Source organism: Vigna unguiculata, chromosome 9 (assembly GCF_004118075.2).
Source record: "Vigna unguiculata cultivar IT97K-499-35 chromosome 9, ASM411807v1, whole genome shotgun sequence".
NCBI classification, from domain to species: domain Eukaryota; kingdom Viridiplantae; phylum Streptophyta; class Magnoliopsida; order Fabales; family Fabaceae; genus Vigna; species Vigna unguiculata.
In genome coordinates this window covers 9,669,765-9,813,943 of record NC_040287.1, presented here as the reverse complement: position 1 = coordinate 9,813,943, position 144,179 = coordinate 9,669,765, and the positions used below count along the sequence as shown (strand labels likewise).

The 144,179-nt window shown below is 32.9% G+C and overlaps 5 protein-coding genes across 7 annotated transcripts; 3 read left to right on the top strand and 2 right to left on the bottom strand.

The window, feature by feature from the left end:
• Positions 1-29,670: 29,670 nt before the first annotated feature.
• Positions 29,671-31,140, bottom strand: LOC114196302 (protein JINGUBANG-like). The gene has a single exon (XM_028086904.1). The coding sequence runs from the start codon at positions 31,073-31,075 to the stop codon at positions 29,879-29,881; it is 1,197 nt and encodes a 398-aa protein (XP_027942705.1). The 5' UTR covers positions 31,076-31,140; the 3' UTR covers positions 29,671-29,878.
• Positions 31,141-57,950: 26,810 nt separating this feature from the next.
• Positions 57,951-74,062, top strand: LOC114163275 (alpha-N-acetylglucosaminidase-like). The gene is made up of 19 exons (XM_028047489.1): positions 57,951-58,303; positions 58,406-58,482; positions 59,490-59,704; positions 59,796-59,917; positions 60,696-60,784; positions 61,062-61,156; positions 61,330-61,411; positions 61,616-61,722; positions 61,830-61,860; positions 68,282-68,399; positions 68,542-68,589; positions 68,968-69,077; positions 69,294-69,396; positions 70,120-70,218; positions 71,051-71,161; positions 72,002-72,228; positions 72,362-72,599; positions 72,681-72,759; positions 73,555-74,062. The coding sequence occupies exons 1-19, from the start codon at positions 58,085-58,087 to the stop codon at positions 73,821-73,823; spliced, it is 2,439 nt and encodes an 812-aa protein (XP_027903290.1). The 5' UTR covers positions 57,951-58,084; the 3' UTR covers positions 73,824-74,062.
• A 24,649-nt stretch (positions 74,063-98,711) lies between these two features.
• LOC114164863 (betaine aldehyde dehydrogenase 1, chloroplastic-like) lies at positions 98,712-102,766 on the top strand. Its single transcript, XM_028049635.1, has 15 exons — positions 98,712-98,912; positions 99,056-99,198; positions 99,539-99,619; positions 99,714-99,862; positions 99,953-100,045; positions 100,125-100,248; positions 100,362-100,427; positions 100,504-100,570; positions 100,758-100,834; positions 101,001-101,114; positions 101,424-101,501; positions 101,584-101,735; positions 101,894-101,954; positions 102,044-102,150; positions 102,455-102,766. Exons 1-15 carry the CDS (start codon positions 98,804-98,806, stop codon positions 102,543-102,545), a joined length of 1,512 nt encoding a protein of 503 aa, XP_027905436.1. The 5' UTR covers positions 98,712-98,803; the 3' UTR covers positions 102,546-102,766.
• Positions 102,767-107,786: 5,020 nt separating this feature from the next.
• LOC114162225 (mannose-1-phosphate guanyltransferase alpha-like) lies at positions 107,787-112,152 on the top strand. 2 transcript variants are annotated; one of them, XM_028046044.1, is made up of 16 exons: positions 107,787-107,865; positions 107,951-108,054; positions 108,462-108,559; positions 108,672-108,772; positions 108,870-108,948; positions 109,099-109,159; positions 109,321-109,367; positions 109,462-109,554; positions 109,665-109,755; positions 109,930-109,978; positions 110,485-110,601; positions 110,681-110,828; positions 111,304-111,396; positions 111,471-111,539; positions 111,681-111,723; positions 111,851-112,152. In XM_028046044.1, exons 2-16 carry the CDS (start codon positions 107,997-107,999, stop codon positions 111,949-111,951), a joined length of 1,248 nt encoding a protein of 415 aa, XP_027901845.1. In that variant the 5' UTR covers positions 107,787-107,865; positions 107,951-107,996; the 3' UTR covers positions 111,952-112,152. The 2 variants fall into 2 exon arrangements, with proteins under 2 accessions (XP_027901845.1, XP_027901844.1); XM_028046043.1 differs by having other exon boundaries at positions 107,789-108,054.
• Positions 112,153-116,236: 4,084 nt separating this feature from the next.
• LOC114164093 (E2F transcription factor-like E2FE) lies at positions 116,237-122,970 on the bottom strand. 2 transcript variants are annotated; one of them, XM_028048607.1, is made up of 10 exons: positions 122,767-122,970; positions 122,567-122,687; positions 122,400-122,477; positions 122,264-122,320; positions 122,053-122,161; positions 120,906-120,973; positions 120,744-120,813; positions 119,315-119,376; positions 118,751-119,167; positions 116,237-116,513 (listed from the first exon to the last, which is right to left on the bottom strand). In XM_028048607.1, exons 1-9 carry the CDS (start codon positions 122,832-122,834, stop codon positions 118,751-118,753), a joined length of 1,050 nt encoding a protein of 349 aa, XP_027904408.1. In that variant the 5' UTR covers positions 122,835-122,970; the 3' UTR covers positions 116,237-116,513. The 2 variants fall into 2 exon arrangements, with proteins under 2 accessions (XP_027904408.1, XP_027904407.1); XM_028048606.1 differs by having other exon boundaries at positions 118,759-119,167.
• Between the last annotated feature and the right edge of the window lie 21,209 nt (positions 122,971-144,179).

Sequence of the window (144,179 nt, the reverse complement as noted above, 5' to 3'; positions counted from 1 at the left end):
TATATATATATATATATATATAAATAAAGAAACTAAGTTTACTTATTAAATATATTTTTGATTTTTAATTTGAAGTGAAAATTAAAATTAGATTTTTTTTTTAAATTTTGGACCAAATTAGTCCTCTATTTTTATAAATACATGAATTTTATTTTTTTAACCAAAATTGTTAGGTTTATTCGAAGTTTTAAATATATTTTTTAATTAACATTAAAATAGAAATGTGTCAAACGATATAAATAACTCAAATATGATCATGAAACATATTTGAAATGTTAAATAAACTTAACAAAAATTAGTTAAATTAGTTAAAATGATTAAATCTACTCTAAAGTTAAGTGGCTAATTGAGTTAAAGTTTGAAAAAATAACTAATTTTTATTTTTATTAAAATTTAAGAAATCAAAATATATTTAACCTGTTTATTCATTTTTATCCATTTTGATATGTTGAGCCACTATGCTATACATACGTTCATTACTTACGAACTTGTATATAAAACTACACTGACTTAGATGCTAGTAGTGTTGACACGTATTCCTCTGTAATTATTATGTAACTTGGTAGATGCTCAAATGTCAAATGTTTTTAGTTTATCTTATCGCCTAGTGAGACACGCGTAAACAAATTAATTTGCAAAGTTACATCAAAAGTAGTGAGTTTAATTTAGAGTTTTGTGCGTGATGTCACACTTTGAATTCTTTTTTGCATTCGAGACTAGCTTCATGGTTGATTTAAATGAGTTTAGCACTTAGAAGTCGAAATTGTGATTGATGTTTATCACTTAGCAGGTAGGAGTATTTCGGAAAAGAAGCTATGTTAGGTTAAAAGATGGCATTACAGAATGACTTATACCTAACACTTGTTCCACTTCCTAGTAAGATTCAGAGATCCGCAAACCAGCAATTTGAAAAATAATTTATGGAAATCTTGTCATTGTTGAACAGGTGACACCTGGACAATGTTACAAATTGGATAAAATCGTGTCACTTAATGGTGGTCCATGTAATCAATCTTTCAAAATATAAGTGTCTGATTTTACTTTTAAGTCTATTTTTTATAAATTTATATTAGGTATCATTTTTATATTTTAGTTATGTTGATTATTATACGAAAAGTATATTATTAAAAAAGAAAACAAGAATAAGAAAATATGGGAGATTGTAAGGTCCACTTATATTTTAATCTTTTATTTTAAGGTCTGTCTCAATCTAATGGGCCTAAGAGCTGGTTCAAAGGAGAAACCAAACTCTAAGTCTGCCCTAACACACTCATTATACTCACTTTCAGAAACAACTTCTTTCTCTTAGAGCTGCAGTCATCTCTCTCTGCTAAGGTTTGGTACCACCTTGGTCAAGCAAGTTCAAACTAGTTCATTTCTTTTTCACGTAAGTTGTTTCCTCATCCTGTGCATTTTCTGCTACTGTTTCATAAACAACCCCTTTCCCTAAGAGTTGCAGCCGTCTCTCTCTGCTAGGGTTTGGTACCACATTGGTCAAGCAAGTTCGAACCAGTTCATTCTTTTCCACATAAGTTGTTTCCTCATCCCGTGCTTGCATTTTCTGCTACTGTTACTCTGAGTAACTTATGTCCCTACTGTTCCTTTAATTTTTCCAGCTCCTTAAGTTGTTCCTTGAGTTGCCGTGCCCCACTGTTTAGAGTCGAGGTCCTGTTCTAGCCATTTCCAGGTAAGGGAAGCTAGAACATTTTTGTCTAATGTGGTAGCAGTTTGTTCTATTTTTGATTTCACGATTCTTGACGAGATTTTGTGCTACTAGAGATGCATGGGATGCCTGGTTATCGCGACCACACCTTATTTTGAGTGAGAGAATGCCTCGCTCAGGCGAAGGGGGGTCTCGCCTAAGCGAGACTGCGCTGAAGGCCACTGTTTCTATTGTTGAGCTCTCACCTAGGAAAAAGGAGCTCGCTTGAGCGAGAATTTTCTGCCTAAGCGACGAGTTGGGCGAGAGTGCGTCCTGGTTTGATATTCTCCTTGTTCTTGGATGTTTGGCATGTATTTGATTGGATTATTATATAATAGCATGAAGTGAATGAATATGCATGAATGATATGGTGCATAGGTTGTAAATGATAGGTGTGGTATGATCTTGGCATGTGATTTTATATGGGATGGTTGGTTATCAAAGTGGCATGGTATTGGTATGAGATGAAATTCTATATTCCTAGATTGGGAGGAATGAGTTGGTATGAATTCAACATATGATACGAATGAGAATTGGTTACAGGGGTTGGCATGAGGCTTATATGCATGATAAATATTACTTGATTGATTGAGTGTGAATGGTATATGGTCAGTACGTAATTCGATGAGCCTCTAGGTGAGACCTCATGGTGGTGCTTTAGTGGTCGGGACATAATTCCATGACCCCTGTTAGTGGGAGTTTATGGTGGTGCCCCATCTATATAATTTAGTAAGGATTCAAGGTAAGGTTGCATCTTGACGCTCTAAGGAGTCAGTTAGTCTCACACAGAGCAGACTGACTCTTGTGGTGAGAGTAGCAAGAGGTCTGAAACTCATTAAGGGCTAACCTTGTGTGTGGGGGATCGAGACATTGTAAGACTTAGCTCGGGGAGAGTAGAGAAATCCACCACAATTGCAAGCATCCGCTATATCCAACTAAATTATACGTATCCGGATGAGTCGTGTCGAGTCTTACTGTATTGTTTGGAAGGTCATAACATGTTGGGGTGATGTATGTATAATTAACTGTGAAAGAGTATATGATTACATGATAACATTATTTTTCGGCTCTAGCTTACCCTTTTGCTTGTTTGATTGCTTTGTATGTGGTTCTTCTACTTTTGCGATGATCATCAATTTATTGATGGTAGCAGATGCGAGAGGTACTCGAGGTCAATAGAGAAGGGATGATTCCGCTGCATAGTCTACCTAGGCTGGACTTTATGTTTTATTTGGGCTTTTCTTTAGGGCAAAGGCCCTGTACTGCTTTGCTCTTTAGTACTCTATTAACTTTTGTTAAATCCTTGGATTTCGTTTGTATCTGGCATCGTGGTGTGCCTTGGTTCTCTTGGCATTTTTTGGATATTGTAAGGAGTAGCGTTTATACTGTAGGACTTGCCTCTAAATTTCTATCTGTGTGGCATTTCATTTAAATTAAAGTTATTTTTTAAATGGGGTGTTACAGAGATCAACGAAATATTATGTGTTCCTACAGAGACAAATAAGAGATGTCAAGGACACAAATATCGTTTTACCTCAATCCTCAACCTTTCGAGTTGGCCTTTTCTCGGCTTCCATACGCCATCTGCCAGTGCATGCAGTTTGGACCCTTGAGGGGTTACCTACGGAGCTTCGACGATCAAGTCAACGAAAGGGCTCTCAAAAAGACAAATCTCTAATCAAGGGATTAATGAAAGCGTACCTTTAATTATTGGGGTCCACATGTATTTATAGAGTCATTAATTATGTCTCCCTTCTTATGGACTAGGCCACTATTTGGGCCCTAGATGGGCCAAGGCTAGGCCCAGGCCCCGAGTTAGTGTTTGTTGGTACCAAAGCCATATTTGCAACATTCTAAGTTTGGTGTTATCAACAGATGACGTCTTATCTTTTGAAGTTGGCAGCCTGAGCCGCTATGTGTTTTCGCTTGACCGGTTACTTACTTTATATTCATTTGTGGGGTAATGTGTAGGCAAGCTTGGCCGTGTAGTTTTCTTGGTCTGCCTAGGTGCAGTATATCAGTCCCCCAGCCTTTGTCGGGGGAGGTGTAGCGGCAAAAAATTAGAAATGTGTGTGTAGTTTCCTTGGTCCGTCTAGGTACAGTACACCAGTTCCCCAACCTTTAAGTGTGATGAACAATGTTAAGGCTAAATTTTAAAAGGTGATGGTAGGTGAAAGGGTGCCAGATGTCAGAGGTCTAATAAGGGGGTTTTGCGTCGCAGTTTGAGGTGTTGTAACGTTTCGCATTCATTGTGTTGCTTCGTATGATCGTTATTTTGGCGGGAAAAGTTGAAGCGTTTGAGATACTGACTATAAATACAAACACTAAAGAGAAGAATTTTACTTTGGTTCATTTGCAAGAGATTTGAGGGAAGCCTTTTGTTTGCGTGAGATCTTGTCCGAAACGTTCCTTATCTCTACCGTCTTCCTGGTATCTAAAAAAGGTATGTCTAGTGTTAGTGATAGTGCATCTTTGTCGAGTCTGGATAGTGGGAGTGATCGGTCAGGGGAGGACGGAAGTAGTCAATCCATGAGTGGTGATAGGGGTCAATTGGGTGGTGAGTGGAGAATTCCAATGGAGATGACAACCAAAATTAGGGAAGACCCACCAAAAGAGTTGGCAGAGAGCAACTGGCCAGTGAAGGCAGGATATGGGTGGGTGGCCGAGGATGTGCGGACACAATATTCTTTTTTTCGATGGTCGCGATTGCTAAAGTCGTGGCTAAATTGCATTCCCATATTTGAGAGGGGTGCTCGAAAAGACATTGTGGCTTTGGAAAGGGTTAGTGTCGTTGGCTGTGTATGCTATGGTCAAGAAGGGGCTACCGAGAAGTTTTTCTACATGTACATGTGCCATTTTTTGCAGTTGTACGTAAGGTTAACTTTTGACAACTTTATTATGGGGGTGTTGCGTTTGCTAAATGTCGCTCCTACTCAACTGTATCCGAACAGTTAGGCATATCTATAGACGTTCCGGTATTGTGTCGAGCTTTGTATTTACAGCCATCTCCGCACTCTTTTCTCTATATCTTCGATACTTGGCCCAAGAGTCCAACAACCAAGCTATCAATCATAAGTCGGCTAGGTATAAATAGGCTGGATGCGTTTACCCAATCCTTTAAACACTTTAAAGATGGCTTCTTCAAGGTGGTGGTGAAGGAGTCAGGGCATTCGTATTTTTATACTGATGACGGGAACACTAAGTTCCCTTTCAGCTGGACTGACAATCCTTGGCGCTATAAGGATATGAAGAGGGAAAAGTTGTCGGTGGTGGACATGGAGGTGGTGGATACTTTGATGAAGTTTAATGATAAGATGCCCACTAAGGGTTTAGCTAGGGTTTATAATTCGGTTCATCCAATTGTTGATATAAAAGGTATCCTTTTTGTATTTTTAAGTGTTATACTGTATTTGAGTTAACTGATCGGCATTTATTGTTGTTGTAGGTCATATAGCACAGGTTGGGAAAAAGAATTTAAATCTTTTGCAAGCTCTCCGCAAGGAGAAAGCGGGAGCACTGAATTTCCCAACTTGTAAGAACCTCTCACGAAAGTGCATGTGCACGAGGGTTCTAAGAGGAAAGCGGAGTTGCCTGCTAGGATTGGCGGGGGTGAGGACATGAACAAAGTTAAGGCCGCCTTGTTGGGGTCGGGATCTTCATTTGGTGCGAAGGGACCCGAGCTTGGACTCATCGAGTTACCAGAAACTATTTTTCGTCGCGATATTGAGATTAACTAGTCTAAATCTCTGGTTAACTCGATTGACAGCATGGAGCTGAATGCATTGGTGAAGGCTATGGTGGAGTTTAGTAGCAAGGCGTTGATCTTGGGATGCATAGTGGGTTCTCTGTACCAGAGAGAATTGAAGGAGGTTAGTCGGTCTAGAGTGGAGGAATTGACGGAGGAGCTAAAGGTTTAGACTGACAAACATGCTAAAGAGAAAGCTGCATGGAAAAAAGCAAGGGAGGAGTGGTTGGAGGAGAAAAAGAGGTTAGGGACGTGGAAAGTGCGATGCCTGGATTCGGAGAAAAAGCTGAATGGGAGGATATCAGAGCTTGAGGCCGACTACGACGAACTTAAGGAGAAAAATGGTGGGTTGGAGTTGGAGCTGGAGGATCTCAAAGGTTGTATTATTCAAGAACATATCAATGGCTTTCAGAAGGGTATGCGACAAGCAGCCTTCTTTTACTGTTGTGGATGGTGAACTTGTAAGTGAGGCGGGAAGCAATCCTGAAAAAGAGGCAGATAAGATGGCGGAGGGGCCGGATGCAAATATCGATGATGTCGTGGTCGTGGAGGATGCCGATGAAGGAACAACTTAGGAATAGTGTTTTATGTTTCCAATTTGATTTTAAGCCTAAGTCGGTAATAATCTGTACACTGTTTTACTTTCTAGTTCCTCTGGTTATAATTCGTACACTGTTTTACTTTCTTATTAATATGGTTAATGTTCGTGGTATACTTATTGTTTGCTTGATACCGATAGTCTATATTGTAGGAGCGCTTTTACTTGAATGATGATGGTATGAATATATGCAATGTACATGTTATTTGCTTTTTAGATCGCTTAATTCGATAAGTGGCATTGGCGTTTGTGAAAAATAGGTTGAGTTTGCGCATGAATCATTATAATAGTTGTAGTATTCGTTGTAGGCCGTTTACCTGTGGTAAGTAGTTAGGAAACTTAAGTGGTTAAACCAAATAAACAATGTTCGACCCAGGTCACTTACTTGGTTTAAGGGTGGTGAAATTGAACAATTAAGATAAATAAAGGGTGTTCGACCCAGGCTGCTTACTTATGGTAAAGGTGGGAAACCTAAATAATTAAGATCAGATAAAGGGTGTTCGACCAAGGCCAATTACTTGTGGTAAGCGTGGAGAACTTAAACAATAAAGATCAGATGAAGGGTGTTTGACTCAGGCCGCTTACTTGTGGTAAGGGTGGGGAACTTAAACAATTAAGATCATATAAAGGGTGTTCGACCCAGGCTGCTTACTTGTGGTAAGGGTGGGGAACTTAAATAATTAAGATCAGATAAAGGGTGTTCGACCCAAGCTGCTTACTTGTGGTAAGGGTGAGGAACTTAAACAATTAAGATCAGATAAAGGGTGTTCGACCCTGGCCGCTTACTTGAGGTAAGGGTAGGGAACTTAAACAATTAAGATCAGATAAAGGGTGTTCGACCCAGGCCGCTTACTTGTGGTAAGGGTGGGGAACATAAACAATTAAAATCAGATAAAGGTTGTTCGACCGAGATCGCTTACTTGTGGTAAGGGTGGGGAACTTAAACAATTAAAATCAGATAAAGGGTGTTCGACCCAGGCCACTTACTTGTGGTAAGGGTGGGGAACTTAAACAATTAAAAATAGATAAAGGGTGTTCGACCCAAGCCGCTTACTTGTGGTAAGGGTGAGGAACTTAAGCAATTAAGATCAGATAAAGGGCGTTCGACCCTGGCCGCTTACTTGAGGTAAGGGTAGGGAACTTAAACAATTAAGATTAGATAAAGGGTGTTCGACCCAGGCCGCTTACTTGTGGTAAGGGTGGGGAACTTAAACAATTAAAATCAGATAAAGGATGTTCGACCCAGGCCGCTTACTTGTGGTAAGGGTGGGGAACTTAAAAAATTAAAATCAGATAAAGGGTGTTCGACCCAAGCCGCTTACTTGTGGTAAGGGTGGGGAAATTAAACAATTAAAATCAGATAAAGGGTGTTCGACCCAGGCCGCTTACTTGTGGTAAGGGTGGGGAACTTAAACAATTAAGATCAGATAAGGGGTGTTCGACTCAAGCCGCTTACTTGCGGTAAGGGTGAGGAACTTAAACAATTAAAATTATATAAAGGGGAAGTATATGATAAAGAACCCTCTATTTTATTCATGAGTTTTGGGGTGCCTTATTAAAAACTCCCTGGCCAAAATCCTCCTTGGGGAAAAATGCCAAGTGAGAAAAAAGGGTACACCCAGGGTTACAAGTGTTCGTTACAACAGTCTAACTAAAATAGAATTTTAGATGAGATACATTCTCTTTATATCTCTTCTCCTTATATTTGTTCGGTATCCTTCTTTCTTGCACTGTTGTCCATTCTCCAAATTAGATCTCCTTTTACAAATAATCGTGGGCACAGGTTGGCGTTGTATCTCTTGGCCTCCCTTTGTTTAATCGCCATGTTACGAATTTGTCCTTTGTCTCTTAATTCAGGTAATAGGTCGAGGTGGGTACACATATTCTTCTAGTTCTGGCCTGGATCGTATACTTGGCGACGTAGAGAAGGTTCGCCAATTTCAACCAGTGTCATTACTTCTGTGCCGTATACTAAGCTGAAGGAGTTCGTTTGTAGCGGACTGGGGGGTGCATCTGTAGGCCCAAAGTACTTCCAACAAATCTTTCGGCCATCAACCCTTGGTGTCGACCAAGCATTTTTGCAATTTGACTAGTATGACTTTGTTGGCAGCTTCAGCTTGGCCATTGGTTTGCGAATGCTCTACAAAGTTGGTGATGTGTTTGATTTCGAGGCTGGTGTAAAATTTAGCGAGCTCCTTGTCTATGAATTGTCGACCATTGTCGGTTTTGATGGTGTGCGGCACGCCATAACGGCATATAATATCTTTCCAGACGAACTACTGGACAGGTTGTACTGTGATAGTGGCAAATGGTTTAGCTTCTATCCATTTGGTAAAGTAGTTGATACCTATTTCGCTAAAGGACATGGGGAGAGTATGGAACGGAGTTGTTCTTGCTTTTAATGGATGAGGTTATCATGTTTCTGACATGGTATGTATTTTTTGACAAAGTTGTGGCAGTCCGCCTCCATGGTTGGCCAAAAGTAGTCAACTCGGAGTATTCTGTTGGTCATGGTTCGTGCGTCGAAATGGTATCCGCATATTCCTTCATGGAGTTCCCTCGTTACGTATTGAGCTTATTCTGTTGTAACACATTTGAGCAGTGGTTGACCGTACGCTCGCTTGTATAATTTGTCACCTATCATCGTGTACCTTGCAGCTTTAGCCAGCCAGCCTTTGTCAATATTGGGTGGGGGGTTGCCGGTTTTGAGGTATTGGATGTACGTGGCTGTCCAGTTTTCAGTGTGGTCTAGGTTAAGGCAGATGTTTGTTATAGATGGTGCAGATAATGTTTGTTGTTGTAGGAATCTATGCCTGCTCTTTAGCTTAGTGCTTGCTAGTTTAGATAGGATATCGGCTCTAACATTTTCACTTCTCGGGATGTGCTGGACGCATACACGGTTGAAGACAGATTGTATGACATTGCGGACCAGGTGATAGTATTGCAGACGAGTGACATCTTTGATTTGGAATTCATTGTTGAGATGGCCTACAGTGAGCTTGGAATCAGTCTTGCATATAAGTGTTTTGACGTCGACTTCGCGTGTGAGAGATAGGCTGGCGAGGATGGCTTCGTATTCAGCTTGATTATTGGAAGTTTTGAAGGCGAAATGGAGGGATTTTTCAATGAGGATATCGTTGGGGCCTTCCAGGACGATGTCGGCGCTTGCGTCCTTTGGATTTGAGGAACCGTCTACATAAAGTGTCCATTGGTCCTCCTTAGAGGTATGTTGAAGGTCGTTAACGAAGTCGAGCAGGCATTGGCTTTGATGGGACCGTGTGATTCATAACGGATGTTGAATTCAGATAGTTCCACGACCCAGGACAGCATTCGGCCGGCAAGGTCAGGCTCATGGAGGATTTTTTGGATGGGATAGTCGGTCTTGACAATGATGTTATGATTTTAAAGTAAGGGCGTATGCGTCTTGCTGCATGCACTAGGGAGGGTGCTAGCTTTTCCACTATTTGGTATCTGGTTTCTGGATCTTGCAAAGTTCGATTGACGAAGTATACTAGATGTTGGACGCCAACAATTTCTTGGACCAGGGTGGCGCTAATTGTGTGATCTATTGCGGTGATGTATACTAAGAGTGGTTGGTGGATATCTGGTTTATGGAGGATAGGTGGAGATGTGACGGTGGTTTTGAGATTTTGGAAAACTTTTTCGCATTCGTCGTTCCAAGAGAACTTCGCGAATTTTTTGAGTAGCTGGATGATGGGTTGGATTTGTTCGACTAGTTTCGGGAGGAATTTGGATAGGGCAGTTAGACGGTCTATCAAACACTGAACCTCTTCGATACTGTTGGGGCTTCGCATTTCGATGATAGCAGCGCACTTTTCAGGGTTTGCTTCAATGTCGCGCTGTGTGAGCATGAAGCCTAAGAATTTGCCATGGCCAACGCCGAAGACGCACTTTTCAGGGTTAAGTCTGAGGTTGTATTGTCATAGCATGGAAAATATTGTGGACAAGTCTTGAAGCGATTTGCATTCGTTTGTAGTATGGCCATTATTTATGTGGTATCGACAGTACTTGGTCATGTCGGCATTAGGGGGTTAGATGTTTTGCGAGGTGGTGGGATGAGATCGGCGTGAAGGGCTTCATCAAGAAGTCAAGATCTAGGATGCTTAGCGGGGCGTATCTGGTGAAGCATGGTTGGTTAGGTTCTCTAGGTCTAGAGCCAGGTCGTGGAGGTGGTTTATCTGTGCCGATGGTTGAGGGGGTGTAGTCATTGCAGAATTTTGTATGGAGGTTTTGCATTTCTTCCATGCAGATGTAGTCCGTAGTACACAGCTTGAGTTTCTGCATGGAGGTCGGCGATGGAGGTAGATGTTATTAGCGAATGGTCCTAGTTTGAGGGTGAGAGCCATACATTGCAAGATCATTTCTTGCGTGAGGTTGGGTGTGCAGAGGGCGGCTTTGCTGAAATGATCTATAAAGGCGTGCAACGTCTCGTTCTTGTTTGACGCTGAGGAGGGATAGGGGTGTAGCCTGATGAGGGCGGCTGTCGGTGAAATGTGTCGTAAACATGTGGGAAAGTGTGTCAAAATAGGCAATGGAGTATGACGGAAGGGTGGTGAACTGTAAGACCCGTGAAAATTTATTAATTAAATAATTAATTAATTAATTAATGCGGGTAGAAAGAGCCTTTAGGGCATTAATTATTGTTTGATGTGACATGGAAAAGTACTAGCTTAAGTGGTTGAGAGTACTTTGATTGTGTGAGAGGACTTGGGTTCGAGTCCTATGTGTGCCAATTATGTGTTGTTGTTTTATTATTGATTTTTAATAATATGTATGAGTATGAAATTGGTATTGTAAGCTTATCATGATTGGAGTGTATCACGAAACATGATTAGTTGAATTGGTTATGCATTTGAATGGTGACTAAGTGGTCATGGGTTCAAACTTGGTTAGGAATGAAATTGGAACTTTATTTTTTTTAAAAGTGTAGTTTTGGAGGGAATATGAGAGGGCAAAAGAAAACTTAGAAGGGGAAGCCAAGAGGGGCTGTAAAACATACTATAATGACCCTAAATGAGAATTAAACACACTAAAAAGCCAATTTCGTTTTAGTTTTAAAACCTATCATAAAGACACCTATAAAAGCCAAATTTTAGGTAGAGGGAAGGGTTTTTGGCAGTGCGGTGAACTGGTGTGGAGAGGAGAACGAAATTAGGGTGTGCAAAGGGGTGGAGGCAAAAGCAATGTGAATCAAGGGTCCTGTCTTTCTCAAATTTGATCACTAATTCCAGGTTAGAGGAGCTGATCTTAATTCTCGTGTTGTTATTTAGGTGTATGAATTGGATAAATTGTTTGTCATGGAATTCGTGTGGTATGTACTGTAATTGTGAATTGGTTGGCTTGACATTTGGGGTGCAAAGCCTTTTATGCTTATATTGGGTATAATGAGGGTTTTGGTATGGAATTGGGTAAGGATGACTCAATCTCAAATTGGGATAATATGAATGGATGGAATAACATGTTTGATGTTTGCTAGCCATTGTTTTATGCTGGGCAATGATCGAATTCTGTTTTGGTATGTTTTGTTCTGTGAATTGGGCAAGGTTGGGGTGAATTGGGTGCGTGAATAGACTTGAAACCCTGCAAGTCTCGCCCAAGCGGGTCCACCTCGCCTAACCGAGAGTTGCAGAGTATCACTTTGGGTTCTGGTTGGTGGTTCTCGCCCAGGCGACCAGGAAAAGGGTTGAGCGACATAGTCTCTCGCTCAGGTGAGAGGCAGTCGCCTAAGCGAGGTCGCGAGGAAACCTGGGAGTTTTGGGTGCGACATCTCGCCCAGGCGAGAGGTTTTGAGTTCTGAGTGATGGACACTCTCGCCTAGGCGAGAGTGGCTCGCCTAAGCGAGTTCTCGAAGTGCATTGGTGATTTTTTTATCGATTACTCGTCTAGGCGAGGTCTGTGTGTTGTTTTGAGCGAAGGTGTGACTCGCCCAGGCGAGAGGATCTCGCCTATGCGAGATAACGTGATGTAGCCACTGTTTTAAGCTCGCTCAGGCGAGGTGAACTAGCCTAAGCGAGGCTGAGGGCTTAGCTTGGGCAAGAGTCCCTGGCTTAAGCGAGTTTATGCGAATTTCCATGTTCGTGTGTGCTTGTGTGTGTGATTTGGCTACTTTATCCTAAGTATAGGAAGTATATGCATGTGGTGTGGTGTTTAGGCTTGAAGGACTAAGTCCAATAGGGGTCTTAGATGTGCTTGATGGTTGGACACATGATGGGCATGGAATTGGTTGAGTTCTCGTCGGCTACTAATGGGCGAGGAGTCTTTGGTATGGTGATTACATGTGTCGGGCGCACGATGGGCAAGGAACTGTTATGTTCCCGTCGGCTACTATTGGGTGAGGAGTCCATAGTATGGTGATTGCGTGCGTGCCAGAGTCCAAGTTGAGGAGGCTTGGATGATTTACTATAGACGAGGAGTTTGTAGGGCAGGACTATGAGCAAGATAGGCTCATAGGGTTGGACCACGAATGAGTTAGTTTCGTGGGAGCACAGTGAAGTCCCAAGACCTAGTTCATGTATATGACTCATGAAGGACTATGAGGTCATGGTTGGGTAATTTGAAAATCATGAAATTTTAGTTATGTTATTTTGGGAAGGGTGGCATATTTATTTCATGTATCTGTTTATATATATTGTGCATAGCTCACCCTTTCTGTGTGTGTGGCGATGATCGGATAACTCGTTATCCGGGAGCAGATGATTTGATAGGTGGGCCAGGAGATGCATAAACTCAGAGCGAGGGATAGCAGGGGATTTTGTCTAGATGTTTATTATTTTGATTTTGAGATAAATATATAATCCTTTGGGAGCCATGTGAATATTATTTTTAATTTTATAAATTATGGACTCCTGTTTTTACTACATGTATATTAAAGTTTTAAATTATCCGTGTTTGTTTGGGAAATGGTATTATATTAAATGAGGCATTTATTTTTATTTCCTATCTTAATTATTAAATATTAGTAATATTTCTTATGGATGTTACATGAACCATTCAAGGGCAAGGCCTTTGAGGATGGTGGGAAAAACTATGCAAAAAATGGCGTCGTGGGATGTATAGAGGGTGACGTAGGTTATGTATATTTTTAGGTGCTCATCGGGGTCAGTTTCTCCCGTATAACGGTCTAGTGTGAAGGGTTCCCACTGGGCTAGGAGAGGTGTGTTGGTGATAGTGTCAATGAAAGGGTGGCAACGTCTGGGTGGTTGGGATGGTAATGGGTATGGTGGGATTGGATGGTGGATAAGGGTAGCAAAGGTAGTGGTGAAGTGATGAGGGGGGACATGGGTTGTGGGAAGGGTGGCAACAGGGGTGGTTGTTGCGGGGTGGTTGGGGGTGTTGGATGATGAATGTTTGTGTGGTGGGTAGAGATGATGGGTGTTTGTTGAGTGGTGGTGAAGGTGTGCGGGGTGGGGTTGTACTCGCTTTCTTCCTCATTGGGTTAGTAGGCCAGGGACTTGGGGACTTCTGACGATTCCTTGCCTTTCCTTTTCTGGGTAGGGTAGGGTCAGCCTCGATCCTCCTCTTCAGTCTCGAGTTCTCTTGTTGAAGCGCTTCCATCTCATCAGCATTGCGCTTTCTCAGGTCAACGAGTTCTTGTTGCATCTTGGCTTGACCTTCAAAGATGGCGGCCAAGTCCGGTGTGACGTTAGTAGGTGTTGTAACATCCCGTCAGGATATTACGGATTTATAAATAAAATAAAAGAAATAAATAAATAACAGCGCATTTAATAATACCTCATTTTCCCAAAACGCGGGAAAATTTAAAATTTATTAAATGAGCAAATAAAGTTCATAATCCATCTGTTCCAAAATTAAAGAAACAATGTTATAAAATCACCCATCAGGGTTTACAACTGTTTCCAAAAGAAATAAAGAAACATAAAATTCCCCAACTCGAACCCCTCTCCGCGACTAAGCTCCACCTGAGCCACCTGCATCAACAACATCTACTCCGTGTACCGCGTACACGATCATCGCCAAACACACGCAGATAGGGTGAGCTTAACAGATAAATCATATATATATTACAAATATGTATATGTTCACATACACACGTATTACCATACATAACTTGAACTTTCCACATTATTCTATACTTTAATTCCTACCATCTGACTCCCAATCAGATTATTCGTGTTCTACATCATCTAAGGATTACTTCAAGGTGACTTGCTGCCATATCTATCGACCACAACCGATAGAGCATGTGCGGGAAAACATGCTACAGATCATACACCATAACGCCAGGTAGAGTTCCCATATACGAACATAGTCCGTATCGTCTCAAGACTACCAAACTCGTCAGCCAACAACTGAGGAGGGCAATCTATCTGGACCCATCCGTACTGGCCACAACTAGCACACTCACACCGGCAACACTCGCCAACCCGAGCCAAAACTCAAGGGTTCCTCGTGTTCATCCGCCATCCCGAGCCACAACTCAAGAAATGTTATTCCAAGCCAGAACTCAAGGAATACCACGTGCTTAACCCCTATCCCGAGCCACAACTCAAGGGATACGTTTTGAGCCACAACTCAAGGAATACCAGCAACCTCACCTTTAAAGCACCACTAGACGCCTTGTAGATCACAAATACACAATCAAAATTTAAGTTGCAGCAGTATAAATCGCCTAGCAGGGGACACGTGCCGCCAGGTGCTGCCAACTTCCAGACCGCCAGGCGCCAAGCGCCTCAAAACACATAATCCTAGTCACCATCGCCTGGCAGTTAAGTCGCCACCGCCCGGCGCCAACGCTCCTAAACATCATTGTTGTTGCTCCGTTCGCCTGGCGGAATCTCCCTCTCCGCCAGGCACCACTCACTCCAGAGCCACTTGTGTATTGGCTATCGCCTGGCGGTCTCAACCCTGCCGCCAGGCGCCATATCAGTAAGTTACACAATACTATCTTTAGATTGCTCAACCATAATACACCATGACTCAATTCACCCAACTTCATTACGTAATTTCCTTCTAATCCTCTTACACTCACTCCCAATAGTTAACCCATTACATAAATTCTAGACTTTCATTTGGGTTCGCTAACCTGACTTATAAGAGGGTAATCTGGTTTAACTCTATTATTTATCACATGAGACGTACCCTTAGCATTTCCTACCTCTATTACCCTCTGATTTATCCAGCTATGAATACAATAATACTAGGGTCAATATCTCTCACCATTTCAATTACTATCTTTGCTCTCAGGACCCAAAGCTAACATTATCAATTAACCTTAAGGTTTCCCCATTCAATCGTTATTACCCAACACAAAACTCTGATTTATCGAACCTCAAATTCATTAGTGTGACATTAATTTTTATCCTACACAACCATTACACCTCTTGCAGTTTGCATCTTATCCTTCCCTTCTTTCCAAGTTATATAATCTCCTCCCATACTCTCTCCTCACATCTTTCCTCTTCGCCCTCCAACTTGCTTCCCAATACAGCTACCACCCTCACTGTTTCACGCGACCACTCACCTAAGTCTCACTGCCGCGGAGCTTGCCGCCAGGCGGCACAAAGAATTCTGGGCATTTCCCAATCTCACAGCCCCTGCGAAATGATCCCCCTTCAAATTTGAAGGCTCTCTTATCCCCTTCGCAACCCATTTTCTCCAAGAACCTGATGTTAATGTCACCCTGCACTACATAGTCTAATTTCCAACAAACCAGTTACATTATAATTAACTTTTGTAATCCTAATTCTACCAATTTGCTAATACCCAAACGCAAACCATTTCCTTACACTGTTTCATAACATTAAACCTTACTCTTCGCTGTAGTTCAATGACAATCAAGTTAAAACATCTCTTAACTACTACCCTAGTGTATTCCTTAATCAATTCCCTCCAGGATGCCCAAAATCACAGAAAATCAAGCTACACAAACTTGCATCGCCTGACAAAAATTCATCACCGCCAGGCAGTTCAACAGAGAACCCAGAAACAAGGTTATAGATTCGTGTCGCCTGGCGGACAGGGCTTCATCGCCAGGCGGTTCCTTCAGGAACCCAGAAAACACTCACACGGGCATGCGCCGCCTGGCGGCTATGTAGAGCCCGCCAGGCAGTTTCTGGAAATTTTCCAGAAATTCGAATTTCACAAAGTTAACAGTGATTATGTATCCAGGCTATCATATTATTCATGAAATTAAATAATAAAACAATCAGAAACTGAGTCCAGCTCCCCTAACCTGGATCCTTTCGCTAAGAATTGGTTTGCCTTGAAGAACTCCAATGATCACCACGTTCCCTCCTCTATTGGTGTGCTCTCACTTGACTCCAAGACCTCACTCTACCTCACCTATCTCTCTGATTTTCGTGCCTAATTTTCTGGTATACTCCCAGCTTTTCAAAAACCCTAACTTTAAGTCAAAACCTTCTTTTTAAAGGGTGTCTAAAACGATGTTAATTACCATACTCGAAAATTAAGTTATAATTGGGTTGTTAAATGCAATTTACCACATCCTTATGGCCATTTTCCAGCCACCTCTCTGCTGCCCACTCTAGGGTTTTTTTCCCAACCTTTCATATTTAATTCCAAGCCAAAACACCAAAAAAAAAAAGAATTAAAGTTTAATATAAGTTCTCCAAGGCTTGAACCCATAACCATGCAATTGTTACACCAATATCAACCATCATGCCAATTCATGTTTCATGTTAACAATCATAATTCAGATATCATATCATACCAGAACATGATTTCACAGATTTATATAATAAAATAATAACACAAAAATTAGCATACACAAGACTCAAACCCAAGTCCTCTCAGACAATTAAAGTACTCTCAACCACTTGAGCTAGTACTTTTCCACATCATACCAACCATAATTTAATGTCATAATTATTTCCACTCCCGCATCTATTAATTAATTAATTAATTAAATTCTACGGGTCTTACAGGTGCAGTAGGGCTTGTCTCGGGGTGCTTCACAATTCCAGCTCTGCTGCGGGTGGAGACCATTCTCGATAGTGTGCGAATTGCTTAGTAAGGTATCACTTCGTGCCCCACGGTGGGCGCCAATTGTTCCTGCAAAGACAAATAAGAGATGTTAGAGATACAAATATTGCCTTACCTCAATCCTCAACCTCTCGAGTTAGCTCCATCTCGACTTGCATACGCCATCTACTAGTGCATGCGGTTTGGACCCTTGAGGGGTTACCTGTGGAGAGGGCTCCGACGATCAAGTCAACAAAAGGGCTCTCAAAAACTCAAATCTCTGATCAAGGGATTAATGAAAGTGTACCTTTAATTGTTGAGGTCCATGTGTATTTATAGAGTCATTAATTATGTCTACCCTTCTTATGGGCTGGGCCATTGTTTGGGTCCTAGATGGGCCTGGGCTTGGCCTAGGCCCCATGTTAGTGTTTGTTGGTACCAGGGCCCTGTCTGCAACATTCTAAGTTTGGTGTTATCAACAAATGACATCTTATCTTTTGAAGTAGGCGGGCTGGGCCACTATGTGTTTCCGCTTGACCGATTACTTACTTGATAATTTCATTTATGGGGTTATGTGTAGGCGGGCTTGGTCGTGCAGTTTTCTTGGTCCGCCTAGGTGCAGTACATCATGTATACTTGATTTTTTTTCTAAACCTATAAAAGTTAATTTATTAGCATAAAACATAATAACTTCTACAAACAGAATAACTCGGTCAACCACGAGTTGCACCATCGCTAATGCAGGAAAGGGTTTTTACATCGGTTGTTTTGGCTATTATACCTTGATTCAAAAACCGAGGCATATCTAAATGAGAAAAGGGATGGACTGTTTGCCTCAACTATCAACTGAGACATAAACTTCAATCTTAGGTCTCAGATATAGAGAACCAAAGCGTAAGACTATTAATAAATAATAAAGCAAAAGAATAATAGGAACCTCGGAGTGTGAAAGTTTGAACAACAATATAGATGACAATGTTGGACGCATTTTGGAGAGCTAATCAATCCCACCACAATATAACGGTACATGGACACCAATGGCAACAAAATAAAAAACTCAAACTTTACAACAAAACAACTCAAGAAAGACATATGAACTCCGCCAAAAACACAAGAAAATTCGAAACAAACACTCACCAGAGTTAGATGTTGAGTGGCGGCGTGGCATAATTCTTCATTTACGTGGTGGAGAATGGAGATTGGGAAGAATAATGGAGAACAACGCAAAGAAGTAAACAAAAAAGTGAAGCCTCTACAATTTTTGCAAAATTTAACCCTAGGCAAAGTTTTAGACCTCGATTATTAAAAAAAAAAACTAAAGTATTAAATACAATTAGCTTCAATTTTGCTAATAACCAAGGCCTAAATCTCTGTGTAAAAAAAAATAGATAAAAGGAGTTCCAATTTTAAAATTTTAGCAAACTTATAACCTTAGTTCTAAAACAACCAAAACATATAGTAGTATAGATCTTGCTTCTCGAGCAACCGAGCGTAAAATAAAATAATTAAAAAAAGAGTGACAATTTTGAAAATTTCCCAAACTACATATTTTTTGTTGCTTTGGAATCAAAACATGTGTTCGAATAGGCTACGGGTATGCCAGCAACTCAGATTTATAAGTTCACAAAAAATTCAAATTTGTTATCACGGTGATTTATATGCTTTGTTTTCCTTAAAACCAAAATATATCACCCAAATTAAAAAGAGCAAATCTGCACTATGTATCAATATTTACTTTGGCTCAACCAACATCTAAAAACCTTCAAAGAACTTATATATGGCTAGTAGCTTTCCCCAACACAACACTGATATGAAAAAATTGCTATCCAAATTATGTAAGTCATAACAACTAATCTAATTACTTATAAACTAATTTTAAATCAATAATAATCAATAGCTAAAACTTTAATAGCAAAAGATCAATTTATTCTCTAATTCACAAAATAATTATAATTTTTTTTATTAATAATAAGATTGTTTTAGATAACAATAATTTTTAATTTATAAAATGTTGTTTAACTTAGTCAATATAATGATTAATTATAAAACTCATATTTTCTGCTAATTTTATTTTAATTTTTTTTTTTAGAAAATACTTATAAATTTTGTTATGAAACAAAATTTGCAGAAAATTGCTACCAAGTTTTTTGCAAAATATTTTGTATAAAACATTTTTCACAACAAATTTTATAGAAAATATTTGCGAATTTTATAATTTTGTAGGAAATAATTATCCAAAAAAAGTTACCTGTCAATCAAGATCCCGAGAAAAATTAGCAGTTTTTCTTGCAAATTCTTTTAACAAATTTACAAAAAAAAAAAAATTCATGTAATATAATATGAGAATTTTTAGTAGTTATATAATAATTTACTTGTATTTTGTGTTTTTTTAAGATTTTTATTTATGATTAAATTATTTTATTTTGTAATTATTTAATATTATATAAAATTGGTGGCTGCTAAAAAACTACACTGATTAATCAATTGATAATTGATATTAGTTTAATTAACGTTAACGACATGTGGTACTTGATCAAGAATATGAATAATTGAGTGAAGGAAGCTATACTGAATTAAAATTGACAGCTTAAACAATGATATATATAACAAAAGGGTTCGATAAATATATGATGGAAGTAATTTTCATTGTTAGCTGAACAAAAGGGTTAACTGATGTGGATGAGGTCAATTTGAACGTTTAAAGCCTTATCAAAATTGTAGGTGATGATATACATAACTATGTGCCAACATTAGAAAATTCGCTGGCTTAATGAAATTTAATTTCAGAGATAAATGCTTTATAGATTAATCAATTTTGATAATGAAATATATATGGAGAGCATGCATTGATTTTAGGAGTTGTTTCGGAAAATTATGAAAATATGTAAAACAAGCAAAATCGGTATTTTTTTTATTTTCAATATATAGAAAAAAAAATACTTACGATTTGAACGAAAATTTCCACAACTTTTTCTAAAAGAAATTTTTCATAAAGGAAATAATGAAACATTTCTCACAATATTTCTTACGGATTTCTCTTTATTGTTCCACAACTGTTTTCCTAACAAAATCTGCAGAAGTGACTTTCTGTTTCCTCACAATTATTCAAGTTATCAAAGTTGCCATACTTTTTTCTTTTTTTTTTGTTAAAATAAAATAATCAAATCTGCCAACTTTCAGAGTTAAAAAAGAATAGTATGTTTAATAATATAATTTAAACAATCAATTTATAAAATTATAAACAAAACAAACACCAATCACATTTAATAACTTTCGGATAATGTTTTGTGACAAATTATTATAAAGACATAATTATGAGAAATTAAATTTGGCCTATTTAAACAAAAAATTTAAAGAATGAAAATAAATTATATATATATATATATATATATATATATATATATATATATATATATATATATATATATATATATATATATATATCCAATAGAGTTATTTTTCTATTTTGTTCCTTTTTTAACCATGCTTTCCTGGCTCATTCCCAAACATATCCAACATGAATTATCACAAAGTTCTTGAATTGTGCCTTCCTCAAAAGCTGACATGACTTGCTTACCCTTTCTTTCTAGAACCGGATAGTTATAAAGTCTCTAAGTTAGAAAAAATATTTTCTAAGTAATACTATTCAGTGTCCAATATTTCCAACAAATATGAATCATTGAAGATTTAATTGAATCTATTTGTAAGGGAAAAAAAAGTCAAAACTAGAAAGTCACAATCCCACGATATAGCCTTCTTTTTGAAAATAAAATAAATTAATTACTATCATAATCATAAATTGAAATTAGTCCAGGATTAGGGATCACAAATAAAATCATTCATCTAGATATTATTCAAATACATCCCATTTACTTAAGATTCAAACAACTATAGTTAGGAAATTTTATATTAATTTTTTGAAACTTATTAAAGGAATATATTCTCAAATATGAGAATATCCGATGAGAAAGAAGGGATCAAATTATAGAAAAACTTATTTAAAATGACTTTCATATCAAATACAACTTCAAAACTATAATTTTTTTAAAGAGAAACATACAAAGAGATTTTAATACTAAATTATATATACTTTGTTATATTAGTGACAATGATTAAATATATAAATTTTGAGTAGGGCTCTTCAAAAAATTTTGTCAAGATCCGTCACTAGGTATAGGTATGAGAAATACCTGACTCTTTCAATTGGGTACGGAGATGGGGATGGGATGTAGGTATCCACCCCATCTATGTCCCCATATCTGCTATGATACTCATCCACGCCATATTTCGTTCTATTTAAATTATTAAAGTACTTAGTCATGAAATTCATTCACATCTTCAAGATATTTGTTGGTCTTATCACAGCCTTTATACAATGTTCAATATGTCAATTAAATATTTTTTATGTCTCACACTTCAACATTTCTCATCTTTTTTAATATTTTTATTTATCGTATATTTTCTTCTCACATGATAATGTTTAACACTCTCAATTTAAATGTTCAATAACATAAATCTTTTATTTACTAGGTAATATAAAAAAATTATATTTTTTATTCTATTATTATTCATTTTTGTTTCATTTGAAAAAATCTTTTGTTTTGCTAAAACAATTTTTATTATCTTTCAATCATTTAATTTGTCCATGTTGATCGAGAATTGTATTTGTAGCTATTGTTGTTTTACTTGTTTGTCTGTCTCCAATAATTAATTCTCGTTGGCCCCGTCCTGTATATGGGATCATCGAATCAATAACAATAAGTTCTGTTTGGAGAGGCACACATACCGAACGTCTTGAAATAATACAGCGAGTGGAAAATTCTATTAATCGAGATTCGAAGCCGAAATTTCTCCTCAACCGTCAATTGGTTTAGTTAGAGCATTTATAACACGACTCAAATAAACTTCACTTACATGTATCTGAGCAATTCTTCATGTTGCTTTTACTGAACTTCTCTCTTGTATCACCAAACCATCACCCATTAATACAACACCAACATTTTTTGATTCCAAATTCAAAGTAATGCCTATAATACCTTCTTCAAATTCAACCAATTCACCTGTCATTACTTCATCAAGACAATAAATACGTGCAATACAATCACCTACTTGAAGTACGGTACCTGTATTTACAATTTTTTACTTACGAATTATATTGCTCAATGCGTTCACGAATAATTTTACTAATTTCATATGCATGAATGGTTACCATGAAAGGTATTTTTTTGTTTTATCATATCTTTAATTATACATTTGTTTTTCTTTGTGCAATTTGATTAAATTGTCTCTCAAATTATTTCTAAGATACACATTTGATCATTTTTTTAATATTTTTATTTATTTTTATTTTTATTATGTAGAATATATTTTAATATTTTTTATACAAATATTTTTATTTTCTAACTCATTATCATACATGTAATTTTATTAATATAATTCTATAAATAAATTTTATTTATTATAATATAATAATTTAATTAAATTGTCATGAATTTTTTTTATCACCTTCAAACATATATTGAAGTTCAAAAAATAAAATATTTATATTAAATTTCTATTATTATTAGTTTAATTTTGTTCTTTGTGTGATTTTTTATCAAGTGATGTATTATAACTTTTATTAGTGCATAAAAAAAGTATTATAATTTAAAAAGTTGAAGTAAACAAACATTTAAAATATTTTTTATTTGAATATTTGTTTTCTTTTAATATTTTTTTAAAAAATATTTAAAATTTTATCAACTAGGTTTCACTAACGTTCGTAAATTTAATTGATTCTTATAAAATTTTATTTGGTATCTCATTTCAAATATATACAATTATACTTTTTTAAAATATTTAATATCGAAGAAACAACTCTCCTCTTAATATTGAATATTTGATAATATTATACTTCCTTTACTGTAATTTTGTATTATTTTATAAAAATTAATTAATTGATATTGATACAGTAAGAAAACAGGTATGAGTACGGGTACGAATATAAATAGGGACGGAACTACATTGTGACATAGGGGAGCCACGGCTCCCCCAATTTTTTTTTTTGAATTTTTTTATATATATTTATATATTTTTTAAAATTATATTTATATATTATTTATATTAAGTTTATAGTACGAAAAATTATAATAAGAGATAAAATAAAAAAATTTAATGGAGACATTGCTTTATAAAAAAAGATTAGGATTTTTATTTCTGGCTATAAGATCTTTCCACCATATAAATTATCATGAAAGTGTATGAAAAGAAATAAATACAAAGAGATAGATTGAAAAATAGAGGTTGAGAGACACATAGATTGAGATTGAAGTATACATTCTTGCATGATTTCTCACATATCAAGGTTAGTATCTTATTATGATTTATGTATATTAAATTTATTATTCTTTTTAAGATGTTTCTCCCAAATTAAGTTTATCTCAAATTAATATAAATCCTAATTATGATTTTTGGGATTCTTTTATGAGATTGGTACGAACCCTAATTATAATTTTTCCCAAATTTTAGGGATTTTGTGTTTTTCGTTGCCTATGGTAATTTTTTTAAGTTTTGAATTTATACCATGTTGCTTATTTAATTAAAGTGGTATGAGTTTTGTTATGTTTTGCACTATGATAATTGTGATTTGTGAATATAAATTTTATTTTTTCTAGATAGGCGAGGGGTGATAAATTTATATTAGAAAGATTATGATAAAAAAATAAAAAAAATTGATTCTTTTTTTTAAAGAGGAAGGTATGTGATAAAGATGAAAAAAAATTCTTATCTAAAATGGTATTCATGGTTTGGTATCATGATATAATAGTGAATGATAGTAATATTTTTTTTGAATTCTACTATTATGTGTGCTTGTTTTAAGCAAAGGAAATGAAGAGAAACGATGAAGAGCATTTTTTTTCTAAGTAAAAACAAATTATATATAACAAATCTAATTTGGCACCCCTATATTTTTTATCCAAGTTCCGCCACTGAGTATAAACCTATTATCCGATAAGGGTAGAGATGATGATAAAACAAAATTTTGATACCCACTAAATTTGAGTAAGGAAATAGATATAAGATAGTGAAAATCGTCCCAACTCTGCCCATTGTCATCCCTACCTAAATTAATACCAAAGGATAATTCAAATAGTCTTATAAGAAAAGGGAACATATAATCTAAATATCACAATTTAAATTATAGTATAAATACAAACTTACTAATATTAAAAAAATAAAAGTAGTTCTATAATTAGATCTAGCTTAACCTTTTCCTACCACTTATAACATATATTCAAGCAAAATTTATCACTTATAAACTTCCACATGTCTAATAAAACTATCCATCAAACTAAATGTTTGCTCAAATATATAGTTCCCTTTCTTAAAAGAAATAATTAATTTATATTTTATATTATATTTTAAATAATTAAAATATTCCAGGATAACTATTAACCCATATGAATGATAATGATATTTTTTAAATAAAATTAATTTTACTAAAAGAATTACAAAGAAATTATATATTTATATAACTAGAAGTATTTAAATAATACATATTTTTGAAACATAGTTAATAATTTAAATATTTAAATAGAAAAATGTTTTAAATTAAATGAAGCTAAAACATACACATATAAAATAAAATTATTAGATTAATGTGTCCTTTGAAATTTGACATAAACTCACGTTATCTTTGGACAGTACTAAAAAAACTCACATTTCTTGTCAATTTTGTTTTAAAAATTTTTTCGTAGGAAATAATTACAAATTTTGTTGTGAAAAAAAATTGCAAAAAATTGCTACCAATATTTTTGTAAAATATTTTGTATAAAACACTTTTCACAACAAATTTTGTAGGAAATACTTGTAAATTTATAATTTTGTAAGAAATTATTACCCACGAAGGAATTACCTACCAATTAAGATTCTTAGGAAAAATGGAAAAAAAAAAGTCTTTTCTTGCAAATTATTTTAACAAATTTGCAAGAAAAATCCTATGTAATATGAGAATTTCTAGTAGTGGAAATTTAACCTTAACTCATGGCAATAATGAAGATCAATTTTTTTTAGGGATAGTTACATAATGGAGCATGGTCCAACTGTGTTGTTCTTGATAGGTTTATCAAGTTTCTTCTATCTTAAAGTTTATGATTGATTAGATGAACTATGAATCTTGTACACTCTATTTGATATAGTGAAAATCTTCTAGCTCAGGTTGCTAGAGATAAACTGAATGTAGATTCTGTGAAATCGAACCAATATAATATTGTTGTGTTTTGTTCTTTCTCTCATTATCGTTGGTTATTTTGACATGTATAAAAATTCTAAATCCTAAGCATCACATACACCCTATTTATTGATTCAAATGTTTCTGAAAATGTTTTTCGAAATCTAAAAACAATAAATCTTTTAAAAACAACCAATTCACTCCCTCTTGGTTGTGAAATATTGAGTTGCACCTACTGTAACAGTCTTTCATCATTTATTCAGGACACTCTGCTTGGGGGTGGGTGCCTTGGTTGCTTCTAGTCATAACAAACCACCTTTTCTTGTATATTTCTATGGTTTTGCTGGGAAGATCTCAAAATTAACCTAGGAAGCTCTGACATGCCATAAAAATGGTGCCTCCATGTCTGACTCTCGTACCAGACACAGACACGTGCATGACGTGCATGCGACACCGCGTCAAACGTGTTTTATTGGGCCAGACACGATCCTGCTAGGGGAAACGCCAGAGAAGACACGACCTAGCCCATGAAGATGTTGAAGTTGACACCATGGATGGAGTCGTAGTGGTTCGATCTGAGTATTGAAAGAAAAAAACATGTGAAGGCACTGGTGAAGCCTCCGGTAATGACTGTTGTTACGACGATGACCTAACTGGACAGAGATGGTGAAGAGGCGGCACTTGGTGCTACTGGTTTTTCTATTTGAGTCGTTTGAGTCGTGAAGAAGACAAAGAGAAATTGAAGCTTCTGATTTCTTTTAATAAGTTAATTTTTCTAGGTCCTTTAAGTGAGATACCTTGAGATATTCGTCAGAAGACATAGAACACGGTGAACATGGTTGTGGCCATGTTGTATGGAATCAAAGGATGGATTTCCTTTGAGGTGTTTGTGATAAATGTATGTGTTTATATAATTGTTTATTTTGTTAGCTAACCCTATATGCTTGTGTTTATATAATTGTACCTAGTGAGAACTTACATACAAATATCTTGTTGTGTTAATACTTGGCAAGTCTTATATGATTTGCTTCAACATGTACTACGAAAAAAATTAAATAGTCAAAGCCCAAACCAAATGGTGGATCCCTTATTAACCAAATATACTAAAATATTTTACTACGAAATGGTCAAAGTTTAAAACAAACTTTGGAACCTTTGACGTCTATTTTATCAACAAAATTTACCAATGGATTACTAAAAAATTTAATTACCCACAAATTTTACAAATGAAATCACTACCGATGAAAATATTGATTAGTAATAAAAAATTTAAAATTTGTTAGTATGTTTTATCAGCAAATCCATTTTATCAATGATTTTTTATCCATTAATAAATACGAAATTTCTTGTGATGGCTAACAAAAAAGAGAATTATGTTGATCAATCAATTTTTTTTTTATATTTGAACAATTTGGTACTTTGATGTAATTATTGAATGTTATGCTGATCAATCAATGAAACAAACAATTTGTTAATTTGTAGTGTTATAATTCTTTATAGATTTTAAACTGCAATGATGAATAATTTTATCCATTAGTAAATACAAAATTTCTTGTGATGGCTAACAAAAAAATGAATTATGTTAGATCAATCAATTTTTTTTTTATATTTGAACATTTTGGTACTTTAATGTAATTATCTAATGTTATGTTGATCAATCAATGAAACAAACAATTTGTTAATTTGTAGTGTTATAATTCTTTATATATTTTAAACTGCAATGATGAATAATTTTATACTACATAATATGTATTATACATTTATTAAGTATAATAATCTTCTAAAAGTGATTAAAAACTATAGAATAATATTATTAGTGATTGATATAGTGACTAAAAAAGAGGTCACTGAATTATTGAGAAATTAGTGACTAAATCGGTCATTGATTTCAGTCACTAAATTGACCATTAAATCGGTCACTCTTTTGGTCACTAATCAGTCATTGTTTTAGTCACCAAATCGATCACTATTTTAACCACTAAATCGATCACCATTCATCAGTGACCAAGGAAATAGTGATCGATATGGTTTGTTACTAAATCGACCACTACTTTCATCAGTGAAATCACTTACTAATTTAGTGACCGAAATTTCTGTCACTTTTTTCTATTTTTCTAGCGTGAATTTGGATTTGGTTTCCAGTTTGCTAGCTTTGAATGACATATTCAATTGAGATATATTTACATTTGAGATCTTTAGTCTACTTTCGAAGAGTACCAATATACTTTTATTTATTGTTTTAATTTTACCTATAGACCAAACCAAAGGAAATACTCAATAGTATTTCACAACACATTATCGAGAGAATCCTAATGACCTGCATATATAAAAATGAAAAACATTTTATTTGTGTCAATACATTAACTTTACCGATCGATTTATTGTTTAATATAAATGTCGGTCTTATTAAAAGAAATTTTCACCAGCAATATTAAAATTACTTACCACTCTATATCTATCGATAATAATTCGTCAAAAGATAAATTTCAAAGGTTTTTTTTTTCTTAATAATATTTCATTGATAATGGATAACTTTCTTGTAGTGAATAAAGTATGAGACTTTTTTTAAGAACATTGGACCTTGTTATCACAAGTTGTATAATAAATAAGAAAGTTTTAAAAGTTACATTTAGTTACCCCTAAACACACTTACCTCTAGTTTTTCTTTAAAAATCTTTTAAAGACTTCTACACTGAAAAAAAAATGAACAATTGGATTTATCGACAAAATAAAATTCTTAGTCGATAAATTTTATTAAAAGATAGGAAAATTCATCGGTTGTCAAAACTAAGGTAGAACTTTAGTGCCTATTAATATAATTAAAGTTCTGAATTGTTGATAAATCCATTAAATATGCTAATAAATTTTGTTTTGCAGACAGTTATTTTCTATCTATAAAATCAATAGATATAAATCTACAAATAAATATTTTTTCCATCAATTAAATTTCATCGATAATATATTAATATCTTGTATTGTAAGTAATAAAATATTGATTATAAAATAAGTACAAGTAATTATTAATTTAATCTATTACATAAAAACTTATAAATATCTTCTAGTTATTCCATTTTAATCTCTTTCTAAAAAAAATAATAATAACAAAAACTGGTCCTTTAGCAGCTATATATTAGATCCAGGGTACTAAAACGTGCCAAATCTTATTGTCGCAGTCAAATAAAAATTCTGAATGAGTTAGATTATATATGTATCTAATTTAATAATTATGTATGAGTTTGTTTTGTTGATTATATATGAATTTAATAGATGTTCTCTTTTTAAACGTGAGATATTGGACTTTGTTTTTTCAATTTATAAACTAAACATGTATTTAACTTGATATTGTTGGTTAGATTGACTTGTTGAGAGTGGACGATGTCATACATGTTGTGTATTAGTAAATTGGTAATTATGTAGGTGTTCGTCATTTGTTAGTACAGATAAATACTCAATTGAATAGATGTTATTATTTTGTTATATATAGTTTGTCTTATTCGTGCAGTAAAATGGAAAAATGTCCAAAATACTGGGATTATGTTGCCAATTTTACATCTAACTTTACTGTCTTTTTTTCTTTTTTTTTTTTTTTGTATGGATTATCCCAAGTATGTTAAAAGCAAAAGCTTTCAAAGCTAAGGGTTAAGTTCTTCAAGTTTCAACTATACACTTATAAAACAACTGATGACTTAAGCTTGTTAACTTATTGAAAAGTTTTAGCTTCATAAATAAAATAATCATAGTTACAGTTTTTATTAATGGTTATATTTGGTGCTAAATGTACCTTTTTTTACTATAGTTATAGTACGAAGTCCAATATCTAAGTTGTCTAAACTGATTATTTAATTATTTCCTGCTAAATTAACTTTAATACAAGTGATTTTAAAGATTATGCTTCTAAATAGTAAAATTCAAGACTTCGGTACAATTTCAGAGAAAATTGTCAAAATTTAGTATTGATAAAAAATTATTAAAATTTAGTAATCAAAAAGTTATTTTCCTTATAATTAATTAAAATATTAAAAGAATTTTATTTATTTATAATTTCATGATATTTGTAAATTCAATTGACTATACATTATATATATACATATATATATATATATATATATATATATATATTCTCATTATATATCTTTAATTCAATAAATATATTATTATTATATATATATATATATGTGTGTTAACTACTAATTTAGAATTTGAGTTAATATTAAAATTTAAAATATAAAAAATGGAACATGTGTAATGAAATAATGTAAATTAGCAGAGATAATAGTAATAATAATAATAATATAATGTCATGGCACTTGATAATTTCTGGTGTTTCAGGGGTCTAACCCAAATTGAGAGTGATCTGCTTAACACATTAAAACAACTTACGTCACTTCACAATAATAGTGAGAGTATATACTAATGTGCCGCTTAACGAAGTCAAAACTGAAACAGATATCAAATTATTGTCGGCCGAACAATGGCCAGCTCAATAAAATATTTGGCTTTATTTATTTCCACACACAACACAAACATCTTTTAGTCAAAGGAGGGGCAAAGGGGAGAGATCGTATACAGTTCATATGATCAACAAAAAATTAGGGTGAACAAAACAAAAAGGCTAAATTGCCCTTTACAAAACAGAAGGAACAGGATCATGGGTCCTATGATTCAGATAGAAGGAACCAAAATCTGCCAAACCTTAATGTCGCAGTCCAAACCGCCACTGTAGACAAGAAAAGATGTCTGGGAGTGCGACGGGTTACAGTGGTCAAGCACGGCAGTTAAACACTTGATCGAACCACCGTGTCCTTCCAAAACAGCTAAACAAGAATACTGTGCATGAAAGCCTCGCCAAATTCTTATCGTTTTATCAGCAGAGCCACTGCACACCAAATCACCCGCAACAGCCAAACACAAAATGGATTTTGTATGGCCCCTCAACGCACCCACCAACCCCATTCTCTCTCCCTTTTTCTCCCAAACCAACACCGATCTATCGCATGCACCCGAATACAAATGCCTCTCGTCACTGCTCAGAGCCAAAGCATTCACCCCGGAATTGTGCTTCTCCAAACACTCCACCAGCGTGTGTTTTCTTTCCCCTTCCTCCTTCCTCCACACCTTGATTCTCTTGTCTGCTGATCCCGTGTACACGCGCCCGTCGTAAGAAACCGCCACCGCGTTTATGGCGTCGTCGTGTGCGTTCGTCACAGACTCCACACACGCGAAGTCCTTCGTTCTCCACATTTTTATGCTCCTGTCCCACGAAACGGAGTACAGCAAGGTCCCGTCTTTCGACAGGGCGAGCGCGGACACGGTGTCCACGTGATGAACCCACGTGCACTTCTTGTGCCTTCGGATTTGGACATGGTTCTTCGGGATCAGAACCTTCGAGGCGCGGTCTCCGAGAGTGGGGAGTGTGGCCACGTGCGTGTATTTTTTATGCTCGTCAACGTCATGTTCGTGTTTGGTGTCGCTGATTTTCCAGACGCGGATTTTGTGGTCTTGGTGGGCGCTGAAGAGTTTGTTGGATTGAATAATCAAGGACTTAACGGCGCCGTTTCCGGCGAGAATGGTGTTTTGAGGGTGGGAGCTGAGAGGGGTGCGGTTCCAGGACCTGATTTCCCTGTCGGAGGAGCCCGTGTAAAGGAATTTGCCGGAGAGGGTTAGGGAGGAGATGTGGGAGGTGTGGCCCTTGAGGGTGGTGAGGCACTGGTGGAAGGTGGCGGCGGCGGCGGTGGTGGTGGAAGGGTTGAGAGATGGAACTGAGATAAGGCTGCGCTGTGAAGAGAGGGATGTTGAGGGTGGTTGATGGTGGGAGGAGTGAGAAGAGGAAGCGAAGCTATATGATGGAGGGTATTCCATGATTCACATGCTAAGGTAAGGTGAGTGAGTGAGTGTGAAAATGGTGTGGCAGATAGCGAAATCAGATATTATTATATATAGCCATCATCAATCTACACCATAGAGGACGAGAGAAAAAAGAACAGAAAAGGTGAAGGGTGAAAGTGATACATTTAATACAACAAATCTAATAGGTTTTAATAAATTTTTATAAAGCTAATGTTTTATTAATATTTTTATATGACAGTGCATGTGATGAAATTAAAAAGGAAGAAAAAAAAAGCATAGATAGAGGACAAAAGTGTTGGATGTTAACAATTTTTAAACTTATATCAGTTCAAAATTAATTCTAAAAATTTACCCTAAATTAATCTAACTCGTATTCCATCATCGTTGTAGACCTCCCAGTATGAAACCAAATATATATATATATATATATATATATATATATATATATATATATATATATATATATATGTACGTGGAGGCCATAGAAGAATAAGTTGCTAGTTATAGTTATACTGTTCCTGTGGGGTCTGCAGGGGACATGTGAGGAGCAAGATTAGACCTGAATTGATTAAGGTGTGATTTGAACTCATTACGCATACTAATTAAAAGGGTAATCATGGGAAGTAGATCTTAATCAAATTAAGCTTGGATCTATTTCCCAAGTGTCTTTCCCAATCGGCCTTTCTAAAGTTGAGTTGATGGAAATTCGTGCCAAGTTGAGTTCAACTTTTATGCTCGTCTACTTGGATTATCTCACAAATTTGGGTGAGGCCACTTGGAAGAAAACTCACCTTTTTAAGTATATTAAACAATTAAATTCTTCTTCGTATAATTAGATCTCAGAAGCAAGTATAGTATTATAGATTTTTTGGGTTCCCAACTAAAAGCATAATAATTAAGTGATTGAATTCAGAGGTCACGGTTTTTAATTAATTCTACGAAAAACCTAGTAAACAGTTTTTTAAGGATATATGTATTTAGCTGCCAACAGCATGAGATGGCTGTTACCAACTAACTGACTGTGTCATGTCAGTGTTTTAGGAGCAGCTGATGCTGGTGAGAGCAATCTCGTAAACAATTACAAGAGGATCGGTCTCTTTGAATAAAAGAAACACACATAAAATTTGTAATTAAGTTATTACGTATACAAAATAAATAAATAATTGAAGGTTTAGGTCATTGACAGAGACTTGTCATCAATTGTTTGGGGTGCAAGAGTTTTGTAAGGGACAGAAAAGAAGATAAATATCTCAGATTTAAAAGCAGTGTAAGTTAATGATATAATATGTGCAACTTGTTATTACTTTTTACGTGATGAGTTGATTTCATGGAAATCCTTATGCTAATTTGAAGTACTACAACAATCCTGGCTTTTCACAGTTGGAAGAGGACATTACCTAGCATTTTATGGAAACTTGACTTAGTGATGTAGATTATTAGGGAATGAAGTGTGGTTGTCCCATAAAGTGCAAAAATACAACATAGGCATTAGGGTCTAGTGGCTGCTGCACCAGTGGTGGTGGAAAATTCTAATCCCTTTTCTTTTCTTTGGATGCCTTCGGCTACATTCTTAAACTCGTGGTGAAGGGACAAAGGGTCCCATTTCGGTAAGAGAGCCATATCTCAGACATAACGCTTAGATTATTTACTGATAAAATGAATATTTGTTCTGAATAATTGAGAAAAATTGTTTAAATAACCTAGGAGCTAGGTGTGACACGCCACAAAAATGATGTTCTGCGTCGGATACCCGTGACGGATACAGACATGTGATGGAAACGTGTATGATATATACCGTCGCTTCGTCTAATACGATATGTTGGTTCAGACACGATCAAGCTTTTAGACACGTCGGAGCTGACACCGTCCGATTGGTTGACACACTGGAGAGGAAGAAATATAAAATGCACAATCAAAAAATAAGAAAGAATAAGAAAGAAGAAAGAAATGATAATATGTGAAAGAAAGAATAGAGATCAAAGAAGAAGGAGAAGAAAGAACTAAGTAAAAGGAGGTTTTTTCAAACATTTATTTCATGACCATAGACTTACTCTGCACTCTATACTTTGGAAACATCTAAAAGCTAGTACACCTCACTTTTAAGACTTTTTATTATTTAGAAACAGTTTTAAAAAATTTAACGTATATTTCTTAAGTTATTGCTTTTCATTTAAATTTAAATATAATTGGTTTTACAATTAAGGTTATATAGTCTGTGTTTTATTTGAATAAAATATTTTTATTTTATTTTATTTTTTAAATTACAAATATAAAATAATTTGTATACTCTATCTTTCAAATGATAAATTAAATCAAATAAATTAGTATTTATTAGATTAACTTATTTCATATATTAAAGTAAACCTTTTATTAGTTGATAATGAAATCTTTTATATTGCCAAACTATCTTTTCGTGTACTAAAATTAGAAAAAAAATTTCATAAAGATGGACAAATATGAAACTCGAAAACTATTATGATATTTAATATATATATATATATATATATATATATATATATTTATTGTTTACGAAAGAACATTGATTAACGAATAATTAATAGGAATTAGTTTTATTATTTTTATATTGAAATAATCATTAATTAAAACAATATAAGTGCATATAAAAAATTTTATAGAAATAAAAATATCTTTTAAAAATTTTAAACAACAACTCTATGATACAAAATAAACATTTTGGAAATTTAATGAAGTTTCAAATTAATACTTTAATTATTATTTTTTTAAAACTTTTTATAAATGTTTAACATTATTTCTTGTTGGATTCTATGTTAATGTAAATTCTTTTATGTTCAATTATATTTTAATTTTTAGCAACATTAGTTATTTCATTGATTATTTTTTTAATTTTTATTAGAAAGTATTAAATCAAATATTAATACAACTATACAATATTAATGACTATTTTTGTTCTTTAAATAAAATTAAACTGCATTAATGATTATTAAGTTAAATTTTATTTAATATCATAATTAATTATGAATTTTTATAAAATTTAATGTGTATTATGTAAGACTCAATATTTCTACCCTTATGTTTAAGGGTTGCCTCAGATCTAATTGGGCCTAAGGGCTGACCCATTAGGAGTCAAAGACCCTAAACCAGCCTAACACTCTTACTCCCATCTCACTTTCAGAAAACATCAGTCCTCAAACCCCTTCGTTCTCAACAGAAGTTTTGCTAGGGTTTGATCCTTAGCCTTCGTCAAGGTTACTCAAGCTCTTTCGACCCCACGTAAGTTGCTCCTTAGCTCATACTAGATCTCTCCTGGTTTTATTTTCGTGTTTACTCTGAGGTTCATCTCAATGCCCTTATTCTGTTCCATTCTGCTATTTTTCCAGCTTCTAATTTTGTTCCTTGAGCTGTGGTGCTCCGCTGCTGGTGTCGAGGCCTTGCACTAGCTCATTCCAGGTACGGGAAGCTAGAACCTAATCTTGTATTCGTCCTTTTCACTATTTTGGCTCTTGTACTACGATTTTGTGGTTGATATGATGTCCTGGATGCGTGAAATGCTTTAGTGTGTTATTTTTGGCTTGGTATGAATGGCTGTCACAGGAAAACAGTGGCGAGACCTGATAATCTTGCCCAGGCGAGCCTGTCTCGCCCAGGTGAGATGAGCAGAGGCTCGCCCAGACTTTTTACGCGAGGGGTCGCTCAGGCGACCAGCTCAGTTTTGAGCGAGCGAGTGTCTCGCCTAAGCGAGAATGCGTAGAGGCCGTTGTGGTGTGTGGGTCGAGCTCTCGCCTAGGCGGAGGGACCTCGCCTGAGCGAGAGTCCTTCTCGCTTGAGCGAAATCCTCCAACTTGGGCGCGAGCTGGGCGAGAATGCGTCCTGAATTGGGTTCCCTCTATGCTTGAATGTTTAGTTGGTACTTGTATGAGTTATTGTATGATGACTTAATGGGAATGTTTATGCATGATTGGGAGAGGGTTTTATGTGTGAATCATGAGTTTGACATAATCTTTATATGAATTATACTCGAGAGGTTGAATATATGTATATATATGGTCACGAGTTTGACATGAGCACAATGGACATGATGGTTTGGTAATCCAGTGGCATGGCTTTGGTATGAAGAGAAACACTTTACTCATGGTTGGGAATGACGAGTTGGTATTGATTCAACGTATGATAAATAAGGATTGGTTATGAATGAGGGGATGAGGTTCCTATGTATGGTATTTGTATCTGTTACTTGGCTGTTTGTGTATGTTTGTCGTGTGGTCAGTACGTAATTCCTTGAAGTCTCTAGGTGGGACTTCAGGGTCGTGCTTCAGTGGTCGAGACGTAATTCCATGGCCCCTGTTAGTGGGTGTCCATGGTGGTGCCCCATCTATATAACTTGGTAAGGATTCAAGGTAAGGATCGCATCCTGACACTCTAAGGAGTCAGTTAGTCTCACTTAGAGCAGACTGACTCCTGTGGTGAGAGTAGCAGGAGGCCTGAAACTCATTAAGGGCTAACCTTGTGTGTGAGGGAAATTGATTCATTGTTACACTTGTAACACATAGCTCGGGGGTGAGCAGAGATATATCCACCACAAGTGCAAGCATCCGCTGAATCCAACCAGGTTATATGTATCCGGATGAGTCGAGTCTTAGTGTATTGTTTTGGAAGGTCATAATATGTTTGGGTGATGTATGTATAATTGACTGTGAAAGCATATCTGATTGCATGATAAAACCACTTTTGGCTCTAGCTTACCCTTTTGTTTTTGTTGTGTGTCCTGCTGTGTGGTACTCTCTTTTGCGATGATCATCAACTTGTTGATGTGAGGCTCTTCATTTAGGGTTAAGGCCCATGTATTGTTTTCTTCGGGAATTTGTTTAAGTCATTTTCACTCTTTTACTTTACTTTGTACCCGACATCGTGGTGTATCTCTTTTATTCGTCCTCTAAGCAATTGGGATATCTGTAGGAGTGACGTGTTATACTCTTTTATCCTCGCTTCTTATATTATATTGTGTGACATATCCTTTATTTAGCTTTATTAAATAAATGGGGTGCTACATATTAGTTATTTTTAATCTGTGTTTGGTGTTGGGTGTTGGGCACCAGTTTTTAATTTAACTGTATCTCTATGTTGGGATCTGTGTCAGTTTCCGTGTCTATTGTGTATGGATTTCATAGGGTAGAAGTTGAAGAAAGTGGTTGCTGCATTGGTATAAGCAGCATATGTGAGTTGGATTAACCAAATAAGCATTGAGGGTTTGCAAAAGAAGCATCCACTCTCTCTGTGTTGATCTAAAGCATTCATTCATGCTTTGTGAATGTGCTACACTAACGTACTATCAGGTGTCCTAGTGACTATCACGTACTTCTCACTGATAAGACTCTGTGGAGCCCCATCCTGCTGTTCCAACTTTTGTTTTTCTTCAGTTTTCTGAACTCATATGTACCTCATGAAGACAAGTTTTTTGTTACCATTTGATATTCGATTTGGACCATCCAAATAATTTTCAATTTCCATCCCTTCTCCATGCCCCCTATAGTCCTATATATTGGAATAATTCTCTTCTAGTATGAAGTCACTCATTGTCACAAGTTCTAAGTCTTTCTGGAACTGTAAGAGTGATTTAGCATATATAATTTATCAGAGTATTGAGTATATGAATTACTTATGTAGTAGGGTCAAGCTAGAGAATTGTTGTGGCAGCGTGCTTGAGACAAACGACAATGCGGAAGGGAGATGGACCATCAAAAAATGAATATGATGATGATTTAGTTGAACCTAACTCTAAATCAAGTTATTTTTACCAAACATTAGATCATTCACTATATAGTGCTAGTCATGCCAATATTCTAAAGTCAATATTGGATGTGAGCCATCATATGAAATCAAACCAAGGTTGGCCCCATTTATTATTTCAGACCATAATTTATCAATGTTTAAAAGTAAATATTCAAGGTTTTATTGTCAAAAAAATAATAAAATAATTTATCAATGTTTAAAATACGGGTAGGAGAACTAAAAAGTATTTTATAAAAAAAATAACAATTCTTTTCATACATTTGAAATTCGATATTTTGTGAGGACTCTTACATATCTTTGCGATCCCGAGATCTTTTTGTAATGTAAAGTATATTAGTATTATAAAATTATTTAACAATATGCATGAGGGATATGTTGCATTTTCTTGTTTTGCTATTGCTTAAATAAATGTAAGCATAGTTGATTATGAATGAGTCATCTCCATATATATTATGCTTACCTTTCATTCTTAATTAACAATTTTAACTCTCACTTTTAATTTTTCTTGTATCATTTGAATTCAAAAAAGAAATATTCACAAAAATATTAAATCTTAAACAAACATAAAAGATGGACCTACCTTTGAAAATAAACGTTACCAATTTATATTTAAGCTTTCATTTCTTATATCACCTTTTTTTTTAAACTAGTTCTTGCCTCATTCTCTTTGTCAAAAATATCCAGCTCTTGACTTTTGGTATTGAATCTTATATTATCTTTAGATTTATAGTTCCAAAATTTGGAGCAGACATTGCATATGTTATTAACAGCGTATGCAATTTGATATATAGCCAAAGGATATTAAAAGATTCAAAGTATAGAGAATCTTCGTAAATGTTCAAGTTTGCTATATATACTTGATAACTTGCATTATGGCTTGTCTCGAATATTTCAGAATCTTTGAGATTCGAATCATTATTGTTTGGTATATTTATCTTTTAAATCTAACACCGGGATTTTCACCATGAAATATAATCATTCAGTGCGGTTTATTTAAATTTTTCAAACAAAAGTTGGAAATTCTCTCTTCTTCTATGTGCTTAAAAACATTTCATCGTTAACCCAGTCTCAAAACTCTATTTTAAACATACCCTGCAACCCCATCTAGTTATACTCAATGTGTATAGACATAAAAAAATTAAAAAAAAAACTTTATATTAGATTAAAGTAGGGGTGCCTAAAATATGATTAAATACTTCTCATCAATGGTTCAATTATTATATATTTTTCTGACATAACTATATAAAATAGCAGAAATATAGAAGAATTTGTGATCGTGGTTGTAGATTCTAGATAGGTAATTTCTTTGGCAAAAATGGACATAACAAAACCAACCTTATCTTCCGCAATACAGTGAAACCAAAACAAAACCTTTATCTATAAATGTAAAAGAAGCTCATAATGGTACTTTGGGACCTGTTTCCACTCAGAATATTATATGCATATATAAACCAAATAGAGATATAGTAGGTTTCGTATTCAAAAAAGTTATTCCCTACCTTTACACACTACCAAACATAAGTAGGTTACAATTTATGCCACTTGGAAGAACTTCTTCTCTTGTAAATGGTTGTTCCACAAAACGGAAAAGGAATAGATATATAGGATGAGCATAGACCTGTAATAATTTAATGTTATGCTTGGAATTTAACTAGTAATATCAGTTGATGTACCTGAATTTACTGTGATCTTTTTATGGTTTTTTGTCTTGGTGAAAGAAAGAAACATTAAATATTTTTGTCATGTGATCTTGTGAATTGCATGTAACAGTTGATGACTGTTTTTGTGTCTTTAGGGAAAGCATAAAAGCATGATGCTGGTGACGAGAAAGATGGTTCGTGTTTTGTGGTATAATAGCTGTACATGTTTTGGGTGAGGCTTCACTTGGTAGTTTTATCACTGTCATTTTACCTGTACACCATCACATGGTTTTTCTAGTTTTATCAGAAGCATACGCAATTTCTGCTTCTAGGAAAAATTTTGGATCCCGAGAAAGAAAGGTAAAACGATCTCTGCGAATGAACCCCATATTTACAGCGGGATTTCTCATACACACAGTAGACAATAACCAAACCACATTTTTGTATTATTTTTTTACTTAATTACTTCTTAATTACTTATGATTTGTTTGATCTTTATATATTTCATTTTTTTTATCTTTATATTTTGTTTTTTTATAAATGGCGTTAAAGGCGTGTGAATTTATGATTTTTTTTTATTTTTTAAAATTTGTTTTAAATTTTTAATTTTTTATCTGTGTTACTTTGCAGTTGCGTCAGGTAGTACAATTAATATGATGTGAAAGCGGAAATGTCATGTAATAATTCCATGTTGACATAATCTCAATTTAATCTTACATTTATTTTTCAGATTTAGTTTTATTTTTTTAAAATAAAATAATAATATTATATTTCTCTTTAAATTAAATATAATTTATTTTTTATAAATTTTATGATGATATTTTATTAAAATTAATATTTTATTAAACATTTTTAAATTAATTTTAAAATTTATATGAAATATTTATGACAAATCACATGAGTGAATTGATATGGACTTAATATTTGAATCTTAAAATTATACTATTTAATTTATTCATTTTAATTTGTTCGTGCATTTTTTTTTCATGATTTGGGTTTAATTTATATAAATTGTAAAGTTGGTTTAAAAGTATTTTTAGAAATATTTAATAAAAATGTCAATTTTAGTAAGAAAATTAATATAAGATTTATGAAAAAACAAATTGAGTTTCAATTTAAATAGGTACAATATTATTTCTTTTTTACAAAAATTGGATCGAAAGTAAATTAAATTTAAAAACAAATGTAGAGAACAAATTTTGACTATGTTCATATGGCAATGTCACATCACATTGTTGTTGTCACGTCACACTAACTTGTCTACCTAACACGACTGTGAGGTCATATAAAATGTAAAAATTCAAAAATTAAAATAAAATTTTAAAAAAATAATAAAACTTTCAAATTGACAAGTCTCAATGACTCTAATGTTTGTGAAAAATTAAATGTAAGGACTAAATTGAATCACTTTTAAAAAGAATCTTGATCAAATTGAATAAGATTGAAAAAATTAAGACTAAAATCAGAGGAAAGAAAAAATTGAATGACCGACTTGATACTTTTCAACAAAAGAAAAAACAATAGAGTAATTAAGCCGATTTTTAAAAAATATTATAATTATTTATGTTTTAAATTGAATAATAGAAAGAAAAAAAAGGTTTAAAATACCTTTTTGGTCTCAATTTTTATCAAGTTTTATCAAATGAGTCCTAATTTTATTTTTATGTTCAAATAAGTTCCAACCTAATTTTTAAACATTTTTGCTAACATCGTTAAATCATTGACAGTAATGAAATTACTGTCATGTGTTACTTTGTGACTTTTAAAAAAAATATTTTTATTTGTTCAACCTAGCAGTGTGTCGTCACATGTTAGAGTTAATGTTTTATATTCAATTTAGTTCTTATATTTGTTATTTTTGTTCAATTTAGTCATAATTTTGTTTAAAATTGAGCAATTTTGTCCCTTTCGAAATTGAAACCAAATTTAATTTTTATATAAAAGTTATAATGATGTGAATTTTAATATATTTAATAAAAAATATGAATTTTAATATAAAAATTAAATTTAGTCTCAATTTGGAGAGGGACTAAATTTATTCATGTTAAAAAAGTTGAGACTAAATTGAACAAAAATAACGAATATGAGGATCTAATTGAATATAAAACATTGACTCTGACACGTGGGATGCTGCTGGGTTGACACATAGACATTTAAAAATTAAATAAAAAATAAAAAAATCACGAAGTGACACGTGGCCATCATTTTTCATGACTATTAATTATTTAAATTGTGTTAGAAAAAATGATCAAATTGAACAAAATTGACAAAAATTTAGACTTATTAAAACATAAAAACAAAATTATGACTGATTTAACAAAATTTATGAAAAATTGAAACTAAAAAGATATTCTAACAAAAAAAATATATATGTGTGACAGTTCTCTACTTCGGTCCACGGTTTTCCACACGCTCTCTTTTCTCTCCTTCTCTTCCTCTCGCCTCCTTTGCTCGTTTGCTTTACATTTCTTCCTTATTTGTGCTTTATATTTTATGTTTTAAAATTGTGTCTTATATATGTTCTTTTTGTGGTGGTTTTACTTTTTCCTTTTTTTTTTGTGAGGTAGGTGAGGTGTTTGCTTTTAATAAAAAAAATAGGGTAGGCACTTATTAGGTCACACAAATAAATAAATTGTGCGGTTTCCATTTTAGAATTTCATTTCCTTTATATAGATCACTTGTTGGGATTGGGTTAAGTCCTTCATTTCTTCGGAAGATTGATATTTTTTATTTGATAATTTGTATGAAAATGTTCTAGTCGGAAAGATGTCAGACCAGTATCAAATAATTTTTTTGTATTTTTTTTTCGGATCCTTCCTATGTATCTCAAGATTATTATTTATGTTTCGATCAAAAGCTAAGTGCCCTAAACTGAAGAATAAATATAGAAAGCGAATAATCTGATTTAAAGTTAATAATATTTCAAGTCAAAAAATTTAAGAGGTTACAAATCATTTCTCTCCTAAATATGAAGATAGTATTTGAGTTACTCTCTCCCCTATGTGAGTTTTAAATTTAAAACTGTATCACACCTAGCTGGTTCCGCTAGCATACCAACACATATCACCTTTGATTGACAACTCATATCAGACAAGGCTGGGGGACTGGTATACCACACCTAACCAAACTCGACCAAATAAGTATACAATGCATCAAGGCAGCCAAGTATTCAGCCTAGGCCGAATCAGCCTAATTTGTACCGGACCTGGTCAACTTAACCATATAAATGACAACCCTCACATATATGTCGGAAACAACTCAAGTACACGATTTGGGCCGCCATGGACTCAAACTCATAACCGAATAAAGGCTAAAGTAACAACAAAGCGGCCAACCTAGGACAATGTGCGGCCAGGGACGACATCTGACAAGTCAAGAAGTAAACGGATCAGACCGCTCTTGAAGACTTAGTAAAATGGATGCCCTCGCGTTCAATAGGCCTTAAGGGCCTGGATTAGGGCCCAGGCCCACTCACAGCCCAAGCTAGAGCCCAAGTCAAGGCCCGGCCCACGGGATAACCAAACATCATTAATGCTCTATAAATACGCGTGGACCCCAGTAATTAAAGGTACGCATTCATTAATCACTGATTTGACCTTCTGAGAACTTTGACTTACTTGAGCTTCGGAGACTCTTCTGCAGGTAACCCCTCTTGGGTTCAAGTTGACATGTATCAACCGGGGAGAGGCCAACTGAGGAGATAACAGACTACATGGTAAGGTGACATTTGTGCCTAACTCATCTTATTTGTTCTCTGCAGGAACAATTGGCGCCCACTGTGGGGCACGAGACGAACACCTTTAGTACCCGTTTTTCTCTGAAGATGGTTTCCACCCGTAGCAAAGCTGGAGTGAACAAGCAGGCGGATGCTGGTCCCTCTGGACCTCCTGGCATCACCCCTGAACTCGCAGATTTGAAGAAACGCAACGTTGACGAAATGGAGGCACTAAGACAAGAGAACTCTCGCCTGAGGCGAAGGATCGAAGCTGATCCCAATCTGAAGGGAAAAGCCAAGGAAACCTCTGAAGCTGCGAAGTCTCCGGCCTTCCAGCCTACAGAGGAAGAAAGCGAGTACAACCCCACTCCTCACACCTTCACCACCTCTCAACAAACACCCATTCCTGCTACCCATCCCCCTCACTTTCCATCTACTCAACCGGGGCTCACCGCACCCCCAACCCCTGCCGCTACCCTCCCTACCACCCAAATCCCCTACAACATATCCACCACCCTACACACCACACATATTCCACCGTACAACCCACAATACCTTCCGACAACCCACATCCCCCCTCATAACCTAACCTCCACTTTCCCCGCTATGATCAACCATCCCATCCCACCTCACCTGCTCCCCCCCTCCACCAGCCCAGACGCCGTCACTCCTTCACTGACTTTATCGCCAACACCCCCCTTCCGGCCCAGTGGGAACCTTTCACCTTGGATCGTTATACTGGCGAAACCGACCCTGACGAGCACCTTAAAGTTTACATCACCCATGTCGCCCTATACACATCCCAAGACGCAGTCTTTTGCAAAGCCTTCCCCACCACCCTCAAGGGCCCTGCCCTAGAATGGTTCACAACCCTTCCGCCTTACTCCATCGACAGTTTCGACGTCCTTTCCCACATGTTCTCCACCCATTTCGCCGGCAACTGCCTACACCAAACTACCACCATATCCCTCTTGGGCATCAGATGAGAACAAAATGAACCACTCAAAGCGTTCATAGATCGCTTCAGTAAGGCAGCTCTTCGTACACCACACCTCAATCAGGAGATGATCCTCTAGTGCATGACCCTTACCTTACAACCCGACCCCTTCGCCAACAACGTCTATCTCCACCCACCTGCCTCCATGCACGAATTCAAGTTACGTACAGCTGACTATGTCCGCATGGAGGAAATGCAAACCCTCCACACCAAATTCTGCAACGACTATGCAGCCACCACCGCCAACCCCACCCCACAGCCTAACCCACGTCCTGATACCCGCCCACGCGAACCCCGCCAACCTCGCTTCACCATATGCGCCCCTCTTACCGTAGCCCGCTCCCGCATCCTCGACGAAGCCCTACAAGCCGATCTAATCCCTCCACCATGCAAGACAACCACACCTCCCAACGCCGATATGACCAAATATTGTCGCTACCACCGCAACCATGGTCACACTACAGAAGAATGCAAAGCACTCCAGGATAAAATAGAAGAACTGGTTCGTCCTGGCCACTTTCACCGCTTCATCCGTAGAGACGACAACTCCTCCTCCTCCTCTCGATCCCGCCACCCCCTTGATCTGATCACAGATGTCCTCCACATGACTCTCGTCACGACAAACACCCCGCTCAACCCACCAGTCAAGAACCAGAGTCGGCCCGCACCGACATCACCCCTGCCGACCCTCCCCTACGTGGCACCATTAACGCCATCTCTGGTGGCTTCGCTAGCGGAGGATCCACTTCTTCTGCCAGAAAAAGACACCTCTGCCATATCCAATCTATCAACACAATCACCAATTCCCACCACAAACGCCGTACGCCTCCTATCGTCTTCACAGATGATGACTTTCACGGCCTCGACCATCAACAAGATGACCCCATGGTTATCACTGTTGAAATCGAAAATTACGCTGTCAAGAAAGTCCTAGTTGATCAAGGCAGCTTCGTTGATATCCTCTACTAGGCCACCTACCAAAAACTTCAACTTCCTGACACCGCCATGGTCCCATATGGCGAGCCAATATATGGCTTTTCTGGTGAACAGGTATCCACCCGGGGCTACATTGACCTCCATACCGTCTTTCAAGAGGGGACCCAAACTAAAACCATCACAATCCGCTTCCTTATCGTTGACGCGCCAACATCCTACAACATCCTCCTAGGCCGTCCTTCCCTCAATACCCTTGGTGCCGTCGTTTCCACCCCTCACTTGGCCATGAAGTTCCCTGCCCCGTCCGGCGACATCCTTACCATCCACTGCGACCAGCACTTGGCACGCGAATGCTACATGGCCAGCTTGCGACCACAACTCCTAATCCAACAAACCAACCATATCGAACGACCCCTTGGCTCCAGCATAGCCCTATCCGGCGAAGATCTTGACCCCAGAATAGGCCGGGATGTTCGCCTCGAACTAGTTGAGGACACCTTCCCTCTAGAGCTTCCTAATGGTCACTCTATTAACCTAGGCACCGGTTTAAACTCTGACGAGCGTGTCCCATCACACCGATCCTCATCAACAACACCAATCTTTTCGCCTGGTCAGTCGCCGACCTCCCTTGCGTGGACCCCCAAGTGGCATCCCACAAACTATCCATATATAAAGAAGCCCGCCATGTATCCCAGAAAAAACGCAAGCTTGGCGAAGAACGTCGGCAAGTAGCCAAGGTTGAAGCCGACAAGTTACTAAGCGCAAGATTTATAGAAGAAGCTCAGTACACCACTTGGCTTTCTAACGTTGTCTTGGTGAAGAAAGCCAATGGCAAATGGCAGATGTGCGTAGATTACACGGACCTAAACAAGACTTACCCTCGTGACGCTTACCCCTTACCCAACATTGATCGACTCGTGGACGGCGTGGTAGGGAACAAGGTGCTTAGTTTTTTGGATGCATATTCTGGATATAACCAAATTCCCATGGCTGCATCAGACATGCACAAAACCGCCTTCATCACGGACGATGTCAATTACTTCTATAGGGTCATGCCCTTTGGCCTCAAAAACGCCGGAGCAACTTACCAACGGCTGATGGACAAGGTTTTCAGCCACCTAATGGGACACTGTGTCGAAGTATACGTCGACGATATGGTTGTCAAGTCCCCAAGTCATCGCCAACATGTCGAGGACCTGTCAGTAGTCTTCTCCGCACTACGCCAATACAACCTTCGCCTCAACCCTGACAAGTGTGTATTCGGCGTTGACCAGAGTAAATTCCTTGGTTTTATGTTAACCCAACGCGGCATAGAGGCCAACCCTGAAAAATCAAGACCATCATCGAAATGCGCAGCCCCACTACTATTAAGGAGGTCCAACGTCTCATTGGCCGTCTCACAGCCATTTCCCGTTTCCTATCCAAACTAGCCGAACAAACTCAACCCATAATCCAACTCCTAAAGAAATCCACCCGGTTCACGTGGACTGATGATTGTGAACAAATTTTCCAAAAATTGAAAACAACCCTAACCTCCTCACCTATCCTCCACAAGCCGGACACCCATCAACCCTTGCTTGTATACATCACAGCCACCGATTATACCGTCAATGCCGCGCTTGTCCAAGAAATAGAAGGCACACAGCATCTTGTATATTTTGTGAGCAGAACGTTGCAAGATCCTGAAACCAGATATCAGATGGTAGAAAAGTTGACCCTATCTTTGGTCCACGCGGCACGCCGCCTACGCCCATATTTCCAAAACCACACCATAACCGTTAAAACCGACTACCCAATCCAAAAAATATTACAAAAACCAGATCTAGCCAGACGCATGTCATCGTGGGCCGTCGAACTGTCAGAATTCAACATCCGCTATGAACCCTATGGCCCCATCAAAGCTCAGTGTCTCTTAGACTTCGTCAACGACCTACAGCAAACACCCATAGAGGACCAGTGGACGCTTCATGTAGATGATTCCTCAAATCCAAGGGGTGTCGACGCCGACATCGTCTTAGAAGGCCCCAACGACATCCTCATTGAAAAATCCCTTCACTTTGCCTTCAAAACGTCAAATAACCAAGCCGAATACGAAGCCATCCTCACCGGCCTTTCCCTAGCCCGTGAGGTAGGTGTCAAGAGATTAACGTGCAAAACCGACTCCAAGCTCACCTAAATGACGAGTTTCAGATCAAAGACCCCATCCTTCTAAAGTATTACCATCTGGTCCGTGCAGTCATTCAATCCGCCTTCGACCAAGTCCGCATCGAACACATCCCAATGACCGACAATATCATGGCCGATATTCTCTCTAAATTGGCCAGCACCAAGCTAAAAAACCGTCACCGATCCTTACTACAGCAAACACTATCCATGCCTTCTATCACACACACTTGTCAAAATTTAACCCACACCTCAGCTAACAACGTCACCCCCTCCCAAAGCCAAAACTGGACCAACCCCTACATCCAGTACCTCAAAACCGGCAACCAAAACTTGGCTGGCTAAGGCCGTTAGGTGCACCATGATAGGCGATGACCTCTACAAACGCGGATATGGTCAACCCCTCCTTAAGTGTGTCACGGTAGAGCAAGCACAATATATTATCAAAGAACTACACGAAGGTATTTGTGGTTATCATTCCGGCGCACGCACCATGGCTACTAGAGTTCTTAGAGCCGGATATTTTTGGTCGACCATAGAACCAGATTGCCAGGATTATGTTAGAAAATGCAAACCATGTCAGAAACACGATAACCTTATTCTCTAAGTGGGGAGTGGACATTCTCGGCCCCTTTTCACCCGACAAGGGGTAGGTAAAATTCCTAATTGTAGTCGTCGATTACTTTACTAAATGGATAGAAGCCAAGCCGCTAACTACCATCACGGCCCAGCAAGTTCAACAATTTGTGTGGAAGGACATTATATGCAGATATGGTGTGCCACATACCATCATCACAAACAATGGCCGACAATTTATTGATAAAGAGTTAGCCAAATTCTACACTGGCCTAGGCATCAAGCACATCACAAGTTCTGTAGAACATCCACAAACCAATGGACAAGCAGAGGCGACAAATAAAGTTATCCTCGTGGAGCTGCACAAGAGATTGGATACCGCCAAAGGCCGATGGCCCGAAGAATTAATAGAAGTACTATGGGCTTACAAATGCACCCCTCAATCATCAACAAATGAATCTCCATTCAGCCTAGTCAACGGTGCAGACGCCATGATATCAGTAGAAATTGGCGAACCATCCCTGCACCGAGAACTGTATGACCCAACCCACAATCACCAAAACATGGCCTTACATCTTGACCTTCTACCCGAACTCAGAGAAAAAGCCCAGATACGTAATTTAGCTGCCAAACAACGAGCTGCCATGAAATATAATGCAAATCTATGTCCACGATCATTCATCATCGGAGACCTAGTATGGAGAATGGCCAGCAGTGCTAGAAAGAAGGATGGCAAGTTCTCCGCCAATTGGGACGGCCCGTACCGCATACGCGAAGATGTAGGAGGAGGAGCTTATTGCCTAGAACACTTATCTGGGGAAGAGATTCCCAACACTTGGAATGTATCCCACCTCAAGTTCTACTTCAGCTGAATGTATATTGTAATCGAACCAATACTTGTAATCCCGGGTGTACTCTTTTTCCTCACCTGGTCTTTTTTCCCTAAGGAGGGTTTTGGCTAGGGAGGTTTTAACGAGGCACCCCTATTCAATAAATAAAAAGAAGGTTTCCCAACTATACGACTTTCCCATGTGTTTTCTTTCACATTCGTTTAAGTTCCCCACCCTTACCCCAAGTAAGCGGCCTGGGTCGAACACCCTTATCTTGTGTTTAATTCGTTTAAGTTCCCCACCCTTACCCCAAGTAAGTGGCCTAGGTCGAACACCCTTATCTTGTGTTTAATTCGTTTAAGTTCCCCACCCTTACCCCAAGTAAGAGGCCTGAGTTGAACACCCTTATCTTGTGTTTAATTCGTTTAAGTTCCCCACCCTTACCCCAAGTAAGCGGTCTGGGTCGAACACCCTTATCTTGTGTTTAATTCGTTTAAGTTCCCCACTCTTACCCAAAGTAAGCGGCCTGGGTCGAACACCCTTATCTTGTGTTTAATTCGTTTAAGTTCCCCACCCTTACCCCAAGTAAGCGGCCTGGGTCGAACACCCTTAACATACAACTTATCGCGACACACATACACCACATATAATCACAACTCGGCATACACAATAACATACAGAACATTAATCGCATTAAACATAAACGCAAAGTATACCAACGTAACATAATGTACCAGTTATTACAGACATAGGCTCAAATATTTTCAAAACAATAAAAGTTAAGGTCCTATTCTGTCGCGTCAGCTCCCACCTCTCCAGAATCAACCGCCTCAATAACCTCTTCAGCCGCTTTCTCCTCCACCCTCACTTCCACTTCCTCACCAGCACTACCATCATCTTCATTCACAAGCCTCCTGTCGATAACATCCTTGTTGACATCAAACTTCACGTCCGTAACATCCACCTCCCTATGGAAAAATGCGGCTTGGCGCAATCCCTTCTCAAAACCGTTAATGTGTTCCTGTATGATGCTATTCTTTAGATCATCGAGCTCACCAACAGCTCCCTCATACTTATCCTTCAAATCGTCATAATCTTCCTTCAATTCCCCTATTCTCTTGTTTAATTTTTCCTCAGAATCCAAACATCGGACCCTCCATGTCACCAACCTCTTTCTCTCTACATCCCAACTCTCCTTTGCCTTCTCCAGCGCAACCTTTTCCTCCTCTAACTTGTCTACCTTCCTCTGCAACTCCTCCACCTTTTCCTGACCCCCTCCTTCACTTCCCTCTTGTATAGAGACCCCACACGCCAACTCAATACTAAAGCCTTGCTTCCAAACTCGACCATTGTCCTCACAATATGGTCTGCATCCATGTCGTCAATAGAATTTACAATGGTATCTGGGAGGGTAATTGAAATGTCCTTCCTCATAGATATTTCTGGCAATTTGATCAACCCAGATTCTGGCCCTTTCTCTCCATTGGCCGACCCTGCTCCACTAGCTGACCCTATTCCGAGCAAGGCCACCCTTACTTTCTTCACGTCTTTTCCCTTCCCGGGTCGAGGGGGCAACTCAGCCTTCCTCTTCATCCCGCCGTGCACATGCACCTCCACCACAGACTCCTGCAAGTTGGGAACATCAGTCTTCCCAACTGCCTTGGCCTTAGCGGCCATCTCCTTCCTCAGCGTTTGGAAAAGTGCTAAGTTTTTCTTTTCAGACTGTGCCATATGCCCTATAACAATACATTACAACTCGAATCAAAACAACTTAGAATTATTAACACAGTTTAAGTAATAAATAGATACCTTCGATATCTATTATCGGATGCACCGAATTATAAACTCTAACTAGGCCCTTAGTGGGCAACTTATCAACAAATTTCAACAAGATCTCCACCACCTCCTTATCACCAGCCGACAACTCATCCATCCCAATGTCCTTATACCGAGAAGGATTGCCTGTCCAACTAAAAGGGAATTTGGTGCTCCCATCTGCGTTCAAAAAATGAGCTTTGCCTCCTTCTTTAACGACAACCTTGAAGTACCTGTCCTTGAAATGTTTGAAAGACTGGGAAAATGCATCCAGTCTGCTGATACTGGGGCGACTTATCAAAGATAGCCAAGTAGCCGACTGGCGGGGTCTGGTGTCGTAAAAATACAAAAAAACATAAGGAGTGGGCTCCAAATATAAGGATTGGCACAAGATGCGAAAAGCTTGCAAGTAGGCCCAACTATTCGGATGTAGCTGCGTAGGTGCCACATTCAATGCCCGCAATACGCCCATAGTGAAATCGTCTAACGGTAATCGCACATGAAGTTGAGAAAAATGGCAAATATACATGTAGAAAAACTTCTCGGTAGCACCCTCTTGCCCATGACATACCCGATCGATAGCACTAACCCTCTCCAGGGAAACAATGTCCCCACTGACGCCCTTGGAGATGACAGGTGTGCAGTTTAACCAGGAGTTCAGTATACGAGACCACCAGAACAAAGATGATTGGTTGCGGACGTCGGCAGCCGCCCATCCATAGCCACCTTTTGCCGGCCAGCTGCTTTCCGCCAACTCTTCGGGGGGATCTTCTCGAACCTCCCTCACAGTCTCCATTGGAATCCCACTTGTCATGCCCCCAGAACTTGTACCCTCTTCGTCAAATTGTCTACCCCTACTTCTCTCCGACTCCGTACTCTCACTACTACTAGACGTAGATAACAATATACTATCGCTACTAGACATACCTGTTTTCGTGTTTACGGGGAGATGTCGGCTGAATTTGGAAACTAGTCGGACAGTATGATACGCATAAGATCTCTGAATTCGAAACTCTTGCAAATGAACCAAGTAACCCCTCACCCGTTTTGAAACCTATATTTATAGTCCAGGATCCCAAACGACGAAAACCCTTCCCGCCAAAATAATACCCCAGACCAATCGACACCATCATTGCGAAAGATATGACCTTTAAAAACGACGGCGCCAAAACCTCTTGATTTGACCCCTGACACCCCTTCACCTACCTTCAAACGGTTACCACTTTTTAGCCTTAACACTGTTCATCACACTTAAAGGCTGGGGGACTGGTGTATCACACCTAGCCAGTTCCGCTAGTATACCAACACATATCACCCTTGACCGACAACGCATATCGGACAAGGCTGGGGGACTGGTGTACCACACCTAACCAAACTCGACCAAATAAGTAAACAATGCATCAAGGCAGCCAAGTATTCAGCCTAGGCCGAGTCAGCCTAATTTGTACCGGACCTGGTCAACTTAACCATATAAATGACAACCCTCACATATATGCCGAAAACAACCCAAGTACACAACTTGGGCTGCCATGGACTCAAACTCATAACCGAATAAAGGCTAAAGTAACAACAAAGCGGCCAACCTAGGACAGTGTGCGGCCAGGGACGACATCTGACAAGTCAAGAAGTAAACGGATCAGACCGCTCTTGAAGACTTAATAAAATGGATGCCCTCGCGTTCAATAGGCCTTAAGGGCCTGGATTAGGGCCCAGGCCCACTCACAGCCCAAGCTAGAGCCCAAGTCAAGGTCCGGCCCATGGGATAACCAGACATCATTAATGCTCTATAAATACGCGTGGACCCCAGTAATTAAAGGTACACATTCATTAATCACTGATTTGACCTTCTGAGAGCTTTGACTTACTTGAGCTTCGGAGACTCTTCTGCAGGTAACCCCTCCTGGGTTCACGCTGACATGTATCAACTGGGGAGAGGCCAACTGAGGAGATAGCGGACTACATGGTAAGGTGACATTTGTGCCTAACTTATCTTATTTGTTCTCTGGAACAAAAACACATAACAACAATCTTAAATGTATATTTTTTGGCAATTGGTATATTTTTGGCCTTAATTAATTTTTAACCATAACATTGAAAGCGGATTTACTTACACGAAATTGAATAACATTCAAAATAGTGGATCAATATTTGACTTCAAATGTTATGAGTTGATTATATTGATTTCTACATTCACATTTGAAATAACCTTTGAATGCTAATTAAATGTTTGGGTCAACATGTTGCAAAAAAAAAATCAAAGTAGTAACATGTCACATACAATGAGTGCCAATATATTTTTTTCCTAGAATTATTTTGAAGTGTAACATTCTAAATGAATTTTAATTTAATAGAAATCAAACTCTCTATATAAAGAATGGACCATACAACATTCAAATAGGCAACTAGTATTTGACTTTAGTTGTGATGAGTTCATTATGCTAAGTTCTACATTTACATGTTTAGACCAAATAACATACATGTTTTAAATAAAATATCAAGTGAAGTGATATTTTGCACTTCCATTAAACAATTCCTTTTAGATGTTCGTAATAGCATGCATAACCTTCAAAATAGCAAAGCATTATTGTCTCAGCTCGGTTGGAGTAAGTGATGTTTCTTGCTTTACAAATTTTGGCTTAAAAAAACTTCATTTTTTAAAATAATAAGGAACTTTATACTCAAATAAAATTCTTCAAAACAACAAAGACAATTGTGAAACACATATTCATCATAATGTCAATACCATTGTTGTTAGACATAATTAAATCAAAACATATTGCAACTATTCACATTCAATATCTTGTTAAGTAAGTACTCTTTACTCACTACTACGAGTGTTTATGGTTGTTTATTGTTTCTTACTTGACATATATTATGAATGATGATTAGAAATTATGTCTCAATAGGTCAAATTTCTATTCAATGTTACATTATGAAGTTGTAAACAACTCTTACTCTATCTCTAACAAGAAATTTACTAACATGCAAATCAATTTCTCTATATAGTCAATAGAGGACAACGCATTATGAATAATCAACTAATATTAGACTTTGTGATAAGTTCATTATGTGTATTTTTGTATACATTTGAAAATTCATAAAGGTTACTTATTATACATTGTTATTATTTATTAGGATTAATTAGTCATGTAGTCTCAATTTTGGTTGAAAAATTTTAAGTAGGTTCCCATTTTCATTTTTGTTTAAATAAAGTATAATTTTTGAAAAATTGATTTAATTAGGTCCTTTCTATTAGTACTATCAATGACGTTTAAGTCATTACTACGATCAATTTGTAGTTTTTTTTTTAATTTTTAATTTTTGTAAAATTTTTTGTTCTTCACGTGTCAAGTCCATGGCAACATGGCAAGATAATGCTATGTGTCAATATAATTATCAAATAATTTTTTATATTCAATTTAGTCTTTATATATGTTCTTTTTCAATTCTAACTTTTTTTAAATTGAACAATGTAGTCCTTCTTCAAATTAAGACCACATTTATTATTAGTATTAAAGCTACACTGATATTTATATTAAAATTAAAATTTTTATTAAATATTTCTAAAATTATTTGTAGACTAACTCACTCCATTTAAAAAATTACTTTTAATCTTATTAAAAGGTGAACTAATAATATAGTAATTTTAAACACTTATTAATGGAACATAGATTTATTTAATAAATATAATAATATTTATATAATAAATAATAAAGTATTGTCTGATTTCAAATAAAATAAAATATAAAATAAATATTTGTCTGACTTAAAAATATTAAAATTTGAAATAAAAATAATTTTAAAAATTAACTTTTATTATATGATTAAAAAATAAAAATATACAATAATTTAAATTATTAATATTTACAAATTAAATTTTAATTATAATTATCCTTATAATAATATTGTAATGCAATATATATTATTTTAATTATTTTAGTTTAATATGTTAAAAATTCAATCTAATAAAAATATCAATATAACATTTATACAAATAATAAATTTGGTCTCAATTTAGAGAAAGACAACATCGTCCAATTTTAAAAAGTTAAAAAGACATATATAGAAACTAGATTGGATATAAAACAATGACATTTGACACTGACACTAACATTACATATGGTACTGATATTACCACTTGACACTAATAATGCCCCATGACACGCCATGGACCTTACACGTGAACAAAAAACAATTTAAAAAAACTTCGAAAAAGAAAAAAACACTATAAACTAACATGTGAGAGTGGTTTATAGGATACTGGTACTTTATTAAGAGAAATGATTATTGCTCCTAGAGTATTGAACTAGGAGTGTTATATGTATGATTTGTTTGGTATGGCAGAGTTGTGGTTTTGATAATGTCCTTGAAATAGGAAAATAAATCATGCCATGCATATCTTCTTATGGTTAGGACAGAAATCAAGGTAGATTAGAATTAGGCCATAGTAGAACACATACTAAATCAACCTAACATGAGCATAGTCTATTATGATTCAATATGACGCGAAAAAATTGAAAAGTAACTTAAAAACTGAACTATTAATCAGTTAGGTCAACAAGATAATTGATTAGAAACCTAATCAATTATAAAATTAATTGAATTGATTACAATTTTCAACACAAGTTTTTAAACATGAAAACTAGTATTCTGTCATTACATTTTTTGAGCAACTGAATTCTGGAAAATTATTTAGAGAAGACATTCTTGGAGCACATAGAAGGGACCAACTAAAGTTCATCAAGATCCCTCAAGATTGGAATCAATTGCACGGATCTTGGCTTGGCAAGATGAAGGAAAATCAGAATTGAACAAGGTGTATTCAATCTGATTAGTGAGCTGTGAATTTTGTATTCTGCTATTTGCTAAAACTTACTGTAAAAGTGATTGTGTTTGACGCAAGTGTGTGTATAGCCTTGCTTAAGTGTTTTCCTTGTCTTAAAGTTAAGATTTTCTAAGTGTTTTTGTAAATCTTGTAATGAGATATGGTGAAAAAGACTCTCTAATTGTGATTTGTCACAGGAAACTGGATGTAGATTCCAAGAAATCAAACTAGTATAAATCTTTTGTGTATGCTCTATCCTTTCTTCTCTTTATTTTGGTCATGGTATAAACAATATAATCGTTAAGCATCATATTACATTGTTGCAATTGTTTTAACAAACTACTTTTTTGAAAATTGTTTAGAAAAGATAAAAATTTAGTTAAAGTTGTCAAAACCAATTCACCCCTTGGTTGTGAAAGACTAGCCTAACTATTTTAACAATGATCTAATTAAATCAATTTTTCAAAAATTTAATTTAATTGAAAAGAAAAACAAAAATTAAAAAATTATTTATAATTTTTTAACTAAACTTATCACTAAATGACTAATTAAACCTATTTATTATCATTTTATCTTTAATTAAATTTATTTTTTATTATAATAAAAAAAATCTGAAATCTAACTGGTCGAACACAGGTACATATACTATCTGGGGATTTCTTCCTGCACCTCCAATATTTCTTTTGCATCCCAAGTATTTTTAAAAATCCAAACCTGCCCTTTGACCACTTGCTACATTAAATGTGAAATTTTGAATCTCCGCATTCTCTCTCTTATTTATTGAAAACGAATCTCCACTCTTTTTTTAACCTAGTGTCGTCCTCACCCCGAAAAGCTTTGTGTCACTCCTTCCTCACACCTCTCTGGTTTCACTCTCCTTCCTCGTGCCTCACTCGTTTTTCTCCTTTGTGGTCTCTCCACTTCTCATCTCCCACATTCCTCTACATTAAGGTCATGTTCATATGCCTTCGTCGTATTTTTTCCTTCTTCGTAGTTATTGTCATGTTTGTCATGCATGTATAGATAGTTATAGGCATTATTTAGTTTATTCGAGGATAGATGTACATGAAAAAAGGTGCCAAAAATTTGAACCACAGACCAGAAGTCAACTTTCACAAGTGATTAAATTATGGAAACCGATTTCCGTAACACACTAGATTTCGAAAGTGACGACTTCCGTAAGAAACTAGTTTCTGGAAGTGGCGAGATCCGTAAGCAACTAGTTTTTGGAAGTGGCGAGATCCTTAAGCAAGTCGTTTCTGGAAGTGACGAGATTCGTAAACAAGCAAATGGTTTCAAGAAGTGGCGAGATCCGTAAGCAAGTGATTTCCGAAAGTGACGAGATTTGTAAACAACAGGTTTGTAGAAGTGACGAGATCCGTTTTCAACTAATTTCCAGAAGTGACGAGATCCGTTTTCAACTAATTTCCAAAAGTGACGAGATCCGTAAACGAATGGTTTCCGAAAGTGCACTACCATAAATAAGAAATAATTTCGGAAGTGCACTTTCGTTTTGAGCTTGAATCGATTCTATGATATATATTTTTTTCCAATATAAATTTTTTAATATTTAATACTTTATTAATGTTTTTTTGTTATGTAAATTTTTTTAGGATTACGTTGTAATTTTAATTTTTAGTTAATTTTAATTTAAATTAATTTTAAAATTAATTAATTATAATGTTAATTAATTATACTTTTGATTAATTATAATTTTGAATAATTATAATTTTAATATATTTTAAAATTTGTTAATACCATTTTTTTCAATACCACTTTTATCAAACTAAAAATATAAAAAAAAATTTAAAATATTTCTGTAACAATAAATAAATATAAAACAAAGATAATTTGGTGAATGGGACGTTTATGGAAATAGGGCATTTTTCGGAAGTGGAGGCAAGTGAAATTGGTGAATTTCGGAAGTCGACTTTAGTGGTTAAGTAAATGTTCAGAAGTCAACTTTTGATTTTTTTTTTTAATATTTTTTAAGTAATTTTTTATATATAGTTTTTGGTCTATATATTAATTTTTTTTAGTATTTTTATGTTTTTATTTCAAATTGTAATTAATTTTAATAGGTAATAATTTTAATTTGTAATAATTTTACTTTGTAATTATTTTAATTTGTTATTATTTTAATTTTTAATAATTTTATTTGTAATTATTTTAATTTGTAATAATTTTAATTTGTAATAATTTTAATTTATAATAATTTTAATTTGTAATTGGGTGCCGTTTTATTGTTTTTAGAAAGTGGGTATTTTCGGAAGTGTGAATAATTTTCGAAAGTGGGTACAAATGATTTTTTTTATATATATTTTTTAAGTAATTTTTTATTTGTATTTTTTAGTTTTTATGTTAATTATTTTAGTGTTTTTACGTTTAAATTTAAAATTGTAATTAATTTTAATTTGTAATAATTATAATTTTTAGTAATTTTAGTTTTTAATAATTTACTTTGTAATTATTTTAATTTGTATTAATTTTAATTTTTAATAATTTTAATTTGTATTTATTTTAATTTATACTTATTTTAATCTCTAATTAAAAAATTCTGAATTCTGAAAGTCGACTTCCGTTATCTCTTTTCGGAAGTTGACTTCCATAAGTGGGGGCAATTGTTTTTTTGTATTTAGTTTTTCTTTTTAGTTTTTATGTTAATTTTTTTAAGTGTGACAGTTTTCGGAAGTTGACTTCTGGTCAAATAGATTTCGGAGTGCATGGTCATATTATAACATTTACTATCATTTAATTCGTTTGTTGAACCAACCACCAAGTTCCGAAACTTCATCAATGCTTAATTATTACTCTTTCATTATTTATTTTTTAATTTTAATTTAATTTTCAAAGGACATAAATGGAACACTACAAATTTTTGGAGGTGCAGAAGAAATATCAGGGGTGCTGGAAGAAAACCCCATGCTATCTTTACCAAGCCATAAAAAGAGTAGAATGGGCCTCATTCACAAAGCCTACCGCTACAAAAACCAACAATGACAACAAAGTGAACCAACTCCATTTTTTTTTTCACTAGACTTAAATATAAAACTATTTAAAATTGTAAATTAATGATTTGTCGCTTTAACCAAATCCTGATAATGATTAGATGTTGGCATTTGGATATCAAATTAAAAAAAGAATGATACTTCGTGTCAAAGACTAAACTGATCTTTTGCGCCTATATTCTTTTTTATTTTAGACGTTATTGCAAGAGTTATTGGGATTAAACTGTGAATTGGACTAATCAACCATTCTAATTCAAAACTCACTAATTTATTTCCATTACTATTTTATTACGTACCTCCAAAATGGGATAAAACAAAAGACATAAACAAGAAGAGCACTAATGACACTTTTTCTAACATTTTTTGTAATATTTCTATTGATAGTCAACCTTATTCAACACTTTTCTATTGTTTTTTTCTGTACTCTTTTTATTATTGTTTAAAATCTGTTCTCTTTTAAATTTCAATCAATGACAATGCTAGGCTAATTATCTTTTGGGTTCTATTATTGCTTCACTCAAATTTAAATATTTTAATCTTTACAAATTAAAAAGCATCCTTATCCAAACAAAATTGCCACCTTAAAACTTGTCGTTTCATAGCAAAACATGAGTTTCTTCTGTCTCGGCCGGCCAAAAAAAAACTAAAAACTTGTCTGTTACGGAAGAAGTTCCTTCCACCAGACAGAATCTCTTCTTTTCTATTTCTTCTTTCTCTGTTCCCACTTCCCAGTCCAACAAATCAATCATGAACCTTCCATTTCCCGCCATTTTTATCATGTTCATCATCTCCATCCCTTCATCCATCGCCGCCGCCGGCGTCGGCGTCGACGCCATTTCCCGCCTTATTGAGATCCAAGACCGCGAAAGGGCTTCTCCTTCCGTCCAGGAAGCCGCCGCGCGCGGCGTCCTCCTCCGCTTGTTGCCTTCTCACTCCTCTAGCTTCCACTTCCAGATCATCTCCAAGGAATACATATCTATTCTTTTATTCTTGCCGTAGCTTATCGCTGATTCTTAATCTAACCGAAGTCGTTAATGATTTCTTTTTCTACTGTTTTGCTATTAACAGAAGCAATGCGGTGGTGAATATTGCTTCGTTATCAAAAACCTTCCTTCTTTCGGGACACTAGGGGATCCTCAAATTCTGTATGTCTCTTGTGATTTTCTTAACAGCGTGCGAGAGATTTTCGATTGGAATAATTTTTTGTGTTCCGTTATTCATTTGAAAATTATTCTGTTGGCTGAATTCATCGGTGGCGCCATGATTTCTGATGTATAGTTTGATAGCCTAACTTACTCAGTGGACAATCATAACTTACTAGCAGAGTGCTGAGTCATTCTCTTTTCTCTTTTAAAGTACTTTTTTTTATATATTTTTAACTTTCTAAAAGTATTAGTAAAATATGAAAACTTCTTATGCATTATTAGTGGAAAAATATATTTAAATAGATTTTATTTTATAGTTAGGAAATATTTAACTTTATGAAAAATATATTTAAATAACTATATAGAGATTTTATTTTATATTTAAATAACTAATTAATTTTTTGTTTGTTTTAGTTTTATTCCTAGACTTTAAAAGTTTAATTTTAATCATTAAAAATATTTTTATTAAATTAAATTTATAACTTTATTAATTTATTACATTAATTTTGTTAATGTGAAAATGCGTGATAAATTGTTAGTGGTGTCAGATCACAAAGACGATATCATAACTATAATTTGACTCTGTTAATGACAAAAAGTATAGAAAATAAAGTTGATTTAATAGGTACACTTTAAAAGATTAAAATAAAACCTTTAAAATTTAAAAAATAAACTGAAATAAAATATAAATAAAAGGAAGAATATTTAACTAAGTCTTTATCCTAAAAAAAGTAGAGTCTTAATACTTAATAAAATAATAAAACTGTCTTCTCAAAAAAAAAAAATTAAAAATTGTAGTTAGAGAAAAAAAATAAAAAAAAGAGGTAATTTCAATTTCAATTGAAATTTTTTTAGATTGAAAACATGAATTCTTTCAAGAGTGGTCAATATGAATTTTCCCGAGACAAAGTTGAACACACCAATGCTTTTCTGCTAGCATTTCTCTGTAACTCAATCGGAAACTGATGGAGTGGAATTTGTTGCGATGATTTTGAATCCTTAAATAGGATTGAAGGCACAACTGGAGTGGACATAGTGTCGGGTCTGCACTGGTATCTGAAGCATTGGTGCGGTTCCCACATATCATGGGACAAAACCGGTGGCTCGCAACTATTTTCCGTGCCCGATACGGGCTTTCTCCCTCGCATTCCCCACTCTGCAGGGGTCTCTGTTCAGAGGCCTATTCCGTGGAGCTATTACCAAAATGCAGTTACTTCTAGCTGTAAGTTACTTCTTTGTGTGGAATTTGATGTTACATGATTTTGTTTCGTGTTCGTGTGGTGTGATGTTATTGCTTTATCTGGGTGTGGAAGATTCCTTCGCTTGGTGGGACTGGGAAAGATGGGAAAAGGAAATTGACTGGATGGCTCTGCAAGGTGTCAACTTGCCGCTTGCGTTTACGGGACAAGAGGCTATCTGGCAGAAAGTGTTCCAGGTCGCTTTCTTACCAATTTGCATTAAAACAAGTTTGTGGTATGTGTTTGCTATTCTAGCGTCTTTGTGAGGATTGTTTTATAGTTTGATAAAATGGAAATTACCATTAAGGATTTGAGGTTGGTTTCATTAGTTTTGGAAAAATGGAAATTACCATTTTTGAAAATGTTGATCGATATGCTGTGGTTGATTTACCGTTTGGCCTTGTTCAACTTATGTTTTTGTCCGGTAAACTTAGTTAAGTAATGTGTTTGGTCTCCCTCAAAAGTCTGTTTGCTCTCCTACATTTGACTTGAAACCAAGTTTCTATTGAAAACAATGTGATATCAAGGTTGTTTTTAAAAATTCAGTTTGCAAATAAAGTTCATTCAAATATTAGTTTGCAAACTGTAATCAAAACATGCGCTTTGATCGTGTTTGTAAATTCGTATACAGCCTTTTAAAAAGAATCCCACTTTCCGGTGCATGAAACTTAGAAGGAAGAGGCTTGATGGATTGGTGGTGCACTGAAGCACACACTTTTAGGGACTAAAGTTGATTTCATAACTCGTATAAAGGACAAAACAATCATCTTTTTCATCTAAATTGATGTCAGCTTCTTTGACCATTTGATGCTAATGATGAAATGTAGATGAATATCTTGATTTAGGCCTTAATTCTGTAATTTGTTTATTCAAATTATAATATCAGGAGCTCAATAATCTTAGGTATTGTACAGCTTTATTCTGTTCCATGAAGTATTGCTTAGATAGCTATCTGACTTTATATTCAACCTACAGGAGAAATTTAACATGAGTATTTCTGATTTGGATGATTTCTTCGGAGGTCCGGCATTTCTGGCATGGTCACGCATGGGGAATTTACATGGGTGAGTGGAAGGATTCACGAGCATATAGTTCCACTTTTACAGTTCACATGTTTTTAGCTTAATGTTGATGTGTGAAATATCAATATTGGAAAAATTTAGGTTGAAACTAGCATAGTGCATATGTAACTGCTTAAACCTTTCAGTTTCGTTGCAAAATTGTCGAGTTTGAGGTTTTTGGAAAAACCTTTCTCTATGCCTTGATTGTCATTTTTCCTGTTTCAGGATGTCATAGTTTTAGTGAAATGTGTAACTATTTTGAGTGATAATGCAATTCCAGATGGGGTGGACCTCTGCCACAGAGCTGGTTTGATAATCAATTAATCTTACAGAAGAAAATTCTCGCCAGAATGTATGAGCTTGGAATGACACCAGGTACCCATTAGATCGTTATTATTATTATTGACTCCTCCACCTAACAGCAATAAACTATTTTTCGATCTTTATGCAAACTATTGAATGGCCCTGGATTGAAAATTAATATTGTTCTTTTGGTTTAAGTCCTTCTGTGGAAGTAGAATTTATAAATGTTGAAAATTAACTTTCAGTGCTGCCAGCTTTTTCTGGAAATGTCCCTGCTGCTCTAAAATATATATTTCCATCAGCAAAAATAACACGCTTAGGAAATTGGTGAGTACAACTGTGTATGCGTTGAGTTAAACTTGAATTTAGTTAGTCTATTTATGAAGCAATAACACTGGTCTAAGAATTTAATTGACAATGTTTTCAATTCTCACTCAATATATAATTAGGATATTTCTGTAGGAATATTGGAAATTTGATAAGTGTCATCGAAAAGCAATATGCCTATGACCTTTTTCCATTGTGCTATAGGTTTTCTGTAAAGAACGACCTCAAATGGTGCTGCACTTATCTTCTTGACGCAACTGATTCTTTGTTCATTGAGATTGGGAAAGCATTCATTGAGAAACAACTACAAGGTGGGCAGAGTTGTTGGCACAATAAAATGTTAACGGAAATTGTTTTGTATAAATACCCAGATACGAATTTAATTGTATGTGATGTTTTTTATTATGTTTTCACCCAGAGTATGGAAGAACCAGCCATATATATAACTGGTAAGTCTTTCTTCACTCGACTGTTTTAATATTAATATATGTTGTGAAAAAATGTGCAGATAGTAAGCCATAATTGTGAAATTATTTTTCTTGATTTTAGAAAGAAACAATACATTGGTATTTAAAGGAAAAACGAAATCCTAATAAAAGGAAATAAATCTTCTGAAATAAAGAATCTGAATGAGCTCCAAATCTACCAAATAAACTTGTAATCCCATATTTATTATTCAAATCAATTTATATTTATAGTACATTGAATGTGCAATATCTACACCCGTATTGTAACACTCCTTCTCGAGCTGAGGAATAAATGTCCTCCATTCCCTGCTTGGTTATGAGATTATGGAAGTCTGAGGTATTAAGTTCTTTTGTCTACTCATCAGCCACTGGCTGCTTGGATGGAATTATGACATAGCATACTAAACTTTCTTCTAATTTTGCCTTAATGAAGTGTCTATCTATTCCTTTATGTTTTATTCTGTCATACTGAATGGGATTGTGTAATGTTTATTGCTGATTTATTATCATAGTAAACTTCTTGGGTCCCTCCAAATTAATCTTCGAGTCCTCTAAATTTTTAGACATTATAGCTCACATTGATCTTTTATCAACAAGAAAACCTGCATAATTTGCATCAGTGTAGGCTTCAAGAGTTAGTCTTCCATTTCTTTTGAACAGTATTCCCTTTCCAGAGTTGCCCTTCAAGTAATACAGAGTTCTATAAGCAGCTTGAACATGAGATTCCTTCAATTCATGTATAAATTGACTAATGACACTTACTAAATGAGCAATGTCTGGCTGTGTGTGAGCCAAATATATTAGTTTTCCAACCGGTCTTTGATACATCTTTTGGGATTCATTGGAGTTGATACCGGTCTGCACCGAATTTCCCCAGTTTCTGCCAGCAAGTCAGTTACATATTTTTGCTGAGATATGAAAATTCCCAGGTTAGAATAGGCTACTTCAATCCCTAAAAATACTTTAATCTTCCTAGCTCTTTCAGTTCAAATTATTGGACTAGTATCCGTTTCATTCTTCCTTCTCTTTTTCATCATTTCTAGTCACTATAGTATCATCAAAGTAAATTAGAAGTACTGTTACCCCCTCTTTCCCGGAATGTTAGTAAACAAAGTGTGATCTCCTTGATTTTGTTTGTAGTCAAATCCTTTCATAGCTTTTGTGGATCTTCCAAACAAAGCTCTAGGAGATCGTTTCACTCCATAAAGAGTCTTTCGTAGTCTGCATACTTTTTTTCTTCTCTTTCAAACCAGTTGAATATTCATGCAGATTTCCCCTAGGTTTCTGATAGAACACTTGAGGAGGAGGGGCTGATACAGCAGGAAAAAAAGAGTGAAGAAGACCGTGTTAGTGGAAGGCCCAAAATATGGAAGGTTTACTCTAGGAGGAAGAAAATAGACCCAGAGAATATTAATTAGTTAGGAAGGGTAATGACGTGGAAAAAGAATACAAGTATTTGAGAGGGGAAGAAAGAGAGAGGTGGGTACGGAGAGTTTGTTATGAAATAGGGAACGGAGAGTGGTCTCTCTGGAGGAGTCATAGACTCTGGAAAGATACTATACTGTCTTACACTTGGTTTGCTCATTTTCACATATTCAATAATACAGTTTCCATACACTATCATTTTCTGTTCTGTTTTGAATTGATTTTGCTGTCATAGACCTATCAGTTTCCATGGAGAAACACATTTTTATCATCATAATGCAGAAGTTTCCAATCAAAGTTGTAACTAAAGGCAAAAGAATCCTTACAATATCCATTTCAGCAATTGGTGCAAAAGTCTTTTTTAGTAGTCTATTTCATAAGCTTGAGTGCATCCCATGGCGGCCATCCTCGATTGTACCTTTCAATAGATCCGTTAGCCTTATATTTTACTATAAATATTCATTTGCAATCAACAATATCCTTTTCTTTGGGTTTGTCAACAATTTCCCAAGAACTATTCTTTTCCAATGCATCCGTCTCCACTTTCATGGCATCTCTCCATTCTTGCTTTGTCAAAGCTTCAGTAATAGTGTTAGAAACAAGAAAATTCAAACTAACGATGAACTTTTATGGTTAGCTGATAATCTATCTAGAGAAACATAATATGCTATCTAATTATGTTTGAATAGCTAGATGCTTTTTACCTGACATTTTGAAATATGTAAACTCTTACCATTAAATGGTTGAGTTTTACTCAGAATCCATGCAGTTACTGTAAATAAATGTCAAAACTAACAACTTCTGGAACTTATTTACGTCTTTTACAGGAAAAGTTTATTTTTATACTTTTGTTGAAAACTATTAGTGTAGAGCCAGCTGTTACTCTTTAAACAGCTGTCATTCTGTTATGCTTAGTTGATATACAGCTGTCAATCTGTTGTTAATTTGTTAGTATTGTTGTGTATAAATACGTGTTATACTCTATTGTAAAAGTAAGTAACATCTATTCAACATATTCAGTTTTCCTATGTTGAAAGTGCTTCTCCTCTTATGTTCTTACTCTTTTCTATTATGGTATCACGAGCCCAAAATCTCCACTAATGGAGTTGTCGCATCCTACTTTCTCAACCTCCTCCATTCCTTCTTTTCATCCCATCTCTGAGAAGCTGAGTGAGTCCAACTTTCTTTTATGGCAGCACCAAGTTGAACCGGTGATCAAAGCACAAAAACTGCTGAGATTTGTTGTGAGTCCTGTTATTCCTATGCGGTTTGTTACTGAAGATGATCGTGCAGCAAGCAGTGAGAATCTAACGTACTCAACTTGGGAACAGCAAGACCAAGTCCTTCTATCGTGGCTTCAATCAACGCTTTCTTCTTCAATCTTGTCTTGATTGATCGGTTGTGTACATTCGTATGAAGTTTGGGATCAACTTCATGACTATTTTCAAAAACAAACGCTTGCGAAAGCTAGATAGTTACGAACAGAACTTCGCACCACGACGCTTGAGCAAAAATCAATGTCTGAGTTTCTTCTTCGCATTAAGTGTTTGGTTGATGCTCTTAGCACTTCCGGTGATCCTGTTTTGCCTTGCGAACATCTAGATGCTATTCTTGAAGGTTTGCCAGAAGATTATGGACCGATTATATTGGTTATCGAAAGCAAATTTGATCCTCTTCCGATTCATGAGGTTGAGGCGCTGCTCCTTGCGCATGAGTCCCGTTCACAAAAGTTTGTTCGAAAGAAGTTACTCGAATCTCCTTCGATTAACGTTGCTCAAGACGGATCCAGTTACAATCTCCAAACAACTCCGTTCTCTGGTCCAGCATTTCAATAACACATACTCTGTTAATAGAGACAATCCTGGCTATATTGGCAATTCTAATCGGTCTGGCAATTTTGATCGAATAACCACTGTATATAATGCGGAGGTGGTGGTTTTAGTCATGACACTCGTGGTCGTGGAGGCAACGGCAGAGGAAGAGGTCGTTATGCAAACTTCTAGTGCCAAGTTTGCTTGAAATTTGGCCATACTGCAGTTGTGTGTCATTATCGGTTTGATTTTGATTATCAACCTAACTCAACGTTAATCCTTCAAGAGCCTGTGTTTTGCAATTCTTCAAGCACGTCAGATGTTCGACAGAATGTGTCACAGACCAAAGATGCTGTTCCAAGTGCCATGCTCCTTAACTTTGAAAATCAGGATCCAAACCTTACTACTACCTCTGTCTTCATACTGTAAAACTCATGGTATTGTTCATAGGCTTATCTGTCCTCATACACATCATCAAAATGGTGTTGTTGAGAGGAAGCATAGACATATTGTTGAGTTGGGAATGACTCTTCTTAAGCAAGCCTCTCTTCCAATCAAGTTTTGGGAATTTGCCTTTCAAACCTCTGTTTACTTAATCAACAGGTTGCCCACATCCTCCTTACAGTTTCAAGTTCCTTACACTGTCCTGTTTCACAAATCTCCTAATTAGGCCTTTTTGAGAAACTTTGGTTGCTCTTGTTATCCCTTTCTACGTCCCTATAACAAACACAAGTTGGAATTCAGGTCTCATGAATGTATATTTTTAGGCTATTCTCCTTCTCATAAGGGCTATAAGTGTTTGTCACCTAGTGGTCATTTATATGTTTCCAAGGATGTTGTCTTTAATGAATTGAAGTATCCTTTTCATGACTTATTTCCCACCATTAGTAATAAATATGTTGTTTCTCCCATTGTGGATAGTTTGCCCAATGCCAATATTCCCATTGTTTCGTCTTCTCCTTCTACTCTAGGTGTAACAAGTCAGTTTTCTCCACCCACCAATACTACTTCTGTTGTTATTCCTCATGAGCCAGCTGTTACTGCTCCTGTTTCTGGTCAGTCTCCAGGTTCTGTGAGTCATTCTCCTCTTCCTCATTCCTCTCACAAAATATACATCCTATGCAGGTCTAAAGCTAGAGTTCTTAAAGCCAAAGTTCACCCTTCTCTTTTGTTAACAACCTGTGAACCCAACAATGTGAAACAGGCCCTTGCTGATCCTGAGTGGTTTGCTGCTATGAAACAAAAGTTTCAAGCTCTTATTGATAATAATACTTGGGAGTTAGTTGCTCTTCTGAATGATAGACAACCAGTGGGTTGTAAGTGGGTTTTTCGAATAAAAGAAAATGATGATGATTCTATGAACAGGTACAAAGCCCGCTTAGTGGCTAAAGGATTCCATCAAGTTGCAGGTTGTGATTTTACTGAGACATTCTCTCCTGTCATAAAACCTGTTACCATTCAATTGATACTTACTCTTGCTACTAACAAGTGGGATTTGTTTGAACTCGATGTTAATAATGCATTCCTAAATGGTTCTCTTCAAGAAACTATATATATGCAACAACCTCCAAGGTTTGACAGTGGTGATATATCTCTAGTTTGCAGACTTAATAAAGCCATATATGGTCTTAAGCAAGCCCCGAGGCAGTGGTTTCAACGTCTAAAACAGATTCTGCTACAACTTGGTTTTGTTGATAGCAAGTGTGATCCTTCTTTGTTCATTTACAGGGATAACAAGAGTACTGTGTATGTTTTAATATATGTGGACGACATCATAATTACTGGCAGCTCCTTTTCTCTGATTCAACGCTTTATATCTCAGTTTCATTCTAACTTTTCTCTTAAACAATTGGGTAAATTGGATTACTTTCTTGGTATAGAGGTTAAGTCTCTTCTTGATGGCTCTCTTGTTTTGACTCAAAGTAAGTATATTAGAGATCTCTTATAAAAGACTAAAATGGTTGAAGCTCAATCTGCTTCATCACCTATGACAACGCACTGCAAACTCAGTAACATGGGACATATTATTTTCATGACCCCTCTTTACAGGTCAGTTGTTGGTGCCCTTCAGTATGTTACTGTAACTCGCCCCGAATTAAGCTATGTTGTTAATAAAGTGTGCTGGTTTATGGCTACTCCGTTGGATTCGCATTGGGTTGCTGTCAAGCGTATTTTGTGATACTTAAAAGGCTCTGTTAGTCATGGCTTACATATTCAAGCAGCTCCTTCCTCCAAACCGTTTCTCATCAAAGCTATATGTGATTCGGATTGGGCCTCTGATCTTGATGATCGACGTTCTACGTCAGGGGCTGCAATCTATTTTGGACCCAATCTTGTCTTTTGGTGGTCGAAGAAACAGACTATTTTTGCTAGGTCCTCCACTGAAGCAGAATATCACTCTTTAGCAAGTGCTGCAGCAGAAATTACCTGGATCCAAACTCTTCTTGCTGAATTAGTTGTTTCCTCCGTTGTGCCAGCTTTATATTGTGATAATCAGAGTGCGGTTGCTGTCACTCACAATCCAGTTTTACATTCTCGCACCGAACACGTGGAAATAGATGTTTTCTTTGTCAAGGAAAAAGTCTTAACTCAGCAGCTTCAAGTTTTTCATATACATGCAACAGATCAGTGGGCTGATGCCTTAACTAAGCCTCTGACTCCTAGTCGTTTTCTGTTTTTATGTTCCAAACTCAATGTTGTTGATTCACTTTGTAATTCTCAACCCCATTGAGTTTGTGGGGAGCTATTAGTGTAGAGCCAGCTGTTACTCTTTAAACAGTTGTCATTCTGTTATGCTTAGTTGATATACAACTGTCAATCTGTTGTTAATCTGTTAGTATTGCTGTGTATAAATACGTGTTATTACTCTATTGTAAAAGTAAGTAACATCTAGTCAACATATTCAGTTTTCCTCTGTTGAGAGTGTTTCTTCTGTTCTTACTCTTTTCTGTTAAAAACAATCACATTCAATGCACAGAAGTTTGAAGACACGAGTACTTTTACTTTATTTTATCATTAAAATATCTTTTCAGTTCATTAAAAATTATCAGTGTATTTTGAATTGTGATTGTGATTGTGATTTATATGCATATGCTTCATCTTACTATCGGCTGTTCATAAAGAAAACCCTGATTTCATTAACAAAGAGTATGTTGGACTAATCCCAGTGATACTTTTGACGAGAACACCCCACCAATTGATGATCCAGAGTACATTTCATCATTAGGTGCAGCAATTTTTAAAGGATTGCAGAGTGGTGATGATGAAGCTGTTTGGCTGATGCAGGTAATAGAAATGAGTTTTTTTTTTATTAGTTAACCTTGATTTGATGCTGCTAAGTGCTAGCTTTGGTATATAAGCTTAGATTTTCATGGAAGTAGACTCGTGAATCCACCAACTCTTAATGGATCCTACTGCTTCTATACAGGGGTGGCTGTTTTCATATGATCCCTTTTGGAGACCTCCTCAAATGAAGGTTATATTCATAATATTTGACCTCTGAACTCTATTGCATATTTTCACCGAAAGCTTAAAATAAACAAAGTTGTCTTAGATCTGTCTAAGCAAACTATTTTTTCCAACTTAGTTTATTTTTGTCCTTTGCAAGGATTTCAATTATATTGGTTTTCTCAACTAAAATTTGATTGTTGCTTAGAATCTCCATTATGCATAGAGACTATAGTTAGTTTCCTTTTTCTTCCATCTGTGCTTGTACAAGACAACGGCTTGAATAATCCATATACATGTGTGGACAAATGTATTTATTAGACAGTATAAATTCTTTCTAGAATAGTGTTCACTCTGGTTGTTCCTTCTTAATTAATTATGATTCATATGTGATTCTTATTTTCAGGCCCTTTTACATTCTGTTCCTGTTGGAAAGCTGGTGGTTCTAGACCTATTTGCTGAAGTAAAACCCATTTGGGTTACCTCAGAACAGTTTTATGGAGTTCCCTACATCTGGAAAGTCATTTTCCATTTTATATTTATAAATAAATATAATGGTGTCATTCCTGGCTGTGACATGCTATAACTTTTGTCTATAACTATGCAACAGGATATTAAAACTTTGGAATTCATTAATTTGATAGATAGATATATTTATTTGCTTATTGATTTGATGTATAAATAAATTTATGTAATGTTATTATTATTGACTTGGTGTGTTATGCCTCACAGGTGTATGCTGCACAATTTTGCAGGAAACATTGAAATGTATGGGGTATTAGACGCGATAGCATCTGGGCCAATTGATGCACGCACAAGTATTAACTCAACAATGGCAAGTTATTCATTTTTATTGTTGACTCAATTTTATATTTACTTTCTCACTATTGAATTATATGAATGAAGTGAGGATAGATAGATAAAGAAAACAATAACAAAAATGAATATTTCTCAACAATAAAATGTTAAATTAAATTGATGTCCTGTAGTATATATGATTACGGTTTTATATAAAATATATATATATATATATATATATATATATATATATATATATATATTTATCTTTCAATTTAGTCTAAGCAATAAACACTAAACTCTTAGCATATTTTCAAAAGCAAATTAAGCTTTCCCATTTAAAATTAGTTTTTGAAACCAAAATTTATTTTGTAAATACTTCAAAAGCGGTTTAAATTAATTTAAAAACTGAATTTTGAAAGAAAAATAATTTAAATCCAGTTACGTTTATGTTTAGGCATTTTTCATGAACAGTTACGTTTTCCAAGTTAGAAGTTGGTGTATCTATGAACATAATAAATATAATCTCTTTGAGATCTACTATCTACAGTGTAGTTTACTGTTCAAACATGGTTTGAGTTGAAAAATGTCATTTCTCGTTCAATGTGGTCTGCTGCCCAGCGTGAGAGATATATTCTCAATCTCTTATCTTTTCAACTCCCATCAAAATTTGAATCACGCACTATGTTATAATTACTTTCACAAAGTCACTCTGCTAATAACTTTTCATATTTATTATTACCAATTTGATTTAATGAAGGTTGGAGTTGGAATGTCTATGGAAGGTATTGAACAGAATCCCATTGTCTATGATTTGATGTCTGAAATGGCATTTCAGCACAAGAAAATTGATGTTAAGGTAAAATGAGAGAATCTTTGGTGTAAAGAGGTTGCCTTTATTTACTCATGGTTTTCCTATATTCTGCTAGGAGGATCACATGTAACCTGAGAAACTCCCCATAATGTGGGTGACCAGTTCTGTTGAATGTGAAATGTACTTTTATTGTTTGCAAGTTTCATTCTGGAGACACTTTCTCCCAAACCAATTTCATTATCCACCTCTACTAGGTAATTTTTTGGACTTATACATAATTCCAACTTGTTGTCTTCTATCTCTCCTCCTATGCATGCAAATCCATGTTTACAGAACAACAGAATATTTATGAACCCCATGTTGCTGATAATTTTGATCCATAGCTATATCTTTTCCTTAACCACGAGTAAAATCAGCGTAACCATGGAAACAATATAGAAATCAAGTATATTCCTTTGGCAATACTTTTTGTCATGCTTATATCTATGTATTGTTCATTAGTGCTCTGATACAACAACGGTAGGAGCCCATTTAGCTTACCATAGCTCTGTCGTTTGTCCTTTACTAGTGAGTTTGGTCTCTGCTGTTAATATCTGAAGTTGTAAGCACTGCACACCTGCCACTGAATCCATATTTTCTTTTATTTGTTTTATAACATGTAGGACAATAAATAAATACTAAATAGACATGCATTATATGACTTCTGTGTTTCCAACATTGTAAATGTTTTCTTTTCCATTATCATCTATCTACTTTTGTTCCCTATACCCGTGCATCTGGTTCATAGAAAAATGCTTCTTTTATTTCATATCTATCTTCAGTCTTCACTAACTTGGTAATGCTTTTAGATTGAAATACATGAACGTTTCTTTTTCAGGCATGGGTTGACTTGTATTCAACTAGACGATATGGACAATCACTTCCTTTAATACAAAAGGGATGGAATGTCTTATATCACACCATTTATAATTGCACAGATGGAGCCTATGTAAGTACTTGATCGAAACTTATAACTTTCCTCGGATTAACAATTTCTTCCAGTTAATCCTGGAAAAGAAGACCTTCTATGTGATTGTGTTCAACTTCTACTGATCCTCATTTATTGCCTTCCCCTTTATACATACTTCATTTTCATTGTATGATACATCCAGATTGATAATACGTTTCATACACTTCACTAAAGTGTCGAATTTTTTCTTCTTAGACACTTCTCTAACACAATGTTAATGTTAATGTTAAAGACGACAGAAATGATTTTTTTCAGATGTTAAAGTCACAAACTTTTTGTGTAAGCTTCTATTTTTCCTTTATACAAGCAAACAGTCTATTTTGCATTTACAGTTTCTCTTGACCGCGACTTTTTAGTTTTCTCTTCTGTTTAAAATTGTCTTTAGATGAACTCGAGTTACTTTAGGTGAACTTGATTGAGAGGGTATCTTGTTCGATAATAATCTTCAACAAGCTGGTGGCATGTTTTAAATGAATTGTACCCTATTTTTTCTTTTTTTTAAATTTCAAATCGATGAATTAGATATATTTTTGTATTAAGAAATAATGTGTTCCTATTTTTATGTTTGACTAACTTTTTTTATAAATGATTTTAAATATATAAATCTTAATCATCAATGGACTGTGTCTGTGCTTCACATGTTTATAAGGCAGGAAAACAAATGATACGTCACATTTTTCGCCAGTTTATTTTCTAATAAACTTTTTCATAAATGACAACCTTAATTGTACATCTTATGCTAGTCCTAGACAGTAATGCATAAGTTCGTATCGTATATCAAATAAAAGTTTGACCAGTTATTCTTGTGTGTGGAAACAGGACAAAAACAGAGATGTCATCGTAGCATTCCCTGATGTTGACCCTTCCTTAATTTCAGTACAGCATGATCAGTCTCATCACTATGACAGGCCCTCAGCAACATTTATCAAGGAAACGACCGATACATTTGATCGACCACATTTATGGTATTCAACTTCTGAAGTAATCTATGCATTGGAGTTATTTATAACTAGTGGAGATGAACTTTCTAGAAGTAAAGCTTACAGGTGAGACTGAGAGAAGTTGGTTGTATTATGATTTTTTCTCCTGTTTCAGCACTTAGCTACATGTAACTCGTTGTTTTGTCTTACTATATGTCGAGGTTTTTATCCAGATCCATCATGTTTATTCTTTACCCAGGTATGACCTAGTTGATCTGACTAGACAAGTCTTGGCAAAATATGCAAATGAATTGTTCTCTGAGGTCATAGAGGCATATAAATCACAGGATCTCCATAGAATGACCCTTCTCAGCCAGAGATTTCTGGACCTTGTGGAGGATTTGGACACACTGTTGGCTTGCCATGATGGGTTTCTTCTGGGACCTTGGTTAGAAAGTGCAAAGCAACTAGCTCAAAATGAAGAACAGGAGAGACAGGTTTGATTTACTGTAATTGGCACAAAAAATTGAAAATTCCCTTGTTCTATTCTTCTATTGATGTGACCTAAATGTTTGTAGTTTGAGTGGAATGCTAGAACGCAAATCACCATGTGGTTTGACAACACAAAGGAAGAAGCCAGTCTGCTTCGTGACTACGGTATGAATAACAATTAATTACTTGCTATGCTATTAAACCTTGCTTCACTGGGTAGGATGTGTTAGCCTTTTTTACAGCAACATTTTGCCATGTTTGAATAAACTAGAGAAAACAAAACATGAACAATCTCTTTTCTAAATTTAACTGAGTTTATTAATTTATAGAAATTTGTCATTTATTTATTCAAAAGTTTATTTTTAACTTATACATGAATTATTTTAACTTATAATATTTTTTGGGCTAAATATGTTTGCAATCCTTAAACTTGGACGAAGAATTGGTATTCGTCCGTGTCCCATTGATACACTTTAGTCTCATACTTTAAAAATGAATGAATACAGTCCTTTTAACTTTAAAATTTTCTTTTACGTATTAAATGGCATTTCAGGTTAGCATTTGAATTGGTAAGTGTCAAATGGTATAAATAGCTCAAACTCCGGTCTAAATATTGTTTGACATGTCAGAAAAACTTAATGCAGTTGGGTTAGGAGATTATATTTATTCATTTTTAAAGTTTGAATATTAAACAGGGACAAATTTCAATATTGCGTCAAAGTTTAGGGTCTAAACATATTTAACTCTTTTTTCTTTCTTCGTATAAGTACTTCTACAAAGGATTACACAGATAGGATTTATAAAGTTAAGGCTTGTATACCTTTTGCTTTTGCTTTTGTAAATGGTAAGCACTCCCCTTTCTTAATGAAGAGCTTCTCTGGAACCCACAGAGAAAAGGGAAATAAATCAATTAATAGAAATGTTATGTATAGTAATGTTACTTAACCTTCATCAACGCAGGAAACAAGTACTGGAGCGGGCTTCTGCATGATTACTATGGCCCCAGAGCTGCTATTTACTTTAAATATTTAAGAGAAAGCTTAGAGAGAGATGAAGATTTCAAGTTAATTGAATGGAGGAGGGAGTGGATAAACCTTACAAATGAATGGCAAAAGAGTAGGAATATTTTTCCAGTGGAAAGTAAGGGAGATGCTCTAATCACTTCTCGGTGGCTCTTTAACAAATACCTGAACCTCACCAATCCTGAAACAAAGCTTATACAAGAGTAAACAATAAAATCTCAACAAGCTATTCTTACATGTATAAGAAACCAAGACTTTCTCCAGATTTTCAATTCCCATAATCTCTTGCCAAATTTCTTTTTCAAACTTACTTTGCCAATGCGGAAAGGAAACTATAGTTTTCCAGTTCCTGCAAATTGCAAAACATCAGGCAAGTGTGCCAGTTATTCCTTTATGCTACTAGAGATGGCAAATAAACTCGTCCCCGTGGGTATTGTCCGAACTCATTTCCGTTTTAACGGGGAATTCCCGCATTGACTGGGTATGGGTATGGGTATGGGGAATCCCCGACTTTTTCAATTGGGTATGGGGATGGGTATGGGGATGTACATATCCCCGCCATAATACCCGTCCCCGCCATATCTTCGTCTCTATTTAAATTATTAAAATATTCATAATTAATTAAGTAACTATATATATATATATATATATATATATATATATATACTTTCTATTTTTTATTTCTTTTAATTATTTGGTTTGTCATGAAACTCATTCGCATCTCCAATATATTTTTTATCTTATCATAACCTTTATGTAATTATGTTAAAATGATTTATGTTCATTAAAATATTTTTATGCCTCACATTTGAATATTTCTATTATTTTTTAATATTTTTATTTATTATATATTTTCCTTTCACATGAGAATGTTTATACTTAAGGTAATATAAAAAGAATTATTTACTTATTACTATTAATTTTTGTTTAATTTGAAGAACTCTTTTGTTTCATTAAAATAATTTTTGTTATTTTTCAACTATTGAGTATATATGTTGATATTTGAGAAGTTTTCTTAGTTCTCTAAGGTATTTTTCATCTTATCGTACCTTAATTATACATTTGATTTCCTTTATGTGATTTCTTTCGATATTCTCTCAAATTATTTCTAAAACACATATTTGTTAGTTTTTTAATATTTTTATTTATTGTTTATTTTCATCATGTAGAATAATATTTTGATATATTCTATATAATTATTTTTTATTTTATAACTCATTATTAATCATACTGTAATTTTTTCACTTTAAATTATGTTTGAAGTGGTTAAAATTATATATATATATATATATATATATATAATGATATTTAGGAATAATGTATGATAATTCACTATAAGAAAAACATGAAATAGTGATTGATTTAGTCAATAATTCATATCAATCACTATTTTTCGTCATTGATAGTAGTAGTTGATTTATTGTCTAAATAAGTGATTAAATTAGTGATTGAATCGATACTTGATTTAGTGACCAATTTAATTATTAATTTATTTGTAATTTAGTGACAAATTTTTTGGGCACTAATGATATTTCTATTTAATTTTAACCACTTCAAACATAATTTAATCATTTGTTCTCTAAGGTATTTTTCATCTTATCATACCTTAATTATACATTTGATTTCCTTTGTGTGATTTCTTTCTATAGTTTATCAAATTATTTTTAAAATACACATTTGTTAGTTTTTTAATATTTTTATTTATTGTTTATTTTCATCATGTAGAATAATATTTTGATATATTCTATCTATTTTTTATTATTTTATAACTCATTATTAATCATATTATAATTTTTTCACTTTAATTGTATAAACAACTTTTATTTACTACAATATAAAAATTTAATGTAATTGCTATGAATATTTTTTTGTCAGTATCCAACATATATTGAAGTTCAAAAGATACAAAATCTATGTCAAAATTTTATTATTGTGTTTATTATTTGTTCTTTGTGTCATTTTGATCAAGTGATGTATTATAACTTTTATTAGTGTATAAAAAAGATATTCATCTGAATTTAAATAATTGAACTAAACAAACATTTAAAATATATTTTAATTTGAATATTTTTTTTCCTTTTATATATTTTTGAAATATTTTTTAATTTTATCAAATAAGTTTCATTAATGTTTTTAGTTTGCAAATTTAATAAATGTTTTGGTTCTCATAAAATTTTATTTGGTATTCAAATATAAAATGTAGACAATTATAATTTATTTCAAAGTATTTGATATGGAAAAAAGAATCATCCTCCTAATATTGAATATTTGATAATATTATGTTTTCTTTACCATAATTTTTTTCTCTTATAAAAATTAATATTGAAGTTGTTAGAACACGGGTACGGGTATGGGTACGAGATTATACCCGTTACCCGGTGGGGATGGGAATGAGACAAAAGTTTGATACCCGTTGGGTTTGGGTATGGGGATGGGGATGAATTTTTTTTGTGGAGATGGGTATGGGATAGCGAAACCCATCTCCGTCCCGCCTCGTTGCCATCCCTATATGCTACCAATGGACTTGAAGTTTTGAAGACAGCCATGTCTTATTGTTGAGAATATGGATGGGTTTGTTTAAATTCTGTGGACCTGACAATTAAGTTGCTACCATGTTCTTATTGAATTTTTTCCTGAATTAACTTTTGAAATACTTTTCAGATACTATTCTTTTATATAAATTAAATTTTAATGAAGATACTTTAAGAAAGAAAGAAAAAGTATTCCATAAATGCACTGAATAAGGGTACAATAATTAATTTATTTTCCTAATTAATATAAATATAAATATTTTTATTTGTATTTGAGGTTAACCAACCCTCATGCTTTGGTAATGAAAAATTACGGCGATCTAGTGACAGGAAGGAAGCATCGAGAAATTAAATCTAAAAATTGAAACATAAAACAACACTGAAAGAAGTAAGAAGTTATACTTTGAAAAGATCAATCGTAGTCAAATCTCTACCTTATAGAGGTAGGCCACAGAGCTCAACCTCGAAGAGACCAACCTTAAAGAAATTGACCTTAAGGTTGCACACAAAGGTCGAGCATAAAAGGTCTGACATAAGGAGGTTAGGGAAGTTGCCATAAGGAGGTCAAGGAAGTCACCCACAAGGAGATCGAACTTAGTCGTACGGAGATCATCCTTAGGAAATCGACTTCAAGGAGATCAACCATGAATTAACATCTTACATCATTTTAATAAAAATATCTATATAATTAATAACTAATATAATTATATTTGTTTCATTAAGACTTTTCGAAGAACATTAAAATAGAAATCTCTAAGAAGGCCGCAAAGGATTGGAAGAGTTTCCACATGGTGATTGAGATCATTGTTCAAAACCGTCAGGCGAAGGTGCAAGATCTCAAAGCATCCAAGAACGAATATAAGCGAACTTTCAAGGCACTAAACTCAAAAACCAAAGGGACTTTTCAAGGCACTAAACTCAAAAATCTATATGACCTTTCAAGACGTCTAGTGATCTTTCAAGACGTCTAGTGACCTATTAAGGAACTAAAAAAAATTGTTAAGCTTTCAAGATGCCCAAGAAGAAATATTGGAAACCTTTCAAAGTGCCCAAGAAGAATTATTAGCGACCTTTCAAGGCACCCAAAAAGAAATAAATGATGACTTTTTAAAGTGCCTAAAGAAGATTAAAGGCAACTTGTTAAGGTGCTCATAAAGAAAAAGGGTGACATAAGACAATTTATGCTACTAAACAAAGGTAAAAAGGAAACCTATGATAGTAAAAAATGATCAAGTATTATCCCAAATGATGATCAAGAATCATCCAATCGGTAAAATGATGATCAATAATCATCCAATCAGTAAAAAGATTATCAGGAACCATCCTGAAGAAGAAAAATGATCAAGTATCATCCCAAATGATGATCAAGAATCATTCGATCGGTTAAATGATGATCAACTATCATCTGGTTAGTGAAATGATGACTAAGTATCATCCTAAAGGAAAAAGATCATGTATCATCTAAAAGGAGAAAGATTCATTAATTGGAAAAAAGATTGTGTATCATCCTAAGATGATCAAGTATAATTAGATTAGTAAAAAGATTATCAAATATCGTCCTAAAGGAGAAAGATGATCAAGTATTATTCTAAATATGATCAAGTATCATCTGATCTGTAATATGATGATCAAGTATCATCCTATCAAGGTATCATCCATTAAGTTGGAAGTATTGAAATGGGTGATTAGTCAAGAATGGAGGTTGAATTGGCTTGATAAAAACCTTTGATTATTTTTAAATTATTTAAAAATATATAACAGACTGATTTCATTAAACTGTTAACAAAGTAGCATAATTCAACATATCAAAATATTAATAAAGTCAATTGAAATATTGGGAATTCTGTACAAATTCAAATCTGAAGTTAAATTCAGAAACAACTTAAAAGACTTATCAAGATTGATTCAAATAAGAAGTACAAATAGAAACAAAGTCTCAGGTTGTGTCAAAAATCAATCAAGAACAGTTAAAAGATTGTTGAAATCAAATTTCTTGAAGCTTTAAATCACAAACCAAGAGAGAAGAGAGAGAATCAAGCACAAGGACACATAATTTTTATAATGGTTAACTCAAATCTGAGTTACATCCAGTTTTTCAAGACAATCTGAGCATGACTTGTACTATTTTAAAAGATTTACACAATTCAAGAGATTACACTTTCAAAATAAGGAAAAACAAAAACCAAGACTCTTGAATCCCATAAGAATCTCAACACAGCACAAGATCACACTTGCAGACCTGCAAAACCACCAAGCACACCCAAAAACTTGAGAAAGATCAAATCTGAATGAAGGCTCTCCCTAACCAATCATCTAGACAAATTTTCCAGAACTAAATCTAGAAAGTTAAAACTAATATCAAGAACTATCATTAATATTTTAAGGATTAAATATATTTTGTGCTTCCTAAACTTTGACGTGAAATTAGATTTCGTTCATGTTTGAAACTTTACATTTTGGCCTCCAAATTTAAGAAATGAATGAATATAATCTTTTTAACTCAATTACATTAAATATTTTTAACGTGTCAAATGCATTTTCTAATTGAATTGAGACAAAAATTTGTCAAATGATATAAATAAATTAAATGTTATTATAAAATGCATTTGACATGTCAAAGAAAAATTAATGTAATTAGTTTCATTCATTTTTAGAGTTTGAGATCAAAATATATTAAAGTTTCAATAAAAAGACAAATTTCAATTCTCATCAAAAGTTAAAAATATTTAACTCATATTTTTAACTTTGATGACCACTTACCTACACTTAAATATATAGAGAAGTTGGTTCAAAGAATGTTATCAGTTGCTAATCAACTACCACCACCAAAGAAGCTTTTAAACATAAAAACAAATAAAGGTGAAATGACATTTTCTTTAATTAGGAAGTGATAAAAAAATGTGAAAATATAAAACGAATACCAATAGTAACTCAAATACATAACAAATAATGGATTATTACAACAACTATGTATATAAACAATACTTGAGAATATTATTATTTTTTAAAGAACATAATACGTCAGTAATATTATTAGTTGCTGTATAATCACTCAAGTGGAGATTTTTCCCTCAAAATACATTTATTTCAAAAAAAAATCAAATAAATATATTTTCACGTCTCAAATGATACTCTTTATTGTTTATCACTACAAAATAATATATCATTAGTAATCAATTTTAGTGACTAAAAATTATTAGTTGTTATAGTGACCAATTTAGATACCAATTTACATAGTAAAAAATTATTGATTCCTAAAATAGTCACTATTATGAATAAAAAATTATAATTGATTAATAAATTGGTCTTTAAAATTAGTTACTATGGTTTTGGCTACCAAAGGATATTGGTCACTAAAAATTAACTACCTAAGTTTTGACTATCAAAATGACTTATATCTAAATTGATCTTTAATTAATTAATGATCAATTTAATGACTAATTATAATTTTTTATTTATAATAGGAACTATTTTAATAACTAATAATTTTTTATTTTTTAAATTAATATCTAAATTAATTATTACAGTGATTAGCAACTTTTAATCACTAAAATTAGTTATTAATTAAACATTTTTTTGATGTGTACATACATATTTTGGCTCTCTAAATATTAAATTCTCAACACAAAACATCTACAACTCCTTTTTCTTTTCGACTCTTACAAAAAAGTAATCCAGTTATCATGAAACTGAATCCTGATCTAATTAAAAAAAAAAAAAACTTGACTATTTTATTCACAATTTTCTTGGAACCGAATTGTAAACATGTAAACTCTAAATTCAGATGAGTTAATTCATGCAATCAATAAATAGGATTCTATCATTTTGCTGTATACAACTTTTTGTAATTTTGCTTTAAAAAATTATTTTCTTATTTTTACCTTTTAAATAAATTGTTATTTAAATTTAATATTTTTATATTAAAATAATTATATTACCACTTTATCGTTTTAAATTATTTATTTATATTTGATTATTTTTTAAATAAAATTAATTACTTACAATAAAAAAAGATAAGTTTGAATAATTTATTTTTAGAAAATGAATGTATCTTAAGAAAAAAATTCACAAGTGCAGATAACTAGTCTTTATCTTTTTCAGGAAAGTTACCTTTTGAATAAAAAGAAAGCTAAGAAAGCATAATCTGTAAGGACCATCTAACTTTTGTCATAAATCATTAAATAATTTTCTTTTTCAACATCAACCGCGGAATCAACACACGTGTAAAGCCCAGGAACCATGGTGGCTACTCCATGGTGGTGCCGCGAATCCCACTATTCCACACGCCAACAAAACGCAGTCGTTTCCACTTTATATTCTGCAGTACGTCTACCTCTATTTTGACTTTTCCACTATCCTTTTTTATAACTCTACGTGGAATATTTGATATCCGAGAGAGATCACATCACCAACGAATATTTTTGTAATAATTCAAACTTAATAAAATTATAAATATTTTTTCTCTTAAATATTTCATTAATTATAAAAAGTACGTTAAAAATACGTGTTAGAGAGGTTAAGAAAAGTGAAGGGTGGCGGTGGTACGTAAGCGCACGCGTCGTGATGCGAAGTAGATAGCACACACTCAGACAAATCCACGGTTTCCAGAAGGTTCCAGCGGAGAACCAATGGGAAAACGAGTTTCTTGCAGATGCGGTTTGGTGTGCGAAAGTCCACGTGAAAACATAAGCATAATCCTTTGCTTTAGGACTCGGTCGATTCTTTTTTTCCAACTTCTAGAACTACCACTGCTCCTATAAAACCGCATTCAAGCCTTCACAATTTCTCCATTCTCAACACTAACAACACAAGTCTCTGCTCCCTCAAGAAATGGCTTCCTATGAATCATCTTGGGCTGACCAGTGGGATAATGGGCCTGATCCAGTGAGTGGGTCCAATGAATCCAAGAAGAAAAGCAACAACAACGCTCTCGGGAAGACGAAGGCAGTGGCATCCAACGGCGTCAAGAAGTTGAAGGAGGGTACCTCCGTTGGCCTCCAATGGATAAAGACCAAGTACCACAAAACCACTCAGAAACATTAGCTTTCTTTCCTTCTACATCTTTTTTCTATTTGTTTATTGTTGAGATATTAGATTAGTTTACGTAAACATGTGTTTACTTTGTACCATTGATGGATATACATCTCATCTTTCTTGTGTTTTAGGTTTGGTGGATTAGCTGGATTGTATGTATATATACTTTTTCTAAATAATGAATCTTTTATTCTTTTTTTTATGTTAATTGTGTTTCTCTCTTTCCCTTCAATTCCCTTCAAATTCCTGCTTTTTCTTGTTTTCATGGTTTTGGAGTTGGGATTAAACAACCTCTTCATACTTCCTTTTACCATAAAATTGTCATGAATCCACTGAGAATTTTTTTTTCAATAGACAGTATTTTTTGGAAGAAGTTACAATGATTCATATCAATCTCACCGTCCCAATAATCTGAATTAAACAAATTGGCTGAAATTTTATCCAACTGATCAAATTGAATACGTAAATTAGTTTTGATTTACAATCTCTGTGAATCACATTTGTCAATTATAATGCATAGAATTTATGATATAATTATGCGTTTTTAATTTAGTTAATATAAGTTAATATAATAAAGATGTCATCAATACATTTTAATGCCACGATTGCGCTTGATTTTTAAATAAATTATATTGCTTGCTGTATTTTAAAATACAATTTTACATTGATTAGAAATGAATCTGAATTAAATCAATTGGTATAGGAGAGAACATGTGAATACTGGAAATTAGAGATGGCAAATAAACCCGTGCCCGTGGGTATCACCCGAACCCGTCCCCGTTTTGACGGGGAATCCCCGCTTTGACTGGGTATGGGTATGGGTAATACCCGAAATTTTCAACTGGAGATGGAGATATATATATACCCGCCCAAATACCCGTCCCCGCTTAAATTACTAAACTATTTATAATTTATTAAATAATCTAAAAAATATATATAAATAAATAATATATTTACACATAAAATATAATATAATATAATATAATATAATATAATATAGTATATATACATATAAAATTATTTAATGACATCACAGAAATCATTTCTGGCTCCAAATACCCAACTGACAACATCTTTTTCCCAAAGATTTGTGAAATCAAGATTGCAATAAATGATTGGGTTAAATCTCCTGAGATAACCATTCAAAATATGGCAATACAAATGTTAAAGAAATTTGAAAGTTACTGGAGTGTTATTCATGATATATTGGTAATTGCTTCAGTTTTATATCCAAGGTACAAGATGGACATGTTAGAATATTGTTTTTATAAATTGTATGGTAATGATTTTGATCTGAAACTTAGTAGGATTCGTCAAATGTGCTATGATTTGGTTTTGGAATATCAATCAAAAAAGAATGAAACTTTTTCTTATAGAGCTACATCATTGGAGTTGGGAAAGGATGTTGATAATGATGCGAATGAATTTTTAGAGTTTATGGCAAAAAAGAAAAAATCTAGAATTACAGTTATGAAAACAGAGTTGGATTATTACTTGGAAGAAGATAATTTGCCGGTTACACAAGAATTTGATATCCTATCATGGTGGAAAACAAATGGGTTAAAGTTTCCAACCCTTCAAGCAATTGCAAGGGATGTTTTAGCTATTCCAATAACATGTGTAGCTTCTGAATCTGCTTTTAGTACTGGTGGTCAGATATTAACTTCTCACCGTAGTCGACTTCATCATATTACTATAGAGGCTTTGATGTGTACAAGAAGTTGGATATGGAACTCAAACCATCTAGGTAAGTTACTCAAATTTATTAATATTTTTTGTTAGTATTTTTTGTGAATTCTCATCTAATATTCTACATTTGGTGTTTGTAGGTGTTAAAAAATTAAAAGGAAAAGATGTTCTCATGAGTGAAAATGAATCTGATGAAGAAGGTACATTAGATTCTAGTAATTAAAATTTTCAATTTCAATTATTATATCATATCTAATTTTTCATTTTTTTTCTATGTGTAGGTGGATCGAATGCAAATGAAACCACTGATCATTTGTAAAATTAATAAATATTTTGGTTATTATAAAATTTTAGTAATGTGTAATTTTTTAGCTTTTATATAATTATTTGAATTTTATTTAGTTGTTATTTGATACTTTAATTTGAGATTTATACTATTATAATATTTCTCTTAATATTTGACATCATGAAAATCAAAAAGAGTATGTTATTTTAATATTGAATATTTTGATAGTATCATGATTCCGTTGGTATGATTTTTAAATTTTTTTTATAAAAAATATTTAATTGATATATGGAACAATAAAAAAATGGGTATGGATATGGGTATAAGAAAATACCCGTTACCCGTGGGGATGGGGATGGGTCAAAAGTTGTATACCCGTTGGGTTTGGGGATGGGGATGGGGATGAATTTTTATTATGGGGATGGAGATGGGATCATGATACCCGTACCCGCCCCGCCCCGTTGCCATCCCTACTGGAAATAGCTTAGTAGACATGAGGATGTTATGAGTCGGTCCAACATAGTTAAGGAAGTATTATTAATCTGGAAATTTCCTGTTGGATTATTTTGAGTACAAAACAAAAGGAGATTAGTTGTAAAGGAAGTATATATTGTTTATCTAGTGAAGGTAAGATGATGCGGTGTTCACCGTAGAGATTAGTTAAGGACTTATGTTGCGTGATTTACACAGTAGGGTTTACTAATATATTTAATTCCTGAAATAATATTTTTTAAATAATTTTGAAACATAAAAAAATAAAAAATAAAATAGAAAAATGAAAAGTCATTTAAAATGCGTCATCTTAAGTTGTACAGAAAAAAAAATTGTTAAAATTTAATTACTTTTTATTTATAAAGTGTTATTTTAACTTGTATAAAAAAAATTGTCCAGAAAAAAGTTGTCAATAATTAATGGTCGTTTATTGATTTGATACAATTACTTATAAGATTAATAATCATATGATTCATTTGATTCATTACTCTTTATGTAATCTACTATTTGATTTTATATCCTTTCTGGATTACCATGTCCTATCTATAAATAGGATAATAAGTTGAAGTTACGTTATTAGAACGAGGGTTATCCAACTGAGCATGAAAACACATTTTTTTTCCTAAGAACAACGCTCTACATTCTTCAACCGAGGTTCTTTCTAATTTTTTTCTCATTCACAAACTTTATCTTATATTTTTTGTTGTGATGATAATTGTTTGATTTTTTTTCTCTTTCTTCTTCTTATTATTATTATTTGATTTCAGTAATTTCATACATGAAATTTGATTATATTAATATTTTATATGCTAATTCTAAAATATGTCAAATATTGCAAAGGTTGAATTTGCGATCCTTGATATGTCGGGGAAGAATTATTTATCATGGATTTTAGATGTTGAAATTCATCTAAATGCAATGGATATGGGTGATGCTATTAAAGAAAGAAATAAAGTATTTGAGCAACTAATTTGTTTCTACGAGAACAGAACAATATTGTGAATAGAGATTTCATAAATATTATGAATTTATTTCATACCTTTATATGGCTGGACAAAGCAATAAAGCTTTTGATGAAAAATCATGAGATCTGCCTAATCTGCTCCATTCCCTTAAGTGAATGCAGCAATAAATATTATGAGTTTATTTCATGACTTTGTATGGCTGAAGAAAGCAATGAGCTTTTGATAGAAAATCATGAAGTATGTCCAATAGGTTCTTGGTTCTGCTCCATTCCCAGAAGTGAATGCAGCAACATTTGATTTATATTTTCATGATCGTGATCGTGATATTGATTATGGGCATAGTTATAAAGAAAATTTCAAAGACACATTTTGTCACCAAAAGTGACACAATATTGTGAAAAATGGAAAAGGAAAATGTGAAAATATTGAAAAAAAAAAGATCAAAGTTATATTATCATTATAGTGGTAAAAGTCATTTGAGTTGTACTTATTGTACACCAAAGCATCTTACAAATAATGAGAAGAACAAAGAAACACATTTTGCTTATAAAGATGGTGATTTTGATTATGGCCATATGGATACTACTCATCTTGATATTGGTGATTTCTTTTTTAAACCTGATGGAAACATTGATCACCTTATTGGTGATAGGAGTGTTAGAAAATAGTTTTATTTTATTTTATATTATGTTATTAAATTTTATGACGATGTTTTATATTTAATTCATGTTGCTTTTTTTTATGTATAAGTTTTTATGTTTTTATGAACAAATCCTTTATTTTTATTTTTTTCTTCTCCTCTTACAAAGTAATCTCTAATATTGATATTTATGTTTATATGAAGAATGAATATTGGCATTAACACCAATGATGAGGATCTGTGCCTTGCTGATAGTGCAACAACTCATACAATTCTCAAGAGTAATAAATTTTTCTCTTGTTTGGTAATACGAAAAGTCAATGTTAGTACTATTTCTAGTACTACAAATATAATTGAAGGCTCTGGAAGAACTATTGTACTTCTACCAAGAAGTACAAGATTACATATTAAAAATGCATTTTATTCTTAAGTTCAATAGAAACTTATTAAGTTTCAAGGATATTCGTTTAAATGGATATCATATTGAGACAAATAATGAAGGAGATATTGAATATCTTTATATCACTTGAATTAAGTCAAATAAAAAATGTGTATTGGAGAAATTATCAGCCTTCTCTTATGGCTTGTACTACACATATATTAATGTGATTGAGACGCATGTTATTGTAAGCCAGAAGCTTACAAATAAGAATGAATTTCTTGTTTGGCATGATCGGTTGGGTCATCCTGGATATATCATGATGCAAAAAATAGCTGAAAACTCATGTGGACATCCACTTAAAAGTCAAAAACTTCTTCAGTCCAATGATTTCTCATGTACTGCATGTTCGCAAGGAAAGTTGATAATAAGACCATCACCAGAAAAAATTAGAAATGAGTCAATCTCATTTTTAGAACGAATACAAGGTGATATTTGTTGTTCAATACACCCACCATATGGATCATTTAGATATTTCATGGTATTAATTGATGTGTCCACTAGATGGTCACATATTTGTTTACTATCAACTCGAAATCAAGCATTTGCTAAGTTATTAGCACAATTGATCAAGTTAAGAGCCCACTTCCCAGATTATCCAATTAAGAAAATTCGTCTTGATAATATTGGTGAATTTACATCTCATGCTTTTAATGAGTATTGTATGTCAGATGGAATTGAAGTTGAATATCCAATAGCACATGTTCATACTCAAAATGGACTTGCAGAATCATTGATAAAATGTCTAAAATTGATTGCAAGACCTTTACTTATGAAAGCTAATCTTCCAATGACTACTTAGGGATATGTAATTTTGCATGCTGCAGTATTGATTCGCATCAGACCAACAAGTTATCACAAATACTCTCCTTTACAATTGATTTTTGGTCAGCAACCCAATATTTCTCTTTTAAGAATTTTTGGGGGTGTTGTATATGTCCCAATTTCCCCACCAAAAAGGACTATGATGGTCCTCAAAGACGTTTGGGAATATATGTTGGATATGATTCTCCATCGATAATAAAATATCTTGATTCATCAATAGGTGACTTATTTACAGCTCAATTTGTTGATAGTCATTTTGCTGAATCAGTTTTTCCAACGTTAGGGGGAGAAAGAAAGAAACTGGAAAAAGATATTGGTTGGAATGAATTATCATTATCTCATCTTGATAACGTTGTTGTTGACCTGATCAAATTAATACTACTTATCCATAACAACTTCAGTATTGTTAAGAAAGTAGTCAACAAAATAGTAAGGGTAAAGTAACCCAAAGTCGTGTCCCAACGAACACGAAATTGATTTTTAACAAGTTAGTTCTTATAAAACTATACAAGAGTTAGTCAAATAAAATTATAAAAATATGAGGGATAAAGATTAAAAGATAAAATAAGATATAAACAATAGTAAAGTAAATAGATTAATTTCATTGCTTTTTCAAAATAGATTCATCATCGGTTATCTAAAGATTATTGCTCAATTAATTATTGTTGTAGATTTACAAATTAATCAATGTAAAGTCTCAATTAATTTGTTGGCGTTCTCACTTTTAACCAAAGTACAGTCTCAATTAAAAGTGAGAACTTTTAGATTATCCACATTAAATTTAACCAAAGTACAGTTTCAATCAAATTTACTATGCTTAATCATGTCTATTCTTTTATCTCCTCACCAAATAAAAAGCTTAATTAATTAAAGTAAAGTCTCAATTAATTGTAGTTAGAGTAAATACCTTTAACCAAAGTAAAGTCTCAATTATTGGTAAAAACTCATTTAATCATATGAAAGTTTCTAAATAAAATCAAAGTAAAGTCTCAATTCAATTTAAAAACCCTTGGACTCATATGACCAACATGCATATAGATTTAAAATCATTACTTCTTATGTGATTCAAAGATAAAAGACATAGATGAATTAAAACCTCAACAATAATAAAAAGAACAAAGAAATTAATTGATCTAACCTCAGAATCCAATTAAGAAATTACAATGGAATCAACCCAAGAAGTTTAGCAATCCATGGAATACAAAATAAAAATAAAAGAAGAATAGAGAGAAGAAAAGAGAGAGAAAGAAATTAGGCCCCCTAAGGGTTCCTAAATTCCGACATGTCGAGCTTGTTTTCTGCTTCTCCCTTGGTCTCTTTATATAGGAATTGGACTGGGCTTTTCTATTGCTAAAACCTCTCAAATATCTTTTAAAATAAAGATAAAGATAAATATTTAAAGATGTTTGGACAGATATAGACTATTTAACAAATATAGTTGGTTAATAATTTATAATATAATTAAATTAATTAATTATTTAAAGATATATGATAAATTATCACCAAATAATATTTGTATTAATTTTCTAAATAGCCCATTTTCAATTCTGTAGTCCAATTATCTTCTAAATAATCCAATATCTTCAAGATATATTTGTTTGTTGTGGATCTAAAAAGATTCAAGAAGATCTTGTCATATTTAAAAAGATTTGGTAGTTATTATCTTTTAATATTTTATGATATAATTAAATAAGATAATTATTTAAAAATATCAAATAAAATATCTAAAGATATATTTTCCCAAATTATCTTCTATCATAAAGATAAAGAAAACTGCAAGGTCCAATTTTTCTTTCCCCTCTTCTTGGTTTAGCCAAACTTCTTCACTTTTTCAAGCTTTTATTGCCGTCTTCATGCAATGCTTGACTTGGATTTTTGTGCTTTTGATAATTTCTTATTCTTGGATTTATCTTTAAGGTGTCATGAAGCTTTAATCAATTTATTTCCACACCTCCATGAGCTCAAATTAGCTGCAGCTACACTAACACGCCTCAAAATATCCAAAGAACACTTATGCAACTAAAAAGCTATTTTTAAGATGTTTTTGTATCTGATGCTCAATAAACCCAATTATAGGAAATCCCAATTAAATCAATCTTTAAACACACAAATTCAATTAAATACCCAAAATTAAACACTGAATGAGGGCAAAAATACGCACTCATCACCAACGTTAGGGGGAGAAAGAAAGAAACTAGAAAAGGATATTGGTTGGAATGAATTATCATTATCTCATCTTGATCCTTGTACAAAAGAATGTGAACTAGAAGTTCAACGGATAATTCATTTATAAAAATTGGCCAACCAATTACCAGATGTTTTTACTAACATAAAAAGGGTAACTAAGTCGCAAATACCCGCTGCTAATGCTCCAATCAGAATTGATATTCCTGTTGGACAATCTAATATAGCAAATGAATCTCAAACACGCCTGAAGTGTGGTAGGCCTGTCGGTTCCAAAGATAAAAATTCTCGGGTGAGAAAAAGGGAAAAAAGGCAAGATGGCCTAATCGAGGGGGTAAAAGTCCCAAAAGATTCTTTTGACATAATTAATGATTCAGTTCCAGAAGAACCTCAAGTACCTGAAATTGTTGAAAATGATGAGATCTCAATAAATTATGTCATGAATCATAAAATATGGAATCGAAATAAAGTCAATATTGATGAGGTTTTTGCATATAATGTAGCAAAGGATGTTATAAGTGACAATTGAAGATTTTCAACAAAGAAATGATTGGCCAAAATGGAAAGATGCAATCCAAGCAAAATTAGATTCGCTTGCTAAACAAAATGTTTTTGGACCTGTAGTTCACACACTTGAGGGTGTAAAACCTATTGGGTACAGATGGGTTTTAACACAAAAACGAAATGAGAATGGTGAAATTGTTAGATACAAAGCACGATTAATTGCTCAAGGTTTTTCACAAAGACCTGGTATTGATTTTGAGGAGACATATTCTCCAGTATTGGATGCAACAACATTTAGATATTTAATTAGCCTTGTTGCACAAGAAGGTCTGAATTTGCACCTCATGAATTTTGTTACAGCCTATTTGTATGGCTCTTTGGAAAATGATATTTATATGAAACTCCCCGAAGGATTTAGTTTTCCCAGCAAAGCAAATTCTAAAGAGGATTATTCAATAAAATTGAATAAGTCCCTTTATGGATTGAAACAATCAGGACGTATGTGGTATAACCGTCTAAGTGAGTACTTGTTAAAGGAAGGGTATAAAAATGACCCTATTTGTCCTTGTATTTATATGAAAAGATTCGAGAATGAATTTGTCATAATTGTTGTTTATGTAGATGACATAAATATAGTTGAAACTCCTAATGAGCTCACAAAGACAATTGATTGTTTAAAGAAATAATTTGAGATGAAAGATCTTGGAAGGACAAAGTTTTGTTTGGGATTACAAATTGAGTATTTCAACAAAGGTGTTTTTGTACATCAAGAAGCTTATATAACGAAAGTGCTTAAAAAGTTCTATATGGACAAATCACATTCATTATGCACTCCAATGGTGGTGAGGTCATTAGATGTTGATAAAGACCCTTTTAGACCTCAAGAAAAAGATGAAGAATTACTTGGTCCTGAAGTACCATATCTTAGTGTTATAGGAGCACTAATGTATCTTGCTAATTATACTCGACATGATATATCATTTGCTGTAAATTGTTAGCAAGATATAGTTCTTCACCTACAAGAAGACATTGGAATGGAGTAAAACAAATACTTTGTTACCTTAAGGACACTATGAATATGGGCTTATTTTACCCAAATGATTCAAAATTAGATCTAATGGGTTATGCAGATGCAGGTTATTTATCAGATCCTCATAATGGTCGATCACAAACAGGATATTTGTTCACATGTGGTGGCACAACGATTTCATGGCAATCTGTGAAACAAACAATAACAACAACATCGTCAAAACATGCATAAATGTTAGCATTACATGAGGCAAGTCGTGAATGCGTTTGGCTAAGGTCTATAATTCAACATGTGCGACAAACTTGTGGTTTATCCTTGTGAAAAATGAAACCAACAACGATATATGAAGACAATAATGCATGCATTGCTCAATTGAAAGAAGGATATATTAAAGGAGACAGAACAAAACATATTCTTCTAAAATTCTTTTTCACTCATGATCTTCAAAGAAATGGTGATGTAGAGATCCAAAAGATTCACTCATGTGAAAATCTAGCAGATTTATTTACAAAGTCTTTGCCAAGGAGAACTTTTGAGCAATTGGTTCACAAGGTTGGACTCTGTCATCTTGATGATGTAAGTTTACATGAGGGGGAGAAATAGAAGATGCAAAGAACAATATTATATAGAATGATGTACTCTTTTTCCTTCACTAGGTTTTTATCCTAAAGGGTTTTTCCTAGGAAGGTTTTAACGAGACACATTCTTTCATCAATGGACACCCAATGGGGAGTGTTATGAATTAATGGTCGTCCATTGATTTGATACAATTACTCATATGATTGATAATCGTATAATTCATTACTCTTTATGTAATATTTTGTATTTACTATTTGATTTTATATCCTTTCTGGGTTACCATGTTGTATTTATAAATAAAACTCGTCCTATCAGTAATAAGACACACATACAAACAAAAGTTACTCCATACTCTCTCATTCTCTATTCTTCCTCTCCTTTTCTTTCTTTTATTACCTTTATTTTATAACCAAAAGTTTAATTGACAATTTAATTGTTATGAATGAAATATTTATAGTTATACAGCTGGGACTTGGATTTGGGTGTAACTTAGTCTAGAAGTTGAATTTAACTGGGTTTTGTTTAGGGGTGACAATCCAGGCTGGTCCAATCCATTTAGATCTATCTTGTATTTGTTCTGCACAATGCGAGTCAACCTACCCCGTTACGCATTTCAACTGTGCATTAAAATGATTGGCCTATCCCGCATAACTGAGTCCATATGCCAGCCACTTTTTTTTTTAATTCTTATGATAAAAATTTTAATGTTTAAAAAATTAAAAAACTTTAAAAAGTTAGCAAAATTAAGTAAAGACTTTGGGGGAGTTGAATGATGAATTGATAATTTAACATTTTCAACATATATATTCGTATTATGACATACAAGATGTATTTTTTTTTAATTTTAGTACATTAAAAAATACATAATTCTTATACAAGTTTTTTTTCATGCGGGTTCATGGGTCAGCCTACTTAGGCTACGGGCCGAACCAATACAAGTCTGCAGGTTCACTATCTTGACTGGACCTGCGTTATTTTTGTGGGCATGCAAGTCGACCCGATGGGTCAGGTCTATATTGTCACCCCTAATTTTGCTAAGCTAAAATGAATGATCTAGCAATAAAAGGTTAAATTGAATCTATACCAAAGACTTTACTAGTTTGGAGTTAATTGGGGTGGCATTTCTTCGGCTTTTTTGTATTTTTGGGTCCTTTTGACTGTCAATTTGTAAAATAGGGTATGTTGAATTTTTTTTTGTGAAATAGGGTCAAGTCGTCATGGGGGAGGACAACTTTAAAGGTGAAGTCGTCCTTCCCCCAGCCGGTTTCATTTTTTTTTTAAAAAGCGATGTCGTCAAGGTGGAGGCCGGTTTCTGCATCTGAGATTGAAGTCTTCATAATGGAAGCCGTTTCAATTTTTTTTATGTAACAGTTTTATTTTATTTTATTTATTAATGTAAAATTTTCAATGAAGCCATATTTAATGCAAAGGACTTCAATTAACTAAAACCGGTGTATGTCAGGACGACTTTGGTTGACAATTAAATGAAATCGTTAGGTAGCTTAGCAACATCAATTGATTTCAATTAATTGAAACCGTGAGGTGGCCTAGCAACATTTATTGGCCGACCGTGAGGTTTCAGTGATGCATTTATTGGCCTAGCAACATTATTATTATTTTTTTACCATTTATTGTTCCAAAAAAAATTAAAAACAAAAACAAAAACTTAAAAGTGAAGTCGTCAACCATGAAGATGACTTCACTCACCAAAAATTGGACTTGTCCCTGACAACATCATTTTTTTTAAATGAAATCAGTTAGGGGAGGATGACTTCATCTTTAATATCATCCTCCCCATAACGACTTGGCCCTAGTTTCACAAAAAAAAAAAAATTCGAAAGACCATTTTTTACAAATTCAAGTTATTATAGACTTCCAATTAAAAAAACTCATTTCTTCCTGCATCCCATAATTTTGACCCGCAATTTCATAAATTTATAAATTTCAAATTATTTTATGATTTTAAATTTTCAGTTTCAATTTTAGATTGTTTTATTTGGAGACGTTTTCAGATTAGTTTCAGATTAATCTCACGCATTAACCAATATTTTAGAACGTATAATTTGAAATACAGTTTTGATATACAATCTAAAATAAAAAATAAAAAAAAATAAGAAATGCATTCCGAATTATTAGATGTATCTTTTAACAAAGGTAAAGGTTTTAAAAAGAGAACAGAAGAACAGCAGTGATAGGAAAAATAATTTGTTGCTTTGATGAAATTTATGAGAGAAATTACACTTAACTTGCAAATTGTGTGTTTGGTTTAATCAATTTTTTAATGTAGAAATAAGAATCAATTGTTTCTCACTTAATATAAATTTTTTATCTTTTAATTGATTTACATGATATTGTGTTAGAAAATCAATTCTAATAATGAATTTGAACACGTACAAAAACAAATGAATCACTTCACGCCATATCAAACTTTTAAGAAAAATGTCATTGAATTTTTTGTCACAGTTCCCCAAAATCGACTTAATATGTAAATGTTAAGAAGTTCATTTCACATGTTAAGATTAGTCTTTCGTATCCCAAGACGCAAGTGTGTTGGAAGACTGACGATGAATTTGAATTTACATAATAAAAGGTATTTGGTATGTGTAACTAACTACTGCAAAATATGATTGTTTGTAATATTTTCTCTACATCCTGTTAACAATTCTTTACACATAAAAACCCTTTTCCCGATTCTCGAAAAAGTGTTTACAACCTATTAGAAAACACCTTGAAATCTCACAAAAACTGATTTGAACTATAGTAACCACAAATTTAATGTAACATTTTAAGGAAGTACCCCTGATTTTAGGTAACTTACCCTGCCTAACTAGGAAGGGTGGATAACTTATTAAGTATTTTGGATGGTAGAGCAATTAATTATTGGATATAAATCTAAGGATAAAATACTTTTTTTTTCAATTTTTGTCAAGTTTTATTAAATAAGTCCCAATTTTAAATTTTTGTTCAAATAGGTCCTAATTTTCGTAAATTTTATTCAATTTGGTATTTTTTTGCTAACACCGATTAAATCATTAATAGTCATGAAGAGTGATTGACACGTGTCACTTCGTGGTTTTTTTGATTTATTTTATTTTATTTTATATTTATTATTTTTTTAAATGTCCACGTGTCAACCCAGTAGCGTATCACGTGTCAATGTCAATTTTCTATATTCAATTTGATCCCTATATTTTTATTTTTGTTCAATTTAGTCCAAATTTTTGTTAACATGAACCAATTTGGTCTCTCTCCAAATTGAAACCAAATTTAATTTTTATATTAAAATTCACATTTTTTATTAAATATTTTTATATAATATATTAAAATTCACATCATTATAACTTTGATATAAAAATTAAATTTGGTTACATCTTCGATAGGGACAAAATTAGTTAAATTTAAACAAAATTAAGACTAAATTGAACAAAAATAACAAACATAGGGACCAAATTGAATATAGAGCATTGACTTTGATACGTGGCATGCTATTGGATTGACACGTGGACATTTAAAAAAAATTATGAAGTGACACGTGGCAGTCATTATTCATGGTCGTTAATGATTCAAACAGTGTTAGCAAAAAAAGATCCAATTGAACAAAATTGATGAAAATTTGGACATATTTGAACACAAAACCAAAATTATGACTTATTTGACAAAACTTGATGGAAATTGGAACCAAAAAGGTATTTTAAAACCTAAATTTAAAAAGAAAGAAGCAAGAATTGGCATGTTAGTCTTTAAATTCATGAAAACATCAGTCCTACATGTAGTTGAACGAGAACAAATTCTTTTTTTTTATTTTGTTAAAATTATTACTAAATATTTAAAAAAAATATTTTATCTTTTTAATTTTATATATTTTTTCTTTCAATTTTGTTTCTCTTAATTCTTCGATTTTAATTTAAAAAATTGTTTGGTTAAAACTTAAATAATTTTTAGTTATTCCAACTTATTTAAGATTCTAGATCTATCATTCCCAAACATAATACATAATCATGAAGTAGATGATCATGATGATGGGTTATATATTCTTTCATATATTGTTATGGTTATGCGGTCAGTCATTCCGAACCTGGTTCTGATACCATTGATGGGTTATATGTTCTTTCATATATGGTTATTGTTATCTTCATTTGAGAGATTGTGGTTTCATATGGTTATATGATATTAGTCTTACACATATAAGGCATTTGACACCACTTTAATCCCAAAACCTTAAGACAATAGTGTTATGGGTCTTTATTCTTATATAGTGTTTAATTTTATCTATTCTATTCAATATAGAACTTTTTAACTCACACTTGAACTATTCCGAAACACATGAAGCATAAAGATTAAGAACATTTAGATGGGAACAAAGACAACATTGTTTTCATCCTTACAATATTTAAATATTACAAATAATTACAAATGTTATCTTCATTATAATAAACTTTTGATAACGGTTCATCTATATTTCACGTCATTAGAAGTAGTCTCTGCCATGGAGAAAGGATCGGTACATTACCATGCAAATGCAGAGTAAATTAAATTAAGGCCAATAGGGATGGACAAAAAATCTAATTTTCTTGATCCAATCCACTTTTGCTTCAGTCCAATCCATTTATAATCCATTTTATTAAAAATCCAATCCATTTATAATCCATTTAATGGATCTGAATTTCAATCTAATTTACATTTTATATATTTTATGGATTGGATATCCATTTTATAAATCAAGATTTTTAAATATGGATAATCCAAAAAATCCAATCCAAATTTTCAATTTAAATTTTTAGTTGGGTTAGACTAAAGGTTGAGATGGACTACACTACATTTAGACTTGGACGGGTCTTGCTCGACGACCTATACGGATCGGGCAGGCCCGACGACCATAACAGGTTAGGCGGGCCTAAAGATATGAACGGGCTAGGCAGGCCCGACAAACCGAACGAGTTGATCGGACCCAACGATCCGGAAAATTCGAGTGAGCCCGATGACCCGAACAGGGCAGGCGACCCCAATGACCTGATGAGCCAGGTAGGCCTGAAGACCCGAATGGGCCAGGCAGGTTCGAAGATCCGAACGGGCCACGCGGGCTCGAAGACCCAAACGGGCCAAGCGGGCCCGATGACCCGAATGGGTCAAGCGGGCTCGAAGAACCAAACGGGTTAGGCAGGCTCGAAGACCCGAATGGGTCAAGCAGACCCGAAGACCCAAAAGGGTCACGCGGACCTGAAGAACCGAACGGACCAAGAAGGACCAATGACGAAAACAGGTCAAGCAGCCCAAAGACCGGAACGAGTCAGGCAGCCCAAAGACCCGAACGGGTCAAGCAGGCCCAAAGACTTGGACGGGCCTGACGACCCGAACGAGCCCGACGACCCGAACGAGTCTGACGACCTACACGGGCCTTACGACTCGGATGGGCATGACGACACGAACGAGCCGAATGACCCGGATGGGCCCGACAATCCAGATGGACCTGACGACTCGGACGACCCAAACGGGCTCGATGACCCGGACGAGCCTAACGACCTACACGAGCCTTACGACCCAGATGGCACGATCACACGAACGGGCACGTCGACCCGAACGGGCCCTAGAACCCAGACGGGATCGACGTCCTAGACAAGCCCTACGACCCGGACGGGCCCGACGACCCGAACGGGTATGACGACCCGGACATGCTCGACGACCCGGATGGGCTCAACGACTCAGACGGGCCTGACGACCTTGACGTATCCGACGACGCAGACGGACCCCACGACTCGAACGTGCCCGACTACCCGATTGGGCCCGATTGTTTGGACAGGTCCATCCGGGTCATCTGGTCCGTCTGGGTCGTTGGGCCCATTCGAGTCATCCAACCCGTTCGCGTCGTCGAGCTTGTTCGTGTTGTCAGGCCTGTCCGGGTTGTCCGACCCGTCCGGGTCGTTGAGCCTGTTCGGGTTATCGGGCCCGTTTGGATCGTCCAGGTCGTCAGGCCTGTCCAGGTCGTTGGGTCCATCCGGGTCATCCAGGCCTTAATGACACAAGTTTTAAAAAATTCAATTTAAATTTTTTTTATAAAAAATGGATTCTGGATTTTGAACTTTATCCATATATTTGGATTGGATTTAAACCTTGATCCAAATATTTGGATTTGGATTTTAAAAAAATCCAAACTAGTTTTGCTAAAAAAAGGAATTTGGATAAAAAATCTAATCCAATTATTTGAATCTAAAATGGATGTAGATTAGATCATTAAAAATCCAAGTCCACTCCTAAGGCCAATAGCGTAAAGTATAATTCATATAGCTGTCTTTCTCTTTCTTTCTACTCACTACCCCTGTGAACAGTAAAAATGTGGAAACAACTTTTCTTTCCTTCTGAACAGTAGAAATATGGAATAAAGGTCACATACGCAGAAGAAGTAAAGTCATACAACAAACTAAGAACAGAAAATTATATTTTTAAAGAATTAAAACCAACACAGTTTTTTTGTTTTCTTACAAAACTAAAATCCAAAATCAATCCGTCCGTTGACATGCACGAGTACGAAATCAACATGACGGGTAAGGTATTAAGTAGTTGTTATTAACTTCTCTGGTAAATAAATATTCATTTCTCCGTATTCGTACTTATATTTGTGCGAATATTTATTATGGGGTACCTGCATATTTTTTTAATATTTGCGGATATTTTCGGGTACTTGTAAGTATTTATGAAAGAAAAATTTAATATTTAACCATATATTTTAACCATAATTTAAAAAAAATATAATGCATAATATTCATATATTTTAAACAAAATACAAATAATCCATTTGAATAATGTTCGATGGCAATTTACAAAGAAATGGAGAATTTTTAAAATCAATTGATAAAAATCAACCCATTCAAAATCGATGTGTTAATATTTTAATCATGTTTTTTTAATTTTTTTTAATTTAAATTAAAGTATAACGGGTACGAATATCTACAAATATAAATATTATAATACTCGTATCTGCCCTCAATATTCGTACACGTTACCCGTTTATAATGACATAATAATGTTTTTATTCAAGTTTTAGATTAAAAATCTCAATTTAAAACGTGGAGATTTCCCTCTTTTCACTTTCATCATTACGTACATAAGGATATTTCAAGCAATATTTCTAGTAACCTGAAAAATATTTCTTTCAATAATCTGAATCTATTTTAAATTTTTTATTATTGCAACTTAAATTATAATTTAAAATATTATTATAAAACTAAAATAATTTACAACATGTGTGGATTACAATGAATATGCAACGAAAACGACAGAACATGCACACTAAAAATAAAGAAGTTTAATAAACACTTTGCATTGCAGATTTTAGCTTCCGTGTTTAACTTTGGAAGGTGCGCATGATCAAAAGTTATGGCATGGGAGATATTATGTACACACGCAACTTCCAATTTATTGTCTGACAGCGTGACGGAGATTTGGTTTCATATGACCTAAAAAAACGTGGTCCGTGGTTTTTTGTTATGCGGGCCAATCATAATGCCATTCATAATAATGCATTCATGGTTTGACATTATAATAATCATAATTATAAATTATTATCTTTTATCGAAATAGAATTATGAACAATGAACAAAGCAAACCTGCCATTTCAAACAAGTAACTATCACAAGCTTATAAAATCTGGTTACATCAGAATGTGTACAGAACATGTTTCCAAACAGTAAAATGAAGCCAAACCAAACCAAGAGCACAAGGAAAAAAGTTGGTACCGACAAAGAAGCAAAAATCGAAAGGAAGAAGAGAAAATAAAAAAGAAAAGGATCTGTGGTGAGTCATCAACCAGAAGACCAAGATGCAGCTTCAATCCTATTATTATATATATATATATATATATATATATATATATATATATATATATATATATATATATATAACATATGTTACCACCTCATGAAGCATTATCGTTGCTCCAAGCCAAGAATAGCAGAGAGTGAGTGAGAATAGAGAAAGGAAAAAGCAAAAAGAAAAATGGCCATCTCAGTACCCAGTAGGCAACTATTCATTGATGGAGAGTGGAAAGTCCCCCTCCACAACAACCGTATTCCGATCATCAATCCCGCAACCCAAGACATCATAGGTTCCCTCTTCTCTCTTCTCCTTAATTATGTGTCTTAGCTTTTCCGACATCATGGGAGTTTTTAATGTTTATGATCATGACACGCGCATAGTTACATAAGCACTTGTGTTTCTAAGTTGTGGCTTCATGTAATTGGTGTTCAGGGGACATACCTGCGGGTACCGAGGAAGATGTTGACCTTGCTGTGGATGCTGCTAAAAGAGCCTTGTCCCGGAACAAAGGCAGAGATTGGTCATCAGCTTCTGGTTCTGTTCGTGCTGGTTATCTTCGAGCCATCGCTTCAAAGGTTGGAATTTTAATTCAACTTTTGCTTTAATCGATTAAATGTGTTTTCATTTCTCAGACATGTAAAGAGAGAGGGAAAACATCGAAGTTACGAGTTCCATCAACACCCAGATTGACTTTTTGTTGAATAAGTTTATTTTAATATTCACTGCTACATAAACAGTTTTTATTATATAATATATATATTATATTTGTTTAATTTTCACAAAACTAAATACAAATAATCAAGATGTTGTTCAACCCTTTAAAAATAAATTGGTCAATAAGAATCATGGATACTACTGACTCAGAAGTGCATGAGTTGTCTCACCTTTCTGTGTGTGTGGCTTTCTTTCTCAAAGATAACGGAGAAAAAGGATGAACTGGGAAAGCTTGAAGCAATTGATAGTGGAAAACCACTAGATGAAGCACTGGCAGACGTGGTAAGTGGTGACATTGATTTGCATTGAAAAAAGCAATAACTGATGTTTCATGAGTCTTTTTTTGCTTATTTAGATATGTGATTCTATGTTGTAGGATGATGTTATTGCATGTTTTAACTACTATGCTGAGCTTGCAGAAGGGTTGGATGCAAAGCAAAAGGCTCCTGTATCCCTCCCTATGGAAACTTTCAAGAGTTATATCCTGAAGGAGCCCATTGGAGTTGTTGCATTAATTACTCCATGGTATCTGATTACCTTCTGTTTCTTCACTAACTAGTTAAGCATTTACTTGCTTATAGCTGATGAAATGCTGTGGTTTATGTTATGTGCTAGGAACTATCCTCTCTTAATGGCTACATGGAAAGTTGCTCCTGCTCTGGCTGCTGGTTGTGCTGCAATATTGAAGCCATCTGAATTGGCATCTGTGTATGTTAAAATCAACTATTTCAGCATCCAATTTTCGTTATGTTGGTATCTTATGCTGGCACACCATTTACAATTTTAGGACCTGTTTGGAGCTGGCTGAAATATGCAGAGAAGTGAACCTTCCCCCAGGGGTATTAAATGTTGTTACTGGATTAGGCAATGATGCTGGTGCTCCTTTGGCTTCTCATCCTGATGTAGACAAGGTTCTAATTCTAATTCTAATTCTAATTCTATTTCTTTCTAGTATTGTTAAAGTGCTGTCTATGATTTTGGCGAGGTAGTGCTGAATTGTGGCTGATATTTAATTTTTCAACAGGTTGCCTTCACTGGAAGCTCTTTAACTGGGAGTAAGATTATGTCAGCTGCAGCACAGCTAACCAAGGTATTTTGTGATCAATTTTATCTGCAAATTCATTCTGAGATTATGGAATATAAAATTTGTGGTTTTTTCTTGGCAGCCTGTTTCTCTAGAGCTTGGTGGAAAAAGCCCAATCATTGTTTTTGAGGATGTTGACCTTGACAAGAGTACGGGTCTTTTTCTTTTGTTATGTACAGCCTATGTTTTTTTGCATTATGGAACTTTATTTCCTGTGAAACTCATTGTTTGTTTGTAGTTGAGTAAACTTTTTGGGTGCCTAGAACTGATTACAGAATCAATACTGAGTCATACACCATCTAACATTTATTTTTGTATTTTTCTTGATTCAAACAGCTGCTGAATGGACAATCTTTGGCTGCTTCTTTACAAATGGTCAGATTTGCAGTGCAACATCTCGCCTTATCGTGCATGTAAGTGTAACAGTTAGAATTTGTAGCTAAGTTTGCTTATTTTATTGCATAAATGGGAAGGTTTAGATATACTCTGATAGTGGAACCATTTTGTCTGTAAACTTTGTAGAAACGGCATTAGCTGAGTTTTGAACATTGACCAAGTTAGATGCTTTTACTGTTTCAGGAAAGTATAGCAACAGAATTTGTGGATAAACTTGTGAAATGGGCCAAAAACATCAAAATTTCAGATCCTTTGGAAGAAGGCTGCAGGCTAGGCCCTATTGTTAGTGAAGGACAGGTATGTGTAATGTTTATCACTTCTGCATTTGTTATATTTTAACTTAGATTACTGACTCCTCCTTCTGCTTTTAACAAAGATATGTGAATTTTTGGTTGTTACACCTTGTTCCATTTCTTCCCCTAATACGTTTTGGGTTTAAGATAGTGTTTGAAGTTAAGTATTTCTGAAATCTATTGCTAACGTAGACTTCTGAATTCTGATTGTGTTTATTCAAATGCATTCTCCATTATCCTGACATTGTTTATGAACTTGTCTTTTACCAAGATGATGATGTATCTAATAATATGGTTTATATTATTTATTCAGTACAAAAAGGTGTTGAATTTCATCTCAACAGCTAAGAGTGAAGGTGCAACAATTTTGACAGGAGGGTCTCGTCCAGAGGTATGATTATACGATGTGTGTCCTGTTTTTATATTTCTTGATTTGTCCTCAGAAATGATTGAAATGTCAAATTTTATGGCAGCATTTGAAAAGGGGATACTTTGTTGAACCAACCATCATCACTGATGTGACTACCTCAATGCAAATTTGGAGAGAAGAAGTTTTTGGACCTGTACTCTCTGTGAAAACATTCAGTACCGAAGAAGAAGCTATTGAACTAGCAAATGACACCCAGTGAGTGGACTATTTTTCTGGAAACTGTATATTAGTTTCACTTGTAAACTACATGTTAACTTGTACATAGATGTTAATCAATGTTGTGTATGAATTTTTATTTCATCGATCATATTGATTGATGCCTAACATATCTTATTTGGAATTATTACTCACAGATACGGTTTAGGATCTGCCGTAATGTCAAAAGATCTAGAAAGATGTGAACGTATATCTCAGGTGAGATTCATCCTTTGTTATCATAGAACAGACAAAACATATGGATTTTCTGTAATTGAATGTTGTATACTTATATTACTTTTGTGCAGGCTATTAAAGCTGGAATTGTATGGATAAATTGTGCTCAACCAAGCTTCATTCAAGCACCATGGGGAGGCATAAAACGTAGTGGCTTTGGTCGTGAATTAGGAGAATGGTATGACCCTTATTTCTTCCTAAATCACTATGGTCAGTTTTACTGCATTCAAAACTATATTTTGAAATGTGAAAAAACCAAAACTCTGATACTCTTTTCAATACACTTTCTTTGTCAGTTGGAAATGCTTGGATTAAACTAGTTTATGAATAAGACATGCCAAATGGGGAATGAGAGTTATATCTTTTTGTTTACTGCTTGTGTGCATTTCTCAAATACAAATATTGATTAGGCTATATCTTAGACTGTTTTATAATCTAAGAATCTGGGTCTAAGTTTTTTCTTTTTTTTTTTATTATTTCAGGGGTCTGGAGAACTATTTAAGTGTGAAGCAAGTGACCAAGTACATATCTGATGAACCGTGGGGCTGGTATCAATCTCCTTCAAAGCTGTGAAGTAAATTGAAGTTCTAAAGTCTGTCATGAAATAAGCCGTGGGCTACCACTTCACATATTAAGTTATTAGTAACAATAAAAAAAATGTTACTAAATTACAAAAATACTTACTAATATGATTTAGTAACACTATATCATATGTTACGTATAATTTGTGTTGTTATTAATGATTTTTAATAACATTTTTACATATCAATTGAGTGTTGCTGAAAGTGTTACCAGATCCTTTTAGTAAAATTTACTTAAATAAAAGGTGGTCTAGTTGTTAAAAGAGAGAAAAATGAGGGGTCCAATATCACCTACTAACAATTTGGAGAAACATTCACGTGTGTCTTACTAATAGAAATATTATTCTCTGAAGAAAAATAAATAGTATGAAATAAAACAATGTAAAAAAATTAACTATTTTCCACTCTTTGTATCCTTTCAATTTAACAATGACAAGTGTCAATACACCTAGGAAAGGATAGAAAAATACAAATTTCATATAAAAAACCAACAAAAGAAAGAAAATTATCTAACAATGTATCCGATATAAGACATTCACACCTTATTCAAACCACTTCCTCAACTAATTTGAGGATAACAATGTATGAGGACTATCTAACAATCATAAATTAAGATAATTAACATTGATAAAATAGTCTAACAAATGCATAAATATTGCTTTTAACCAAACCATTATTATCATCTAATAAAAGGCTTACAGCAAACTTATGCTTCTTTTGAGATTTCTCTGCTTTCAATTAACTCAAGTTAGTATCACCAAAATGAATTTTAGGTTTAGGTTCTCTTTTTCCTATTAATTTTCCTTGAACAACGTTGATTAGATAGAGTTCATTAACAAACAACGTTGATTAAATAGAGTTCATTAACAAACAATTTATATAACGAAATAAAACAAAGGAAACAAACTACTTATATAGAATCAACAAAAAAACAAATAAAATAACAAGTCATGATTCTTATGAATGAAAACTATGGTGAAAAGCAAATTACACCAACAACCTTTCATTTAATGTACTGAAATGTAGTTTTCCTTTACATTTAGCTAATAATGCAAATAAGGCTCTATTTTCTTATTCAAATGTCACAAATAAGAAGCTCAGTTAATATTAAATTGCTTAAGAACAAAAAAATTCCTTAGACTCACCTCATTAGTCATAGACTTTCTTGCTTACCCAACTTTTCTTTAACCTATTTTTTTTTTTAAAATGTTAATTAATAAATGATTTTAAATAATTAAAATTTATCAATGTATTGAATTTAAGTTACCCTTCAAAAATTATCTATATCAACTTTTGCATCTCTATAATTGTTTTCAAATTATTGCCCATAACAATGATTATTGTCACTAGTGTAGAGTTGAGATTCAAAATCATCTTATATGCTTAGGTTCTAACAAAAACAAAGCATATAGGGACGTGATGGCAATTTTACAATTTTGCGAACTTTATGCTTCAGCTATCTTTATAACCGAAGTATAAAGACCTTCTTGTTTCGGTTCATAAAGAACCTGAGCCTAATAACTCTCAATTTTTTTTTTAATATTTTTGGTATTTTCTAATTTTTTAATTTGAGCATAGAGGTTTAGGTCTCGATTCCCCAAAAATTGAAGTATAAAAGTTTTTGCTTCGATTTACTCAAAACTGGTACCTATAAGTTTGCTTCACAAAATTGTCATTTTATAAATTATTTTATATGCGAAATGACCTTCGTTCCAACAAAATCGAGACATAATGACAATATATGTTTTAGTTCATTCATAATTGAGGTTTAGAAGTTCATTTCAAAATTGTCACTAGCCACACCTTTTTAGGTCTCGAGTTTATAAAAAACTGAAGCAGATTTGATTTTAGGCTTCGATTTTTAATAGAGACCTAAAGGTGTTTCTAAGGCTCAAAATCGTGAAATGTTTGCAGAGGTGGCCACTTCTTTTGTGTCGTCTTCTTCTTCTCCTTCGTTTCAAAACAATGTTTTGTTGCTGTCACATTGCCTCCTACACCGATCGCTAATAAGTCCATTAAGTATTTAAGGATAGCCTAAACAAAATACATTATACAAATGTATAATAGTATTTAGTACATTTATTTGTTGTAAGGATAACATCTTATTGTAATGATAGTCCATTAAGTATTGTAACTTATTCTGGTTTGATAAATAAAATGTTCTATTTTTGGACTAGTTTTCTGGTATATTCTCTGCAGGTTCAATATGTAGAAAGAAACAAAAACAAATAATATATTTAAAAAACGCTTACTTTATGCTTCGGTTAAAACCCAAATCAAATCATAAAATGGGTATTAGATATCGGTTCTGGTAATAATTGAGGTCTAATACCTTCTTGGTTCTATATTATTTTTTCAGAAAAAAGAAAGGAAGAATTGAAGTAGAAAAACCTTTGAAGGATAAATCAAATTCATTGTGAAAGCAATTTTTTAGTTTGAAAGTCAAACGTATCCTTTTTAATATTGAGAATATTGAAGTTCAGCATATTTTAGAGGTTGAGTGAGACATGCTAAGCGTATATTTTTTGAGAGCATAGATTTTTTAAGACTCTTTAGAGCAGTTTGTGCACGAGAGATTCAAATATAGGTTTTGCTGAAAAAGAAGTTTCTCACATAGTAAATGAACAACTTAAAGACTTCCCTTATGCTTTCAGTTTTGTATCATTTCTTCTTTCTCTTTCACTCTTAGAAATCTTTTTGTTAAAATTAAATAAATTCTTCTATGTTTTAATTTATAAATATATATATATATATATATATATATATATATATATATATATATATGATGAATTGTGTTTCAATATATTCTGAACTACATTGTGTTTTCACTATGTGCTTCACCTTACTTCGTTAAAATCAAGTTCGCCCTACAATACATGAAACAGATGAATCAACATATACAAACGGCAAAAGAATTGTTTTTTAATTAAAATATAATCACTAAACTCATTTCAAGTATAAAAAATTGTGTAAACCAGCAAATATTCAAATAAAAAAGTTTAAATCCAAACAAAAAGTATATTAAACATAAAATTACATAACAAAATTCAAAACAACATCAATAATATGTGGCCTCAGTTTTATTCAAAAAAAATTATTCTAAAGATTCGTCCATTCATTTACAAATTACATCTAAAAGTAGATTAAATTTTTCTTGAGTTTGTAGATATTTGGTGGAAGTGGTGAACTTACATCCAGCAGTCTTATAAGTCAATGGTTAATTAATTTATGAGACACACAATTTTGTGTAGCTTCTAGAATAATAAAATCGTTCCTTAAAGTAGTTTAGAATATAATGTCGTTCCTTTTGAGGGTGCATCTATAAGTGAAGATGCAATTTGCACTTTATTTATTGCTTAATTAATTACTACAATGTTAGAGTCTTTGGACCCACAAAAATGAATGCTACGTTGTTTGATGCAGAGAATGGAATCCATAGCATTTTGGTTGCTTGATGAAGAAGAGAAAAATATTTGGAAGTTTTTTTAATCTCTACTTTTCCACTATCTTGATGTAAAAGTAATTGATTGTGTGGTTGGGTATTAATGTCACATGATTGGTGTACCAATTTGTCTTTCTCAGGATTTAGAATCCACACTTCCCTTTTTCCGATCTCATGAAAGCAACTTCATTAACAATCTGGTTTTCTTATAACCTTTCTTTCTCACTACTTTTTTCACTTCAACAGACACATATATAACGTTGTCTTTCATTTGTTTGTTTTGTTTTCTGTGTCTGAAATTATGATAGATGAATGCATGAACATGTTATTAGGGTTACTAGCAGGTAAGGAGTTAATTATTTATTCATTTTCCACTTTGTACATTGCTTTTGTTGTCCTCGTCATTTGTGTCATTTCATAGCAAAATTTCAGCCAATGCAATTATGCTTTTGTTAGGTTAAACTAAACTTCTATCGGCTTATACTTTAATTAATTTAATCAAAATGAGATAAATCGATTAATATATCAAGAAAATTATTAAATAGCAATTAATTTTAAAAGTTTATATCAATTAAGTTATATACCTTTTATAAACTAAAAATTATACTTAAAATAGTTTTATTGTAAATAAAAAATTATAATTAATTTATAAATTAGATTTTAAATTGGTTTCTAAAATTATCAAAGTTTTAATTATTTATTATTATTAATTTTTAATTTTTTTTTTTAATTTTAAATTAGAGGCTAATTTAAATATTAATTTCTTGATAACTTAAATTTCTTTTACGAACATTTGATACTATCGGGAGACATTGGTAAAAAGAATTCTAAAGCCACATAATATTGACGAGAAGTGGATTTCTATTTTTCAAATTCATCAAAAAAATTCACTAATCATCACATTATACTTAAAATAATTAATTCTATGAGTCGAGATCAAAAGCTTACTTGATAATTAAGCACAGAAAGATTTTGAAGATGAACATCCATATTTTAATATATAAATGTTAATATAATCCATATTAATATGATACATATTTTTATTTATTAAAAGGTTAGTTGATAATTGTTAAGATGAAAATATTAATATAATACATACTTTTATTTATTATTTTCTTAATTTAACATTTTCCAACAAATTATTTGTATTTTATCATTTAATTATTGTGATTTATAAATTACTATCTTACATTTTGTTATAATATTTTATTATATTTTAACCGATTTATTAAATATCTAACAAAGTGATCACCATGAAAAAATACGTTTAAAAAATAAAATAATATCACTTAAAAATTGTAATAAACTATATTTTTTATTTTATTTTCGTGACATCAGTTGTTTCATATTTAGTATATCAGTAAAACATGAAAATTTAGAAATATCACAGTAAAGTGAAAAACAAAAACAGTTTAAAATAAAATTTATAAAATGATAATATATGTCATTAAATGATCCTCATTGGTTTGCGAAGTTTTGTACTAATATTTCACAAAGTTTTGTTTTGTACTAATATTTCACAGAGTTTTCATCATTATTAGTTAATCAGTATTTAATATATTAATTAAATAATACATAAATGCTTTTAATTATTAGCTTCTCAATCAGTGTCATGATTAACATTTTCCAATAACCTATTAAATATAAACGGATTGTTTCTTTCTAAACTAATATTGTCCTAACTGTAACATAGTCAAAATAAATAAACTCACAGAAAATAAAAACAATGCACGAAATAATCGAACAAAGTAAAATTTACCAAGTTGTGTGTTTATATGTACCGACAACGAAACTTGTGATCTGATAAACAAATCCAAGACAACCTCATCTAATCTAAGCCCCGAAACTACATTGCAATTTCACATTTTTTGTTGGTTACTTTCTCTCTCTCTCTCTCTCTCCCTCTCTTTCTTCTGTCTGAACTCTGAAACTAGACCTTATTGTTTCTTCTCTAGCGTCTTAACTGTTTCTGGGCATCAAAGTTTCTCTCTTTTTGCCAATATGGTAACTGCAAATGAGAGGGTCGTCGCTGTGATCATGGTTGGAGGACCCACTAAAGGTATTCCCTTCCATTCCATTTCATTCATTCACACCACAATTTTTATTCACTCAATGCCACTTCACCATTTCACTATTCCCTGATTTCAATTTCTCTTGTTAGTTTCTTAAGTTGAGACCACGCACATTGGTTTTTCAAGTTGTATTAAATGTTTGCTTGCCCAAGCTATCACAAATTAATTTTGAAGTTGAGTGATTTGTTTTTGCTGTTTTCGCCATAAAAGCAAGTTAGTAATTCAGTTAAAAGTTTTGATCCAACCCAGAAAGCTGCGGGAAATTGTTTCAACTTTCTGGACCTTGAATCAATTCCTTGATGTGGAACTGAACTTGTGAAGATTTACTTAAAATCATGGTATAATGTGGTATTGGAGAATGATTCCATAGTTTTTGTTATGTTTGCATGTACAGGTACTAGATTTCGGCCATTGTCATTCAACGTGCCCAAGCCACTGTTTCCATTAGCAGGACAACCAATGGTTCATCATCCAATTTCTGCTTGTAAAAGGGTACATACCATAGACAATTGTGAAAATTTTAAACTAATAATAATCATAAATGATGTCTTATCTTGTATTTATGTATAATCTGCCAAGTACCTAACTGTTATTTTTGTCCCAGATTCCTAATTTGGCTCAGATTTATCTGATTGGTTTCTATGAAGAACGTGAATTTGCCTTATATGTATCTTCTATCTCAAATGAGCTTAAAGTCCCTGTTAGGTTTGTTGTCTTTTCTTTCTATTCATCTCTGGTAACCTTTAATTTTTTTCTTTTAAGACAAGATTGGTCTATTGTGTAATTTTTGCTGTAATATTAGATACTTGAAGGAAGACAGACCACATGGTTCGGCTGGTGGCCTTTACCACTTTAGAGATCTGATCATGGAAGATGATCCGGTTTTTATCTTTATCTATGACTTTGTCCATTCTTGATTTTATCTACTTGTTTTTGTGTTCAGAAAGTTTGCCTATTTCACTTATTTTAATGTTTAATACACTAGTGCTTGTGTTACACGTTTTAATAGTCTTGACCATGTTTTATGGCAGTCACATATCTTCTTGCTGAACTGTGATGTATGCTGCAGTTTTCCACTGCCACAAATGCTAGGTAATTTCTGTTCTGAAATACACTATTTTCTTCTACTTGCAACTGTTTGATGCTTTAGTTTCATTGCAGAATAGTAAATTTTAGCATCCTTGGTATATTTTAACTGTTATGTGGCTGTGACAACAATTAATTGTTGCTTTTTGGTTCACCTATGCCTACAGATGCTCACAAAAGATATGGTGGGATGGGAACAATACTAGTTGTAAAGGTTGGAGAATTCACACACACGCATACACTGTATTTTTATCATTATTTTTTGTTGATTAACATCTGATATTTTTCATTTCTTCCTCCTTTTGAAGGTTTCTGCAGAGTCAGCGAGCGAGTTTGGAGAACTAGTTGCTGATCCAACAACTAATGAACTTTTGCATTATACAGAGAAACCTGAAACTTTTGTATGTTCATCATGTGCTTATGCCTTGAACTGCTGAAATAAAATTTGAAAATTTTCCTCTCCTCCACACTTTTGTTTACTTTCTTACATTACCACCTTACTTGAATGCAGGTAAGTGATCGTATAAACTGTGGTGTGTACATATTTACACCAGATATCTTTACAGCCATAGAGGGTGTTTCTACTCAGCGCAAAGACAGAGGTCAGTGAAATATTTTAGGCTGAACCATATGGATTATTTTAGATAAAAAAGAAAAACTTCACCTTTAATATCAAAATGTAAAATTCTTCATTTTATTTTATTGTTCTGGCCATACAGAATTGGAGATACTGTAGTTTGTCCTCGTGTGTATTAACTAACTCATTTTACTTGCAGCTAACCTAAGACGCGTTTCCAGCTTTGAAGCAATGCAGCCAGACCCAAGGTTTGTACTTATGAAAGTTAAAAGATTTAACATCAGCTACAAAAATTCATGCAATGAGCTAAAACTTATATTGTGGTCAAGGATCCATGCAGTTTGCTTATTTAAGTATTTACTTTAGCAATCAGATATCATTCTTTTACTATTTTCTTGTTTTATACAATGTATGATACTCTTAACTTTTACATAAAATGAAGTTGTAACATTTACTGAAACTGACAAATAGTTGATGAATCGCTGATTAATAGTAATCAGTTTATTTGGTTATGCTCATCAGTTGTCACAGAACAAGGTATTTAACGCCCTAGTGAGGATTAGTCCCATAACTTGTGCTCTTACCAAAGAATGTTGTAAAAAAGTTATTAAAATGAGGCTTTTATAATTCTTGTTTGCATACCTGGGATACATGCTGCTTTTCCTGCATCTGAAGTTCTTATTTCAAAGCCAAAGTTACATTATGCAGAGTTTACAATTACTGTAACATCTGATTCTGAATAGTTCTTCTGCAGGACTCTTCCAGCGAATTATGTCAGATTGGATCAAGATATCCTCTCACCTCTTGCAGGGAAGAAGCAGTTATATATTTATGAAACCAATGACTTTTGGGAACAAATCAAAACTCCAGGGTAAGCCTGCATATTATGTTACACATTCTCGTCATTTCTTCCATGGCGATTACCATAAATGTTGACTTAATTCTTGCAGAATGTCCATAAAATGTTCTAGCTTGTATCTTGCACAATTTCGTCACACCTCTCCACATCTATTAGCAAATGGTAATGGTATTAAGAAAGCCAGCATCACTGGTGATGTTTATATTCACCCGTCAGCAAAAGTGCATCCATCTGCTAAGGTGAATATTCACCTGTTTTCCCTTGATACTTGATCAAAGGCTTTCAAAATCTTCTCAGTTTCTCTGTTTCAGCCTGATAGACATGATGGTTTTTAAATTTTCAACAGTTTAAGGATATTATGTTTCCTTCTGATGCATGATAGATGTAATTTGCCTATCAATATGTATTCATATTTCACTTTGTTGTTGGAAATTCCACATTGACTAGAGATAAGACAAGTTATAATATATAAGTAGGTGCAAACCTCACCTTACAAGTCAGTTTTGTAGGGTTGAATTAGACTTCAAATTCACTTAACATTTATTTACAAATTGTATAACTTTGCCCCTTTGGATTGGAGTCATGAACATAGACTTTTTATTCAATTCACATCATGTAGCGCTCACCCAAATGAAAAAAGAACAAGAGAAGATCTAGATGACATGAAGAAACAAACTGATATGGAAAATAACTTGTGTGAATTTTATTGAACAGATTGGTCCAAGTGTATCAATATCTGCAAATGCTCGTATTGGAGCTGGTGCAAGGTTAAAACATTGTATAATCCTTGATGATGTAGAGATCAAGGTAGGTGTACAGTTAATTGGTTTGAATTGCATAAGTGTTTTTGGAACTCAATGTTTTCATATTTCATCTTACAGGAAAATGCTGTTGTTAGTCATGCAATTGTTGGATGGAAATCCTCTATTGGACTATGGGCACGTGTCCAGGCAAGTTAAAAATTTCTTGCAACATATCTAAAAATCTCAAAATAATTGCTCAGAAACACTTATAATGATGCATTCACAATTTTTGAGTAAACATGTGATTTCATTCACAATTTGTTTGCTAAATTGAATACACTGAATCAGGCTAGTGGAGATTACAATGCAAAGCTTGGAGTAACTATACTTGGTACCTCTCTTAACTTTGTCTACATTTTGTCTCTTATTTTTCTACCCTATCTTTTGTTTATTTATTGCTATGTGAAGGTAAAGTTAAATTACGAACTGTGGAATTCTTGTTCCCTTGCTTTGACCAGGTGAATCTGTAACAGTTGAGGATGAGGTGGTGGTTTTCAATAGCATTGTTCTGCCACATAAGACCCTAAATGTGGGTGTTCAAGATGAGATTCTTTTATAGAACTTCTATGGCTCCCATTGCTCCCTTCTTTTTTCCCTTGTGGTTGTATTTGCAGTAACTTGTGCTTAATTTAATATCTATTTTGGAAACTGATCAGAACAGTGGATATACTCCATTTTGTCACAAAATTGCAATATATTCATTGTTGTATTCGCACACTTTAATGTTTGGTATTTTAATAAGAAGAATGATATTTTGACATGTAAAAGTTTTTTATACTCATTTGACACTACCATTGATTCATTTTCTCTTTTCTCTTTTCTATTTTTAACTCTGATATAATGTTAAAGGGCTTTAATCGTAATTCAATTTACAGAAATACTAATGTTTTGTCTTAGAGAATTGTATGAAAAGTGAGACCACCAATAGTAGTAAGAGTTATAGAGTATTCCGTTCTTTAAAAAGAAAAAAGAAAGAAAAGAAGAAGCTTCCATTTCAATAATATGATTAATATAAGTAGGTATACAATGGAAATAATTACTGGTAAAAAAATTTATGGTTAGGAACGGGATGTGTTGCTTCATTAGGTTTTGTACCTATAAAATGGATATAAAACCCCAGATAAGAATAAAACTTATTTGTTGTGATGAGTATTTTCTTATTTCTTGTGCTTCTTTTGGATTGTTTCGTTACAATGTGTCATTGTTGTGTTTTAACTAGAGATTTTAAAATAGGTTGGTGTGTTTAATTAGACTTGTCAAAAACAAATTAGGTTTATTTGTTGGGTTTATTCACTTAATAATTGCGTTAATATAATTTGGTTAATCTTGAGAACTAAAAAAATGTTGGTTTGGATGGATCACCTAAGATTGATGAATTAAATGGATTGACCTCCATAATTTAAAAATAAACTATTTTTTTAGAAATAATTTTTAAAAAATAATATTTTTTTAACTAATTATGATACTTTTAAATGATTATAAAATAAAATTCTTAAACAAAATATAAGGTTTAATTAATTGTTTATCAACATTATATATACTAAAAAATAGCAACAAGAAAAAACAACCGTATTATGTTAGATTCTTTTATCCATCAATATAAAACATTACAATATTGATCGGATAAATATCTAACAATTTTATCACTTTTATTATCTACTTTATCTTGTAATAAAAAATTTAAAAATATTTTTAGTTAATAAAAAATTATTAACACTAATTGTTTAGGGTGAGAATTAATTATTCTCTTGCATTGTGACCACCGCAATATTTGAAGAAAGAGAAGATATGTAAAAAAGATGAAGATTCGAAAAAGAAGAAAAATGCTAGGATTTAGTGTTCTTTCATAAACAAGGCAATCTTGTGATACATTCCATGTTTATTTTTGGATAACATTTTATTGAATTTACTGAGTTATACAGGTCAATCTTTACCTCCAAACTAATATTGTCCCATAATGAACTTCAGTTTAGGTCAGTCTATCTTGACCCTCATTCAAAGTCAATCTTTTTCAACCTTTTGTATGTCTAACTCATTTCGACCTTCAACTTAGACCGATATATATTGACCTTCTGTTTGGATTGGCTCGTCTTGAGTTTCAGTCTGGGACAACTTGTCTCAACATTCGATCTGAACTGGTCCATCTTGACCTTCGAAACCATGACAACATGTATTAACCTTCAATTTGGGTTGGTCTCTCATGACTTTCAGCCTGGATCGGCTCATCTCGACCTTTGGTTAGAGCCAGCTTGTTTCTCTTATTCCTAAGTCGATATGTCTCAAACTTTGGTCACAAACGGTTTGTCACGACCTTCAGCCCGAGCCAACCCGTCTTGACATTTTGTCCAGGTTGAGTAGTCTCGACCTTTGATTTAGGCCAGTCTGTCTCGACCTTCGAATTGGAATGACTTATCTCAACCTTCAGCCTAGATTGACCTATCTTAACCTTCAATTAAGGTTAGTTTTTTTCAATCTTTGACTTGGGTCGAGCTGACTCAACTCTTGGCCTAGGTCGACATATCTCAACCTTTCACCATTTGCATGAGTTGGCCTATCTCGACTTTAGACCTGACATTCTTATCTCGGCCTTTAACCTAGCCAACTTTACACAACCTTCGTTTGTTCGGCTCGACTCGAACTTTAACTCAGACTGACTCAACTCTAACTTCAATTTGAGTCTACTCAAGTCGACCTTAAAACCAAGACAACTCAACTCGATTATTAACTCAGACCAAAGGTGGTACTTAGAAGTTAATCAAAGTATTATAGTGGGGTTAAACCCATTTTGGCTTTGATCATAACCTCATTTACACCGGGGAACTTTAGGGCTAGGGCTTTCTTTTTCCTACTCATTTGATGGTTGTATAAAAAGGGGCTTATTTAAGAATGAATTATCACTGGACATGAACTATGCCTCAATTGACACCTCTACCTCTAGGTATGGTTCAAGTACATTTCTTCGTACACCCCTTGTTTTCTTTCTTCACTCCCATAAAATGCAATATCCCCTTTTACCCTTGATTAAAAATATATTAAAAATCCTAAATCTAGGTATAATTCATATTTTCCCCCTTCTTTTTTCCCTCTCTACGTCTCCCTCCATTTATGTTAGCCATTGTGATCTCATGAGCGGAATGAGAGGAGAATCTCTCTCTAAAAGCCGCCAACCTCCTTTAGCCTATGCAGGCACTTGTTGACTCATCTTTGGCTACTTCCTCACCTCTTTCATCTTCTTCTTCTTCATCATCATCAACACCCATCACTAGTTTCTTCCATCTTCACAACGTTCGAGAATCTTCCATTTCTTCTACTCCTTGAATCCTCTTCTTCACTCCAACCAGCTTCGTCTTCCCCCACGTACCTTCAAGACTGGTAGTGACTCGTCTTCTGCAACCACTATGTTGTCTTACTTTTGAATCCAAAAATATCTTTTGGAATACTCAGTATAAAATAATATGCTTTCAATTTGGTGTTATAGAAAGTATTTTTTAGATCAAGAAGTAACTTCCGAAAGGAATTAAAAATTATTGATTTAATTAGTGATTTAATCATCTAATTTGTAATTTGTTAGGTTGGTTCATTTTTGTCCTCTTCTTAATTTTTGATTCAATTTGGTTCTCTAATTTCTTAAAAAAGTTCAATTTAATCTTTTTCATTAAGTTTATGTTAACGTTGATCGTTGACGTGTCAATTCGTGAAAATTTTAATTATTTAAATTTTTTTAATTTAAAAAAAATGTCATGTGTCAAATCATGGTCATGTCATGTTTCAATATATCATTGGTTGTTTTCAATTTAGTTCCATTATTTAAAATTTTTATTCAATTTAGTCTCTTTTCTTTATTTTTTAAAATGATTTAATTTTGTCCTTTTCAATTTGAGATCAAATTAGTAATTAAGCTTAATTACAATTTATATATTCATGTTAAAATATTTTTTTATTATTTACACATCAAATTATCCCCTAAATATTCATATTATCTTTTTCTTTTCTATTGTAATTTTTTACACTTGAAATTAGGTGGAATAATTTGATGTATAAATTTTAAAAAAATTATTTTAACATGTATAGATAAGTTGTAATTAAACTTAATAACTAATTTGCTCTGAAGTTAAAGATGACAAAATTTGATCATTTTAATAGACAAAGGACTAAATTGAACTTTTTAAAATAATGAAGATTAAATTGAATCCAAAAATAATAAAATGACCAAAATAAATTAAAATAACAAATTAAAAGACTAAATAATTAATTAAGCCAAAAATATATTCTGAGTTAAGTGTTTCTAAAGATATATTACGAATTTAGAAATACTTTTTGAAACTTTAAATTCAAAAGAAAATGAGGTACAGGGTTTAGGTTTCTACTATATTTCTAATGACATAGTTTGAGAATTACAGGTTTATGGGGTAGAAGAAAAAATAAGATGGTGCAGGAAGAAACCCCACTGATTCAATGTATTCAATTTATGTTGATGCATATCGTTCGGCTTGAGCTGCTACATCTATTTTGAATTTCAGCATGGATATTTTAATTTAAGTAAATAAGTGAAATACTAAAAAGAAAAGAGACTGGTAATTTACGTAGGTATATTTTAGTTTAAGTAAATGTGTAACAAAAGTGCAATTATTAAATTTAATAATTGAAAATATAAATTGATAGTTTATGTAAGCATATTCACTTATATATTATAGTTGATTAATAAACAACAAATGAAATAAAAGTTACAGACAATCTACAAGAATGGTTAATTGATCTTAAACAACATAACAGGCAACTGGGAAATCAACACGCAAACCTACATGCTAACAGATGAAAAACATGAATTCTTTAAAGGACATTTCTTTTTGAGAAAGCTGCAAAAAATTTAATAACTTTAAAAATTATTTAATACACGGGAATCATGGATTCCATTTTGAGAAAACTACAATAATTTGACTAACTTCAGTCATTTAATACATGGAGAACATGGATTCTTTAAATGATCATTCCAACTTGAGAAAGCTACACAATCTTTTACTACCTTCGGACATGTCAATTATAAAGTTGGCTTTTTCTCAGCGACTTCAGAGTACCATGATTTCCATGCATCCATGTAGTGAGAGAATAGGTCTCTCAAAGCTGCATCACAAGAAACACAAACATCAAATAAATTTAATTTTCAAAAATAAAATTGCTATTACGGTACATTGAAATGGAAAGCAGAAATCTGCCAATTGTTGTAACCCAATTCGATAATACTATAAAAATAAAAAATCAAAGACATTTATACTTTTACATCAAAACTTTAACTTATTTAATTGAATGGTCTCCTGGAACATCTTATGACTAGCTTCAATCACAACATAATGTAAAATTCTCAACCGGGCCATATTTCAACTCAACCTGAACATATTCAAATTTGATGATAGCTTGATGAGTATGTTAAACTTCACCTCGAACAAAGCATCTCAATATTTAGACTTGGTCAAGTCATATTCAATAAGAACTCAAGCATCACATTTTCAACTCAGTCTACACCAAGACATATGGTTCAATCTCAAGTCAAGATATTTTTAACTTGATCAAAGTTAAAATATCTTTAACGCGGTCTCTGCTAATGTATATTTCGGTTTTCTCATTTATGACATCTTCGACTCATTCCCTAAAAACAAGTTCATGGTTTGATACCAATTTAAAAATTAGTTTATAAGTTAAAATCAAACCGATTAAAAGAAATAATCATATTTGATCTTAAATTCAATCATTAATTGAATTGCATGAGATAGGGATAGGGATATGGATTAAATTTTTTATCCATGTACACATATTTAATGCGTACGACACATCTCCAAACTAAACAATAATGTTGTATTAGTTTGACAACTATGCAATCAATGGACTTTCCGTATAACATTAAAAAATGTAAATCATTTGGAATCTTATTGATAGTGTTAGTGGTAGGATATTAGAATCTTATTACAAGTTATAGGACTTCCTAAATTAAGCTTACGAGATTTTAATGTAGAGTTTACAAGGTCTCAGACTCTTCAACTACAAACCACCTCTGTAGTGTAATTTGTAGGCTTTGTCAATTTAATTGTTAGAAAGAAATGAACTAGACCAAATCAGTTGCATGCTAATTTTTCTTCCCTATAAAATACTAATTAGTAGGTATCTATCATACAAGGCGATAACATGGAATACAGGGTGAATCCTTGTGGAATTATGCTGTTCCTAATAATCAACCATCAAAACTATGAAGAAAACTAAAGAGATAATAAAAAGAACAGGAATGGCAATTCTTTATTGACAATACCTCAATACAATGCAAACCTTGCATAACAAACCTAATAATGTAAAAGTTAGGAAATAAAATAAACTATTTAAAATATAATATTTTAGTTCTATCCTACATAAATCTGATTTAATCATTGGGCACCCGACTTAATTATCCACACCCTTCCAAAAATGATACTTACTGCAACAAACTCATCCTACCCAATCTATCAATGCCCCTCTAAAATGATGTTCACGTCACTAACTGTGCCAAAAATCTCTCCTACCATCTCATCATTCTTCGCAGTCTGTAAATTTGCACTGGCTTTGGACCTACTATTCTAAACTTTCCATACTTTGGGTTCACAAAACAATTGGTTGATGAGAGCAGTATTCAGGTCCCTATCAGGATCTCAATGGTGGACCATCGAACAACCATAGTAATCGAACTCCTATCATTGCAGAACACCTGCCCTGCTCTTCCCTTTAAGTCTATTGGAACTGAGGCACCTACCTACTGGCAAGTTGCAAACATCTACCCACTGCATACCACACATGTTGACCCTCTAAAAAAAATTATAAATAGGGTTGCCTATAAGGTAAACGTGCAAACTGAAACAAATATTTAATTTTTTTCTTTCTTTTCCACAAAAAGGCTTATAATTAACACAGCCAATAAATGAACTTGTTAAATACAAATCATTCTAAATTTTCACCTACTAACTTGAATTTTGAAATCAAAGGGACAGAAAATATTTTAGATTTTTTTTCTTATAAACATAGTAAATATATAAAAATCAGTTTTCATTTCAGAGGATAAGCAGGGTACGGGTGCAATTATGATTTGTAAATCTCCAATATGGAAGTAGATTTACTTAACATTATGAGAAACTAGAGAACATGATTTCAGAAGAAACTAAATACTGTAGTCCAGGTGCAGTCTTTGTTTCGCATTAGCTAATAAAATTGCAACTTTACACTTAGAGTCCACTAATTTTTTTCCGTAACAAATGAAGGATAAATTAACATCTAATACAACTGTTCTCATGCAAACTATATACCAAACAAAATTCCATATCTATTAAGCAGGGGAGGATTACCTAGATACCTTGGTTTTGATACTGAGGACGATGAACCTGGGCGAGGCTGTCCCAGTCATGCACCTGATTCCCGCTATTATCTTCAGAGGTTCCGACTTTTGGCACATAAGCTGGAGCGAAAGGACCAAACTGATAGCCCTTTGAAGTCTGTTTTGCATCTTTTTCAAAGTTGCTTCTCTCCGGCTGTACTCTGTAACTCATATTTTCTTGTTGATTTTGCATTTTACAGGTGTGGCCATCCAAGAGAAAATCAGTTTTGCTCCTTTTAAAACTTGTGTTTGTGATGTCAGTTCCAAACTTTCTTTTCCCTGGCTCGTTGAAATTTGAATTGTGACCTAAGTCAACTGATTCACTCCATGCTTTCCCTCTCCAACCCAGCCATCTAAATGCTGGTTTTCTTGTATTTGTTGTATGGGTCTGCATCCATAGCAAACTCATCTTAAGATTACTGTAATTCATTGGAATACAGAAAGCTGCAGAGCCAATTTTAAATGGTGAAAAAGTAAAACACTCCTTCTCTAAGATTCTAAGAGGAAATTTAAAGTGAACCGAGGAGAATATCACCTTCTCGATTAGGTTCATGGAGGATAACACATTTGCAATATCATATAGGCGTCTGACTTTAGCTGAAAGGCCAGTATCATACAAGCAAAAACTGAGAAAGTTAAACTCTTCCTTTGTGAATTCATGATGAACAAGTATAAGGGTGCAAATGGAAGAGTTTACATCTTATGGCAAACAATTATGTAAGTGTTTGAGAAATAGTAATCAAATCGAGATTCAAATAACGAGTCGTCAAGCTATTTTTTTAAAGACTGAAATATTACTTTAATATATCATACAGATAACATATAGTTTTCAATGTAAAAATTTCAAATAAAAATAAATACAACAATTTAAGCAGAAAACTATAATTTTCATTTTTATTGTATTATATACATAATACAATATTATATACATAACCAAATAGAAACGAAAATAAATATTTATGAATAAAAATAAACAAATGAATCAAATTAGGTAAGACCCTCTAGAATCCTTTTATTTGGACTTGTTTAGTTTCAAATCTGTTTCTTCTAAAATCAAAGAAATCATACTTCTATATCTTAATTGAATTGCATGTAATGATCAATTAATTTATTTTTATCATATCCATTTATATTCATTTATAGACAATTTAGATATACATATATATGTAGATACGCATTTAAAATACTATTAACATTTTTTTCTGCAGAAATTTTTTAACTGGAAAGTCATATAAAATAACACTATTCGATATCTCTGAGTTTATGATAACCTTAGTTTAAAAGAATGGAAACAAAACGACTAAATAACTGTATGGATTACTTGCATTGAATGAATGAGTGGCAAATAAAGTAGTGAAATAACAAAATAAGATAAGTTTACAAGTGTTCTTTCAATTCCTGTTCATTTAAAAATTTAAACTGGCGTAACTTTTTAATATGTTCACGAACCTTGGAGAAAAATATAAATTGTTGAATCGTATCAACGATAATAACTTAAGAGATTCATTCATATTATGATACAATTAAATTGTATCAATTATTAATCTCAGATTCTTATAACTATAGAAAACTTATAAGATTAACTTATGATCTGTTCATGAACAGTCTTCGGCTTATTTTAATAAATTTTTCAAAACAACATATGAAAAGGACTTGCTATCCATATAAAAGAAAAATACTAGAACCATTCTCTAAGACGTGCATCTAAACCCACTCTTAACTATTAACTAAAACTTACTAAACATCACTAAATTTTATATCACTTTTTTCTAACAAGTGTCGTACATATGCTTGTAGTTCGAATAAAATTTAACCGATAATAGAATGTGTTAAGAAGTGCATTGATAGCCCTCCTACGGATAAAAATAGTTTATACATTAATACCTGTATTATAAGCACTTTGTTCTATGAGTGCTTAATTAAGATATTTTTACCTAGGCATACCAGAGTTTAGTATCACTTACTCCTCATTATTGATGTATTAGCATTTCCAAGCAACAGCTTTGCAGCTTCGTCAAGGGAGATCATTTCAATCTGAAAAGTATATTGTTAAAAATGTCAACATATATTAACACGTTATAAATTTAGAATATCCGAGAAACTTTCGATAAACTGGCGACACTGACACTAGAGCAGATAAAAAGCTTGACAAAATTCTGAGTAAGCAATGCCAGAGACTTTTCCCTTCTGTTTTCTGCAATGGCAAATACCACAACCGCCTTAAGTTTCATATTTCAAAGAAAATAAATACCAATAGCATATTATCTAAATTCACCAAACCACACCCGTTTAAAGTCCACACGATTATCATAAAGATTGAATGTATATTATAAACGGTAAAGCATCCTTGCCATCAACAAATAAAACAGCTGCCAAAATAACGTAGTCTTTTATATATGAATTACGTGTTTATTTGAAAGAATTTGATTGAAACTATCTTGGTTAAAATTAATATCAAAGTGATATGATTTATGCTTGGATTTTTTTTCATCCAAAAAACTGGTAACAAAATTCAATATAATTTTTTTTATCAAACACAAAAACTACTTAAATTTGATACAACTCAGAATTAATTTTAAACTCAATTAAATCCTTAATGTGAAACTAAACATGTAAACATGTACCTAAAATCACATTAACTGATTAACGTGATTCTGAAGAAATCAACATGAAACCAAACACGCACGATTCGACCGTGGAATCCATTTCTGTTCATAAAAATGAGGCAGCAGTACATTAAAAACTTTTGACAATTCTTTTTATGTGTAAGAGAAAAACCTTATTAATAACCAACAATAATGTTAAGAAATCTATGTCGAACGTCACAAAATAATCACCTATTTTCTCTGTTCAATACCTCTTCTGTTATTTTTCTTCAAAAAACACATTGAGCATTTCTACCCTGACAGTAAATATGATTGGTCACTTCTCAGCTTGCTGATCCACTATAGCTTTGGAAAAAGTGGATCGATCTCAGTCATTCTTCTGATTTCAATCTTTAACAGTTTTAATATATAAAGCGAGGGGAAAAGCTTGCATGAAAACCAGAAAGGTGGGATCACTAAGTGAACAGGGTACAATTCCTTATTATTATTAAACCTTGGAGCATCCACTTCCAGAGAGAACATGCCACAGACTTGTAATTTTTACACAATAAAATTCACAATCGCAAATAAATATTTATAACATTTATTGAAGTGAAATTTAAAAACCAACGCAGCCAACGATTTTTAAATCAGCGAAATATTCCGAAGCAAAAGAAAAAAAAAATACCATTCTTAGAGCATAGACCAAGAGCGGTGGAATCAGGAATTTCCTTGTCATTCTGACTTTCAGCATTGACATGGGGAGAAGTTTCCTCCTCATCCTCATCATCAGACACCTAAACCAGCAACAACAATTCAACACTAAATTAATCATTAACCGGCAAAAAACTACGAAATAAAATGGTAAAATCAAAAACCACAAAACGCAATTCTCTCACTTTCGCGCTGTCATTGGAGTCATCAAAAGACCCAGGATTCTCTTTCAAACCATCTTCCTACAAAAACCTAAAATAAACATCAAATCTAAAACGCCAATAGTCCAACACAGCGATTTAATTTCGGAAGAAAAACAACCTTAAGTTCTTGCAAAGCCTCGGGAATCGCAGAAAAGCCTTTCCAGGTATACTGATTCTTAGCTTTTCTGGTCAGCACCTGAAATATAAAAACCAAGAATTAAAAAAAATAAAAATAAAAATAAAAATAAAGCAAGAGCAAAACCCTGAAAGCGAACGAATACAAACCCCGACGCTCTCTAGGACGTTGACGATATCGTAGATCCGGCGTCTCTCAACACCTAGTCGCGATGCGGCGTCATCGAGACCAATTAAGCGAACGCCTTCTCTGTTGTACAGCCTGAGAAAACTGCAAGATGAAGAAGCGCGTGAGAAGTGAAGGATGAAAATGAATTGGATAGAAGCAATTGAGAGAGTGAGAAAAAGACTTGGTGCACAATAAGCCGAGTGATTTCTGCTTGCGGCTATAGGTGTGGTGGGTTGAGGAGGTAGACATGGAAGTGGAGGAGCATCGACCAGGGTGGATGGGTTAGGGTAGAGTGTGGAGAGAGAAGAAGAGGTGTTGGGACGGCGGGATAATAGTGTTTAAAAAGCGGGAATCAACCACAAGACCCCACATTGTTTTTTTCCTCCTTATATATGAATCCCAAGAACTAGAGGCTATTATATTTAACTATGTTTTAAATTTAAAACTTGTCTTGCTTTTTGTGTGATTAGGTTTCTGTACAACACAACCGCGTTGCGGTGTCAACAATCATGTCTAGCGGTCGAGATCTGAAATAAAATATAATTTACTTAAGATGTATTTTTATAATTTTCAAAAAGAATAACTTACAAATCAATTTTTTGAAAATTATAAATAATTTTAATGAAAAATTGCCTCTTAAACACAACGTTTCCTTTATTCTATTCATTATTTTCTATATAGAGTCAAGTAACATTTGGAGTTGATTATATTATTTTCATTATTCTATTATTACTTTTATATATTTGGCTTCTACTATTATTATCTTCTTCGTAATAATTACTACATTAATTATTAATTATATCATAGTTAATGTCATTAATTATATCATATTTATTATGTCATTAATATTTTAGTGTAGTAAAAACTGTTATAACTATTTTATTGTCATTATTTAATATTTTCATTCTTATTGTTATGGTAGAGATGGCAAATAAACTCGTCTCCGTGGATATTGTTCAAACTCGTTCCTTTCTTGACAGAAAATTCCTGCATTGACTGGGTATGGGTATAGAAAATCCCCGACTTTTTCATATGGGGGATAGGTATGGGGATGTACATATCTTTGCCATAATACTCGTCCCGGTTTAAATTATTAAAATATTTCCAATTAACTAAGTAACCATATATATATATATATATATATATATATATATATATATATATATATATATTATTTTTTATTTCTTCTAATTATTTGGTTTGTCATTAAACTCATTCACATCTTAATTATATTTTTCATCTTATTATAATCTTTATGTTCGAAGAAACAACTATCCTTCTAATATTGAATATTTGATAATATTATATTTCTTTTATTATAATTTTTTATTATTTTATAAAAATTAATTAAAATTAATATTGAAGTAGTAAGAAAATGGGTATGGGTACGAGATTATACCCCTTACCCGGTGGGGATGGGGATGGGACAAAAATTTGATACCCGTTGGGTTTGGGTATGGAGATGGGGATGAAATTTTTTTACGGGGATGGGTATGAAATAGCGAAACCCGTGTCCGCCCCGCCTCGTTGTCATCCCTGGTTATGAGTCCTATTATTATTTATTTATTGTTGGTATTACTAAAAAAATTTAATATTTATGACAATTAATATTGTAAATTTTAACGGTTACAAACTTTTTGTCAATAAAGTTTTTAATCTATCTATAACAATATATAAAGAGAATTCACTCAGAGAATTCCTTCTTTTGTGTCCACATTTCATAATATCAACTCTACCCTTTACAATATAATTATTTATTAATGTTTTTAAAATTAATGGTTATTTTTACCTATTTCCTATAAAACTGATTTTCTTTTTTCTTTTTTTCATTCATCAACAATTAATTTCTCTATTCATTTCACTTTATTTTTAATAAGTATAAATTTATTTTATATATTAATTTAAAAACATTACACTATTATCACCTATTAACATACTATTATTCATAACTAAAAAATGCATGCATACAGGCGCTATGGCACCTGTGTACGCTAGTAACAATATATGAGGATTTCCTCTTTTGTATCCACATTTCATAATATCAACTATACCCTTTACAATATAATTATTTAATAAATTTTTTAAAATTAACGGTTACTCTTGTCTATTTTCTATAAAATTGTTTATCTTTTATCCTCTTTTTTTATTCATCAAAAATTATTCTCTCTATTCATTTCATTTTGTTTTTAATAAATATAAATTTATTTTATATATTAACTTAATAACATTACTAATATAATATCATTCATAATTAAAAAATACATACACATAGGCGCGATAACGCCTGTGTTTATGCTAGTAATATTAAAGTAGATTAACAAAATAAAAAGTATATTAATACAGTCTTTAAACAATATCAAACCTACAAAAATGTTCCTATACCGAACATACTAACTACTCAAACTTCCACTACAATCTCCTTGTACTAACTACAGACTTCTCATCCTCTTTAGATGTGCCTCTAAACTTGCATAATTCAAAGTTGAGTTTTCTGTAGAAAGATAATTCAAGTTTAGAAAAAAAAAAGGACTTACTATCGAGTATAGAAGAACAATATTTTCTTAATTTTTTTTATTATTGATTAATCTTAAAATAAACAAATTTGCAAGTTTGTGAAAAAGTTGAGACTTGAGAATGAAAAAGAGACTTGATACTTCAAGATAAAGTTTACTATCGAGTTTATTTTCTTGATAACCAGAACCATATTTTATTATTTTAATTCATTCGTTTTATATATTTATCTTTAGTAGTGTTTTATATATTATCATTTTTTTATTTCATATAAAAATATATAGATATGTCAACTAGAAAATTTGAATCAGGCTATTCAAGAATTTAAAAGAAAAAAGAATTGAGACTCTAATTGCATAACAAAAAGAAGCTATGAACAAAAAAGAGCAAATGTCTTATGTATTGTAGATATTTCATTTTTGAAAGAAAAATTCTTAAAACTTGAAAAATCTTTAAAACATGATAATTTGTTGGATATTGATGGATTTGATTTAATTTCAGAATTAAATATCTTAAGGGAAATTATTGGTTTGAAAAATGATAAGCCAATTGACATTCTTAATTATATAAAAAGAATGAATTATTTTCCAAATACATATATAACTTATAGAATAATATTAACAATTCTAATGTAAGTTGTTTCAGCCAAAAGGAGTTTGTCAAAGATAAAGATAATAAAAACTTATTTAAAACCAGCAATGTCTCAAGAAATATTAAACGGATTAGTCCTATTATCTATTGAGAAATAAATGTTAAATAAAATAAATTATGACAATTTAATAAATAATTTTGTATAAAAAAAACTCAAAAATAAATTTTAAATAAAAGGTCTCATTTTTTAAGTTTGCTTTAGGCCTCCCATACTGTTGAGCCGCCCTTGCTCCTACTACTCTCACCACATAAGTCATTCTACTATATTTGAGTGTGAATGATCATTAGAGTTTTAGGATGTCACATTACTTGAATCCATAGTCCAATGTATACACTAAAATAATACCACCATAAAATCTCCCTAGGAGACCTATGGAATTACGTCAAACACATACAATGCTCGTACATATCAACAAACCCATTATCATCACAACTTCACAACGATACTATCACAATTATATACATCCTTAATCACATTTGCATATTTCATAATTTCATATAATAAGCACTCTGAAACACCAATGTTCAAGAACAACTAGTAAAATTTCATTTCATGAAATATAAAGAAAAAAAATAAATGCCACACATAACAGAGAGGATGCAAGAGTTAATGGTAAAAGTGAATAAAACAAACATAATGTTTCACAAGTAATGTAAGACCCGAAAAAATTAAATAAATAAATAAATGTTTATTTAATTAATACAAGGGCGGGAACCCCTAAATTAATTAATGTGGAGAGAGAGAGAGAGAGAATAAAAGAATAGTACTAGCTCAAATGGTTTAGAGTATTTAGTTATATTGAAAGGACTAGGGTTTGAATCCTTTGTAGGCCATTAAGGTTTTAATTTAATTGATTTTTTGCATGGAAGTTTAACCATGAGCCGTGATAATATAAACATAGATGAATATGAATTGTCAGGAAACATGAATTGGTTTATTTGGTGGTACACTTGCTTTGTAATTGTGTAGTTGTGTGTTTGAACTTTGACTTATGCAAAATAAGTTCCTTTTTACACTTGAATTGTTTTGGCTATGCTAAGGAAAAACTCAACTCAATTAAAATAATAAAAATAAAGAAATAAATAATAAACTTCATTTATTGAAATATCATTTCCCAAAAATGCAGGAAATTAAAAACTTTAATTCATTATAGAATAAACTTTAAAATCGTAATTATAAACTCCATTACAAATGTCAAAGTCTAGTAATAAGAGTTTACAAAATTATTCCAAAATCATAAAACATCAAAACTCTGAGAAAACTTTTCATCCCAGTCTAGCCTTGCTCCGGCTCTATGCCTCCCCAGATCCACTTGCAACATCATCTACTCACGTGTACCGCGTACACGATCATCGCCAAACACAAGGAGATAGGGTGAGCTAACAATTAACAATTATACATATAAAACATATATATATATATATATATATATATATATATATATATATATATATATCAATACAACCACACCAAAGGAATTTCATCCTTTAGTTTCATGCCTCATGGCCACCACCATGTTATCCGTGTTCTACGTCTTCTGATGAGTACCTCAAGATGTCTTGTTTCCACACCTACCATCCACAACTGGTAGAGCACATGTGGGAAACCATGCTACGGATCACACTCCATAATGTCACAACTCAAGGAACACCAACAAGCCAACCTTCGAGGCATCACCAAAACCTTGTAGACCACGCACATCTAAAACAAGCAAAGACCCAAGTTTGGCCTTTACGTTATCGCATGGGCTGCTCTTGAGCCGCCAAGCGAAACTCACTTCCAGATCGCCTGGCGGGGGACACGTGCCGCCAGGCGCCAAGCGCTTTAGAGTACACTGACTTGCAAACATCACCTGGAGGAACCTCCCTCACCGTCAGGTGCCACTCACTCCAATACTCCACTACTTTTGTAGTTGTCGCCTAGCGTCCGATCCTTGCTGCCAGGCGGTGCACCAATACTCGCGTCTTATTGGTTTACAGGTACACAGAACATATTTGCAATTCTAAACTTAACACCAAGACTCGTAGTGAAATTCACCTAATTAATCACTTCAGCTCTCATGTGATTCACTTGTTACCAAGGTTCTTAGTTTCATTTAGGTTCACTTGTAAGATTCGCTAAATTTAATTAATTAATAAATACGGGTAGTCGGAGCCTTTATGGCATTAATTATTGATTGATATGACGTGGAATAGTATTAGCTTAAATGGTTAAGAGTACTCCTTGTGTTGAAAGGACTTGGGTTCAAATCCTATGCATGTCGTTTATGTGTTAATTGATTTATTATTATTATTTTAATAATATGCTTGATCATTGTGAGTGATAATATAACCTTAGAATTATAAGAATTATCTCAAAACATGAATTGGCTGAATGGTTGTGCATTGATTTGACATTAGCATGGTTATAGGTTCAAACCTTGGTAAGAACCAAATTAAAGCTTTTTTTTTCCAAAATTTTATTTCTCACATGAATATGGATTTTGGAGAGCATTGTAAGGTGCACGAATTAAAGGAAAAACAGTGATTAGAGAGTGAAATAGAAGAGCTGAATTGAGGTGGTGCTAAGGAGACCATTGGTGATCAAAAGGTGAGCTCTAGCATTGTGTTTTAAGCAAGGAAACCAGGTTAGGGGAGCTAGAACTCGCTACTTTTGTGTGTTAAGTTCAATTTTTTATGAATAGCTTGTATATGCATGAATCATCTTCTGTCACGTGAAATTCTGGGTTTCTGGGAAATTTTGAAAAACCATCTGACGGGCATTCAAAGTCGTCGGGCGGCTCATGTTGTTTTTGTGTTGTTTCTAGGTTCCAAAGATGGAACCGCCTGGCGGCACGAGTCTATCTCCCAGGCGATGCTTGGTGGCCAACCCAATTTTTGGGTTTTTGATAAACTGCCTGGCGGTGATGAACACCCGCCAGGCGATGCGAACCAATTTTTGGTTCGATTTTTTATGTTTTGGGTGTTTTGGGACGATTCTAATAGGGGGAAAAGGTTGTTCTAACTGTGTGAGAATGATTACATGTTATATTTCATTGAATTATTCGTGGTTGGGGGTTAAATTGGAAGAAAATCTCAGGGACGTCGTGTTAGGGTTTGTGAATTTGAGGAATTTAGAGTTAGACTAAATTGAATGGGCAATATTAATGGAATTTCGTGTGATTGAAAGTTTTAGGGATGAATTACAAACCTAAACACTTGAGTGGTGAGTATTGAGTCTAAAATTGAAGGAAATCGGAATTGTTGGGGATTGGCTAAAGTTTGCAGGTACAGGGAGAATTTTGGGGTTCCTAGAACAGCAGGAACTGCCTAGCGGCACCATGGTTGCTGCCAAGCGCAAAACCAGAGAAATGGCTTGGTGTGTTTCGGGCTCAGTGGAATTGGAAAATTTGATTTAGGACAAATTAAGTGTTAAAAGAAAAATTAGATATGTCGAATATAAAGATTGAAGGGATAAGGAATGAGGGAGATGGGGGTTATGCAAGGATACTAAGTTATATTGTATTGGACAAATTTGGATGTTATACTAGTGTATCTCAAGATTTAATTACACTAGAGTTCTGCTTTGTGGAAAGACAGGTTGCAATGTAGGGTAGTAATGTAATTGGATTTGTCAAGTTGGAAGGGGGTGCAAAGGTTGGTTAAGGAGGATGGTTATTCTATATGAAATAGAGTGGAGGATGAGGTGATACTGCAGAGATAAGAAGCATAAATTAATTGTGGCAAACTGTGAATTAGCATTGTTTAAACTTAAGCAAGTCTATTTATTGGTAAACTTAGGTTGGTGAACCTAAATGGAATTAAGAACATTGGAAACAAGTAAATCACATGGTTTCAGATTTAATTAAATGGGTAAAGTTCACTTCGGGTGTTTGGTGATTACAAAGAGTGTGCAATCAGTGTTGGAGTGACTAAACCAGTACATTTCACCAGTACACTTATTTCATACAACAATCATTAACCAATTACAATAAAGTTACGAGTTCAGCACCCCTAACCTGAATTTCCTTGCTAAAACTTGAGAATTCCAAGTCCTTCTTGGTCAATAATGGCTTCCCTTGCTTTCCTTCTTTTTAGCTCCTTATCTCACTCATTAATATAGTGTTTACTCTAAAACCACTATGTTATATGTATGCACCAATGGCAGCCCCAACAAACCCTTCTTTCACCCTTAATTGGTCACTTTAATCATGCTTGAATAGCCTTAATGGTAATAAAACGAAATTCCGGCTAGGATATCTGCTCTTTTACAATTATGCTAAAGAGAGTTTTGGCAAAAAGAAAGTTCAATTTGGTTATACCAAGGTTTGAACCCATAACCATGCCAACGTCAAATGAATGCACAATCATTCAACCAATTCATGTTTCGTAATTATTCATATAATTCTACGATTATATTATCACTCAACAAGATCCATTACATTATTAAAATAATAATAAATTAAATAGCACCACTAGTGCAAAATTTGCTTTTTATACTTATATATTATACCGGTTTAAATCTTATCAGATATAGAAAAAGAAGTAAGGACAATCTTATAAATAATATAAGTTCTTTTATACCTGTTAAATCTATAAGGGGAATAGAAAGTGATCTACTAGCATTTTTGTGACTTTGGAGAAGAATTATTATACTTGTTAGAAGCTAGAACAGGCATAAACAGTAGTAACGTTTATTGGATTGTTCTACACTATAACAGTATAGAATATTTTCTCTGACACTTTGCGCTTCTAACTCACGTTTCACACTTCACACTCCTTTTGCTTCTCCAAACTTGGTGCTCTCCTTTTTTTCTTCCTTCTCCATTTACTCGCCACATTGGGGTCTCATCTAAATTGTCTATTGTCGTTGAAGTCTTGTCGCATTCGTCGTTCGCTGTGACAAGAGGTGCAGGGTTTGTAGGGATTGCATCTGGTGGATCAGTTGATTGCGCGAGGCATGGTTGAAAATTTCTCATTGGAAGGAAGGAAAATGTGATGTGTACCACTTTGGAACCCTAGATTCGAGCTCATCCGAAACGAAAATGGTGTCGACCCTGTCCTGTTGGAGGTGGAGCTTCACATGCTTGTTGTTCTGGTACATTCTAATTATTTTGATCTGAAATGCTTGGATTTGAATACTGCTCAAATATTTTGATCTTTTACGTATGTTTTTCTACATAAAGAAGTGGAAAAAATGTTTGGTGTAGAATTCATTAAGAAAGGTTTCTCAGGTAAGCACATTCTATACTATTATTTCCTTGTTTTCTGAATTTTCTTTTATATCTATTTAGTTCTCTTACTTCACTTTGACAATGCTGATTATTTTATTTCATTTATATGCTCGGATGGAACATTACCTAGCTATAATTTGCATCAGCGATATGGATCAGGAGTAAATAGTTGGCTTATTAATTTAAAGGTATTATTATTACTATCACTTGATCTTTTTAATTGTTCTGCTTTGATTCATTTTATTTTTTTGTAGTAGTTTTTTACTTTGTAAAACATGTATTGGGAAAGGTTGATTGGATTTCTTTTTCACACTTGAAAAGCATTTGTGATGAATGAGTGTTGGTTTCCCATTTTTGTCACATGACATGACTGAACATGATATGTATAGAAAACAAAAAAGTTTTTGGATCTCTAAATGTCATTGAAGATGAAATAATAGAAGTTGTTGCCTTAAAATTTTAGTATAATATGTGGAATAGCATTCTGAACTGTTCATTTTGCTTCTTGAATTCACTTGACATTCGTGTATATGATCAATTAATTGAAGGTTATTCCATTGTACTTAGTTTCATAAATTGTTTATCAAAATAGACTGCTGAACTACAATTCAGAGGACAACGTATTAGATTGCGGTCTGCTATATTGTTTCTTCTATTGTCTGGAGTCAGTGGTGGCCTTTTGTGGTCTTGCTACTTTGTTGGGCCCCATATCTAGCTACTCAACTGTTTTGGCCTACTCAACCAAAATTGGAAATTCTTTGATCTTGAATGGCACCAAGAACCTGTGTAGCTCATGTTTAAGTATGCCCTCAAACTTCCTACACTTTCACTCTTCCATGACAGATAGCGAGTAGAACCACGCCAGATACTCAAACCTATCAGTATAGGCCTGCACAGTCATAGTTCCCTATTGGAGTGTAAGGAACTCGACCTCTCGCTCATGCTTCGCACTGTCCGAGAAATATTTCTCCAGGAACCTCGTTCTGAAGGTAGTCCATGTCACATGCTCTTCATGTGTCTGCATCAGTTGTTGCATCCCCTGCCACCAGTACTCAGCGTCTGCCACCAGAAGGAAGGTGACAAACGTCAACCTCTACGCATTCATGCAATCAATAACTCTACACATCTTCACACATTCCCTAAGTCAAGCATCTGCTTCGTCAAGAGTGGCCTTGCCAGTGAATTTAGCTGGCCTTTCAGCAATTTTTAAGTAATTCTTACATTTATTTATATTTTCATTATAATATTAATTACATTCAAATAGAAATATTTCAATTGATTCTACATTTATTTCATTTATCATTTTGAAGAAAAAATAAATAAATTTGACCAAAATTCAATTTTCTAAAATGAAATTCTAAATGTAAAGAATTATATGTGTTATCTTATTAATGAAAGTGCACACTATTCTATCTAAATTATTGAAAGTGAAAATGAGTGCTATTACAATGAAAAATTCAGCACATTATTACGTCTTATGATGCATAGATACGATACGTATATCAGAAAGGATACGTATCTAATTCGTCAATACGTTTATTTTTAAAATAATAGGATACAATATGTGATATATACGTGATATATGAATACTGAAAAGTGTACAATAATTCTTACAAACATAATAAATATATGATTGTTAATGTGTGAATCCAAATTTCCTAATTAGAGACCAATTATTTTGGTAGCCAAAATTTAGTAGCTAATGTTAGTAACCAATTTAAAAATCAATTCATAATTGAAACTTGGCGTACAACTATTTCTCCCTCAGAATCCCAAGCATTTCCTTAAATGATCGACGTGCTCCTCATGAGTCCTGGAATAGATGAGTATGTCGTCTATGAAAACCATGACAAACTTATCTAAGAATGGCCTGAAGATCCTGTTCGTGTAATCCATGAATAAAGATGGAGCATTGCTCACACCAAAAGGCATAACCACATACTCGTAGTGCCCATATCTGGATCTGAAGGCAATCTTCTCAACATCCTCTACCTTCACCAATATCTGATGATATCCCGACTGTAGATCAATCTTGGAAAACACTGATGCCCCATGCAACTGATCCATCAGATCTTCTATTCTCGAAATGGGGTACTTATTCTTGATCGTCAACTTATTCAAATACCTGTAGTCCAGACACATTCTTGACCTACCGTCCTTCTTCTTTACCAACAACATTGGTGCTCCCTATGGCGACACACTAGGCCGAATAAACTGCTTCTCAAGCAACTCCTCTATCTGTTTCTTTAACTCCACCAACTCTGCCGAAGCCATGCGATAAGGAGCTATCTACACAAGACCTACTCATGGTACCAGATCTATGGAGAACTCAACTTCTCTCCTCAGAGGCAACCCTAGTACTTCCTTTGGAAACACATCCTCAAACTCCCGCACCACGGATATCACTTTTATCCTTTCCTCTTTCTCAACCTCTAGATGCGTGAAGATGATAAAGCATTGCACATTCTCCTGGATCTCCTTCATAACCCCTTGAGAAGACAACAACTCAGGCTCCTCTAAGTTGGAGAACAACAACCTTTTCTCCCTGCAGTCTATGAGAATGTGATTGGCATTGAGTCAATCCATCCCCAAGATCACATCCAACCCTTATAGAGGGAGGCATATAATATTGACTTTGAACACACGCCCATCTACCTCCACTGGACACCTAACACACAAGGTCGACGTCTTGACCAAGCTAGATACTGAAGTAGACACCACAAAATCAAACTGCAACTCACACACCGGCAGACCCAATTCTTGCACACAAGACTCTGACACAAAGGAGTGTGTCGCTCCAGAATCATACAGCACACACAAGGGCTTACCAGCAATCATACAACGACTCATAACAAGGTTACCTGAGCGTATTGCCTTTGCCCCGATCATAGCGTAAACCATGCTTGTTGCTCCTTCTCTCCTTTGTTGAGTCTGAACTGGAGATCATGCCACCACTCTCCTCATAGTGGGACAATCCCTGCCAAAGTGGCTATCCTTGCCACAATTGTTAAGGACAAACACTCCTCATGTGTGGTCCTCCACACTAGTGGCACTGGATCCTGCTAGGTGGAGAAGAAAACCCTCTAGACCCTTGAGACTGGGAGTGAGTCCTAGCATAAGGTTTCTTCTTTTCCTCAGATCTAGGCTTGGACCCAGATGGTCCTCTAATTTTCTATTGTTGTTGGTGCTGAGCTTCCACCTCTACCTTCATTCTATTCATGACTCTAGCCTTCTCCACCAACTTCGCAAAGTCTTTGATGGAAAGTGAGGCCACCATCAAACGAATGTCTCCTTTGAGACCATTCTCAAACTTCTTGCATCGCCACTCCTCATCAAGTGGCATGGTGTAGAAGCGCTCGAGGTGCTTGAACATCTCTGCATATTCAGCTATCAACTTGTTCCCCTAGGTCAACTGGAGGAACTCCACCTCCTTAGCGTATCTCACGCTATCAGGGAAGTACTCAGACAAAAACTTCCTCTTGAATGCCTCCCAAGTGATCTACTCATGCTTCTCCTCCATGACTAGCTTCATGTTAGCCCACCAATGTTTCGCCTCTCTTGTGAGCATGTAGACTGTGAAAGCAAGTCTACTCTTATCTAGACACCTCTTGGTGTCAAATATTCTCTCCATGTCCTTCATCCACTGATCAACAAGGTTTGGACTGGTCTTGCCATTAAACTTGGCAGGTTGGTGCTTCAAGAAGTCCTCTAAACTTTATTTAAAAATTTAATTATCAAGGAAACAAATTTTGAGCTGAATTTTGAAAGGTTTTTTTGGTATTCAAATTATTTAAAAAATAATATGCAAAATATTCAAATTTTGAGCTAAAATATCTTACCATTAAAAAAAATGCATAAAAAATATGTAACTTCTTTTTTCATATTTGTTTTCTAAAATCTTTTTAATAAATTTTAATAATTTTCTATTTTATTAATTTTATTAATTTCAATTCAAAAATATGATATTTTTTATATTTTAATAAAATATTTTTTTTTTCTAACTAAATTTTTTTCTAAAAAAATATTCTATATTTCTATAGTTTTAAATATTAATTTTATATTTTTTTCATGAAAAATATATTTCTAAATATAAAAAAAAATTGTGTAACCAATAAAATTGTTTAGTTTAGTAGATAAATGCATGTGAGTCTAGTGGTGGTAATAAAATTGTGAAAGAATCTACTACAAAAACAAATTCATCAAACTCAGTCCCTAATATATTCACTAAAAGAAATTTAAAACTTTTTTTCTTTTATTCTACCGAATCAAAACTCTAATATTTACTAAAGTTATGCTAGAGAAACAAATTCAGCATACTTAGTCCCCTATATTTTCACAAGAGGAAATTTAAAACCTTTTTTCTTTTATTCTTCCAAACCCAAACTCTAATATTTTCACTAAAAAAGTTTTGTAACTCTTTTTCTTTTATTTTACTAAATTTATGCTAGTTGAGACTTGAATTTGTAACCTTCTTTACTATCAAACTTTAACCAAGTAAACTATGACACTATTTGATCATAAGTAAACTTTAATTATATTAATAGGAACCTGACCCTATTGATTTATTCTACTAATTCAATTCTTTTTCTGGGTCTTTGAGAAGACAAAATTGACAATCATGGGATGATTAATACATCTTTGTACGTGTCACTTAGGAATGCATGCATGATACCACTTAGATATCTCAGTTATCAGTATTATTAGGATGACATGCTGATCATAAAGTGACATTGGATAGAATGCAAGATTGATATGCATTGGGTGATGACTTCAGGTCACCCAATGTTGCATTAATGATATCAGTCATCTTGACTTGTCAACATTACGGGAAGACGTGTTGATCATAAATGATCTATAATTTTAATTTTTTTTTTGTTTTATTCATTATTAATCATCTTTAACTTATTATAAACAAATTCGTAATTAAAAATATATTTTTAATAAGTCTATCAAATTAATTATCAATATTATATTTTTAACAGGATTTTTTATATTAAAAAAATTATTTATCTTAGACATAACTTTTTAAATAATTATTATATATATATATATATATATATATATATATTACTTTTAATATTTATTATATTTAGAAAATATATACTTATTATTTTAAAATTATTATTTAATTGATTTGTTTTTCTAACTGCAAAATTTCTTATATTTAAATAAACATATTTCAACAATTTAAAATAGTTATTAAATTTATTTATATTTTAATTATAAAATTTATTACATTTTAATACAAATGTTTCGATTAGTGTGGCATTTATTTCATTTACCATTTTAAATAAAACAAGAATCAAATATGAGTAAAATTCAGTTTTCTGAAGATTATATTTTAGCCGTAAACAGTTATGTGTTATCGTATTAGAGTGCACGCTATACTATCTCGATAATTAAACGTGTAAAAGAGTGTTACTACAGTGAAAAAATTCATATTAAATATACTTATCTAGAATTGTCTTAAAATATTTATTTTTACTCTAATTCACTCAAAATTTGGAGACACTGCAAGAAAAAAAAAAGACATACTTGAAAAGTAGAAATATCAAGAACACATCCTATTAATTTTAACCGTTCAAACAAATACAATCATGTCTTTTGAAACCTTTTTTTATTCTACCAAATTAATTCTTATATAAAAAGAAATTTAAAACTTTTTATTTTATTCTACAAAAAACACCCTCTAATATTTTCATTAAAAAATTTAAAACTCTTTTACTTTTTTCTACAAAATTCACTGTATAATGTTTCAACTAAAAAAAATTGAAATTCTTTTCTTTTATTTTACTATACTTACTCTCATACTCTTTTAAAAAATACGAAATGCATTTAAATCTTCATCCTTAACTCGTTTTCTTACTCTATTTATATAAAACATAAGTTTCCACATCTCCACTAAAAGTTGTATTTTCTATTTTTTTTCTTTATTTCACCACACTAATTCTCTAATATTTTCACTAAAAATATTTAAAACTTTTTTTCTTTTATTAAAAATCAAAATTAATATTTTTTATTCTAGCAAACCCACTTACTAAAAATATTTAAAACTTTTTTTCTTTTATTAAAAATCAAAATTAATATTTTTTATTCTAGCAAACCCACTTTCCAAAGTTTTCGCTAAGAGAAGTTTAAAACTTTTTTTTATTATTATATCAAATGCATATTCTAATGTTTCGACTAGAAAAATTTAAAACAACTTTCTTTTTAGTGGTACCAAATATGTTCTCTAAGTTTCTACTGAAAAAAAATTAAAACTAGTTTCCTTTATTTTATTCAACCCATTTTTAAGGACTTTCAAAAAAAAAAGCTTAAATCTATTTAAATTCTCCTCCTCGACTACTTTTAACCAAATATTAAAATACTTTTTTAGTAAGTAAAATTTTATATATTCTTTCAGTTTCTTTCGTAAATATTATTAATTACATCAGTAATATTTTTTATATTATATAACTATTTTATGCCCATTTTTATTTCCCATGTCGGTACAATTTTAAGATTTTTCTCGTTTTATTCATTCGTCTTTAACTTTTATTAAAAAAATTATAATTAAAATTATATTTTTAATAATTATATCAAACTAATTGTCAACATTTTATATTATTCAAAAATCTTACAATTTAAAAACAAATTGTAGAGAAAATATGTAACTCTTTTTTATATTTGTTTTCTAAATAAATTTTTTAATACATTTTCTATTTTATAATTTTTATAAATATTAATTATAAGTGTCCTAATTTTTATATTTTATTTTTTTATTAAAATTTATTTCTAAATAAAATTTCTATATTCTATAGTTTTGAGTATTCGTTATATTTTTTTATGAAAAAAAATTATTTTTAAATATAAAAAAATTATGTTAAAATAAAATAGTTTAATTGAGTAGTGGGTCTAGTGGTGGATATAAAATTGTGAAATAATCTACTACAAAAACAAACTCACCAAACTTAGTCCCCAATATTTCCATTAGAAGTAATTTAAAACTTTTTTTCTTTTATTCTTCCAAACCCAAACTTAATAAAAAGGTTCTGAAACTCTTTTCCTTTTATTGTACTAAATATATATTAAGTGACACTTGAATTTGTACCATCATTTACTATCAAACTTTAATCAAGTAAACTATGTCATTATTTTATCTTAAGTAAACTTAAATTATATTAATAAGAATCTCACTCTATTGATTTATTCTACTAATCTCAAATCTTTTTTTGGGTCTTTCAGAAGACAAGATTGATATTCATTGGATGATTAAAACATCTTTGTACGTGTCACTTAAGAATGATGTATGCACATAGGTATCACTTATCAATATTATTAGGAGGATTATGTTAAGCATAAAGTGACATTGGATGGAATGCGAGATTGACATGCATTAGGTAATTACTTCAGGTCACCCAGTGATGGATTCATGGTACTAGTCATCTTAACTCGTCAATATAAGGTAAATGCATGTTGATCATAAATGACTTTAAATGAGACTGTCTGACGTGTATTAATGAGTGAAATAACTATCTATAAAAGTCACAAATATGTCATGTATGTAGGTAAATGCACACCTGAACATAACATAATTATTATCGTTATGATATTTTCTCAAATAAATATACAACTGAATAATTATTTATTTTATTTCAATTATATTTATTTTCTTTCAATTTGGTATATGTATCTATTAAATTAATAAAAATTCAATTACTTGTAACCAAATATTAAAATAATTTTTTAGTAAGTAAAAATTTATATATTCTTCGATAAAGCTTCTTTCCTTAATATTTTTAATTACACTAGTAATTTTCTTTTATATTATATAACTATTTTGTGCCAATTTTTATTTCTCTTGTTTGTATAATTTTAAGATATATTTTTATCGTTTTATTCATTATCGGTCGTATTTAAGTTTTATTAAAAAAATTATAATTAAAATTATCTTTTTAATAATTATATCAAATTAATTATCAATATTTTATATTACTCAAACATAAAACACTGCATAGAAAATATGCAACTTCTTTTTTATATTTGTTTTCTAAATAAATTTTTTAATACATTTTAAAATATTTTCTATTTTATAAATTTCAATAAAATAATCATATTTTTTTATATTTTAAATTCTTATTTTTTTTTTAATTTTTGGTGATTAAAAGTTATTTCTAAACAAAATTTCTATATTTCTATAGTTTTAAATATTCATTTTATTTTTTTATGAAAAAATTTATAAATATAAAAAAAGTCATGTCAACAATAAAATGATTTTGTTGAGTGGATAAATACATGTGGATCTAGTAGTGGTAATAAAATTGTGAAAGAATCTACTACAGAAACTTCTTCACCAAACTCAATCCACAATATTTCTATTAGAGGAAATCGAAAACCTTTTTTTCTTTTGTTTTACCAAACCCAAACTCTAATATTTTCATCTAAAAAGTTTTGAAACTCTTTTCCTTTTATGTTACTAAACTTATGCTAGGTGAGACTTGAATTTGTACTTTACTTTACTATCAACTCTAACTAAGTAAACTATGACTATATTTAATCATAAGTAAATTTTAATTATATTAATAAGAATTTGACTCTACCGATTTATTTTACTAATCTCAATTCTTTTTCTAGGTCGGTCTATCAAGAGACAAATTTGACATTCATTGGATGATTGAGACATTTTTGGACATGTCATTTAGAAATGCATGTTGCCACACACAGGTATCACTTATTAATATTATTAAGAGGACATGTTAATCATAAAGTGATCTTGGATGGAATGTGAGATTGACATGCATTGGGTGATGAGTTCAGGCACCCAATGTGTATTCATGGTATTAGTTATATTAACTTGTCAACATTACTAGAATGCTTGTTGATCATAAATGACTTTAAATGAGGTCCTCAACTTGTAATAAAGAATGAGATAGCTATGTACAGAAGTCACACATAAATCATGTATGTTGGTAAGTGCACAACTCAGCATAACTAATATTTTTATTATATTTTCTCAAATAAATATACAACTAATATTTATTTATTTTATTTCAATTTGTTTTTTCAATTTGGTGTACTATATCTATTAAATTAATAGAAATTCAACTACTTTTAATCAAATATTAAATTATTTTTTTAATAAGTAAAACTTTAGATATTCTTAATCTTCTTTCCTAACTATTATTAAGTACATTAGTAACATTTTTTTATATTATATATAACTATTCTATAGAAAATTTTGTTTATCTTGTCTGTATAATTTTATGATATATTTTTCTCGTTTTATTCATTATTTATCATCTTCAACTTTTATGAAAAAAAATATAATTAAAATTATTTTTTTAATAATTATATCAAATTAATTATCAACATTTTACTTTTAATATTTTATTCTTCGTATTAAAATAATTATTTATTATAGATATAATTATTTAAATGATTATTTCATAGAACCTTACTTTTAATATTTACTATACTTAACTATTTTTAAAATATTATTTGATTTATTTATATTTCAATTGCAATACTTTTTATATTTAAATAAACATATTTCAACAATTTTAAAATAATTATTATATTTTTTATATTGCATTATAATATTGATTACATTCAAATAGAAATGTTTCGATTGATTTTACATTTATTTCATTAACCATTTTAAAGAAAAAATCAAATATGACCAAAACTCAGTTTTCTAAAATTGAAATTGTACATGTAAATAGTTATGTGTGTTATCTTATTGAAATGTTTCGATTGATTTTACATTTATTTCATTAACCATTTTAAAGAGAAAAAAAATCAAATATGAGCAAAACTCAGTTTTCTAAAAATGAAATTCTACATGCAAACAGTTATGTGTGTTATCTTATTGATGAAAGTGCACACTGTTATGTCTAAATTATTAAAAGTGAAATTGAGTGTTGTTACAATGAAAAATTTAGCTGATTACTATGTCTAATACTTTTTTGTTTTTTGTTTTTTTTAATTCACTACAACTCTGGAGACACCGCAGGAAAAAAAAATATAATCAGAAGGAAGAAATATCAAAAGTACATCTTATCTATTAATTTTCACCATTCTACAAATACAATCATGTCTTTTAAAATATTTTTTATTCTACCAAATTAATTATTATATATTCACTAAACGAAATTTAAAACTCTTTTTGTTTCATTCTACCAAACGCACCATCTAATATTTTTATTAAAAAATATTTAAAACTCTTTTTCCTTAATTCTACAAAAATCATTAAAAAAAATTGAAACTTTTTTTTTATTTTACCAAATTTACTCTCAAACTCTTCAAAAAATAGCGTAAATGTATTTAAATCTTCATCTTTAACTCATTCTATTACTCTATTTATACTAAATATGACATTTCACATAGTTGTATTTTTTATTTTTTTTCCTTAATTTCACCTATTTTCACTAAAAATATTTAAAATTCTTTTTCTTTTATTCTACTAAACTCATTTTCTGATATATCAATAGAAAACAAAATTATTTTTTTTTATTCTACCAAACCCAACCCACTCTCCAACATTTTCACTAAAACATATTTAAAACTTTTTTTCTTTATTATATCAAATGCATCTTCGAATATTTTCATTAAAAAAATTTAAAACACTTTTCTTTAAAGTTTTTTTTTGTGGTCTTATCTTCAATGTGATGATGATTATGCACCCGAAAACCTATCGAATAATTTAATTATTATGGAACCAAATTTTGAGGTGAATTTTGAAATGTTTTTTGGTATTCAAGTTATCTAAAAAAATGAATATGCAGCTTATTCAAATTTTGAGCTAAACATCTTACAATTAAAAAAAATTGCATAAAAAATATGCAACTTCTTTTTTCATATTTGTTTTCTAAAAAATACTTTTAATAAATTTAAATACTTTTCTATTTTATAAATGTTATTAATTTCAATTGGAAATTTGGAATTTTTTTTATATTTTAATAATAATTTTTTAAATTTTTTCTAATTAAAATTTTTTTCTAAACAAAAATTCTATTTTTCTATACTTTTAAATATTCATTTTATATTTTTTGATGAAAAACATATATTTCTAAATATAAAAAAATTGTGTAACCAATAAAATTGTTTAGTTTAATAGATAAATGCACGTGAGTCTGGTGGTAATAAAATAGTAAAAAAATCTACTATAAAAACTAATTCACCAAATTCAGTCCCCAATATATCCTCTAAAGGAAATTTAAAAACTTTTTTTATTTATTCTATCAAACTCACACTTTAATATTTGAATTAAAAAGGTTTAAAACTTTTTTCCTTATATTTTACTTAAGATTTGTCTACTAAAGGAAATTTAAAACCTTTTTTTTTCTTTTATTCTACTAAACTCACTCTAATCTTCTAACTAAAAAAGGTTTAAGACTATTTTTCTTTTATTTTACTAAAGATATGCTAGATGAGACTTGAAAATGTAGCCTCCTTTACTATCATATTCTAACCAAGTTGACTATAACACTGTTTGATCATAAGTAAACTTTAATAATATTAATAAGAACCTGACCCTACTGATATATTTTACTAATCTTAATTTTTTTTCTTTTAGAAGACAAGTTTAACATTCATTGGATGATTGAGACATTTTTGTATGTGTTACTTAAGAATGCATGATTGCTGCCGTGTAGGTTTCTCAGTTACCAGTATTATTAGGAAGACATGATAATTATAAAGTGACATTGGATGGAATGCGAGTTTAACATGTATTAAGTGATGACTTCACGTCACCCAATGATACATCAAAGCTTTCAGCCATCTTGACTTGTCAACATTATGAGGAGACCTGGTGATCATAAATGACTCTATAATTTTATTTTTATTTTTTTGCTTTATTCATCATTAATCATCTTTAAATTTGTATCAATAAATTTATAATTAAAAATATTTTTTTAATAAGTCTATCAAATTAATTATCAACATTTTATTTTTAACAGGATTTTTTATATTAAGAAAATTATTTATCATAAACATAATTATTTAAATAATTATTATATATATTACTTTTAATATTTATTATACTTATAAAATATATTCTTATTATTTTAAAACTATTATTTAAATGATTTGTTTTTAAATGCAAAATTTCTTATATTTAAATAAACATATTTCAACAATTTAAAATAATTATTAAATTTATTTATATTTAATTATAAATTTTTTTACATTTAAATACAAATTTTTTAATTAATGTCGTATTTATTTCATTTACCATTTAAATAAAACAAAAATCAAATATGAGTAAAATTCAGTCTTCTAAAAATTAGATTTTAGCTGTAAACAGTTATGTGTTATCTTATTAATTAGAGTTACACAATATACTATCTCAATAATTAAAAGTGCAAAAGAGTGTTATTACAGTGAAAAAATTCAGATTAAATATATTTATCTATAATCTCATACATATTTATTTTTACTCTAATTCACTAAAAATTTGGAGACACTCCAAGAAGAAAAAAGAAATGCATACTTGAAAAGTAGAAATATCAAGAACACATCTTTCTTATAGGAGTGGCAAAATGGGCTGGGTCCAACGGACTAGCCCATGAGTCCGTGTTAAAAGGAACCGGTTGTATTAAAGATTTCAACTCGTCAACCCGTCCCGTCCAGCCTGTCAACTTGACGGGCCAACCTGTCCTGAATCGTTGGCCCATTTTAAAAAAATAAAATAAAATAAAAGTAATTAAAAAGATTAATTTTTTATATTATATATTTTAAATGTATAAATATATAATAGTATTGTAATTTAAACCATTAACATCTACGAATTAAGTTTGAATTATTAGTTATAATTGAATAATTTAATATGTAAATTTAATAATTATTTTAATTTATTTAATTAAAAACATTAACTAATCAATTAAAAGTTAAAAAAATATTTTATTTGATTAAATATGACTTTAATAATAATTTATATGTATATATAAACAAATTTAAAAAATAAAACAAATTAAAAAATTTGAAAACAAATTAAAAAACTTTTAAAAATTGAAAAAAAAAAACTGGACGGACCAACCCAATCTGACCCGTTAGTCCATCTTATATGGAACGAGTTATGATTATTAATCCATTTCTGTTTGACGGACCAGTCCAATCCGATATTTTTTACAGGCCACATACATGCCTCCGGGCAAAACGGGCCGCACCCCTACTCCCTTATTACTTCTCACCGTTCAACAAATACAATCATGTATTTTAAAACTTTATTTTATTCTAT

What these genes read in the sequence shown, in the direction of transcription:
- LOC114196302 (XM_028086904.1), bottom strand. Translation starts at nt 31,075, where the DNA reads ATGGAATACCCTCCATCATATAGCTTCGCTTCCTCTTCTCACTCCTCC.
- LOC114163275 (XM_028047489.1), top strand. Translation starts at nt 58,085, where the DNA reads ATGAACCTTCCATTTCCCGCCATTTTTATCATGTTCATCATCTCCATC. An exon ending in GGAGACCTCCTCAAATGAAG is followed by an intron (nt 68,590 to 68,967) that starts GTTATATTCATA and finishes TCTTATTTTCAG; the next exon opens with GCCCTTTTACATTCTGTTCC. An exon ending in CAAGTATTAACTCAACAATG is followed by an intron (nt 69,397 to 70,119) that starts GCAAGTTATTCA and finishes GATTTAATGAAG; the next exon opens with GTTGGAGTTGGAATGTCTAT.
- LOC114164863 (XM_028049635.1), top strand. Translation starts at nt 98,804, where the DNA reads ATGGCCATCTCAGTACCCAGTAGGCAACTATTCATTGATGGAGAGTGG. An exon ending in TTCGAGCCATCGCTTCAAAG is followed by an intron (nt 99,199 to 99,538) that starts GTTGGAATTTTA and finishes TCTTTCTCAAAG; the next exon opens with ATAACGGAGAAAAAGGATGA. An exon ending in ATGAAGCACTGGCAGACGTG is followed by an intron (nt 99,620 to 99,713) that starts GTAAGTGGTGAC and finishes TCTATGTTGTAG; the next exon opens with GATGATGTTATTGCATGTTT.
- LOC114162225 (XM_028046044.1), top strand. Translation starts at nt 107,997, where the DNA reads ATGGTAACTGCAAATGAGAGGGTCGTCGCTGTGATCATGGTTGGAGGA. An exon ending in AAGTGCATCCATCTGCTAAG is followed by an intron (nt 110,829 to 111,303) that starts GTGAATATTCAC and finishes TTTATTGAACAG; the next exon opens with ATTGGTCCAAGTGTATCAAT. An exon ending in GACTATGGGCACGTGTCCAG is followed by an intron (nt 111,540 to 111,680) that starts GCAAGTTAAAAA and finishes ACACTGAATCAG; the next exon opens with GCTAGTGGAGATTACAATGC.
- LOC114164093 (XM_028048606.1), bottom strand. Translation starts at nt 122,834, where the DNA reads ATGTCTACCTCCTCAACCCACCACACCTATAGCCGCAAGCAGAAATCA. An exon ending in CTCGGCTTATTGTGCACCAA is followed by an intron (nt 122,688 to 122,766) that starts GTCTTTTTCTCA and finishes TTCATCTTGCAG; the next exon opens with TTTTCTCAGGCTGTACAACA. An exon ending in TCCTCAGTATCAAAACCAAG is followed by an intron (nt 116,514 to 118,758) that starts GTATCTAGGTAA and finishes CTTGTGATGCAG; the next exon opens with CTTTGAGAGACCTATTCTCT.